At 42.3% G+C, this 144,179-nt stretch overlaps 1 protein-coding gene across 1 annotated transcript; it reads left to right on the top strand.

Annotated features, from left to right (window-relative positions):
- Window positions 1-28,091: 28,091 nt before the first annotated feature.
- Window positions 28,092-113,761, top strand: LOC115475158 (anion exchange protein 3-like). The gene is made up of 18 exons (XM_030210898.1): window positions 28,092-28,278; window positions 38,240-38,379; window positions 45,285-45,465; window positions 59,446-59,581; window positions 63,326-63,470; window positions 65,165-65,261; window positions 71,235-71,419; window positions 72,639-72,855; window positions 75,739-75,975; window positions 78,789-78,937; window positions 82,057-82,251; window positions 87,272-87,478; window positions 94,936-95,025; window positions 100,140-100,306; window positions 102,623-102,876; window positions 103,092-103,261; window positions 108,898-109,071; window positions 113,470-113,761. Exons 1-18 carry the CDS (start codon window positions 28,092-28,094, stop codon window positions 113,545-113,547), a joined length of 3,009 nt encoding a protein of 1,002 aa, XP_030066758.1. The 3' UTR covers window positions 113,548-113,761.
- Window positions 113,762-144,179: the final 30,418 nt, after the last annotated feature.

Raw genomic sequence — 144,179 nt, 5'->3', positions numbered from 1 at the left:
TACAAATAGCAGCCTGTTTGTTAATCTAAAAATTAGATCTGTAGTAGCTCTGCAGATCAATGGTGAAGATGAAACATTCAAACACATCCTAAGCATCATATTAATTGGAATCTAGCCAATGACCTACATACAACTTTGACAAATCCAGTTTCATGCAGTTTATGACAGTGGTGTGAGCATAAATCACATTAAACAGTTAAATTTCTATGATATTTGTAACCATTTTTGAAAATACTGAATCCTGCCTTTATGTTCATTGCCCTTCTCTATATCTTGTCTCATTCTATCTTTTTTTGACATGGGGTGAGCAGAATTGAAGATGGGAGAAATATTTTGGGCTCTTTTGCCTTCCTGGGGGCATCAAGCTGTCTGCCCTGGCTCGTCTTGTGGTATAGGTCATGATACACCCTTGTATGTCCTAATATAGCTGACTGTAATTCACAGCAAAGCCGATGGTCTAACCCTGCCTGGTTTTCTTTCTTGTTTAATAGTAACACTTACATTTGATTAAATTAATGTTGCGGATGTTTCATGCATGTTTAATTGACTATATTAAGGTTGCTGATGTCTCTTGCATGTTTAATTGAATGTTTTGATATTGCTGATACTGAATGTCTCTTGGTTGTTTAATTGAATATATTAGCGGCACTGATGCTGCATGTCTCTTGCTTGTTTAACTGAATGTATTCAAGGTACTGTTGCCGGATGTGTCTTGCTTGTTTAATCGAATGTTTTGATGTTGCTAATACTGAATGTCTCTTGCTTAATTAAATATATTAGTGGTATTGATGCTGGATGCCTCTTGTTCTCCACTCAGTTCACCGTTACACCACCCATCACACCCATCACCACCTCTTCCCCCCACCTACATCCAGCTTCAAAGGTCAGGTCAAAAGCATCTTACAGCAAAAGCAAGAAAGAGAGAACCTCCATGCCTCCTTCTGCAGTCACCCCTACAATCCAGGAAAAAGATGAGGAAGAAGGGGCATCTGAGACACAAAGCCTGCAGAAGGAGTCATCACCAAGTGTGGAGACCATCAGGAAGCAGAAGGCAAGTATCCTGCCAGCTGTGACCTGAAAGAGAATTTTGTGCGTGGAAATGTTTGTTTATTTTCCACTATGATATACCGTTGTTTCTAGTGAAAGGTCACAGCAGTTTACAGCAATAAAATCCTGATAGAAAAGAACGCCATTACATCATAGGACAGAGCAACATTCAGGCAAGAATTGCATGGCCAGGAGAGGGACTGATGAAGAAAAGACTGAGTGGGGCCTCTGATATTAATGGGATTGTCTTCTGGGTTAACTGTGATAGTGTGGGTGGGTACATCAGTGCTGGTTGTAATAGTTGAGGTGATGGTAGCTGAGGAGGCTCTGAAGCTTACTCACTACAATATAGTAACATAGTAGATGATGGCAGATAAAGACCTATGTGGTCCATCCAGTCTGTCCAACAAGATACTCATAGCATAAATTATGATGTGATACTACGTATGTTTGTTTATGTAAAAAAATGATAGTTTGTCATACTCACCCAAGAGAGGTTTTGCAGAGTACTTAGGACCCAGGTTCCAGGCCACCCCTGTGAGGGAGAAGGAGGCTGAGTCCTTGGTCTGAACCTGTAAGGCATGTCTTATGTTTTTATGTTAAACATGTTGCATTTTCCAGTGCTGAAGTTGCCGCATTGAGCCTGCCTTGAGTGGGAAAGCGCGGGGTATAAATGTAACAAAAATAAATAAAATAAAATTATTCGTAGATCTAAGAGTCTCACAGATATAGTTTTCTGTTTCTGCAGTTTTCCTTGAGGAGCAGCGATGAAACATACACAGGTTCTTCTTCTGAAAGTCTTCAGGTAGAAGAGGAAAGTGCTGTAATGAGGACTCAGTGTGGACAATATGAGCCCAGAGCCCCTGAGGAGAGGTAAGTTATAGTAGCTTAAACCTGGTGACCCTATGCCAGACTCTAGTGCTGCTTTGTGAGACACCCAGGTTTGATTTCTTGGCTCAGAGTTGCTGGGGACACTGTGTACGCTCTGATCTTCATCGACCATAGTCTTTGGCAGCAGCAACCATCTGGCTCAGAAATATGCTTCTGAAGGGCGATTCCTCTCAGAAGGAAGATTTCTGGGCCGTGTGTACAGGGGGAGGGAATGAAATGGAGAAAAAAGGTTAAGTAGCTTTCAATGAAGGCTTCTGCTGCTCTAATGCCATTTTGGACGTATTCTAGTTGATGTGGGAGCCAAAGGAAAGCTGCCAAGGCAAAAATATGTGAAACAGCAGTAGAGGCTATGGTTCTGTCAGCTGCTGAAGACATGTCCTACACCAGAAGTCTTATTATGACCTGTTCAATGCAGCCGAAAAACAGCAGGAGTAGAGGATGACACAAACCACACCCAGCCTCTGAAAAGGATCAGAATCCTTTAATGAAAGCACCAGATTCGGATCTCTTTCCAGAGGCTGGTGTGGTTTGTCATCTTCTGCTGGGGTTTTTTTTTTTTTTTACTTATTTTATATTGAGGCCACTACCTTTTCTTGGTTTTATCTTCAATGTAGCAGCATATCTGCGTGACAGGTTGGAGGGACGACCTTTCCTCATGATGTGCAGGAGGAAATTTTCATTGCCTGTTTTTTTTCCAGGGATAAATTGTGAAAATACAGTTTGCTTGTTTTTGTATTTTTTTAAAAATTGAGTGCAGGTTTTAAATCTAGGGGGTTCTTTTACCAAGCTGCAGTAAAAGGACCCCTGCTGTAGTATTGGTACACGGGTTTGCCATGCACCAAGTCCCCCTTTTACCACAGAGGGTAAAAGGAGGGTTGGTTTTTTTTAAAGAAGGAAATGGCTGAACAGTAAGTTAAGCACTTCTGTATTGTACTGTTTTGGGATGTTGCCAGGTACTTGTGACCTGGATTGGCCACTATTGGAAATAGGATGCTGGACTTGATGGACCTTCGATCTGTCCCAGTATGGCAACCCTTATATACTTACTAAGAGCGATGCTCTTTGTGGTTTTTGGATTATCCTTACATCTTTGAGTGAGGATATGTTTTCATTTTGTGCTGTGTAATTTATAGAATATGCATTTATAAAATAAGCTGAGACCTTTTTGCATTTTAAGTAGCAGATGGAAATTTGTGTGTGTATTCTGGGGTAGTGGAATGAAATGTGCTAGTCTTTACACAGGGGTTAGCTCCGCTTTGGCACACAATGTAGAGATGAATTTAACGCACACGCTAACTGTGCTCAGTCTGAGGTAGACATCACAAAAATCCCATGTTAATGAAGATATTAGATGAAGAGAAGAGCAGAGCAGGCTGAGCGCAGGGTTCTCAAATACCTGAGGTGGAGTAAGTTCATAGCTGCGTTCATTCTTCTGCAGTTAGTGCTACTGGAGGTTTTACACCTCTTTATTGCGAGCACACAGGACCCACAACATTCTTGCTTTCCTTGACCAGGTAACATAGTAAGTGACGGCAGAAAAGACCAGTACGGTCCATCCAGTCTGCCCAACAAGGTAAACTCATATGTGCAACTTTATATGTATACCTGACCTTGATTTGTATCTGAAGCAAAAACAACAGTGGATCCAAAAAACCTCTCAGATGGTGTCTTCTTAAACAAGTTCTTTATTGTAAAGTGAATAAAAATGAATAAAAACAACAGCCCGACACGAAATCGTGTTTCGGCCGTATAGGCCTGCGTCAGGGGTCTATAAATGAACATAAATACAAATCAATATACATTCAGATTACATGTGGAACACACAAAAATAAAAATAAAAATAAAAACATATATATGTATCTTAAAAATGAGGTATAAATATCTATACATAGAGGAACATACCTATTTCCTTCCAATCAAGAAAGAAATATGTAGATAAAATTAGCTGAACAAATTTCTGCAAATTGAAATGCTCTGTGATAAAAAGATAACAAAAAACAAATTACATATGACATAAGCAGATAAAATATAAAATATAAATATAACACAAAATCATGTATCTATGTTTTTTGAGCGTCAAACTTATATTGTTAATACATTCAGAAGGAGGGAAGTATAAATACTAATAATAAATGTTAATTAAATGCTGATGTATATATATCTGTACAATCTTTAACTACAAACAAAAATACAAAAACCAAAGAATCAAAAACAAAATAACACAAATTAAATGATAATATTATAATGAATATGAGAAAGACAAGACACAGATCTATATGCAAAGCCCAAAAAAAAGGATGAAATGTGTAAAAAAAATATATATATATATTCCATGTATATAGATGACAAGAGATGCATGTAATGTATTAAAATTATATCAAAAAATTTTTTATATATAAAAATATATATATATAAAAAGTGTAGAAAAAAACAAATAAAAGCCAGGCATATGACTCCAAAAATATTTATAAGCAACGCTAATTTAAAAAAAGAAAAGAGAATATAAAGGAGCGCATGCATATGACTTCAAAAAAATTTTTTTAAAACCGCAATTGGAACTATAGACCGCACTGGTATGAAAAGGCAACTGAAGAACGAGGCATGATAATGCAATAATTGCCCACCAGTTTATAAAAATGAGGGTCAACGGCATCGAACTTAAGAGGAATGAAATTTATAAAAAAACTAAATGTGGAGACCGGCCAAAACGTAGCTACTATGTAAAGGAGGAACATTTCCGTTTTTTTGTAACGTCACTTTTTTTTATATATATATATACATTCAAATTTAAGCCCTAACGTCTCTAAACCCATAATTGTATATCTGTAGGCGCTTGTAAAGGCACTATTATAAAAGTAACATCCATTTAAGGTAGCCGAAAAGTGGAATATAATAAATCACCGAAACGTGACTGCTATGTAAAAAATGAACGCTTTCGTGATTTATACAACGTCACTATTTCTATATATATATACATTCAAATTCAAGCCCTGACATCTCAAAACCCATAATTGTATATCTGTAGGCGCTTGTAAAGGCACTATTATAAAAGTAACATCCATTTAAGGTAACCGAAAAGTGGAACATAATAGATCGCCGAAACGTAACTGCTATGTAAAAAAGAACGCTTTCATAGTTTATACAACGTCACTATTTTTATATACATGCAAGTTATAGCCTTAATATATCTGGTCAAGTAATTGTATATCTGTGGGCGCTTGTAAAGGTAATCATGTAGAGGTAACATCCGTCTAACGTAACCGAAAAGTTAAGTATAATAAATCGCCGATTAGAACTTTCCTGTGTTGGGAGCACTATGTGCTTTCACAAAAACTAAATCTCGAAATAAATTTTGGATTTTACCACTTACCGATTCAAGGATACTGCCACATAAACTTTCCTGTCAAGCCAGTGATTACACAAATGTAAAAGCGGAAACAGACCCGCAGTACTCCAAAGGGATTTTGAAACATAACAACGGAAATGACGTCACTCCAATCTCATGAAAGTATATAAATAACGTATCTAAAAGAGGAGTAGTTGTGCGCAACTCAAAAAAAAGGAGAAAACATATTGTGAACAATGAGCTAATAAACAGATTGACACAAGAAAAATAAAAATAAATATAAATAAAAATAAAAAATTCCAAATAGATATTGTGAAGTAACATAAAAATAAAAATAAAGCAAGTATGCTGGTATGAAAAAGTATGCAAACTGCCGGCCCTAAATACATCGGTTAAACACATTAATAAAAAATCAAGATACTAATTTTAAAGGCACAAACCACTACGTGGTTATGTAAATCTGTATAAGTATAAATGACAGAACTTATTGCAATATCTATACATTAAAATACGTTAAAATACGTAAGAACTGATTAAAATGATCTGTGCACATAAAAATGAAAAAAATTATTATATATATGGTTTGGGTATGTGAAATAAACTCTTGTACACTTAAAGAAAGAGGACGGGGGGGGGGGGGGAAGGGAAGGGGGAAAAAAAGGGGGAGGGGGAAGGGGGAAGGGGTGAGGGAAGGAAAGAAGGGAAGGGGAGGGGTGGGAAAACAGAAAAAAGGGAGGGGGGGGGGGGGGAAGGGGGGAAGGGAAGGGGAAGAAAGGGAAAAGGGGATAATTTGACCATATGGGCTCTAAAATGGTCAATATAAAAGATATTAAAAATAAAATTAATCCAAACTATAAAGAATATATATATAATTGGATACTAATTAGACTATAAAAAGTAAATATATTAACATGACCCAAAGTAACAGGATATGCATATATTGATCTGTGTTGCCATCATAAAACCTATCTTACAAGAAAAAACTCCAAACTTACAAAAAGGAACTTAAATCCGTGTCAGTGTTTAGACCATTTGGTATAACTGTATTAAGAGTATATATTGTTCTTTGTTCTTCTCTTAACAACTTAACATCAATATTTCCTCCCCGCCATGACATATATAACTTCTTATATACAAAAAACTTAAGATCTTCTATAGTGTGATTCTTTTCGGCCCAGTGTGGAACCAATGGGGCACTTTGCACCTGTCTTGTTAAACAGCTCCTATGTTCTATTATTCTTGTTTTCACTGCCCTTTTAGTTTTCCCCACATATAACAAGCCACAGGGGCATATAATAATATAAATTACACCCACAGTATTACAATCTGAAAACTGTTTTAAAGGATAGTTTTTTTGATTGTTTCGACAATAAAATGATGTTAGAGTCAAAGAGTGTTTGCATACTGAACACCTACCACAAGGGATGTGACCATTACCTCCATCTATAGTTGAACTGGGACCTGGAAGGGTAGACGGTACCAAAAACTCTTTCAAATTACGGTTGCGTGAATATGCTATCACTGGTACTAAATCAGTAAAGCACTTTTCTGTTTCTAAAATGTGCCAGTGTTTTTTGATAATTTTCTTGATGCCTCCTGAAAAATGTGAAAATTTGAGCGTACAAACTAAGTCTGGGCTGCGTCTGTCTGTCTTCTCATATAAAAGATCTTGTCTATCCTTCCCAATGGCCTTTCTTAGACTTTTCTTTACGCATTCTTGGGGATAACCTCTATTGTTGAACCTATGAGCCATATATTTAGATTTGTCCTTGAAGTCGTCAAAATCTGTACAAAGTCTCCGTAACCTCAAAAATTGTGAGTATGGTAGATTTTCTTTTAATGACCGGTTATGAAAACTAGTGAAATGTAAGTAATTATTCTTGTCTGTAGACTTCCTATAGATCGTTGTTTTAAAGGAATAAGTAGTTTTTTTAATCATAATGTCTAAAAAAGAGATCTCATGATAATGATAATGCATCTGGAAATGTAAATTTGGGTCCCTGGTATTCAACCAATCTAGGAAAGTGAATAAACTTTCCATGTCGCCCTTCCATAAGATGAAAATATCATCTATGTAACGTTTGTACAATCTTATTTCTTTTTTATATTGATGCTCTTTCAAAAACTTTTGTTCAAACTCCGCAACATACAGGTTAGCAATATCAGGGGCCATGGCCGACCCCATGGCTGTCCCTTTTATTTGTTGAAAATAGCTCTCCTCAAAACCAAAGTAGTTCTTTGTTAATGCGAGAGTAGCCAAAGTAATTATAAAATGGTTGGGGACACGTCTATCATGGGTTCTTCTTCCAAGAGTGTTTTCAATAACCAATAGAGCCTCTAACTGTGGTATGTTGGTGTAGAGGGCCTCTATATCTAAAGTGACCATAATCAAGTCATCAAGTTCACCATCAAAAGTCTCCAAAGTGGTAATCATATGTGAGGAATCTCTGACATAGGATTCTATTAAAGGAACAAAAGGTCTTAAAAAGTAGTCAACAAATTTAGAGAGCGGTTCTAAAACAGATCCATTGCCTGATATAATTGGACGGCCTGGAGGGTTATCTAATCTTTTATGAATCTTGGGTAGCATATAAATAGTTGGAACTGTAGGATATTTAATGGTAAGAAAGTTTTTCTCTTTAGATGTTATGTACCCTGCGTCATAGGCAAAATTTACCAATCCTAATATCTCTTCCTGGAGAACGGGAGTAGGATCTTCTTCTAATTCAACATAATATTGTCTATCAAAAATCTGCCTTTTAACCTCCGTTACATAGTCATCTCTGTTTTGTATGACTATTGCTCCTCCTTTATCAGCTGGTTTCAAGACAATTTCATGGTTACGTGATAATGCTAACATGGCTGTGTGCTCATCTTTTGTGAGATTATGATGTGCCTTGTATTTATTTTTCTCTAAACGGTCGATGTCTGCTAAAACACATTTGTAAAATGTAGACACGACCGGATCAGGGGGGCCAGGTGGCATCCATTTAGATTTATCCTTCACAACTGAAGTGTCATTACCTATCTCCGCATTCCCAGAAAAGAACTTCTTATTAATAATTTCCTATAAAACGATACATATCTACCCTCGTTTGAAATGAATCATACTTAGCTGTAGGTACAAAAGACAATCCTTTCTTAAGGACCTGAATTTGATTTTCCGTAAGATTAATATCAGAGAGATTCACAATAGGAGTATCTTCATTAATGTCTATATCATCTAGTATTGTTGATTGTAATGATTCTGATAGGTGAAGCTTTTGCCTCTGGGTCGGCCTCTTCCTCTTCCTCGATGGTAATAGTGGCCTCTCATGTAATGACCCCTGTTTGGAAACTGTGCATTGGCCCCTGTTGTCTGTCTTTCTTCTAAATTTCTCATTGGTAATATTTGGTCTAAAAAAGACAACGAGTTTGATGGGCCTGCTACTGGGGCATGAGTAGGGCTTGATAAAGGTGAAGTAAAACATTCTTCCGAATCACTCCTAATTCTCTTATTATTTCTATGATTAGGTGAACCATTAGAATCTGCTGATCTTTTATTCTTTTGATGTATATAGCCTATAGGCTGTCTATAGGCCGGATAATTCTGAAAACGAGACCTAGATCTTGACTGATTCGGTCTCTGGTCTTTCTTTGGCCTAGACCATGGGTATATTGAGCCCCTCTTGTAGTCTTCATTATCTCTATGCAATTTGTTAATCTTATTTCTCTTAATTTCACTCCTAAAATTATCCATCCTCCTATTTACATCTATAATAACCTCATCGAATTTGGGATCAATATTTTTCAAAACTTCTAATTTCTCAGTCACATTAGGACGTAAGGTATCGTTCCTTTTCTTAGATGTCTCTATAATGAGAATCATCAAATCCAAAGAACATTTATTCAAGATAGAACACCACTGATTGAGGAAGTCCTCATCATCAGTGAAGAGCCTAGGTTCTTTCATAACTCTTAATCCCCTCGGGATCTTTTTATTTCTACAATATTGTAACAGAGTAGCATAATGCAATTCATTCTGTATTATAGATTTATTAACCTTAACCATATTCATCCACATATCTGTAAGGGATACAGTAGAATCTTCTTCACCTTCTAGAGGTGTAAAATCTTGCATCAGTCTTTGTAATCTCTCTCCACTGAAGCTGAGGACATCGTCCCATGGCTCAAAAGCCATGTTGTACCTTCGGTACCAAGTATGCCAACCCGCACAGAAGGTGTTTTTTCCACAGCAGAGCAATGAAGCAAAAACAACAGTGGATCCAAAAAACCTCTCAGATGGTGTCTTCTTAAACAAGTTCTTTATTGTAAAGTGAATAAAAATGAATAAAAACAACAGCCCGACACGAAATCGTGTTTCGGCCGTATAGGCCTGCGTCAGGGGTCTATAAATGAACATAAATACAAATCAATATACATTCAGATTACATGTGGAACACACAAAAATAAAAATAAAAATAAAAACATATATATGTATCTTAAAAATGAGGTATAAATATCTATACATAGAGGAACATACCTATTTCCTTCCAATCAAGAAAGAAATATGTAGATAAAATTAGCTGAACAAATTTCTGCAAATTGAAATGCTCTGTGATAAAAAGATAACAAAAAACAAATTACATATGACATAAGCAGATAAAATATAAAATATAAATATAACACAAAATCATGTATCTATGTTTTTTGAGCGTCAAACTTATATTGTTAATACATTCAGAAGGAGGGAAGTATAAATACTAATAATAAATGTTAATTAAATGCTGATGTATATATATCTGTACAATCTTTAACTACAAACAAAAATACAAAAACCAAAGAATCAAAAACAAAATAACACAAATTAAATGATAATATTATAATGAATATGAGAAAGACAAGACACAGATCTATATGCAAAGCCCAAAAAAAAGGATGAAATGTGTAAAAAAAATATATATATATATTCCATGTATATAGATGACAAGAGATGCATGTAATGTATTAAAATTATATCAAAAAATTTTTTATATATAAAATTATATATATATAAAAAGTGTAGAAAAAAACAAATAAAAGCCAGGCATATGACTCCAAAAATATTTATAAGCAACGCTAATTTAAAAAAAGAAAAGAGAATATAAAGGAGCGCATGCATATGACTTCAAAAAAATTTTTTTAAAACCGCAATTGGAACTATAGACCGCACTGGTATGAAAAGGCAACTGAAGAACGAGGCATGATAATGCAATAATTGCCCACCAGTTTATAAAAATGAGGGTCAACGGCATCGAACTTAAGAGGAATGAAATTTATAAAAAAACTAAATGTGGAGACCGGCCAAAACGTAGCTACTATGTAAAGGAGGAACATTTCCGTTTTTTTGTAACGTCACTTTTTTTTATATATATGTATACATTCAAATTTAAGCCCTAACGTCTCTAAACCCATAATTGTATATCTGTAGGCGCTTGTAAAGGCACTATTATAAAAGTAACATCCATTTAAGGTAGCCGAAAAGTGGAATATAATAAATCACCGAAACGTGACTGCTATGTAAAAAATGAACGCTTTCGTGATTTATACAACGTCACTATTTCTATATATATATACATTCAAATTCAAGCCCTGACATCTCAAAACCCATAATTGTATATCTGTAGGCGCTTGTAAAGGCACTATTATAAAAGTAACATCCATTTAAGGTAACCGAAAAGTGGAACATAATAGATCGCCGAAACGTAACTGCTATGTAAAAAAGAACGCTTTCATAGTTTATACAACGTCACTATTTTTATATACATGCAAGTTATAGCCTTAATATATCTGGTCAAGTAATTGTATATCTGTGGGCGCTTGTAAAGGTAATCATGTAGAGGTAACATCCGTCTAACGTAACCGAAAAGTTAAGTATAATAAATCGCCGATTAGAACTTTCCTGTGTTGGGAGCACTATGTGCTTTCACAAAAACTAAATCTCGAAATAAATTTTGGATTTTACCACTTACCGATTCAAGGATACTGCCACATAAACTTTCCTGTCAAGCCAGTGATTACACAAATGTAAAAGCGGAAACAGACCCGCAGTACTCCAAAGGGATTTTGAAACATAACAACGGAAATGACGTCACTCCAATCTCATGAAAGTATATAAATAACGTATCTAAAAGAGGAGTAGTTGTGCGCAACTCAAAAAAAAGGAGAAAACATATTGTGAACAATGAGCTAATAAACAGATTGACACAAGAAAAATAAAAATAAATATAAATAAAAATAAAAAATTCCAAATAGATATTGTGAAGTAACATAAAAATAAAAATAAAGCAAGTATGCTGGTATGAAAAAGTATGCAAACTGCCGGCCCTAAATACATCGGTTAAACACATTAATAAAAAATCAAGATACTAATTTTAAAGGCACAAACCACTACGTGGTTATGTAAATCTGTATAAGTATAAATGACAGAACTTATTGCAATATCTATACATTAAAATACGTTAAAATACGTAAGAACTGATTAAAATGATCTGTGCACATAAAATGAAAAAAATTATTATATATATGGTTTGGGTATGTGAAATAAACTCTTGTACACTTAAAGAAAGAGGACGGGGGGGGGGGGGGGAAGGGAAGGGGGAAAAAAAGGGGGGAGGGGGAAGGGGGAAGGGGTGAGGGAAGGAAAGAAGGGAAGGGGAGGGGTGGGAAAACAGAAAAAAGGGAGGGGGGGGGGGGAAGGGGGGAAGGGAAGGGGAAGAAAGGGAAAAGGGGATAATTTGACCATATGGGCTCTAAAATGGTCAATATAAAAGATATTAAAAATAAAATTAATCCAAACTATAAAGAATATATATATAATTGGATACTAATTAGACTATAAAAAAGTAAATATATTAACATGACCCAAAGTAACAGGATATGCATATATTGATCTGTGTTGCCATCATAAAACCTATCTTACAAGAAAAAACTCCAAACTTACAAAAAGGAACTTAAATCCGTGTCAGTGTTTAGACCATTTGGTATAACTGTATTAAGAGTATATATTGTTCTTTGTTCTTCTCTTAACAACTTAACATCAATATTTCCTCCCCGCCATGACATATATAACTTCTTATATACAAAAAACTTAAGATCTTCTATAGTGTGATTCTTTTCGGCCCAGTGTGGAACCAATGGGGCACTTTGCACCTGTCTTGTTAAACAGCTCCTATGTTCTATTATTCTTGTTTTCACTGCCCTTTTAGTTTTCCCCACATATAACAAGCCACAGGGGCATATAATAATATAAATTACACCCACAGTATTACAATCTGAAAACTGTTTTAAAGGATAGTTTTTTTGATTGTTTCGACAATAAAATGATGTTAGAGTCAAAGAGTGTTTGCATACTGAACACCTACCACAAGGGATGTGACCATTACCTCCATCTATAGTTGAACTGGGACCTGGAAGGGTAGACGGTACCAAAAACTCTTTCAAATTACGGTTGCGTGAATATGCTATCACTGGTACTAAATCAGTAAAGCACTTTTCTGTTTCTAAAATGTGCCAGTGTTTTTTGATAATTTTCTTGATGCCTCCTGAAAAATGTGAAAATTTGAGCGTACAAACTAAGTCTGGGCTGCGTCTGTCTGTCTTCTCATATAAAAGATCTTGTCTATCCTTCCCAATGGCCTTTCTTAGACTTTTCTTTACGCATTCTTGGGGATAACCTCTATTGTTGAACCTATGAGCCATATATTTAGATTTGTCCTTGAAGTCGTCAAAATCTGTACAAAGTCTCCGTAACCTCAAAAATTGTGAGTATGGTAGATTTTCTTTTAATGACCGGTTATGAAAACTAGTGAAATGTAAGTAATTATTCTTGTCTGTAGACTTCCTATAGATCGTTGTTTTAAAGGAATAAGTAGTTTTTTTAATCATAATGTCTAAAAAGAGATCTCATGATAATGATAATGCATCTGGAAATGTAAATTTGGGTCCCTGGTATTCAACCAATCTAGGAAAGTGAATAAACTTTCCATGTCGCCCTTCCATAAGATGAAAATATCATCTATGTAACGTTTGTACAATCTTATTTCTTTTTTATATTGATGCTCTTTCAAAAACTTTTGTTCAAACTCCGCAACATACAGGTTAGCAATATCAGGGGCCATGGCCGACCCCATGGCTGTCCCTTTTATTTGTTGAAAATAGCTCTCCTCAAAACCAAAGTAGTTCTTTGTTAATGCGAGAGTAGCCAAAGTAATTATAAAATGGTTGGGGACACGTCTATCATGGGTTCTTCTTCCAAGAGTGTTTTCAATAACCAATAGAGCCTCTAACTGTGGTATGTTGGTGTAGAGGGCCTCTATATCTAAAGTGACCATAATCAAGTCATCAAGTTCACCATCAAAAGTCTCCAAAGTGGTAATCATATGTGAGGAATCTCTGACATAGGATTCTATTAAAGGAACAAAAGGTCTTAAAAGTAGTCAACAAATTTAGAGAGCGGTTCTAAAACAGATCCATTGCCTGATATAATTGGACGGCCTGGAGGGTTATCTAATCTTTTATGAATCTTGGGTAGCATATAAATAGTTGGAACTGTAGGATATTTAATGGTAAGAAAGTTTTTCTCTTTAGATGTTATGTACCCTGCGTCATAGGCAAAATTTACCAATCCTAATATCTCTTCCTGGAGAACGGGAGTAGGATCTTCTTCTAATTCAACATAATATTGTCTATCAAAAATCTGCCTTTTAACCTCCGTTACATAGTCATCTCTGTTTTGTATGACTATTGCTCCTCCTTTATCAGCTGGTTTCAAGACAATTTCATGGTTACGTGATAATGCTAACATGGCTGTGTGCTCATCTTTTGTGAGATTATGATGTGCCTTGTATTTATTTTTCTCTAAACGGTCGATGTCTGCTAAAACACATTTGTAAAATGTAGACACGACCGGATCAGGGGGGCCAGGTGGCATCCATTTAGATTTATCCTTCACAACTGAAGTGTCATTACCTATCTCCGCATTCCCAGAAAAGAACTTCTTTATTAATAATTTCCTATAAAAACGATACATATCTACCCTCGTTTGAAATGAATCATACTTAGCTGTAGGTACAAAAGACAATCCTTTCTTAAGGACCTGAATTTGATTTTCCGTAAGATTAATATCAGAGAGATTCACAATAGGAGTATCTTCATTAATGTCTATATCATCTAGTATTGTTGATTGTAATGATTCTGATAGGTGAAGCTTTTGCCTCTGGGTCGGCCTCTTCCTCTTCCTCGATGGTAATAGTGGCCTCTCATGTAATGACCCCTGTTTGGAAACTGTGCATTGGCCCCTGTTGTCTGTCTTTCTTCTAAATTTCTCATTGGTAATATTTGGTCTAAAAAAGACAACGAGTTTGATGGGCCTGCTACTGGGGCATGAGTAGGGCTTGATAAAGGTGAAGTAAAACATTCTTCCAAATCACTCCTAATTCTCTTATTATTTCTATGATTAGGTGAACCATTAGAATCTGCTGATCTTTTATTCTTTTGATGTATATAGCCTATAGGCTGTCTATAGGCCGGATAATTCTGAAAACGAGACCTAGATCTTGACTGATTCGGTCTCTGGTCTTTCTTTGGCCTAGACCATGGGTATATTGAGCCCCTCTTGTAGTCTTCATTATCTCTATGCAATTTGTTAATCTTATTTCTCTTAATTTCACTCCTAAAATTATCCATCCTCCTATTTACATCTATAATAACCTCATCGAATTTGGGATCAATATTTTTCAAAACTTCTAATTTCTCAGTCACATTAGGACGTAAGGTATCGTTCCTTTTCTTAGATGTCTCTATACTGAGAATCATCAAATCCAAAGAACATTTATTCAAGATAGAACACCACTGATTGAGGAAGTCCTCATCATCAGTGAAGAGCCTAGGTTCTTTCATAACTCTTAATCCCCTCGGGATCTTTTTATTTCTACAATATTGTAACAGAGTAGCATAATGCAATTCATTCTGTATTATAGATTTATTAACCTTAACCATATTCATCCACATATCTGTAAGGGATACAGTAGAATCTTCTTCACCTTCTAGAGGTGTAAAATCTTGCATCAGTCTTTGTAATCTCTCTCCACTGAAGCTGAGGACATCGTCCCATGGCTCAAAAGCCATGTTGTACCTTCGGTACCAAGTATGCCAACCCGCACAGAAGGTGTTTTTTCCACAGCAGAGCAATGAAGCAAAAACAACAGTGGATCCAAAAAACCTCTCAGATGGTGTCTTCTTAAACAAGTTCTTTATTGTAAAGTGAATAAAAATGAATAAAAACAACAGCCCGACACGAAATCGTGTTTCGGCCGTATAGGCCTGCGTCAGGGGTCTATAAATGAACATAAATACAAATCAATATACATTCAGATTACATGTGGAACACACAAAAATAAAAATAAAAATAAAAACATATATATGTATCTTAAAAATGAGGTATAAATATCTATACATAGAGGAACATACCTATTTCCTTCCAATCAAGAAAGAAATATGTAGATAAAATTAGCTGAACAAATTTCTGCAAATTGAAATGCTCTGTGATAAAAAGATAACAAAAAACAAATTACATATGACATAAGCAGATAAAATATAAAATATAAATATAACACAAAATCATGTATCTATGTTTTTTGAGCGTCAAACTTATATTGTTAATACATTCAGAAGGAGGGAAGTATAAATACTAATAATAAATGTTAATTAAATGCTGATGTATATATATCTGTACAATCTTTAACTACAAACAAAAATACAAAAACCAAAGAATCAAAAACAAAATAACACAAATTAAATGATAATATTATAATGAATATGAGAAAGACAAGACACAGATCTATATGCAAAGCCCAAAAAAAAGGATGAAATGTGTAAAAAATATATATATATATATTCCATGTATATAGATGACAAGAGATGCATGTAATGTATTAAAATTATATCAAAAAATTTTTTATATATAAAAATATATATATATAAAAAGTGTAGAAAAAAACAAATAAAAGCCAGGCATATGACTCCAAAATATTTATAAGCAACGCTAATTTAAAAAAGAAAAGAGAATATAAAGGAGCGCATGCATATGACTTCAAAAAATTTTTTTAAAACCGCAATTGGAACTATAGACCGCACTGGTATGAAAAGGCAACTGAAGAACGAGGCATGATAATGCAATAATTGCCCACCAGTTTATAAAAATGAGGGTCAACGGCATCGAACTTAAGAGGAATGAAATTATAAAAAAACTAAATGTGGAGACCGGCCAAAACGTAGCTACTATGTAAAGGAGGAACATTTCCGTTTTTTTGTAACGTCACTTTTTTTTATATATATATATACATTCAAATTTAAGCCCTAACGTCTCTAAACCCATAATTGTATATCTGTAGGCGCTTGTAAAGGCACTATTATAAAAGTAACATCCATTTAAGGTAGCCGAAAAGTGGAATATAATAAATCACCGAAACGTGACTGCTATGTAAAAAATGAACGCTTTCGTGATTTATACAACGTCACTATTTCTATATATATATACATTCAAATTCAAGCCCTGACATCTCAAAACCCATAATTGTATATCTGTAGGCGCTTGTAAAGGCACTATTATAAAAGTAACATCCATTTAAGGTAACCGAAAAGTGGAACATAATAGATCGCCGAAACGTAACTGCTATGTACACATTTCATCCTTTTTTTTGGGCTTTGCATATAGATCTGTGTCTTGTCTTTCTCATATTCATTATAATATTATCATTTAATTTGTGTTATTTTGTTTTTGATTCTTTGGTTTTTGTATTTTTGTTTGTAGTTAAAGATTGTACAGATATATATACATCAGCATTTAATTAACATTTATTATTAGTATTTATACTTCCCTCCTTCTGAATGTATTAACAATATAAGTTTGACGCTCAAAAACATAGATACATGATTTTGTGTTATATTTATATTTTATATTTTATCTGCTTATGTCATATGTAATTTGTTTTTTGTTATCTTTTTATCACAGAGCATTTCAATTTGCAGAAATTTGTTCAGCTAATTTTATCTACATATTTCTTTCTTGATTGGAAGGAAATAGGTATGTTCCTCTATGTATAGATATTTATACCTCATTTTTAAGATACATATATATGTTTTTATTTTTATTTTTATTTTTGTGTGTTCCACATGTAATCTGAATGTATATTGATTTGTATTTATGTTCATTTATAGACCCCTGACGCAGGCCCATACGGCCGAAACACGATTTCGTGTCGGGCTGTTGTTTTTATTCATTTTTATTCACTTTACAATAAAGAACTTGTTTAAGAAGACACCATCTGAGAGGTTTTTTGGATCCACTGTTGTTTTTGCTTCATTGCTCTGCTGTGGAAAAAACACCTTCTGTGCGGGTTGGCATACTTGATTTGTATCTGCCATTTTCAGGGCACAGACGGTAGAAGTCTGCCCAGCACTAGCCTCGCCTCCCAAACATTAGCCCCGCCTCCTAACCACCGTTGCTGCCACCCAATCTCTAAGCTTCTGAGGATCCATTTGTTCTGAACAGGATTCCTTTATGTTTGTCCCATGTTTTTTTGAATTCCGTTTCCGTTCCGTTAGGTGTGTGTGTGTGTTTCCTGGAACAAAGACATGGTGGGATATTTTATTTATTTATTTTGTTGCATTTGTATCCCACATTTTCCCACCTTTTTTGCAGGTTCAATGTGGCTTACATGGTACCGTAATCGGTGTTAACCAATTTTGTTATGAACAAATACAAGTTGCAATTAATATCAAGGTGATATTATGGTAGAGTGAGATACATTCATCTCAGAACTCCCACTCCCAAATTATCACATCACTCATACCTTTACTCACAGAAAGTTATATACCATATGACTTCATGTCTTTTTATCGCCCCCTAAGCTACCATTGTTTCCTTCCAAAGTTGCAATGCCTATGTCCCATTATTACATCCCTTAACGACACCTCAACTGCTTCGCTTAACCCTGCATAATATAATCTTTAACTATCTGTAACAAATTGTATTTCCAACATTCAAATCATATTGTAAGCCACACTGAACCCGCAAAAAGGTGGGAAAATGTGGGATACAAATGCAATCAATCAATAAATAAATAAATACATGTATGGTAAAGACAATTTGGGGAGAACTAATGCATGCGTCAAACTTTACCTACTTGAGCACACAGTTATGGAACGTACTGCCGCGCAACTTAAAAACGATCTACGAACTAACCAACTTCCGCAAACTACTGAAGACCCATCTCTTTAATAAAGCATACCACAAAGATCAACAAATGTGAACATACACCACTCCTCCACTTTTATTCGAATTGTCTTATAATATTTGCTTGTTATATTACTATCATGTTACCCAAGCTTCTTCTGTAACATTAAATGTATATCTTCTAACATATTTCCACCATTCATGACGTATTGTAAGCCACATTGAGCCTGCAAAAAGGTGGGAAAATGTGGGATACAAATGCAATAAATAAATAAACTTAGAGAGGGAAAGGAAGACTTAGGATATGTCCGTTATGATCTTTGATTAAGTTGTCGCAGATGTCCAGGTTTTTATGTTGGGTCGGTGGGGTATGCCCTTCTGAACAGTTCTGGTTTTAGTACTTTCTGGAAATTCATGTCGAGTGTGGTTTTTACTACTTTTGGTAGTGCGTTCCACAATTGTGTGCTCAGGTAGGAAAAGCTGGAAGCATAGGTGAATTTGTATTTGAGTCCTTTGCTGCTTGGGTAATGGAGGTTTAGGTATGATCATGCTGATTTTATGGTGTTTCTAGGTGGTAGGTCGATGAGGTCTGTCATGTATCCCGATGCCTCGCTGTAGATGATTTTGTGAACTGTCGTACAGATTTTGAATGCGATACGTTCCTTAATTGGAAGCCATTGCAGCACGGCTTATATATGGTGAGAGGGAGACAGCACGGTGGGGGTGGGAGCACTGGTGGCGACGGTGGCAGCAGCAGCAGCTTGGTGGGGAGGGGGGACCCAGAGTACTCGGTCTGTCCCGGCACTCAGAGGGGGAAATAGTTTATGTACATTATATACCTTGTTCTTTTCAACGTGAACCTTTGTTAGTAGGTATACTGTAAATACATGGTACTTGCATGTACTTTATACCTTCTGAACATGTGGCATGCATACAAGGCTGGCAGCTAGTGGGCAGATGTACCAGGCCTGACTTGTATTCAGAGAACACAAAATTGTTCCTCTGGGATTCATTTTAGGTTCTGCTTGCCTCTGCAGTTGGGAAGGAGGCTGGGACACTCGACAGCCCTGGAGCCGGGGAGTAAATGGGCAAAAGGAGACGATCCGAATTGGCAGCAACACCACCCTGGAGCCCAGAAACTACCAAAGAGTGCCAACGGATGATGCTGAGGCTCAGACGCTGGTCAGTGCAGACCTGGATGACATGAGAAGTAAGTTATGCAGATAAAGTAGAGAATTGATTACCACTGATCAGTACATTAGATTCAGGAGACCCAATGCCAGGGACTCGTATGAAGAGACACTGTTATTCTACGTAGAGGCAGATAAAACTGAAATTCCTGACCTCGTGACTGTGTGTGAGGAGAACACATATGTTTCCTGATCCCGCCACCTTGCTGAACACTAAGATGTATGAGGAGATTGTAGCCAGTTGTCAAAGTACTTGGTATGGTAACAGAGCAAATGTCGGCAGATACAGACCCTACAGTCCATCCAGTTTGCCCAACAAGGTGGCCGCACTTGAATCTGACACTCTGTACAGGTTCTACTAAACCCACACTTTAACACTTAAGTAAAAGTACAGGAAAATACATAAAGATTTTGACTTAAGTAGAAGTCAAAAAGTGCCTATTATAATAGATTTTGACAGGAGGTAAAAGTACCGAGACCTTAATGAAAACTGCTGTAAATGTTTTTATTCTGTGATGGAGGGTATAGGAAGTTGCCAGTACATCTTAACAACATTCACAGAGCCACTTTAAGAAGCCAGATTCCTGTAATACAGAGTAGAGAGGGCATGGTTCAATTAAGGCAGAGCAGAGAAGGTGTGGCCAATCAGGCGCAGTATCCTGGGATGTTGAAGGAGCTCAGGGAGGTACTGGTGGGCCTCTTAAAGATTTATTAAATAGATCTTTAGAGACGGGAGAGGTTCCACAGGATTGGAGACGAGCTGATGTGGTCCCTCTTCACAAAAGTGGAGACAGGGAAGAAGTGGGAAACTACAGACCGGTAAGTCTCACGTCGGTGGTAGGAAAAATAATGGAGTCGCTGCTGAAAGAAAGGATAGTTAACTTTCTAGATGCCGATGGGTTACAGGACCCAAGGCAACATGGCTTTACCAAAGGAAAATCCTTCCAAACAAATCGTATTGACTTCTTGACTGGGTGACCAAAGAACTGGATGAAGGACGTGTGCTAGATATAATCTACTTGGACTTCAGCAAAGCCCCTACACAGCTCTGCGCTTTCTTTGATCAGCTGACCACAACCTTTTTACCCTCCCCAACTCCACTTAACAACTACATGTGACACTGCTTTCAGTTACCTTGGTCCCAAACTTTGGAACAATCTTTCCTCAAATATCCGCAGTCAACCAGGCCTTCAAGCGAGCTCTGAAGACTCATCTATTCACCTTCCCTTCTACCTCATGATGCAATTTTGTTTCTTTTATTAACTTTTTTAATGACAGACCTAATTGACTTACCTGCACGAAACATCAAAAGTTCATCACGTACCTTCTTAAACCTCCAGTACCCCAATTGTCGAGGACTCAAATACAAATCACTACACGCATCTACCTTCACATACCTCTGCACAAAATCATGGAATAAACTACCGAATGCTATAAAAACAACACATGACTTGACAACCTTCCAGAAGTTATTGAAGACGCACCTGTTCGAAGAGACTTATAAAAATCCTCCTTAATGACTTGTGTGTATTTCCATCTCTTAGCCCCCCCCAAGGAGGGAAAAGACAGATAAGAAAAAGAACTTAGACTCCATTAGGCGCAGTCAGGAAATTACTTTTATTAGCTTGTTACAGAGCCAAAAAATACAAATAATAGTTCTCTCTCTTGGAGCAGGTTGTCAGTCAGCAGCGCACATCCTGAAAAACAAACTGCTCTCCTAACACCTCCCGGACATCACATATATACTGTTGCAAATTCCATTTCTCATAAATCATGTGATTTCCCATAAACTAGCACCATTAAGTTGCCTTCTATTTATTTATTGCATTTGTATCCCACATTTTCCCACCTCTTTGCGGGTTCAGTGTGGCTTACAATAAGATATGAATAATGGAAATACAATTGTACAACTTGGTTATGGGTTAAATTGTACAGGTTATGCAAGGTTATTCTACCCTATATGGATTGTTCCTGTATTCTATCAGTCTCTCCTGATGGGAGTTCACGTGCAAAATCAGTACCTATTGGCTAGTCAGTTATCTGCTCTGCATGCACAGTCAGAACAATACCCTTGTGTTCTCTCTCTCTCCACAAATGCAACATACTGGTAGGCTTCACTGTGTCCTCAGTCCCTTAGCAACTATCAAGGTTACATCCACCTTATATGAAAAACATACTCAGCTGCAAACAAATGTTATGAAGTGTCAGTTCTCAGCTCCTGAGAAGGCAATGATTGTTACACAAGATGCTGAGTTAGTAGGCTAACTTGTGAGAACCAAACTGACTGTACAGGCCTTAGGCCTAGCCCTTAGTCATAGGCCAAGCATAGGAAGGCATATACACTTGATTCCATTCTACATCTAAACCAACTAATACTGATCCCTTCTAATTTGATTATGTTAATCACGTTATCACTATTGGTCATTATATCTTATCTGTTTTATTTTGTGTTATGTAAATAATTCTACTGACCTATCTACCTAATTTCTTACACAGTAATATGTTAAATTAGACCATACCTCTTACTCTGTTTATGATTATACCTTTTGCAACATAGTGTAAGCCACATTGAGCCTGCAAATAGGTGGGAAAATGTGGGGTACAAATGCAGCAAATAAATAAATAAATAAATAAAACCCTATTTTTATTGTATATTTTATGTATGTCATTTATCATTTTTTACATTTTCCATTTTTGTAAACCGCTTTATGCCTGTTTGTTTAGGCCACAGCAGTATATCAAGTTTTACGAAAATAAACAAATAACCCCCAATAATGAGAGATCCCTCCTTCAGAGTTTCTGGATGGAGGGAGTGGGTTGGAAAGGGAGAAGCCCAGCCACAATGGGAGTGTTTATGGGAAAGTTGCTGTGGGAAACATTTGTGGGTTTAGATGGATATTAGATGTTGTATATGGGTGGAGTTAAGAATTAATAAAAACGGTTGTTGTGCAGAGCACATGGTCTTTGGCTGTCTCTACCCCCCCCCCCCCCCCCGCCAGTACCAGTGAGGAGAGGGGGTGTCCTGGATAGGTCCAATAACCTAAGGCTGAATTAAGAGGAGGATTTTGTCAATGAAAGCATTAACTAGAGAGTGAGGAGTGGTCTGTGTGGGTAGAAGGGGTTAACCCAGTCCGGGAGCAGACCAGGAAACAGCCCGTTTGGTACCAGAGATCGGCACCTTTGCAGGAAGGACGGACAGGGAGGTCTGATCCTGAGTGGGTCCGGCAGCTGGCGGGACAGTTTGCTGCGAAAGTGCTGGAAGCACAGCCATGGATTATTCTACCCAACAGGATGAGAATTGGACTGAAGGAGCTGTAAATATGTAAATACCTTAGGATTTATAACTAGACTATTAAATTCCAACAAGTCTTGAGATGACACTTAACTGTCTTTTTCAGCAAACAGACTATTGGATACAAATTGAGCTGTTTGATATTAAGTGAGGCCTCCTGGGAAGCAGGTAACTTATAAGACCCAGGGGTCGTGGCAAAGAAGTTACTGGACACCCAGTACATAAGTATTGCCATGCTGGGAAAGACCAAAGGTCCATCAAGTCCAGCATCCTGTTTCCAACAGTGGCCAATCCAGGTCACAAATACCTGGCAAGATCCCAAAAAAGTACAAAACATTCTGTACTGCTTATATCAGAAATAGTGGATTTTCCCCAAGTCCATTTAATAATGGTCTATGGACTTTTTCGTTAGGAAGCCGTCCAAACCTTTTTAAAACTCTGCTAAGCTAACCGCCTTTACCACATTCTCTGGCAATGAATTCCAGAGTTTAATTATACGTTGAGTGAAGAAACATTTTCTCCAATTCGTTTTACATTTACTATGCTAAATAGTAGTAGTAGTAGTAGTACATTGTAGCTTCATCACATGCCCCCTAGTCCTAGTATTTTTAGAAAGCGTAAATGGACGCTTCACATCTACCCGTTCAACTCCACTCATTATTTTATACACCTCTATCATATCTCCCCTCAACCGCCTTTTCTCCAAGCTGAAGAGCCCTAGCCGCTTTAGCCTTTCCTCATAGGGAAGTCGTCCCATCCCCTTTATCATTTTTGTCGCCCTTCTCTGCACCTTTTCTAATTCCATTATATCTTTTTTGAGATGCGGTGACTACTACTACTACTTAACATTTCCTAGAGCGCTACTAGGGTTACGCAGCGCTGTACAGTTTAACAAAGAAGGATAGTCCCTGCTCAAAGGAGCTTACAATCTAAAGGATAAAATGTCAAGTTGGGGCAGTCTAGATTTCCTGAATAGAGGTATAGTGGTTAGGTGCGGTGACCAGAAATGAACACAATATTCAAGGTGCGATTGCACCATGGAGCGATACAAAGGCATTATAACATCCTCATTTTTGTTTTCCATTCCTTTCCTAATAATACCTAACATTCTATTTGCTTTCTTAGCCGCAGCAGCACACTGAGCAGAAGGTTTCAATGTATCATCAATGATGACACCTAGATGTGATTTCTATTGCTGGAGATTTCTCCTTGCTAACATCCACACCTGCCAATGGGTTAGACTGGAACCACAAGAGCCCATTTGGGGCAATGACTACCCCAGGAGCCTTGAATCCATTATTCTGCCATCCAAAGTCCATCCCCATTGAGTTACAAACCTGGTTTGACTTTTTGGGAAGCTACATGGTGGGTTAAAATGAGTGAACCAATCATGAACCATAAGCTCACGCAGGTGAAGCGGAGCTCCTGATACCTGTGGACCTGGATGGGTTTCTGCGTTTAACCCTAGGATGAGGGACCAATGCAGAGGAGGAGGATATCACTGATGGCAGATTTGATGCAGACACTCTTGATTTGGATAAAGCAGCTGATGATGAATACGATGAGGATGAAGGTGAAGAGGAGGAGACTCTAATTGGCTGCCTACCACTGTGACTGATACCGTGTGCTGGAGATGTGATGGGTTGAAGCCATTGGTATGATGGGGCCCAATGGCTATTAAGACTTCTTTGCCCCGCCTATGTTATAGTACATCAGAGCTTTGCCTGTCTGGGGTGGGCTTCTGGGTTTGCCTAGGACAGTTTTGGGAACCCTGCGTGTTAGTGGAAGATGCTCAACCGAGCATGGTGGAGCTGAGGGGGAGGATATGTGAGGTAGTCTATAGGGCGCTGCCCCTCTTCTTAGGATACTCCCTCACAGTGTCAGAACCACCTTATGATCCATGGTCCCACCTAAGAGTAAGGGACACAGGAGGGGTGGAGCCAGAAGAGCATTAGGAAGTATAAAAGCTAGGGGCACTGCCAGCTTAAGGAGGCTCAGAAGGAAGCAATGACGTCCGAGGGCATATGGCTTTCGCCATCTGTGTGAATTGCCATTGCTACAGTAAGGTAGGTCAAGTCTCACTCGGAACCTTGCAGCTTTCATATTTTGGCCTGAGTACTTCAGGAATCAGGCTTGGGACAAGTAAAATATCCTACTGTGCGGGGAGACAGTAAGATACACAGTAACCCTGTAATTTATCTTTAAAATCCAGCATGGTACCAGAAGATTGGAGGGTGACCAATGTAATGCCAATTTTTTAAAGAACAAAATTGCACAGCATATACATAAGCATGGATTAATGAGACAAACCAACATGGATTTAGTGAAGGGATATCTTGCCTCACCAATCTACTATATTTCTTTGAAGGCTCCATCAACCATAAGACCTTCAGCCGCTCAGTTGGATCACAAAATTCTATTGCAGACTTTGGAGAGTTTGGGTGTTACAGGGAAGGTGTATAAATGGTTTTCAGGCTTTTTGAAATATTGCAATTAGAGTTAAATTGGATGGAAAATTTTTGGAGAAGTGGAGTAACCCTAGCGGAATTATGGAAAACACAAATTAGAATGCTATAATGACTTTGCATTGCTCCATGATGCGACTGCATCTTGAATACTGTGTGCAATTCTGGTCATCGCATCTCAAAAAGATAACTTGGAATTAGAAAAGGTACAGAGAAGGGCGACAAAAATGGTAAAGAGGATGGGACGACTTCCCTATTAAGAAAGGCTAAAGTGACTAGGGCTTTTCAACTTGGAGAAAAGATGGCTGAGGGGAGATATGATAGAGGTCTATAATGATGAGTGGAGTGGAACGGGTAGACGTGAATCACTTGATTACTCTTTCTAAAAATACTAGGACTAGGGGGCATGCAATTAAGCTACAAAGTAGTAAATTTAAAAGAAATCAGACGTGTAATTAAACTCTGGAATTCATTGCCAGAGAATGTAGTAAAAGCAGTTAGCATAGCAGGGTTTAAAAAAGGTTTGGCTAGTTTCCTAAAGTCAATAAGCCATGATTAAGTTAGACTTGGGAAAATCCACTGCTTATTTCTAGGATAAACAGCATAAAATCTGTTTTACTGTTCTGGGATCTTGCCAGGTACTTGTGACCTGGATTGGCCACTGTTGGAAACAGGACACTAGGCTTGAAGGACCTTTGGCTCTATGTTCTAATGGACCTTCAGCTTGGAGAAGAGACAACGGAGAGGGGATATGATAGAGGCCTACGTAATTATATGTTATGTAAAATAATTTAATAGGAAATTGTTATTTATCTTTTTAAAGTTATGAATATCATAGTGCTGCTGCCACTCCTTAGCTCCCTCTGCTGTCCCACACTGTTAGGGGTAGAAAAGGCTGCTCCCACTCCTTAACTCCCTCTGCTGTCCCATACTGTTAAGGGCAGAAAAGGCTGCTCCCACTCCTTAGTGCCCTCTGCTGTCTCACACTGTTAGGGGCAGAAAAGGCTGCTCCCTCTCCTTAACTCCCTCTGCTGTCCCACACTGTTAGGGGCAGAAAAGGCTGCTCCCTCTCCTTAACTCCCTCTGCTGTCCCACACTGTTAGGGGTAGAAAAGGCTGCTCCCACTCCTTACCTCCCTCTGCTGTCCCACACTGTTAGGGTTTGCTTGTTCCATTTCTCATAGAGCAGAGTCCAGCGCTGCCCCTGCACCTTGTCCACTGCTGGGGAAGACTGGCCAGCTGGAGAAAGTTGAATTGGGACAGAGCCCCAGCATGAGCCCTGCTGTTGCTGACCTTTCGCTTTTGTTCTTATTTTATAGCGTTTATGTTAGGGCCAAGAGAAGGTTAGGCTGTTCTATTTATAGAAATCAGGCTTTCCACTGCTGTTGCTCCTCTAATGATATCAGATCGAGCCAAACGTCATGGAAAGATAGACCTTAACCCCCTGGACATGGACCATCCAGCAGTGATGTTTTCACATGCTGCAGAAGGAGACTTTTAGGGAGCTGAAGAGAGGAATTTATGATTACAACACCTTCAGCCTGTGCCCTGCACAAATCCTGTTACTTCTCTCTACAGGAATCTTTTTTTCGTAAAGCTCTCATCCTGGGTCAGGAGGAGAGCCGAACGTTTCTGCAGAGAGTATGTGAAGCAGAATGGACAGATAGTGGTCTTTGGGAAGGGTTACACATGGCATCGATGACTTCTGCTCTTTGAAGTAGCTCTGAGTGTTAGATGACTGCTTCTCTATGGAATGGGTGTGAGTATTACACAGCACTGATAAGTGCTGCTCTGTGCAGTGGATGTAAGTGTTACACAGCACTCGGAAATGCTGCTCTTTGGAGTGGGTATGAATGTTAAACAGCACTGACAGATGCTGCCCTTTGGAGCAGTAATAGGTGTGTGTATTACACAGCACTGATGAATGGTGCTCTGTGCAGTGGATGTGTTAGACAGCACTCAGAAATGCTGCTCTTTGGAGTGGGTATGAATGTTAAACAGCACTGACAGATGCTACCCTTTGGAGCAGTAACAGGTGTGTGTAATACAAAGCACTGATTAATGTTGCTCTATGGGGTGGGTATGAGTGTTATACGACACAGGTGGGTGATCCAAGGGTGCTGCTTTTTGGAGCTGTTGTGAGTGTTATGTGGCTCTGACAGACACTGCTCTTTATTTAGGAATGAGTATTAGACAACACTGACTGAAACTATTCTTTAAGTTGATGTGAGTGTTAGACAGCACTAATGAATGCTGCTCTTTAGGTAGGAGTGAGTGTTACACAGCACTGATGAATGCCACTATTTAGATAAGAGAGGGTTGCACAACACTGACGAATACTGCTCTTTAGGCAGGAGAGAGAGTTACACAGCATTGACAAATGCTGCTCTTTGGAGTGGGTATGAATTTTAAACAGCACTGACAGATGCTGCCCTTTGGGTAGCTGTGACTGGTGCTCCTTACGCTGAGATGCAAGTATTTGAAGGGGAGTGCTGACAGATCCTGGCTGTAATACTTGCACGCTTTCCCTTCTCATAGATTTCTAGCTTCACTTTTTTACAACTTGTCAGTTCTCCTGCCTTTGAGACATTGATGCCTGGGACGCGATGTGGATTGTTCCAGAAGGAAATGAGGGCATGCAGGAAAAAGGGGATGAAAGCCCTGTGTTAGAACAGGCTGATTCTCACATTTGCTGCACTCTGGACTCTCTGGAAGACTTTGTTCTGGATTTTGAAGATTATGACCTTTGGGAAGCTGTTAAGAACCACCTGGGCCACGAAGGGGATCCATCCCGTAAGTACAATGACCTGCACTGAGTAGAGTCCCCCTGGGGTTTCATGTCTCGAACACAGGAGTCTCTTCCTGTATCGGTGAGCCACAGTTAGTTAAGGGGTGTGTAACACCAAGTTTTGGGGGACTCCTTTCCTCAAGGCTTTCCCCGTTTCTGTTGTGAACTGCAGTGTTTCATGCACAGCCCGGGACAAAGACCTCTCAAATGTAACGGGGGAGCAGTACTGACCAATGAACTCAACCAGACTTGGAAGAGGGCAAAAACTTTGTCCTGGGTACTGAAGGCTGTGGGATTTGCCAGAAATTACTTGTTTATATCAGACATTATACAGGCACCTAGAGGTAGTTTTCGCTAGTTTAGATGTAACGTCCCGATGGACCTTTTGAAAATGTGGTCGCTTGGCTGTATTTGCACAAAAATCCATAGAAACTTTGCACCTGTGTTAAAGGAAAGGAGGAAGCGTGTAGAAGCTGGCATCCTGCATGTGTGTTTGGTGCTGCTAAAGGCTGTTTTCAATGTGGATTGACTTTTCCAGATTCATACGAGACAGTGTTTACGCTGCTCCCTTTGCTGCAGAGTCCACGGTAGCTTCACTTTGAAAACTGCCACTGATGTAAAATAGAAAAAAAGAAAAGGAAGCCAATAAAAACAAAAGTTCATTTCTTTAGCCACTATGCTTGCTGCAGGTCGTAAAAAAAAAACAAAAAACGGATGCCCCAACCTGGAGCAGATGTACTGGATAAAGAAATGAACTTTTCTTTTTATCGGCTTCCTGTTTTTCTTTTACACCAAAACAGGGAAGATAGGGTATCCTGATAGTGAGGCAGCAAAAGAGACCGTAGTAGATCAGGTGTCCTTAAATAAAAAATAAAAATCAGACAAAAGATTGCAAATTAATACTGTCAAGTACTGAACATGATGTAAATAGGAACAACAAACATAGTTTGAAATGTCTATATGTGAATGCCAGGAGCCTAAGAAATAAGATGGGAGAGTTAGAATATATTGCACTAAATGAAAAATTAGATATAATAGGCATCTCTGAGACCTGGTGGAAGGAGGATAACCAGTGGGACACTGTCATACCGGGGTACAAATTATATCGTAGTGATAGGGTGGGTCGAATTGGTGGAGGGGTAGCATTGTATATTAACGAGAGCCTTGAATCAAATAGATTGAAAATTCTGCAGGAAACAAAACATTTCTTGGAATCACTGTGGATTGAAATTCCATGTGTAAAGGGGAAAAGGATAGTGATAGGAGTGTACTACCGTCCGCCTGGCCAGGATGAACAGACGGATGCAGAAATGTTAAAGGAAATTAGGGACGCAAACAAACTGGGCAACACAATAATAATGGGTGATTTCAATTACCCCGATATTGACTGGATAAATGTAACATCAGGACATGCTAGGAAGGTAAAATTCCTTGATGAAATCAAGGACAGCTTTATGGAGCAGCTGGTACAGGAGCTGACGAGAGAAGGAAAAATTCTAGACCTAGTCCTTAGTGGAGCACATGATCTGGTGCGGGAGGTAATGGTGCTGGTGCCACTTGATAACAGTGATCATAATATGATCAGATTTGACATTAGCTTTGAAGTAAGTATACATAGGAAATCAAATATGTTATCGTTTAACTTTTAAAAAGGAGACTATGATAAAATGAGAAGAACGGTGAAAAACAAAACTTAGAGCAGCTGCGAGGGTCAAAAACTTGCATGGATGCTGTTCAAAAACACCATCCTGGAAGCCCAGGCCAAATATATTCCACGTATTAAAAGAGGAGGACGGAAGACCAAATGACAGCCGGAATGGTTAAAAAGTGGGGTGAAGGAAGCTATTAGAGCTAAAAGAAAATCCTTCAGAAAATGGAAGAAAGAACCGACTGAAAATAATAAGAAACAGCATAAAGAATGTCAAGTCAAATGCAAAGTGCTGATAAGGAAGGCTAAGAGGGACTTCGAAATAAAGATTGCGTTGGAGGACAAAACACATAATAAAGCTTTTTTTAGGTATATTAAAAGCAGGAAGCTGGCAAAAGAATCAGTTGGACCGCTAGATGACCGAGGAGTAAAAGGGACAATCAGGGAAGACAAAGCCGTAGCGGAGAGATTAAATGAAATTCTTTGCTTCGGTCTTCACAGAGGAAGATTTGGGTAGGATACCGGTGCCGGAAATGGTATTCAAAGCTGACGAGTTGGAGAAACTTAATGAATTCTCTGTAAACCTGGAGGATGTAATGGGGCAGTTCTACAAACTGAAGAGTAGCAAATCTCCTGGACCGGATGGTATTCATCCCAGAGTACTGATAGAACTGAAAAATTAGCTTGCTGAGCTATTGTTAGTAATTGTAATTTATCCTTAAAATCGAGCGTGGTACCGGAAGATTGGAGGATGGCCAATGTAACGCCGATTTTTAAAAAAGGTTCCAGAGAAGATCCGGGAAATTATAGACTGGTGAGTCTGACGTTGGTGCCGGGCAAAATGGTAGAGACTATTATTAAGAACAAAATTACAGAGCATATTCAAAAGCATGGATTAATGAGACAAAGTCAACATGGATTTAGTGAAGGTAAATCTTGCCTCACCAATCTACTACATTTCTTTGAAGGGGTGAACAAACATGTGGACAAAGGGGAGCCGGTTGATATTGTGTATCTGGATTTTCAGAAGGTGTTTGACAAAGTACCTCATGAAAGACTCCAGAGGAAATTGGAGAGTCATGGGATAGGAGGTAGTGACCTATTGTGGGTTAAAAACTGGTGAAAAGATAGAAAACAAGAGAGTAGGGTTAAATGGTCAGTATTCTCAATGGAGAAGGGTAGTTAGTGGGGTTCCTCAGGGTCTGTGCTGGGTCCATTGCTTTTTAACATATTTATAAATGACCTAGAGATGGGAGTAACTAGTGAGGTAATTAAATTTGCTGATGACACAAAGTTATTCAAAGTCATTAAATCTCGGGAGGATTGTGAAAAATTACAAGAGGACCTTACGAGACTGGGAGACTGGGCGTCTAAATGGCAGATGACGTTTAATGTGAGCAAGTGCAAAGTGATGCATGTGAGAAAGAGGAACCCGAATTATAGCTACGTCATGCAAGGTTCCACGTTAGGAGTCACAGACCAAGAAAGGGATCTAGGTGTCGTCGTTGATACTTTGAAACCTTCTGCTCGGTGTGCTGCTGCGGCTAAGAAAGCAAATAGAATGTTAGGTATTATTAGGAAAGGAATGGAAAACAAAAATGAGGATGTTATAATGCCTTTGTATCGCTCCATGGTGCAACCGCACCTCAAATACTGTGTTCAATTGTGGTTCGCCTCATCTCAAAAAAGATATAGTGGAATTAGAAAAGGTTTAGAGAAGGGCGACGAAAATGATAAAGGGGATGGGACGACTTCCCTATGAGGAAAGGCTAAAGCAGCTAGGGCTCTTCAGCTTGGAGAAATGACTGCTGAGGGGAGATATGATAGAGGTCTATAAAATAATGAGTGGAGTTGAACGGTTAGATGTGAAGCGTCCGTTTACACTTTCCAAAAATTGTAGGACTAGGGGGCATGCAATGAAGCTCAATGTAGTAAATTTAAAATGAATCTGAGAAAAAATGTTCTTCACTCAATGTGTAATTAAACTCTGGAATTTGTTGCCAGAGAATGTGGTAAAGGCGGTTAGCTTAGCGGAGTTTAAAAAAGGTTTGGACGGCTTCCTAAAGAAAAAGTCCATAGACCGTTATTAAATGGACTTGGGGAAAATCCACTATTTCTGGGATAAGCAGTATAAAATGTTTTGTACTTTTTTGGGATCTTGCCAGGTATTTGTGACCTGGATTGGCCACTGTTGGAAACAGGATGCTGGGCTTGATGGACCTTTGGTCTTTCCCAGTATGGCAATACTTATGTACTTATGTACGTTGGATCTTGTCAGCCGGTTGCCTTGTTGTTTTTTGGGACACTGATCCAAAATACTCAAAGATTTCTGTGCCTGACTTTAATATGGGCAGATTTTTTTTATCCATAGATGTTGTTTTCTGAACCCCTCCCTCAAAACCTCCCACCCTCACCTCTTTTAGCCAAATCATCCTCTGCATTTGGTGGATGAATTGATGGTGGTCAGCTGAAACTGTATTGAATTATCTGCTGTTGGAATTTGCTGCTGCCTCTGAACAGTTTCCCAAAATGCCCAAGCTCAGTCCTTCCCATTAGCTCTTGTTTGACTGGGAGGGTGAGCTGATGAATTAGAGGGTTTGAAGGATGAATTGGAAAGTGAGCAACAGGAACTGGGGGGGGAGGAACTAAGAGAGAGAAAGTGACAAAAGAACATCCCGATATGGGAGGAGACTTTTGTTGGAATGTAATTGTATTTTACATGCATTGACTGTCACCTATTATTTCTCTGTGATTACTCTGTGACCTCTGATGTGAATTACTTAGAGAGGTCACACTGCTATGCAACTTCCTGTGGGGGTTAGACACAGCAGATGCAGCACATGGAGCACATGGAGCTCATGATCTCTCCTAACCTGAGAGGATCTATGGTGGTGTGAGCATCCATTACCATCTAAGCACATGGAAGGAGCTGATAATACAAATGTATAGTAATATGTATATATAAGCCTGTCTGATTATAATCTAACTACAAACTGTGAGTAAACAGATGTTTTGTTACTTCAACTTTAAAGTGACTCAGCAGTGAATTATTCAGGGGTGAATGAGAGAGAGATGAAGAAAGAAATTAACATTTCTAAAGCTGAAGCTGTGTGTACTAAAATCTGCTAATTATTTACTACAAATAATCCAACAAAAGGGTTATGGGCCCAGGGGCTCAGGAATTGAAAAAGAAGAGAAATATTACCAGGCAGAAAAAAAGGCCACATTTTTCTCTTAAGTTTTAAAGGAAAGATTCAGTCTGTCTCTCTCTCCCCCCACACAGCAGACAGAAGGCTAAGAAAATGGCTGAGGGAAGAAATTCACCATTGTTCTACTCTCTCAAGGTGCCTAAATTAACTGAGTTTAATTATCAGAAGTGGGAACTAAGATTCATATGTCTCCTTCGAGCAAAAGGATTAAATATATGCTTAGACCAAGACAGAACAGCTGAAAATATGGCTGAATGGGACAATGCAAACTATTATGTGAAGTGCATGCTTTTGGAAGCTCTCTCAGAGAAACAAGCCATATTAGTGGAGGGAAAAGATACACCAAAGGACATTTTATATAAACTGAGAACTATGTATGCAACTACATATGCAAAGAAGCAACCAATTTGGTTGGCAGAGTTGAATGAAACCAAATTAAGGGATAAAAGTAAATGTAATGATCACATTATGCATCTTATGTCTTCATTTCAAAAGTTAGAACTTTCTGGAATTCCCATGTGTGATGCATTGAAAAGAGCATTTCTTTTTACCTCACTATCAAAGAAGTTTGATGTTTTTAGGTCTGTAAATGAGGCCATTGAAGGGCAATCTTTTGAACAGGCAACATCAAAACTAAGGCAGGAATGCATAATAAATGATTCTGAGGAGATGTGTTCTCAAAGTCAGTCAGAGAGAAATGAAACAAATTTCTTGGCAAAGAACAGAGGAAGGCGGAGCTATGGGAAAACTCCACCCAAGGGCAAGCTGATTTGCTACTCATGTGGAAAGGAGGGACATGTATCTAAATGGTGTAAGGAAACACAAAACACTCCCTCTAGCTCACCTAAGCCAATGGAACTAAAGAATTTTCAAACCAGGAAATGTATGAAGGACAAAGATAAACACAAGGGCTTTCTAATGGCAGAAAAATCTTTGACTATGGTAAATAATAATTCAAATGAAAGTACTTGGATTTTGGATTCGGGGAGCACATGCCATTTAACCAATTGTAAGAATTTCTTTCAGGAAATGTGTCCAGAGGAAGGTATTCTTAAAACTGCAAACGCAGGGACTGCTAAGATCCAAGCAAAAGGTATTGGATTCTTAAAATGCAAAGTGTCTAATGAAGTTAAAGAAATTCCTGTAAGTGATGTCTTGTATATTCCCCAAGCAGTTTGTAATATGCTTAGTGTATCTACATTAGATAAGAAGGGATTTGCGATTCATTTTGAAAACAGTAAGTGCACAATCTCTAAAAATGATGAAGTGTATGCTGAAGCTTTTATGCATAATGATGTTTATAAACTGAGCATTTCAGGTGAAGCCTCACATCTGGCGCAAGTAAGGAAGAATGATGGTAAATGTAGTCTGGAAATCTGGCACCGCCGCCTGGGACATCATGATTTTAAGGTGATCCAGGATCTTTACAGTAAGCAACTAGCCACCGGCATTCAGATAAGTGCAGATGCTGGTAAAATGGAGAAATGCATAGACTGTGTTACTCAAAAAGGTGTGAGACCCTCATTTCCTGCATACACAGGAAATAGGAGTAATAAAGTGCTGGACTTAATACACAGTGACTTATGTGGACCGTTTAATATCCCATCATTGGGAAATAACAGATTTGTGCTAATATTCTTGGATGATTTCTCTAGATACTGTGTGGCCTATTTGCTGAAAGAGAAAAGTCAAGTCACAGACATGCTGAAGAAATACGTAGCCATGGTGAGCAATAAATTTGAAAGAAAACCAAAGGTTCTTCAGACCGACAATGGTGGTGAGTTCACTTCACAAAGCATGCGCACATTTCTAGAACAAGAAGGCATTCAGCATATCACAACAGTAGCTTATACACCAGAACAAAATTCTGTTGCAGAGAGAAAATTTAGGTCACTTGTGGAAATGACCAGATGTATGCTGTCAGATAGCAATCTCCCTAAAAGACTATGGGGGGAAGCCATTCTCACAGCAGTGTACCTACAAAACAGAATGCCAACTAAAGGCGCTGAGCGCACACCACATGAGACATGGCATGGTAGGAAGCCAAACCTGTCACACATAAGAACATTTGGAAGTACAGCATATGCTCATGTACCAAAGCAAAGAAGGCATAAGCTGGATTCCACAACAGAAAGGGGCATTTTAGTTGGCTATGCTCCAGGACACAAAGGATATAGAATTTTGAATCTGAAAACTGGCATTGTTGGCATAAGACATGTTACATATTTTGATGAAAACAAAAGGGTTGATAAAGGCTGGATTATCCCAGATGAGCCTTATCATCCAGAATATGAAACTAGAACCATAATAGACATGCCAGTGTATATAAATGCCATACCAAGGCAGATGTCTGAAAGCAACTCACCTGTATCTAACGAGGAACAGGCAGAGGAAGCAGACACAGAAAGGATCATTGAAGAAGACAGTACAGTTGGAGAAGGGGAATCAATTGGAGAAGGACTCTCAGATTTAGAGGATGCGGAAAGGTCAGACCAACCTGTAGTCAGACGCTCATCCAGGGAAAACAAAGGTGTTCCACCCCCAAGACTGTCTTACCTAACAAAGTCAGCAGAAGCTCAAGAGCCCTTAACATGGGATGAGATTGAGAAAATGCCAGCAGAAGAAGCTGCTGAATGGCATAAAGCTGCACAAGAAGAAATTGATGCATTGGATAAAAATAATACTTGGATTCTTACAAAATTACCTCCTGGCAAGAAAGCTATAGGATGCAAATGGGTATTCAAGTTAAAAAGGAATGCACAAGGAAAAGTGGAAAGGTATAAAGCCAGATTAGTGGCAAAGGGATATCTTCAAAAATATGGAGAAGATTTTGATGAAGTGTTTGCACCTGTAGTGAAACACACGACAATAAGAACACTTCTGAGCATTGCAGTCTCAAAAGGCATGCAAGTCAACCACATTGATGTGAAAACAGCATTTCTTCACGGAGATATAACTGAAGACTTGTACATGGAACAGCCAACAGGTTTCATAAATACAAAACAAAGACAGCTAGTGTGTAAATTAAACAAAGGTCTTTATGGATTAAAGCAAAGTGCAAAATGTTGGAATGAAAAATTGCATGAAATATTGACAAATTTAGGATTTAAGCAAGGTGAAGCAGATAAATGCTTGTACACTAGGTGCACAAATGGACAATATGCATACATTTTAGCTTTTGTTGATGATCTGCTCATTGCAAGCAAAAGTGAGCAAGAGTACAAGGACATTGTAAAGTGTTTAAACCTCAATGTTGAGATAAAAGAACTTGGAAATGTGTCATACTATCTTGGTATAGAAATTGAGAAACAAAATGATGGTTCTTATCTTCTAAGCCAGAAGCAGAAAATAAATGAGCTTATTGAAAGTTTAGGTATGCAAGATGCCCAAGTTGTAAGCACTCCCATGATCACTGATTTTCTGAAGGATGAAACAGTAAGAGAACCTTTACCAGATAACATCCAATATAGATCAGCCATAGGTAAGCTTTTATATCTAGCTACCACATACAGGGCTGATATAGCAAATGCAGTAGGAATTTTGAGCAGAAGGGTCAGCTCACCTACCAAATCAGATTGGACTGCAGTTAAAAGGATGGTAAGGTATTTAAAGGGTACCATTGATTGTAAATTAAAGATTTCAGCCAATAGTAATCCAAAACTAATATGTTACTGTGATTCAGATTGGGCAGGGGATCATTCTGATTATAAATCCACAAGTGGATATGTGTTTATGTATGGAAATGTACAAATTTCATGGGCCAGTCATAAACAAAGTATTGTGAGTCTGTCTTCTACAGAAGCTGAATATGTGGCCGCATCGGAAGCGTGCAGAGAACTGATGTGGATTGAAAAACTTATGCTGGATTTCGGAATAGCTGAACAGAGACCAATCCAGATAATGGAAGATAATCAGAGCTGCATCCGACTGTCACAGAATGACAAGGTTCAGTCACGCACCAAGCACATCGCAACGAAATACCACAACGTGCGAGAGTTGGCAAAAGAAGGGGTCATCAGTCTACACTATTGTCACACCAGTGAGATGACAGCTGACATCATGACCAAACCGTTACCCAGAGAACGTTTTGTGAATCTGCGTATAAAGCTTGGACTTTGTATGAATAAATAATTGCATGACAGTTATGCATGAGAAGGGGTTTGTTGGAATGTAATTGTATTTTACATGCATTGACTGTCACCTATTATTTCTCTGTGATTACTCTGTGACCTCTGATGTGAATTACTTAGAGAGGTCACACTGCTATGCAACTTCCTGTGGGGGTTAGACACAGCAGATGCAGCACATGGAGCACATGGAGCTCATGATCTCTCCTAACCTGAGAGGATCTATGGTGGTGTGAGCATCCATTACCATCTAAGCACATGGAAGGAGCTGATAATACAAATGTATAGTAATATGTATATATAAGCCTGTCTGATTATAATCTAACTACAAACTGTGAGTAAACAGATGTTTTGTTACTTCAACTTTAAAGTGACTCAGCAGTGAATTATTCAGGGGTGAATGAGAGAGAGATGAAGAAAGAAATTAACATTTCTAAAGCTGAAGCTGTGTGTACTAAAATCTGCTAATTATTTACTACAAATAATCCAACAACTTTCTCCAACCATCACTTTAAACTTAAGTGAAACAAGTTGATATTATTCCTTTCCAAATAATGCTCAAGACGGTTTCCAGCTCTTCTCTGGTCTTCAGTTTGTTGGAAATCTGAGCCACAGGAATTGCAGGAAGGGCCGAGACCAAACTGTGCCCATCTCTGAAGATGGAAGGAGTGGGTTAAGTGATGTAGCTTTGTATATATAATCTGCAGTACAGGAGAATGTTTATAAATAAATAAATTAATCTGAGGCGCTTTAAATGTAGGATTGCTTTATAGTGGGGCCATATTTGCACCTGATGAACATCCAGCAGCCTCTCTCCCTGTCCAGTAATGGGGTTGAGGGCAGTGGCTGTAGACTTTGCCCTAAAATTGTGGGGCAGCTCTCAAGATTCTCCGCCTGTGACTGTGAACCTGTGAGACGAGGTCTCGCTACCCAAACTTCTCTCAAGTGGCAGCTCTAAAGGGTTAATGTGCTTTACTGGCAGGTCACCGCTTTGAAAATAACCCTGGCCTCAGGAGGCATCTTGTGAAGAAAGTGTCCAGAAATCGGGTCACCAGAAGCAGCCAAAAGATGGTGGATCTCTCATCCATGAAGAAAAAGAAAGCAGACAGACGACCTCATGAGGTAAGGCAGAAAAGTCTAATCACCAGAATTATAGTAGAATGTCTATTTCTGACAGGGAGGGAAGAGCTGTTTGTAAATTGCTAAGCGTGTAATGCTGCCACTGATCCGCATTTCAGCTCCATGTAAATGCTGGCGTGTAGCTGACGGTAAATGCTGGGCCTGCCCGTGATCCGTCCACAACATCCCGAAAGAAATTACGCACTGAGGTTCTGCAATACTAAGGGCAGTTATGTATGTAACCGCAAATTAGTATCAATTCACTCCAATTAATCTTTGTTTACTCCAATTTGCACCTAATTTAACAATTAAGTTACACGTGTAAATGCCAGTTTTCTATATCTGGGGTGTGACATTTTGCACACTAAAGTTCCAAATTCTATAAATAGCGCTGAAAAAAACCATGCGGTTAGTGTGATTCTATAAACTAAACCTAAAGTTAGGCTTAGTTTATAGAATATGCTCATCTGCCATTTTTGCGACTAAAATTTAGGCTACCTAAATACCAGCGTCTAACATAGATCTAGATCGAGTGTATTCTATAACAGTGCACTACTCCATCCTTATCCTCCTCGACTTATCTGCTGCCTTTGACACCGTCAATCATAATTTACTTCTTGACACACTGTCCTCATTTGGGTTCCAGGGCCCCGTCCTCTCCTGGTTCTCCTCGTATCTTTCCCAACGCACCTTCAGAGTATTTTCTAATGGCTCTTCTTCCACCCCCGTCCCGCTCTCTGTTGGGGTTCCTCAAGGATCTGTCCTTGGACCGCTTCTTTTCTCGATATACACCTCTTCCCTGGGCTCACTGATCTCATCACATGGTTTCCAGTACCATCTCTATGCCGATGACACCCAGCTCTACCTCTCCACTCCCGACATCACAGTCGAAACCCAGGCCAAAGTCTCGGCCTGCCTCTCGGATATCGCCACCTGGATGGCCAACCGTCATCTGAAACTGAACATGGCAAAGACTGAGCTCCTTGTCTTCCCACCCAAACCCTCCTCTCCTCTTCCCCCACTCTCTGTCTCTGTTGACAACGCCCTCATCCTCCCCGTCTCGTCAGCCCGCAATCTCGGAGTCATTTTCGACTCCTCCCTCTCCTTCTCTGCCCATATCCAGCAGACAGCTAAGACCTGTCGCTTCTTCCTCTATAATATTAGCAAAATCCGCCCATTCCTCTCTGAACAGACCACCCGAACCCTCGTCCACTCACTCGTTACCTCTCGTCTTGACTATTGCAACCTTCTCCTCGCTGGCCTCCCGCTTAGCCACCTATCCCCCCTTCAATCTGTCCAAAATTCCGCCGCACGTCTTATCTACCGCGTGAACCGATACTCTCATATCACCCCTCTCCTCAAGTCGCTTCACTGGCTCCCGATCCGCTACTGTATACAGTTCAAGCTTCTCCTATTGACCTTCAAGTGCACTCAATCTGCAGCCCCCCATTACCTCTCTACCCTCCTCTCCCCATATGTTCCCACCCGTAACCTCCGCTCTCAGGACAAATCACTCCTATCTGTACCCTTCTCCACCACCGCCAACTCCAGACTCCGTCCCTTCTGCCTTGCATCACCTTATGCCTGGAACAGACTCCCCGAGCCCATACGCCATGCGCCCTCCCTGCCCATCTTTAAGTCCTTACTTAAAACCCATCTCTTCTCCCTTGCTTTTGGCGCCTAACCACCTTCCCCATTCATGATACACTGACTACACTGACTACATAGTTTGTTACCTTTAGATTGTAAGCTCTCTTGAGCAGGGACTGTCCTTCCCCATGTTTTAACTTGTACAGCGCTGCGTAACCCTAGTAGCGCTATAGAAATGCTAAGTAGTAGTAGTAGTAGTAGTAGTGCACATAGTTTTCTGAAACGCCCACAACCCACCCATCCCACACTCATAGTCACACCCCTTTTTCAGCTGCACGCATTATATAATATGCCTAGAAAGTTGTGTGCTTAAATTCCAATTAAAGCCAATTAGTGCCCCTAATTGGTTAAGTATCAATTAGCAGTGCTGATTGGCTTGTTAATTAAGTTGTGAACGCAATTCGGCCGTGTGGCCAAATTATCGCACATAAGTTATGGCACCACTTATAGAATTTGGGGGTATCATGCGTGGAAAATTACATAATTACGGGGTTGTGTGCAGGTGGAAGTGTAGCGACGTGTCCAGGGTGAGAGATGGCAGGGGAATGGTAGAACCTAAGACTTTTGTACCTTGAAAACTGCACATGATTGCCTGGGAAAACTAGATGTAAGCATCTGTCAGCACTGTGTTCCCAAGTTTAAATACATACTTTTCACTGAGAACTAGTGAAAAGAACCTAAGCACTTTGCAACATTATGGACCGTGTGAATCTGCCCTTTTGTCATATTTACTAAGAAAAAGTCTGTTAGAAATAAGCCTGATTTTCTGTTCTGCTGTCAAATATTAGGTTTACCACTGGTGAGGCCGTCTTTATTGTGATTATCAATTTATTTCCGTACTTATACTGTTTTCTTTTATACTCGTCTTAATATACCGTCAGCATTTATTTATTTACTGTTTTATTTATTGGGATTTATTTACTGCCTTTTTGAAGAAATTCTGCCAAGGCAATGTCCAGAAAGAATAAGGCAAACCTAGGGAATAGACAATTAGAGCAATAGAGCTATTGAAATAACAATACGCATTGTGGTAGAGTAATCCTACTTACAACATCAAACCAGACGTATTAAAACATCTAAACAGATAGCAGAGGTGGAACAGATAGAGTAAGATCGTCTATTGGTCTGATGTTTGACAGTTACAATTTCATGCAAAGAAGTGCAGTTATGGGGTGTAGAAATTCAAAGGAGTTGTACTTGTTAGGGGATGAGCATGGGCCAGGAGAGGGTCCTTGGGGGTGATAGTGTAGTGTCTGATTATCTAAAGGTAGTGGAAAAATGACAGTGGCCGTAGCCAGAAGGATGCCAGGCTGCAAAGAAAGGAGAATAATCATGGAGGTGTTGATGCCCCTGAATAAGTCATTGGTGAGGCCTCATTTGGAATACTGTTCAGTTTTGGAGGCAAAATGGTATGGGAACAGCTTCAGAAGACGAATGAGAAATAGATTTGAACACTTGAATTTGTATATCCTAGAAGAGAGATGGGAGAGATATGATAAGCTCTTCTCACCCTCTTCCCTGCCGTTTGCCAAGGCAGTTAGTCTGTTAGTTTCATAGCCCAACCCACCTACACAATAATCCTTTACTGTTGAAGTATAATGGATATATATTGATGAAAGCGACTGAAACAAACTGAGAAAAATCAAAAGAATGTAAAAGTATAGGAATATGTATATAAGAATATAAAATATAACTATTCAAAATAAAATTAAAAATATAGGATTCTTAAAAAAGGAAGAAAAAAAGAAAAACTTACATATGCAGAAGATCGCCTTGTTTATATCTTGAAAAAACAGCTCAATCAGAAATGCCAAAAAAGAATATTGACAGTAAAGGATTATATTTGGTCATTTCATTAAAACAATATATATATATATATTTATATGCAATAGAAGTTATATATTATTATTTAAATTTTTTTTACATGTAATATAAGTTTTATTAAATTAATATGCTCTCTTTACCTTATTAAGCAAATATGCTTTCCAATTCATGGTAGATGTCCACTAATTGAGATTTATTTTAAGTAAATACATATAGTAGTTTTGTTATTTGTTCTTCTTATCATTTGATTATTTTAATATGATTGTGAGATGTATGTGCTTTATTTATTTATCTGTTACGTATATATTACTGGTTCCCAATTACAGAAAGTTAATAAAGGAGAATCATTTTGCAGAAAGTCGATCCAACATATGCCCTGTCTCATGGGTTGGAAATTTATGCTGGATCTCAAATTGCAAAGTCTGCAACACCAACAGGTCACTCCAAGAAAATACAAATAAAACACAAGGGATGAGAGAGCACTGCCATGGCGTTCTCACAAAGAGAGACCTCAGCTTAACGCAGGTCAACAATGACCACATGTAAAAAACTATCACAGGGCTCTCTGAAAAAAAAAAATAACTCCACACAACAGGCAACAATGCCTAAATTTATTTAAAATAAAACAAACAAACAAACCCCAAACCCCTTCACAGGACTCAGAAATAAACTCCACACAAGAGGCAACGCCTAAAATTTATAAAGAACAAACAAACAGTGACAGTACTCTCAACATCCCCAAAATTACAGCAATTACAAAACCTTTTGCTGTTGCATTGAAGATTTACTTTTGCTGGTTGAAGAGATGAACAATGTCTTCATTTTGGATAAGTACAACTGAATTGTGACACAGCTTTGTAATTGCTCTTATTTTGGGGATGTTACATAAGTACATAAGTAATGCCACACTGGGAAAAGACCAAGGGTCCATCGAGCCCAGCATCCTGTCCACGACAGCGGCCAATCCAGGCCAAGGGCACCTGGCAAGCTTCCCAAACGTACAAACATTTTATACAAGTTATTCCCGGAATTGTGGATTTTTCCCAAGTCCATTTAGTAGCGGTTTATGGACTTGCCCTTTAGGAAACCGTCTAACCCCTTTTTAAACTCTGCCAAGCTAACCGCCTTCACCACGTTCTCCGGCAACGAATTCCAGAGTTTAATTACACGTTGGGTGAAGAAAAATTTTCTCCAATTTGTTTTAAATTTACTACACTGTAGTTTCATGCATGCCCCCTAGTCCTAGTATTTTTGGAAAGCGTGAACAGACGTTTCACATCCACCTGTTCCACTCCTCATTTTATATACCTCTATCATGTCTCCCCTCAGCCGTCTCATCTCCAAGCTGAAAAGCCCTAGCCTCCTTAGTCTTTCTTTATAGGGAAGTCGCCCCATCCCCGTTATCATTTTAGTCACCCTTCGCTGCACCTTTTCCAATTCCAGTATATCTTTCTTGAGATGCGGCAACCAGAATTAAACACAATACTCAAGGTGCGGTCGCACCATAGAGCGATACAATGGCATTATAACATCCTCACACCTGTTTTCCATACATTTCCTAATAATACCCAACATTCTATTCACTTTCCGAGCTGCAGCAGCACACTAGCAGAAGGTTTCAGCATATTATCGATGACGACACCCAGCTCCCTTTCTTGGTCCGTAACTCCTAACGTGGAACCTTGCATGACGTAGCTATAATTCGGGTTCTTTTTTCCCACGTGCATCACCTTGCACTTGCTCACATTAAACGTCATCTGCCATTTAGCCGCCCAGTCTCCCAGTCTCGTAAAGGCCTTCTGTAATTTTTCACAATCCTGTCGCGAGTTAATGACTTTGAATAACTTTGTGTCATCAGCAAATTTAATTACCTCGCTAGTTACTCCCATCTCTAAATCATTTATAAATATATTAAAAAGTAGCGGTCCTAGCACAGACCCCTGAGGAACCCCACTAAATACCCTTCTCCATTGTGAATACTGCCCATTTAACCCCACTCTCTGTTTCCTATCCTTCAACCAGTTTTTAATCCACAATAGGACATTTCCTCCTATCCCATGACCCTCCAATTTCCTCTGTAGCCTTTCATGAGGTACCTTGTCAAACGCCTTTTGAAAATCCAGATACACAATATCAACCGGCTCCCCTTTGTCCACATGTTTGTTTACTCCTTCAAAGAATTGAAGTAAATTGGTCTGGCAAGATTTCCCCACACAAAAGCCGTGCTGACTCGGTCTCAGTAATCCATGTCCTCAGATGTGCTCTGTAGTTTTGTTTTTGATAATAGCCTCTACCATTTTCCCCGGCACCGACGTCAGACTCACCGGTCTATAATTTCCCGGATCTCCCCTGGAGCCTTTTTTAAAAATGGGCGTTACATTGGCCACCCTCCAATCTTCCGGTACCACGCTCGATTTTAAGGATAAATTGCATATCACTAACAGTAGCTCCGCAAGCTCATTTTTCAGTTCTATCAGTATTTGAGGATGTTGAGAGTACTGTCACTGTTTGTTTGTTTGTATTTTCTTTATAAATTTTAGGCGTTGCCTCTTGTGTGGAGTTTATTTCTGAGAGTCCTATGAAGGTTTTTTTATGTGTGGTCTTTGTTAACCTGAGGCCTCTTCTTTTGAGGACGTCGTGGCAGTCATTTCTCATCCCTTGTATATGATTTGCATTTTGTTGGAGTGACCTTTTGGTGTACTATACAAATTTCCCCTTTTGGGTTTGAGTTCTAATTTATTGCATATCATTTACCATAACCATTGTGTTCTTAACTGCTAGTATCTGAAATGCTAATCCATATACTGCAAGGAACATTGTTTAGTGATCCTTCGTCCTTCCCTTCTATGACGGCATGGCTAGACAAAGTTTGGATGATTCATAAAATGGAAAAGTTGACAGGGACTGGGAACCCTTTATACTCTGGGTGAATAGCTCTTAGGCTTTAAATATCTGTTATAAGAAGCTGTGTGAACCATTCTGAGCTAATGGTTATGGACAATGCATAGGAGATATGTGTTATGGTTGTTATTAATAATAAGCTTACTCACCTCTCCATTGTACATTGCTTTTTTACAATGCTTTTCTATAAAATTCCAGACTTGAATATTTCCAGGGGGAATGGGGATGGAATAGGAGGGAATGAGATAGGGATAGTGTTGAGTATCTGCCTTTTATCTGTTAAGCAGAATGTTACTTTTGAGTCGTATATAGTAATATGTTCTGAGAATCTCATCTTTCGTATCCGATCTTGTTATTTGGAAGTGTTGCATTTGTATCCTCCAGATTTTGTACTTGGAAATGTTCTCTGTTATGGTTGTAATTTTGACAACCAATTAAAAAAATGATCTGTTCTGGTGTGGGAGGTAACTGGGAATAAGGGAACATTAAATATTGCCTCATGAGTCTCCTGATGCTTGGTGGAATTTCTGTAGGTGTTTGTGGAGCTGAACGAACTTATCTATAGTAAGAACCAGGAGCTGCAATGGCAAGAGACAGCCCGGTGGATCAAATTTGAGGAAGATGTGGAGGAGGATACATCTCGCTGGGGAAAACCTCATGTGGCTTCACTGTCCTTCCGTAGCCTCCTAGAGCTGAGAAAAACCATTACGCATGGTGAGTTCAGATAGCCTTAAAAAAAAGAAAACCAGAAAGAAAAAAAGTCTGCTATGAAATCAGACACAACAAGAAGGAAGTTGGGGCAGACAGTGTTCTTCCACACATCAAAGGAAGTTTTATTCTAAAGCCAATTATTGTCAAGGCTCCACAAAGGGTCTGTACATATGTTGGTTTTAGAATAAACTTCTTTTGTGTGGAAGAACATTGTCTGCCCCTGCTTTCTTCTTCTGGTCTGCTATTTTGTAGGGGACTTTTTTTTTTCTTTTTCTTCGCATTAAGAACCAGCCTTACTCATTAGCAGATTTGCCTTCTCTGGAGTAGCCCACACTCTGGAATGCACTGCTTGAAAGGCTCCACTTAATACAGAACCAGTGCATTTTTTCTAGCAAACAAGGTGCCGGTACTCAAATACCAGGCCACTCTTCGGGGTGGGGTGACCACTGAGGGACCTACTCCACAATGCCTAGGCCCCCTGCAACCAGTCACAGGATCTATGACAAGGCAGAATTGGTGTGCGTAGAGCCTGAGATCTTTCATTAAAACTTGGGGCCCATGGGTCAATTTTAGCAGACAATAGAAAAGGTGCCGGTACTCAGTACCCCCAAGTACCCCCTCAAAAAAGCCCTGTACAAGACTATCTCTACTTCAGGAAGCAGGTGAAAGCTGGGCTGTTCAACAAGGCCTTTACTGGAAGAAGTAACTAACTCGTTAGTCTCACACACACAAGGAGTACACAAGCTTTGGGCCACTTGGAAGCCTGTTTATTAAGCTGAATTAGTTATTAGCTCGGTTAATTGCTGCATTAGCAGGCACTCTCTACTGCTGTGGGAAACAGTGTGGAAGGGGATGTGGAACGAGCGGGGGGGGGAGGCTGTCTTACGGTTAATGCATGGCAACTACCCGGTTACGTTAGCTGTAATGCGGCACAGTTAATGCCACCTGCATCGCATTATTTGCCATGCAGTAAAACAAAGTGTTGTCTGTGATAATTGAACGGGGAAAACCTGGGCACACTCCCAACAGTTATCACAAAAGTTTTGTTGTTACTGCTTGGAAACTGCCTCAATACCAATACGGGTTACAAAACAATACAGTTTATGGAATAAGAGAAATTAAAAATAGAAATTAGCATATAAAACAACAAAACAAAGTAAGAACTAAAGCACAAACCCAAATCCTCCTAATCAACATTTACCAAATAAAAAAAAGTTTTCAACTTTTTACGGAATAATAAATAATTTGTATCTGTTCTGAAGTGGAGGTGTGGCCTAGTGGTTAGGGTGGTGGACTTTGGTCCTGGGGAACTGAGGAACTGAGTTCGATTCCCGGCACAGGCAGCTCCTTGTGACTCTGGGCAAGTCACTTAACCCTCCATTGCCTGCCGCATTGAGCCTGCCATGAGTGGGAAAGCGCGAGGTACAAATGTAACAAAATAAATAAATAATAAGTACTACTACTACTACTTAACATTTCTAGAGTGCTACTAGGGTTACGCAGCGCTGTACAGTTTAACAAAAAGGATAGTCCCTGCTCCAAGGAGCTTACAATCTAACGGGCAAAATGTTAAGTTGGGGCAGCATGGGGTGAGGCGAGGCAGAAAGAGCGGAGCCTGGAGTTGGCGGTGGTGGAGAAGGGTACTGAAAGGAGGGATTTGTCTTGAGAGTGGAGGTTACGAGTAGGAATGTAAGGGGAGATGGGGGTAGAGAGGTAAGGAGGGGCTGCAGATCGAGTGCGTTTGTAGGTTAGTAGGAGAAGCTTGAACTGTATGCGGTACCTGATCGGAAGCCAGTGAAGTGACTTGAGGAGAGGGGTGATATGAGTATATCGGTCCAGGCGGAAGAGAAGGCGTGCAGCAGAGTTCTGAATGGACTGAAGGGGGGATAGATGGCTAAGTGGGAGGCCAGTGAGGAGTAGGTTGCAGTAGTCAAGGCGAGAGGTAATGAGAGAGTGGATGAGAGTTCGGGGTGGTGTGCTCAGAGAGGAAAGGGCGAATTTTGCTAATGTTATAGAGGAAGAAGCGACAGGTCTTGGCTATCTGCTGGATATGCACAGAGAAGGAGAGGGAGGAGTCGAAGATGACACCGAGGTTGCGGGCAGATGAGACAGGGACAATGAGGGTGTTATCAACTGTGATAGAGAGTGGTGGGAGAGGAGAAGTGGGTTTGGGAGGGAAGACAATAAGCTCGGTCTTGGCCATGTTCAGTTTCAAGTGGCGGTTGGACATCCAGGCAGCAATGTCGGATAAGCAGGCCGATACTTTGGCCTGGGTTTCCGCAGTGATGTTTGGTGTGGAGAGATAAAGCTGGGTGTCATCAGCATAAAGATGATATTGGAAACAGTGAGAAGAGATCAGGGAGCCCAGGGAAGAGGTGTAGATTGAAAAAAGAAGGGGTCCAAGGACAGATCCCTGAGGAACTCCAACAGAGAGCGGGATGGGGGTGGAGGAAGAACCATGAGAATGTACTCTGAAGGTACGGTGGGAGAAATAAGAGGAGAACCAGGACGGGACAGAGCCCTGGAACCGAAATGAGGACAGTGTGGCAAGAAGTAAATTGTGATTGACAGTGTCAAAAGCGGCGGATAGGTCAAGGAGGATGAGGATGGAGTAGTGACCTTTGGATTTGGCAAGGAACAGGTCATTACAGACTTTAGATAGTGCCGTTTCTGTCGAGTGTAGGGGGCGAAAGCCGGATTGAAGTGGATCAAGGATGGCATGAGAGGAGAGAAAATCAAGGCAACGGCTGTGAACGGCGCGGCGCGTTCAAGTATCTTGGAGTGGAAGGGTAAATAATTCCAGAAAGAAGTCACAGCAAAATTAAAATACTATTAACATTTTTCAAAAATTGAAGCTCTTTAGATGTAGGTGGGCAAAGCAGCAATTTATCCTGTAAGCGGGAAGAATGCCTAAACAGCAGAACAATCAATAAATTGATCACTAATTTGAAACACCAAATAAGCTGCTTTAAAACAATATCTGAGCTTGTATAGGGAGCCAATGCAATTTTACCAAAAAAGGCGAAACACTATCAAACTTCTTGATCCTATAAATCAACCGGGCTGAAGTATTCTGAATAAGCTGGAGTTCGTTTAATGAGTTAGTAGACAAACCCAGAAAAAGAACATTACAGTAATCAATCTGAGATAATATCAGCATCTGAACTAGCAAGGCAAAGGTTGTTTGATCAAAATATGATCGAATAAGATGCAATTGTCTCAATTTGAAAAACTGTTGGGGTTTTTTTTTGCCAAAGATGATTTACTTGAGGTTCCTGGGACAATGATGAATCCAAGATAATTCCTAGAACTCTCAATTTATCTTCTACTGGTAGAAATTTTACCAGGGAATAGTGAGATAATTTTAAGTAGTCTACACTTAGATTCTTAAACCAAAGAAGTTTGGTCTTATTAGCATTCAACTTCAGCATATTATTCAAATCGCAAAGCTGGATCCTATCCATACAAAAGATAATCTATTGAAAATGTCACCCAGGTCATCAAAAACAGTATGTCGTCTGCATAAGAAAATAAATATTCATCTATATTCATTTATTAGATCCCAAGGTAGATATTAAAAAATTAAAAATTAAACTGCAGTTTAGTAAACAGACCCCACGTGTCCCAAAGCCAGGTTAAGAGAAACCCTAACTCTTCATATAAACCCCACCTTTAAAAAAAATTTCTCACATGCACCTACTTCAATTGATGTATCAAAAACACTTTAAATATGCACCCTATCACTTATTGATCCTTAATGCAAGAACCACTCTGTATTTCACATACCGGAATTGGCAATCGCCATCACGGTATTATGTAAGCCACATTGAGCCTGCAAATAGGTGGGAAAATGTGGGATACAAAAGCAAGAAAGAAATAAATACTCAGGCTGCACATACTACAGCAGGACATGCTTATCCACTCCTACCTTAGCTGAGATAATATTTAACCATCTCTCTTACCTCATGTGCATCTTTCTCTAAATCAGTCACCTACTTTCTAACTCTTCTTACTCTGTTACCTATCTATATGTTACATCTTTGCTTATACCCTACACTGTCAGTTATAATGTTCTATTACGTGTTGTGTTGACATTGTAAGTAGTATACTATGCCATACTTTGTATTGTTATTTGAATATTTTTACTTCAGTAATTGCCTATTGCTCATGTTTGATCTATTCTTACTGTACACCACCTTGAGTGAATTCCTTCAAAAAGGCGGTAAATACATCCAAATAAATAAATATGTAGGTTTATTGCCCCATTTGATGGAATAATTTTCCCTGCAATGGAAGGATGTGTCTGTGCTGCTGTTCCTTTGCAGGCTCATGTTGTTGCCCCATCATCCTGGCCCTAATGCAGAGAGTTGGTATAGACAGAGGCCCACAGTTAACACATGATATAGGAAAGGGCTCTGAGCGGAAGTAAACCCTGCACAAACCCTCGCATTATGCACCTGCACACAGCATATTGAAATGACTGGTAGTGAGGCTGCAGTGCAGAGAGATGCACAGAAGATTTTAAGGCGCCAGGTCTAAAGAGGCTCAGGAGTGTTAGCTTACTGCCCAGCGGCATAACAGTATCCGCAACTTTTAAGACAGAACAGGGAGATGACAATCCTGTGCACAGGTCTGAGCAGAAAGAACTTGTATCTGTGTGTGCTGGAACTTTATTCTGTGCATAAGTACTGGCACTGCAGACATGTCATGCACAGACATTTTTGTGATAGCAGAATAACACTCCAGCACCTGCACAGACGATGCTGACTCTCGTTTTTGTGCATTTGGTGCAGAACCTTGTGCAGATAAGTTCAGCGTACTCTCCCTGATCAGCACACATCAAATTTGCAAATGATTAGCTAACTTTCATTCTTTTCCTTTCTATTGGAGTCTTGTATACTGCCCATTTTCCGAAAGGATTCATAGCAGTTTACAGTGCAAGAGGGTCTCAATAGTAGAGGGATGTTTTCATCTCACAACAATAAACATTAAGGTGAACAGAGGATGGTTACAAGAGTAAGTAGGGCAATTAACATTGTCCTGATTTTTGATTGAACAGGTAGGCCTTCAAGGTCCTCCTGAAGGAGAGATAGGAAGATGAATGTCTTAAATCTGGTGGCAGTACGTTGCATAGTCTTGTCCCAATGAAAGGGAAAGTTTTTGATAATGGTCTTGAAGCAAATGCCCTTCAGAGAGGGAAAACCCTATTTCCGTGTCCTCAGCCCAGATTCCTGTTCAAGGATGGTACATCAAGCAGTTCACCCAGTCCCTCTGAATTCAGTCCCTATACAGATTTAAAGATTAGGCCAGTTACCTTAAAGTTAATATGCTGATAGATTGGCAGCCAGTGCAGGTTTAGTCTAGGAGGTGACACACTGTCACGACAACCTAGACCACAAACTAGTTGAATGGCGGTATTTTGCAGTAGTTGCAAACGGCTGCGAAATTTGCTCGCAATTCAAAGGTATAATGAATTGCAGTAATCTAGTTGTGGTGACAACTGTCTGGGCTAGAATTCTAAAATCCTCTTGTTGGAGACATGATCTTATTGCTCTTAATTGTCTGAGTTTGAAGAAGAATCGAGAATTACCCCTAGTACCCTTGAATGATCTTCTATTAGATTTTCTCCTGTACTTGGTGTTAAACAGTTTTACTGAGAGACTATTAGTGTTTTCAAACCAAATTATTTTCATTTTTTGTTTGTTTAGCTTCAGGAGATATTTTATAGCCCACCCATCTATTACAGAGATGTGGCAACTAATGGAGTCTAAGGTGTCCTCAAACTTTTCCAACACTGGGCATACAAGAAGATATCGTCTGCATATGATAACACTGAAATCCCACTGGCTGACACATAATTTCCTCAAACTCAGACATTAAATAGGGAAGGTGAGAGTGGTGAGCCCTGGGGTACACCGCATCCAGGGCGCCAACTTGATGATTTCCCATTTTTACCCTTGACGCAGTATGGTCTAATCTTTAAGAATAAATCAAACCAGCTCAACACTTTTCCAGCGATACCTATCTCATTTAATAGAATTCTAGAAAATTCTGGAGCTGTTCATTTACCAAGAATTCCAAGAGCTTAGCCATCCATGGTATACTTGTGACTCAATGGTAGATCTGCTCCTATGTATTTTGGTAATGGTTTTAGAATTATTTCAGAGACTTGGGATAGCAGCCTGATTGCAGTGTTCTATTTACGAAGTCAGTCAACCATTGCAGAATTTGTGGTGGAATGTTGGTTACATACATCTGAGGTGCATGATTTTTTTGAGAGTCTGGCCGGTGTTTTCCTGATTGTAATAGAAGTGACTTCTTCAATCTTTTCCCATATTCTGTCTACAGGGATGTCGTTTCTCTGACTATTTGGAATTAGTTCAACCAAATTGTCTAAACTGGCTTCTGGAAAGGTGCTCCTAATTTTATTCACCTTTTCCTGGAAATGAAGTGCCAGATCTTCTGCACTTGGTTGAAATACTTCTGGGATTGCAAAAATTGGGTTTGCATTAGTTAGGTCTTCAAAAATTTTAAAGATGGTTTTTGAGGAGTTATTAGAATTTCTTATTTCTTGACTGAAAAAAGTCTTTTTCACATTAGCTATATGATTTTTGTAGGTTTTAATTTCTCAACGTTTAGTGTTTGAGAGTGACTTGTTATACCATAGTGTTTTCCCTTTCCTGTCTTTTTTCATCTTCAAAGGTGACAAACCGTCTAAGGTCTTGCGGACTGTATCTTCCCATATTTGTAGCTCATAGTATTTGGAGTCGTGATGCAGCTTGAGAGAGACTGTATTCCAGAAACTTTGTGGGTTTACTCTGCTCCTGTTAACTTTAGTTTGGACATTACTATCAGAGTGTTTGTGTAGAGTGATAAGTTTTAGATAAATGAGAGGTAGTAATAATCTGACCATATCAACGGTTCCCATTGTACATGATCTAGCGTCATAAAATTGGTGTCCCTTGAGTAGGCCACAAAATCCAAGTTGTCCCTTTTGATGTATAGGTGTCATGGGGTCTAGAACTAGGTTTAAAAACTCCAGGAACTGTAGGAAATTCAATACATATGGGTTAAAGGAGCTTCTAAATATAGATTTAAGTCCCCCAGTAAAAGTAGTTCTGTGAATCGAGTTGAGTAGTATGCGATTCTTTCAAATAACTTCTGCTGGGTATTTTGCTAATATTTATGAGGTCTGTATACCAACATCAGCCCTATTGTTCCATTTCTTACATATGTTTGTACATTGAAAAATCATAACTTTAAGGTTGTCATCGCAATAGCTGTCTACGAGATTAATGTCAAAAAGTTCTGTAAACCAAGGCAAGACTCCCCCCTTCTTGTCTTAATGGCCTTGTAACCAGCAGGACAGATAGATAAGATATAATATGAGCTGAGATCGGGGATCAATGTCTTGGTTATGAAAACCAGACCTGGAGCTAAATCAGCTACAAACTCTGACTATGTGAGCCTTCCCACAGACTGACCTGGCATTGAAATATACACATTTTGTAGTCTCGTAGTCTATAGGGACATCATTAACCTGCCTGAGGGATCTTGACTAGGTTCTGAGTTCCTATTGGTTCTTTTTTCTGTCTGGAGTTTTCCCTTCTGACCCCAACTTGCACTGGTATGGCTCTTGGGCATATGAGCATGCAGTCAATCAGGTTCCCAGGATTTCATGTGTGTGTGTTTTTTGTTTGTTTTTGTTTTTGGACCTCCATGACCAGTTGTTAATTATGCTGGAAGCCATGCACTCAGACATCAGCACATGGCTCTAATGCAAACTTCTCTGCATCAGCCGCTCTGTCTCTTGCTTTGCAGGCTACATCTCTCCTCCCCTGGAGACAGTTTAATTTGATCAGCCCTAGGACCTCACCCTGTATCGAAGGCAGCCAGGGCAAGAATAACGATGGCTTGGCCCACTGGCTGTGCTAGCTACGAGAATCCTTTGTCAACAAGACAGAGGTATTTCTGTGTTATTACCATCAGATCAGGCCTCTCTGGTGTTGAGCAACTTGTCAAGATTCAGGAACCATCCCAGGGCTCCCAACTTCTCTTAGTATCTTGTTCTAGAAGGGTTTAAAGCACAAAATGTTCTGGTTCCTGGCTACAACAAGGATATAAATACAAACAATGTTAGCTTTCTGCCACCAGCACATCAACATTTAAACCAGGCAGTATAAGTTCTTCACTTGGGACCACTTCAATCGGATTCAGCAGAGCTGCTTTTTGAAGAGTACAGGGATGCCAAGAACATAACAGACCAGTGGCCCACCTAGCCCAGTATTCTGCTTCCAATAGTGGCCAATCTAGGTCACAAGTACCTGGCAGAAACCAAAATAGTAGCAAAATTCATGCTACTCATCCCAGAGACAAGCAGTGGCTTTCCGATGTCTATCTCATAAGTACATAAGTACATAAGTAGTGCCATACTGGGAAAGACCAAAGGTCCATCTAGCCCAGCATCCTGTCACCGACAGTGGCCAATCCAGGTCAAGGGCACCTGGCACGCTCCCCAAACGTAAAAACATTCCAGACAAGTTATACCTAAAAATGAGGAATTTTTCCAGTCCATTTAATAGCGGTCTATGGACTTGTCCTTTAGGAATCTATCTAACCCCTTTTTAAACTCCGTCAAGCTAACCGCCCGTACCACGTTCTCCGGCAATGAATTCCAGAGTCTAATTACACGTTGGGTGAAGAAAAATTTTCTCCGATTCGTTTTAAATTTACCACACTGTAGCTTCAACTCATGCCCTCTAGTCCTAGTATTTTTGGATAGCGTGAACAGTCGCTTCACATCCACCCGATCCATTCCACTCATTATTTTATACACTTCTATCATATCTCCCCTCAGCCGTCTCTTCTCCAAGCTGAAAAGCCCTAGCCTTCTCAGCCTCTCTTCATAGGAAGTCGTCCCATCCCCACTATCATTTTCGTCGCCCTTTGCTGTACCTTTTCCAATTCTACTATATCTTTTTTGAGATACGGAGACCAGTACTGAACACAATACTCCAGGTGCGGTCGCACCATGGAGCGATACAACGGCATTATAACATCCGCACACCTGGACTCCATACCCTTCCTAATAACACCCAACATTCTATTCGCTTTCCTAGCCGCAGCAGCACACTGAGCAGAAGGTTTCAGCGTATCATCGACGACGACACCCAGATCCCTTTCTTGATCCGTAACTCCTAACGCGGAACCTTGCAAGACGTAGCTATAATTCGGGTTCCTCTTACCCACATGCATCACTTTGCACTTGTCAACATTGAACTTCATCTGCCACTTGCACGCCCATTCTCCCAGTCTCGCAAGGTCCTCCTGTAATCGTTCACATTCCTCCTGCGACTTGACGACCCTGAATAATTTTGTGTCATCGGCGAATTTAATTACCTCACTAGTTATTCCCATCTCTAGGTCATTTATAAATACATTAAAAAGCAACGGACCCAGCACAGACCCCTGCGGGACCCCACTAACTACCCTCCTCCACTGAGAATACTGGCCACGCAATCCTACTCTCTGCTTCCTATCTTTCAACCAGTTCTTAATCCATAATAATACCCTACCTCCGATTCCATGACTCTGCAATTTCTTCAGGAGTCTTTCGTGCGGCACTTTGTCAAACGCCTTCTGAAAATCCAGATATACAATATCAACCGGCTCCCCATTGTCCACATGTTTGCTTACCCCCTCAAAAAAATGCATTAGATTGGTGAGGCAAGACTTCCCTTCACTAAATCCGTGCTGACTTTGTCTCATCAGTCCATGTTTTTGTATATGCTCTGCAATTTTATTCTTAATAATAGCCTCCACCATCTTGCCCGGCACCGACGTCAGACTCACCGGTCTATAATTTCCCGGATCTCCTCTGGAACCTTTCTTAAAAATCGGAGTAACATTGGCTACCCTCCAGTCTTCCGGTATTACACTCGATTTTAGGGACAGATTGCATATTTCTAACAGTAGCTCCGCAAGTTCATTTTTTAGTTCTATTAATACTCTGGGATGAATACCATCAGGTCCCGGTGATTTACTACTCTTCAGCTTGCTGAACTGACCCATTACATCCTCCAAGGTTACAGAGAATTTGTTTAGTTTCTCCGACTCCCCCGCTTCAAATATTCTTTCCGGCACCGGTGTCCCCCCCAAATCCTCCTCGGTGAAGACCGAAGCAAAGAATTCATTTAATTTCTCCGCTACGGCTTTGTCCTCCTTGATCGCCCCTTTAACACCATTTTCGTCCAGCGGCCCAACCGACTCTTTGGCCGGTTTCCTGCTTTTAATGTATCTAAAAAAGTTTTTACTATGTATTTTTGCTTCCAACGCTAATTTCTTCTCAAAGTCCTTTTTTGCCCTCCTTATCTCCGCTTTGCATTTGGCTTGGCATTCCTTATGATCTATCCTGTTACTTTCAGTTGGTTCTCTTCTCCACTTTCTGAAGGATTGTTTTTTGGCTCTAATGATTTCCTTTATCTTACTGTTTAGCCACGCCATCTCAATAGCAGACTATGGACTTTTCCTCCAAGAACTTGTCCTCTAATCTGTACTTTTTGAAAGAGTAAATCAATTCACTTTTACCCATTCTACACCACTCAGGATTTCGTAGACCTCTATCATATCCCCCCGTCTCTTCTCCAAGTTGAAAAGTCCTAACTTAAGCCTTTCCTTGTATGAGAGGAGTTCCATTACCTTTATCAGAAGAACAGACACACTGGGTCAGACCAATGGTCCATATAACTCAATATCCTGTTTCCAACAGTGGCCAATCCAGGTCACAAGTAATTGGCAGAAAACAAATAGTAGCAAGATTACATGCTACCGATCCCACAGACAAGCAGTGTCTTCCCCATGTTTATCTGAATAGCAGACTATGGACTTTCTCTCCAGGATCTTGTCCAAACCTTTTTTTTAAAACCCATACACACTAACTGCTGTAACTACATCCTCTGGCAACGAGTTTCAGAGCTTAACTATTCGTTGACTGAAAAAATATGTCCTCCCATTTATTTTAAAAGTATTACCACGTAACTTTATTGAGTGTCCCCTAGTCTTTGAGGAGTTCCATCCCCTTCTTCATTTTGGTTGCTATTCTTTAAACCTGAATTCCTTTTGAGATATGTCGACCAGAATTGAACGTAATACTCTTTGGCTTATTTCCTTTCCTTCCCTTTCCTAATAATTCCTAGTATCCCGTTTGTTTTTTTTTGGCTGCTGCTACACGCTGGGCAGAAGATTTCAAGGTATTGTCTACAATGACCCCTAGATCTTTTTCTTGGGTATTGACTCCTAAGGTGGACCCTAGTGTCAAGTAACTATGATTTAGATTATTCTTCCCGATGTACATCACATTTCATCTGCCATTTGCATGCCCAGTCTTCCAATTTGCTAAGACCTTCCTGCACTTTTTCACAGTTTGCATGTATTTTAAAATCTTTGAATAGTTTTGTGTTATCTGAAAATTTAATCACTTCACTTGTTGTTCTGATTCCAGATCATTTATAAATATGTTAAATAGCACTGGTCTCAGTACTGATCCCTGTGGCACTCCACTGTTCACCCTCCTCCATTGATAAAAATGGCCATTGAACCATACCCTCTGTTTTCTGTCCAATAACCAGTTCCTAATCCACAAATGGACATTGCCTCCTATCCCATGACTTTTTAATTTTCTCAGGAGTCTCTCATGAATGAATTCGTAAAAAGCTTTCTGAAAATCTAGATACACTACATCAACCAGCTCACCTTTATCCACATTAAAGAAATGAAGCAGATTGGAGAGCCAAGGGAATAACATGTATAGAATGTTTGTACGTTTGGGAAGCTCACCAGGTGCTCTTGGCCTGGATTGGCCGCTGTCGTGGACAGGATGCTGGACTCGATGGACCCTTGGTCTTTTCCCAGTGTAGCATTGCTCATGTACTTATGTACTTCCCTTGGCTGAACCCATGCTGATTCCCATTAAGCCATGTTTGTCTATGACACTCATTTTCAAAGCACATGAATGTCTCAAGGTGGCAAAAAAGTCCATCTGCTAAAAACTTCCAAATTGCGATTGTGGAATGGCAGAATTTGGACATCCTACACTGCAGTTTGTCCATATAGCAAGGGGGTGTGTTATGGGCGGGACTAGGGAGGATCAAAAATTAGGTCATCCAACAGCGATAATCAAATGTGAAGATACGTCCAAGTAAAAAAAAAAGGATGTCTGTATTTAGACCTGTTTTAATCAGGTTCAGGGTTTAAAAAAGTGCTCTGATTGAGCAGCTGACCACTGGAGAGATTCAGGCATGACACCTTCTTAATCCCCCAGTGGTTGCTGTCCCCCCTCCCTCTCCCCTGAAAGTGAAACCAGAAAGAAATACCAGGCTCTGTGACTGCTTCAGCAGAAAGTAGGTTGAAGAGTAGCCTAGTGGTCAGCAGGGGCATAGCCAGACCTCGCTGGGGGGGCCAGAGCCCGAGGTGGGGGGCACTGTTTAGCCGTCTCCCCCGCCACCTCCCTCCCTCCCCCTGTGCGCACGGTACTGCCGCCAGTTTTGGACCCCCCGACGACCCTCTTGAACCCCCCTCCCGCCACCAACCCTCCCCCGCCGTCGCCGCCCGCCCCGCCACATGAGGTACCTTGTTTGCTGGCGGGGGTCCTCAAACCCTGCCAGCCGAAGAGTCTGCTTCAGTGCCAGAGTTAGTAGACTCCGGCGCCTTCATTCAACGAAGTTCGTGCGAAGATCAGCTGGTTTTGACGCCTTATGTCCTGCACCATGCATGTAGCCCCGTGCAGGACGTAAGGTGTCAAAACCAGCTGATCTTCTTCACACGAACTTCGTTGAATGAAGGCGCCAGAGTCTACTAACTCTGGCGCTGATGCAGACTCTTCGGCTGGCGGGGTTTGAGGACCCCCGCCAGCAAACAAGGTACCTCATGCGGCGGGGCGGGCATCGACGGTGGGGGAGGTTTGGTGGTGGGAGGGGGGTTCAAGACGGTCGCGGCAGGGGGCCAGGGCCAAATCTATGGGGGCCCAGGCCCCCCAGGCCCCACGTAGCTACGCCACTGATGGTCAGTGCTGTGGACTTTAATCCAGGGCACCCAGGTTACTCTTCCACTTAACTCTTTGTTTACATATAAATTGTGAGTCCTCCAGAGCCAGAGATTAAATATTAAACAGCTGTAATCCTGAGGGCCATTGAGTGGTGCACATTCAGGTACATTAGGTATTTCTCTGTCTCTGCAGGGCACAGCATTTAAAATAAGAGTTGCAGTGGAATATGAACGTGGGAGCCCTGGATTAAAGTCCACTGCAGTGACCACTAGGCTTCCCCCATGCTCTGCAGGGGCATCTGTGTGGACATTTTCATACAAATGTTGTCAGATGTCCTTCTCCCTGGTTTTTGGCGTTCATAATTTGGACATTTCATTTTGGAAAATGGCTGTTTATTTGGACATTTTCACATATTTTCAAACCAGAAGCCTCAATGTTTTTCTTCAAAAATGCCTGTGAGATGAACATTTTTTTTTGGATATTATGAGCGGGACGTCTGAATTTTGACTTGGATGTCCTTTCAAAAATAACTTCCATGTGTTCAGTAATGGTTTCTACTCTTTTGCCCAACACTGAAGGGCTTACTGCTCTGTAATTTCCCGGATCACCCTGGAATCCATTTTAAAAATCGGCATTACGCTGGCCACCCTTCAGTCTTCAGTAGCAGATCCTATCTCAGCATAGCACCAAGTTCTTGAACCAAACGCCCTCGATTTCAAGGCGGTTTGAGGTACTTTTGCCTCTAATAGGAAAATGTTAACATTAATATAAGTTATGTATAAATTATATCAAGCTGTTTATAATATGTGAAACAGTAAATTGATATGAGCTGGATGGAGCAGCCATTGATAAATGTAAATAAGAAATGAATAAACTTAAAATAGTTTTATTGCGGAGACTGGATGATAACTTGGTTCTGTTCTGTCTCTTCTCCCTCTCAGGGGCTGTCCTTCTGGACCTGGAACAGACCACACTTCCAGGAATCGCTCACCTAGTGGTGGAAACCATGATTATCTCTGACCAGATTAAAGCTGAGGATAGAACCAATGTTTTGAGGGCCCTGTTACTCAAGCACAGGTGGGTGCTGGTGAGAGAGAGGGTAAAATACAGAGAACAGAGATTGGGTCATAAACTAGGGTATTATATGCTGGAACATGTCTAGTTGATAGGACAAAAATCATTTGAAGAAGGATAAGGGACTGAACAGCAGAAACTGTCAGAAGCCAATTTAGGGTAGAACCGAGACAGAATCTCAGAGGCACACCATGAATCACAGGAAGCCAGCAACGTAGAAAGAAAGGTCCTTGTATTGACCCAGTCAGTCTCTTCATCTCAGTCAGAACTTGGTTGGGACGTGTCACTATGAGCCTTCATTATCACTGCCATTTTATATCCATCCCCACCAAGTCTACTCAGTTGGGTCATTGAGGTGACTGTCCTGGTCCGGGGGGGGGGGGGGGGGGGAGGGGCATGTTGCCTGGCACCTTTTTGATACCTTGCAGTTATCCAATCATCATTACTATACCATCGAAGATCATTTTCAGGATGTTTGAAGTAGGAACATGAAGCAGATATCAGATATCCTGGAAGGAATGGAGTGAAGAATCGGGTCTAGAGTGTGAGAGTAGAGAGGGTACTCTGGGTTGATTTTTTTTTTCCGGTATGGACCTGAAGAGCTGGGAGAACCCTTAACATTATATACCAGTAGGCAGGAGAAGAGTGGAGGAGGGATTCAGTTTATCATGAAGGATAACCAAAGCACTTGGAAGGAAGGGATTGCTAGGGGGTGGGAGGAAAATTAAGATATTTGGAAGCAGCAGGAGAGGATGGATATGCAAAGATTAAACTGTCATGGAGGCTGAGGTAGGAGATAGCAAGGGGAGTGTAGCAACATATAGACCATTGGTTGATTTAAAATCTTCTAAATTACATCAATAACTGGTTTTAGAGACTTATCTGGCTGAAACTTGAAGGCTGGCAGACTGCCAGTCTTGTATAATCTGATAATATACCCTTCCTACGGCAGGTATTTCACTGCGACATCCTACAGATTTAGGTTTAATAATACATTTTTAAAAGGGGGGAGGAATAAGTAAAATAAAACAGTATAATCAAAATAGCAAAAATTAAAAATAATACAAAATTGATCAAACAGTAACTAGACAGGAATGAAAGGGAGAAAATGTAGGAATGAAGCACAAATTCTGAAAACAGAAATTTCAGGTAAACAAGGGAAGGAAACAACAAAAAGATGGGCTGAGGCAGTGATATTAATTGATAATAACAGACCCAGAAAATTAATCAATGGTTACTAGAATCAGGAAAAGCAAAGGACGGGGGCGCTAGAGAGTGTCAGGAAAGATGGCTGCATAGGCAGGGAGCTCCTTCCCTCGACCTGCTAGAACATCATTTTTACCCGATTTATATCAGTGGAAAATTGACCTTTTCCTGTTTGTCCTCAAAACCAAATAAACAGGAATCTAGAACTATAATGCTGGCCAGCTCCAAACGTTGTAAATACGATGCACCTAAGCCCGAAAAGATGGTGCCCACCAAATCAAAAGCAAGCGTTTCTGACACTCTCTTAGAGGAATTAAAGACTCTTCAAGATCTCACAACTTAGCACTACGATACTACACATGAGTTTTAAAAAATGATCCTATTGCTCTCACTGCATCAGTTTCTGATTTTCAATCTAGGCTTGAATCAGTAGAGGCAAAAGCAACTCGAGCTAAATATAGAAGAAGTAGCTAACAAATGCCGTCATAACAATATACGTATTCTGGGGCAGAAGGGCCCAATATGATGACTTTCTTAGAATCCTGGCTGCAAAATCCTGATGCTATTTTTTTTAAATCTCTGGTAGCCTTATGGAATCTATTGTTCAAACGAACATTGACCCAATCGCTTTCTCAGATCATACCTCTATTTCTATAACTATTCACCTCGGTTCACAAATTCCCACATTTGGAGACTTAATCCATATGTTTTCTCAGATAATTCTAATATTACTATTACTACTACTACTACTTAACATTTCTAGAGTGCTAAATTATGTGAATTTATAGCAGTATATGCTATCAGCCTTATTTTCGAAAGTGATGGGCGCCCAGATTTTGACCCCAATCGGGAGATAGGCGCTCATCTCGCAAAGGCGCTCAAGTCGGTATAATTGAAAGCCGATTTTGGGCGTCTTCAACTGCAATCTGTTGCGGAAACGGCCAAAGTTGATGGGGGCGTGTCGGAGGCGTGGTGAAGGTGGGACTGGGCCGTGTTTATCGGCTGAGGAGAGATGGGCGCCTTTGGCTGATAATCGAAAAAAGAAAGGTGTTTTTTGGCATGAATTTGGGTCATTTTTTTCTTGACCCTTTTTTTTCACGAACAAGTCCCAAAAAAGTGCCCTAAATGACCACATGACCACCGGAGGGAATCGGGGATGATCACCCCTGACTCCCCCAGTGGTCACTAACCCCCTCCCATCATAAAAAAAAACAACTTTAACAACTTTTTTTGCCAGCCTGTATGCCAGCCTCAAATGCCATACCCAGCTCCATCACAGCAGTATGCAGGTCCCTGGAGCAGTTGTTAGTGGGTGCAGTGGACTTCACCCAGGTGGACCCAGGCCCATCCCCCCTACCTGTTACACTTGTGGTGGTAAATGGGAGCCCTCCAAACCGCCCCCAAAACCCACTGTACCCACATGTAGGTGCCCCCCTTCAGTCATAAGGGCTATGGTAATGGTGTAGAGTTGTGGGCAGTGGGTTTTGGGGGGGATTTGAGGGGCTCAGCACCCAAGGGATGGGAGCTATGGACTTGGGTGGTATTTAATTTTTTTTTAATTGTTACAAGTGCCCCCTAGGGTGCCCGGTTGGTGTCCTGGCATGTGAGGGGGACCAGTGCACTAGGAATCCTGGCCCCTCCCACGACCCAATGCCTTGGATTTGTTTGTTTTTGGGCTGGGCGCCTTCAGTTTCCATTATCGCTGAAAAATGAAACCGCCCAGCTCAAATCCGCACAAATCCGATGCATTTGCCGGGCACAAACCGTATTACTTGAATTTGGGCTTCTAGAGAAAACTGCGGAAGCTGCTGTATTTGGGGATAGGGGGATAATGCTTTGTATTTGGAACACTGATATGATGTAATATTTTCTGTTTCTTTAAATGAATAAGAATTGTTTAAACACAAATAAAAGCAGAGCGATATAGACATATTTAGAACAGCCCTTCTATTGTTTTTTGCAATTTGCAAAGCTTTTACCATAAATCTTAATAAACCCAATAATAATCCATTACAGTGATCAAAATGTGGAATAACTAAACTCTGTAGAACTGTTGTGAAATTAGAAAATGATAAATCAAGTAAACAACTGATTATCTTTAATGTATTTAAAAAAAACATCATTTCATAGACAATGACGAATCAAATACCTGATTTCATGTACAAGTGAAATATCCACTCCATCAACAGAGAACTGCAGAGGAATATCCGATCCGAGAACATCAGAACCTGAGTTTTGGCCAGACTTAGAATTAAGCAATTTTCTCTGATCCAGAAATGAATAGATGGCAGACTTAGCTTAAGAAACTCAGTTATATCTGTACCTGATTTATCTAGTTTTAAAAAAACTGAAACTTACCAGCATAAATTCTGAATTGGCGACCCAGACAAGGCAGTAATTTGTAAATCAATATTAAACAGCAGTGTTGAAAGGGCAGATCCCTGTGGAACTGAAAAGGAGCCACTACAAACCACTTACCAGTGAAACTTGTAAGGCTGCTCGGAGTCTAATGAAAGCTTTTACTACTATTGATATTTTCAGTCATCCCAGTGACGAGAGAGACAATTTCTTTCCCCGGAATCACTCCAGCTCTAGTGTGAGCACACTGCTGGGGGAGCAGCTTGTGAACCGTGCAGCACTGGTGAAAGAAGTGCACCTTGAGCTCAATGATGCAGGAACTAAAGAGGTAAGTGAGCACTGGACAGGGGGGATATACAATGACCATTAATCTTTGGAATGAAAGAGGTCTTCAAATAAAGTTTGGTTCATGAAAGTTTTGTCTCTAGAGTAAGACTAATGCAAATCTATTCTGGTCCAAGATTAATTTGTTGCTAGATAGATCTTTGCAAGATTCACAGTTGATGTTAGAAAATTGGAATCATGTTGTAAGAAGATTTTGGATAACTTTTGTTGTATTGGTTAAGAAATTATGCTCTCAGAAAAAGCATTCACCATGGTTTTTGGAGAAATTTCTGACCTTGTTCGTGCCTAGCAGGGGCTTGGAAGAAAAATACGCAGGGAGAGAATAAATTATTCTGGAAGAAAACTATTTCTGCTTATAAAAATTATCAAAACAATAAAAGAGAAATTATTGCTCCATAGATAGGTCCATGTGGCAGCCAATGATACATGATCATCTCTGAAAAAACACATGACTGAAAGTCTCCAGAAATAAAAAAAGAGGTTTTAATGAATTCTATTAGAGCAAACAATTTTTAATACGACAGTCTAAACCCCATCCTTTTATGTGAAAAAAATACAGAAGTACAATCATGTGGCTGCTTTGGACCCATGATGTGATAATCAGCATTCTTAAAATTTTGGTTCTATGACTTTAGCCATGTTTTCCCAGAGACGGTCGTATATGCTCTCTCCATGTGCCATGGCCAAATTTTGTAGAGGGAAGGTAGAGAGGATCTGTAACCGAATTGTCTGTAAAGCACTATAAAATCTGAATAACCCTTTGTCTAGAGAAATGCGGTGCTTTCTGGGAGATAGATTTGTAGGAAAATTTTCTCCCAGTAGAAAATTCAGATGTCTCTTTAATTATGAACACATTGTACTTTAGGTGTCTGCCCAACATATTTATTGAAAATGCCATCTCAAGAGTTTTTTTACAACATAAGTTGTAAATTTCCGGAAAGAACTAAAAACACACCTGTTCAGGAAGGCATATCCCACCGACCCAACGTAAAAGCCTGAGTACCTGCAACACAACAAAACCAAAGATCGGAATGGACACGCCCCAACTTCCCTCTTCCTCCCTAAATTCCCCATTATACCTACCTTACATGAACCTTATTCTACCACAATAACAGCTTGTATTTGTTCATGCTGGAACTGGCGAACTCCACTACGGTACTATGTAAGCCACATTGAGCCTGCAAATAGGTGGGAAAATGTGGGATACAAATCTAACAAATAAAATATAAAATAAGCGTTGCCATACTGGGACAGACCGAAGGTCCATCAAGCTCAGTGTCCTCTTTCCAACAGTGGCCAATCCAGGTCACAAGTACCTGGCAAGATCCCAAAACAGTGCAATACGTTTTATGCTACTTATCCCAGAAATAAGCAGTGAATTTTCACCAAGTCCATTTTAATAATAATCTATGGAGTTTTCCTTTAGGAAACCATCCAAATCTTTTTAAAACCCTGCTAAGCTAACTGCTTTTACTACATTCTTTGGCAACGAATTCCAGAATTTAATTACATGTTGAGTGAAGAAATATTTTATCTGATTTGTTTAAAATTTACTACTTTGTAGCTTTATTGCGTGCCCTTTACTCAAATCCTCTTCTCTAAGAGCGCATATGCTAATCTGTAGCAATGAAAGTGAAGAGCAAGACAAGCTTTGTAACTGTGTTCTGGTTGGTACAGAAGCTGCTGTTGCACAGTGCAGAGGGACAACGCAGTAAATATGCGAAGCTGATGGAGAAGATCCCAGAAGATGCAGAGGCCACAGTTGTTCTTGTAGGTAGGTGATGGCAGTAAGGAGAGTGCACACACAGGAAATCAGGTAGTGATGGGAGCAGTGGTGTGCTGGAGCCAGCTCATACTGGCTCACAAGAGCTGGTGGTTAATTTTATATGAATTTTATGAGCCGGTTGTTCAGCCCTCCAGCTCAGCTCGTGGAGCAAGAAGCGGTCACAGCAGGTCACTTCCTCCTCCTGTGCCAGCTTAGACCTAACTCTTTATGTGAATGGCGACCCCACAGTACACACACACAGTCGGGTCTTAAGTTGGCACACAGACATACCAAGTCGCATGCATTGGGCTCCCAACTCCAGCTCACACGCCAAAGCCCCATCCTCTCACGCATTGAGAGGAGGCGACTTTGGCATCTGGCATGAGCAAGCACCTGGTATCCAGGATCTCTCCCTTTCCTCCCCCCCCCCTTTCCTGGTTCCAGCATCTGTCCTTCTCCCCCCTCCCCTGTTCCATTAACTTTTTTCCCTTGCCGCCAGACCTGGTAGCAGCCCTGCTTCCATTGAATCAGCCTGCCTTGGGGTTTTACGTCTCCCCTGTGACGCATCCTTCTCTCAATGACGGAGCTTCCTGCTTCCACGAGGGTGGGTCGCATTACAGGAAGGGCCCGGAGGCAGGCTGATACAAGCCACGAAAAGTTGAAGCCACGGAGGTTGGTCTCTGCTTCCCCTCCCTGCGTGCAGCCGTCCCCCTAGCCGTACCAGGTGGTGGAGCAGGTGGGTGAAGAGAGGTTGGTGGTTGGGAGGCGAGGATAGTGGAGGGCAGACTTATACGGTCTGTGCCAGAGCCGGTGATGGGAGGCGGGACTGGTGGTTGGGAGGCGGGAAATACTGCTGGGCAGACTTGTACGGTCTGTGCCCTGAAAAAGGCAGGTACAAATCAAGGTAAGGTATACACATATGAGTTTATCTTGTTGGGCAGACTGGATGGACCATGCAGGTCTTTTTCTGCCGTCATCTACTATGTTACTATGTTATGTTACCATACACTCAATTCAAAGCAAACATGAGCTGCTGCATCCATGTTGTTCTTTATTGTTGGTAACATTTTTATTTAATTTCACTTATATTTTCAAACATGCCAGCTTGTGCAGTATATAGATATACACAGAGGAAGTATAATAACGGAATAACTTTTCATAGATAGAGTAGTAATTTGTTATAAATCATAATCAGTGTGTCATTTGGAGGGGCTGGTTCTAGGGACTCCTTAGCACGGGTTATATTTGTGCAGAGATTTTTTTTTCTCCTGGTAAAGGGCCACTAAAACAGACATGTTATGAGAATCAGATGCTCAACATTTAGAGTTTCTATCTATTTTTTTTATTTACTTATTTATGAAATTTGTATCCCACATTAAACATTAATTAGGTTGAAACCTGGGAGCATTTACATTTTTTCCTGTGCCTAGATCAAAAGAGAAACATGGTTTCTGGTAGGGTTACCATACGTCCGGATTTACCCGGACATGTCCTCTTATTGAGGACATGTCCGGACGGATTTGGCCAGCCTGCCCGTTTGTCCGGATTTCTGGACAAACGGGCTGGCTGGCGGGTGCGGGACTCCTCTCCCCTACTCTACTCTACTATCCCTGGTGGTCTAGAGGTACCTCTTTGTCTTCGGGGCAGGAAAGAGCCCCCTCTTTCCTGCCCGGAGTGCTGCTGCTAGTTGCCCTGCATACTGTGAGTCCGGCTCTCGGCGTTTCAAAATGGCCGCCGAGAGTTGAAGCAGCCTCGCGAGACTTCAACTCTTGGCGGCCATTTTGAAATGCCGAGAGCCGGACTCACAGGATGCAGGGCAGCTGGCAGCAGTGCTCCGGGCAGGAAAGAGGGGGCTCTTTCCTGCCCCGAAGAGGTACCTCTAGACCACCAGGGATAGTAGAGTAAGGGGAGGGGAGGTGACGGGGGTGGGGGAGTGGAGATGACGGGAGAGGGGAAGGTGATGGGGGGAGGAGGGGGTGACCAGGGGAGGGGAATATGCATCAGGGGCGGGGCAGGGTGTGTGAAGGGGCTGGGGCAGGGGGCGTGAAAGGGGCGTGGCAAGTGTCCTCTTTTTATGAGGACAAAAAATGGTAACCCTAGTTTCTGGGAACTTGCTCTTTTTGTTTTGTGGAATATAGTGGTATATTTAAAAAATGCAATTGATAATGTTTATTACTACCATTTAAAAGAGAGATATTGAATAATGAGGACAGAGCTACCTTCATGTGGAATTCCAGAATCAGTCTAAATGTACCAACATTTTCCAGTTATGTGGTATTTATTTATTTTTTCTTCAAGTCTGTTTGGTTGTAAAAGGCATGTTTTTTTGAAGGGGTGGGGGAGGGGGTTAATCTTGTCTCCCGGCTGTACAGACAGGAAAAAAGCAGAAAAGAAAACACCAGGACAACATGTAAAAGAAGTAAACTGCTCAAACAACAAAAGTAGAAAAAAGTATTTTATTCTGCATTTATTAATTGGAATATGTCAACTTTTGAAAATGCCTATCTCTGGTATTTTGCATTTCAGTTTCTATCTCTCTAGTGTTGTGTGCAGTCTCACTTCCTGAGGTTCCAGTTCAGTTTCATGCCTTCATAGCTCTATTACTGATGTGTGGTCCCTTGTTTCATATTTGTTGAGGGTCTATCTGGGTTTTATTTCTTTTGTGTCCAACTAAGGCAGCGATTCCCAAACATTTTACTATGGCAGAACTCCTAAACTATTTTTTCATACACCGAGGAACCCTCAATTTATGTAAGCATGTATAAGTTCATACAAACAGATTCTACAATCTAATTTCTTAAGGAAGAGAGTTTGAGGTTCCATAGGGTTCTGCGGAACCAGTGCGTTTTTTTCTAGCGAAAAAGGTGCCAGTACTCAAATGCTAGGCCGCCCTTCAGAGGTGGGGTGATCACTGAGTGACCCACCCCACAATAGCCAGACCCCCTGCAACCGGTCACAGAATGTATGACAAGGCAGAATTGGTGTGTAGAGCCTGAGCTCTTTCATTAAAACTTGGGGACCATGGGTTAATTTTAGCAGGTAATGGAAAAGGTGGCGGTACTCAGTACCCCCAAGTACCCCCTCAAAAAAAGCCCTGTGCAGAACCCAGTTTGGGAATCACTGGAATAAAGTGTGGTTCTCTGCTAGCATTTAGTGCCTGTGTAGAGATCTTGTGGCAGTCATGTTTGTTTGTTTGTTTGTTTTAGTAGGTAGTGTATTGGTGTTTTAGGGCATGGTATAATATTTTCAGTGCTGCCTTTTCATGCATAAGTTGGTTGCTGTTTGAGTCTTGGGAGCTGGTGCTGTTAGGTATATGGTAAGGTTCTGATTGCTTTTTTTCCACAAGTTTTTGTATAGTGTTTTGTAGTGGAGGGATTATGTGTTGGCCTTTCAGAGGTGACACCAAAACTTTAATCTAATTTTAGTTCATCATAAGCTCAGACAGGGTTTTAGAAAATGTTGCAGATTGAGGTAGTTGTCTTTATTACAGACACGTATGTGATGATGATCAAGTTGAAATCATGAGAAGTCTGCCAGAGGAGGGATCTTTAAATACAGTTGAATCGTTTCCACAGGTTTGTATTTGGTTTAGTGTTAAGTGTTTGAAATATGAAGAACGTGAAGGCATTACTTTTCAATAAGTGTAGCCAGCAGCCCTTCCTTGAACTTCAGTCATTTCAGATTTATAGATTGAATGCACTGTGATAGAAACCTCACTCATTCACCTTCAATTTCACTTATTGGGGTGGTACATATCTCTCTTCTGGATGGGCCACCCTTGGCATCTCTGACAAAGGTAGAAAAAAAGAATTTTATTTTCTATTTATTGTTTGGAATATGTCTGTTTTTAGATTGTGCATCTTCCAGAACTAGTTTTGGACATGGCTGGGGCTCATGAGAAAAATTTCACTCCTTTGGCCTTCAGTCTCCGGCATTGGGATAGGCCACCCTGGGTGTCTTTGGAGGAGGAAGTGATTAGTGACTTTTTGTGCAGCGGGTCACTTCCTCCTTGCCATAGCTAGTGGGGGAGGGAAAGAGTGTATCCCTTTCTCATACCCGCTTGTAGTCTGGCGGCTAAGCCTTGCCCCCCCCCCCCCCCCATGTTTACTTGTTGTAAAGGCACCTTTCTCCCCTCCAGAAGTCGCTGCTAGCAGTAGCGTTTCACACATTGCTGCGGTGCTGCTCCCGAAACCTTCCCACCACTATGTTCAACCCCTGCGGCAACAGGAAGTTATGTCATAGGAACTGACTGTGGTAGTGGGAAGGAAGGCTTAAGGACCGGGGCTGGCAGCAGTGTGTGAAATGCTACTGCTAGTGGCGACCTCTAGAGAGGAAAAAGATACCTTTACAGGTAAACACAATTGGGGGGGGGGGGGGGAGCAGATAAGGAAGAAAGTGCTGACTTGCAGGAGTGGAGGGGGGGATGGCAGGTGTGGGACATGTCTGCATCAGGATCTTCAGAAGAAGGGTTAAGGTCAACCGCATGGAAATACAAGATACATAGACATCAAAAAGGGTAACTTTGCCATAGGGCAGAGGGTTTGGGGGCACAGTTAAAGGGTGAGTTTGCAATGGGGAGGGGGCTTGCAGGCATACAAAAGGGGTGAGTGTGCCATTGGGTAGGGGATTCCCAGGGTTTCCTTCCTGCTAAGCACGTTAAGGGAAGGGTAGCGATGCTGTAGGTGCACCAGGATTTTTATTTGGGGGGGGGGGGGGGGGGAGAGAACCTGTTAAACATTTTACCAGCACACCACTGGATGGAAGTAAGGAGAGTGCACACTCGACTAGATGTGATGGGAAAAGAGAAAGTGTACACAAAGGAACTTAGGTAGGTAATGGGAAGAGAGAGAGAGTGCATGCACAGAGGAACTCAGGTAGGTGAATAGAGTAGAGAGAGAGCACATGGGGGGATGGTTTAAATCTTCGGTTGTGTGACTATATGAAAAAGGTAGGGTAATGTGTGGTGAATAATGGATTGTCCTAAATATATCTAAGACGGAGGTTGTGATCTTGGGAAGGGAAGCGACTGGTGTTTGGTCTGATTTTGTTTCTAAGGCGATGTCTCTTTAAAGGTCAAGGATGAGATGAAGCTGTTGGGGGTGACCTTAGATTGTAAACTCAATATGAAAAGACAAACATAATTTATGCATCTACATCTTTTGCATAAAGTGAGACCTATGCTCTCTGTATGTGATTTCAGAAATGTTGTCCAGACCTTGGTTACATAGTAACATAGTAACATAGTAGATGACGGCAGAAAAAGACCTGCATGGTCCATCCAGTCTGCCCAAGACAAACTGGTTATATCGTGACTAGACTACTGCAATGCCTTGTACCTTGGACTACTTGTTTCAGGCATTGCAAGTAGTCAGAATGCGGCAACAAGGTGTATTGTGGGTGTGTCCAAGCTTGTTCATATAACTGATTCTTAAACAGCTACATTGGCTACCTATAAATCAAAGGATTCAGTTTAAGGTTCTGGCACTTGTGCATCAACTCTTTTTTTTTTTTCTCCTTTTTATTTCAAGTCTCTACCGTCCAGGCAGGTCATTAAGATCTGAGACTCTTTGTAGGTGATATGGTGAGACCCGAACAGCGGCCTTTTCTGTGGCCGGAGTATCCTCACGGAATGCTTTGGCAGGCCACCTGCACCTGTGTAGCAGCACTTTACAATTTAAGAAATTGTTGGTTTATAAATTTTTAGAATAAATGAATCAATATTCCATGTGTGACCACCCTTAGATGTTATGTATGTTTTATCTGTTCCCTGCCAAGAATGGCAAGATAGTGCGAGTTGTAGGTATTTTAAATAAATGGGGTTTCCTCCCCGGCCTAAAATGTGTGTTATCTTGAAAAAGAACTTGTAATAAGGATAAAGGAAAAGTGCAAAATGGATCTATTTAGATGGTGTTACGTGGTTTTGTTCTGTCATTCAGCTTTTGACATGCTTACATCTGCTTCTGCTCTCTTTCCTTCTGGCAGGTTGTGTGGCATTCCTGGAGCAGCCAACCATGGCTTTTGTTCGGCTGAATGAGGCCGTTCTCCTGGAATCTGTCTTGGAGATCCCAATTCCAGTCAGGTTCATCTTTGTCTTACTGGGTCCGAGTCAATGCAATATGGATTACCATGAAATTGGACGCTCTATCTCAACACTCATGTCTGACAAAGTAAGGAAGACTTACAATTTGTCCCTCCCTTTACAGAAAAATTAAAAGGGAGACTGAAGCCCCAGAGGGATCGGGAAATCTAAAGGCTAATTAGGAGGATTAAAAACAGGGTATCCAAAGTCATGTTAAACATCTTGCTAGGAAATTTGATGCTGAGAATGAGTGGGAGGTTCCGTTGAGTTATGTTGAGGATGATGATGGAACAGTTCAGAGCTTCTGCTTAAGATTGGTGAAAGGCATAGTGAGAGGCCATGCTGAGGGTGGGGCGGGGGGGGGGCTCAATGGTCAGTAAGGAAGCTGTTTGATACATGAGAGACTCATTGGGGAGAAGTGATGGGACAGCTTGTGTTAGGAATGGTTGGAAGTTTCATTGAAGAAACCATATTGAGTTGGTGATAGAAAACCCAGAGGACAGTATTCCAAGAAACCTGACTTCCTAAATTTAAGGGGTAGATATTTAGCCAGTGGCAGTGAGCAATTTTTTTTAGCCTCCAGCAGTATTATTCCTAGATCTTCGATGCTAGGCCATATCCGGGTACCAGCATTGATGAAGCCAGCTATCTCTTATTTGGTTAAGTGCGATGTTCAGAACTAACCATTTAATTGACACCACATAAAGATAGGACTGACTTTTATGCGGTCTGACATGGCCGCTTAGGCAGTTATCCGCATAAGTGACGACTCTGCCCTGGACCACTCACAAAATAGCTAGTTCTCACTTTAGCGGTCTGTGGTGATAATCCGCACACTAACCAGTTAACAGTGGATAGCCCTGCTGGTTAAATTGATTTTAATATCAACCCCTAGGTTTCTAAGTTAGGTTGAAGTTAGGGATCTAAGTTTTCAAGTGAAAATTTATCTAAATTTAGGATGCTAACACTTAGGAAACTAATATTGAAGACCACTTGTGTGGTTAGCAGTAACCCAACCTTGACCCCAGGACACCTTGCCCTCAGTGGGTATTTAGTAAGATCTCTCCGAAGCCACTCTTGGTGTACTACGTTCCTGGCCTTCTGTCTCTGATGTCTTCATGAGCATATTTCAGTTCTGGCTTGGTCTGGGAAGACTTTCCAGGTATATAACATTTTTAGTCTGGTAGAAGGTCTTTGATGTCTCTGTGGTCCTATTTTATTTCTGGCTTAACGGTCTGTGAAGTCTCTCTGGGTGTATTATGTTTCTAGATTGGTAGTCTCACTGACATCTTATTTATCACTCGCAGCATTTTCATGAAGCTGCTTATATGGCTGATGACCGCCAGGATCTTCTTAATGCCATTAATGAGTTCCTGGACTGCAGTATTGTGATCCCTCCATTGGAACTGGAGGGGAAGGACCTTCTGAAGTCTGTTACATCCTTCCAGAAGGAACTGCTGAGAAAGAGGAAGGCAAGGGAGCAGATGAAGTTACTAACAGGAGGGATCCTTCAGAAGACAAATGGTGTGTGTGTGTGTGTTTCATATGTATAACCATGTTACATTACTGTTTTAATATGCCAAGAGGCACATGAGGACTCCCACAAGGCTGTTTTATTTTCAGATTCACAAATCTAAAATTACTAAACAGATGGATATATCCAGGCTGCGAACTATCCATTTTGCAGAGACCGAGGCAGCCGGTCCTTTACTGTGGAATCACCTACCACGGTATTTGCGCCAGTGTGCTAACATAGCACAGTTTAGGAAATATCTGGCATAGCGAAGGTGACACTTGGGCTTGCCTAAGACATGGACGTCCTCGACCCATAGTGGAAAAAAAGGGCGTCCCTGACGAGCACTTGGATGACTTTACCTGGTCCTGGTTTTCTTACGACCAAGGCACAAAAAGGTAGCCGAAATGACCAGATGACCTCCCCTTACTCCTACAGTGGTCATTAACCCCCTTCCACCCTCAAAAGATATCTTTTAAAATATTTTTTGCCAGCCTTTATGCCAGCCTCAGATGTCATACTCAGCTCCATCACAGCAGTATGCAGGTCCCTGTAGCAGTTTTAGTGGGTGCAGTGCACTTCAGACAGGTGGACCCAGGCCCATCCCCCTCCCTACCTGTTACGTTTGTGGAGGAAACAGCAAGCCCTCCAAAACCCACCAGAAACCCACTGTATCCACATCTAGGTGCCCCCCTTCACCTGTAAGGACTATGGTAGTGGTGTACAGTTGGGGGTAGTGGGTTTTGGGGGGAGGGGGTTGGGGGGCTCAGCACACAAGGTAAGGGAGTATGTTCCTGGGAGCATTTTATGAAGTCCACTGCAGTGCCCCCTAGGTTGCCCAGTTGGTGTCCTGACATGTCAGGGGGACCAGTGCACTAGAAATGCTGGCTCCTTCCACAACCAAAGGGCTTGTATTTGGTCGTTTCTGAGATGGGCGTCCTTGGTTTCCATTATCACGAAAAATCAGAAACGACCAAGTCTAGGGACGACCATCTCTAAGGATGATAAAAATTTCAAGATTTGGGCGTCCCCGACCATATTATCGAAACAAAAGATGGAAGTCCATCTTGTTTCGATAATATGGGTTTCCCTGCCCCTCCATCGGGATGTTTTGCGGGGACGTCCTCAAGAAAACTTGGGCGTCCCTTTCGATTATGCCCCTCTTTGGGTGTGCAGCATTATAGAATACTGCATAGATAGATTCACATGTAAGTCCAAATTAGTGCCAAGTAGTATCAACAACTGGTTGTTAACAGCTCGTTGACTAATTTGCACATGAATCTGTCCTGTGTGCCCAAATTTGGGTGACCATAGAATCTGGAAGATTATGAGGCTGGTATTTAAAAGTATTTGTCCAGGAGCTCTTTGCACTGAGTGCACACACAGAACCTCTACTGCACTGTGTGTCACATATATGATTGTCTCCCACTTAGACAGGCTAGCCCCCATTTTGTTGTATCTTAGTACTGGTGAGTTGTTTAATGTTGCTATAAAGAGGGAGGCTGTGATTGAACATCCCCAAGGGAAGAGAGGGAGGATGTGTCTGAATACCTAAGAGAATAGGGTTGTTTAAACTACTATAAAGTACCTTAAATTTATTAGGCATATGTTTTGCTATTTATTTTACTTTTGCTTCTCACTGAACTGCAAAGCCCTAGAAATCTATTGCTAAAGGTTACTCACTTGCTGACAAAAATACACACTTAAGATCTGTAAAGAAAAATGTCCCTCTTATCATCTTGACTGACTGACTTAAAAGCCATCCTGAGAGGATACTGTGTGGGAGGGGGTGGGGAGTGGGGGAACATTCCTCTGAATTTCAGGACACCCTTTGGGAATGGAGGGTTATATCCATTGCACTGTACCAGCACTTAAAGGAATAGGATACAGTATCCAGTGAATAATGAGGGAAACTTATCCAGAATGAGGTGTAACATCCAGTGAGCAGTGCCTTTGGGAATGGGATGTGGAGAGCTACACTTGTAGGAATGGGATGTAATATCTACATAAGTACATAAGTAGTGCCATACTGGGAAAGACCAAAGGTCCATCTAGCCCAGCATCCTGTCACCGACAGTGGCCAATCCAGGTCAAGGGCACCTGGCACGCTCCCCAAACGTAAAAACATTCCAGACAAGTTATACCTAAAAATGCGGAATTTTTCCAAGTCCATTTAATAGCGGTCTATGGACTTGTCCTTTAGGAATCTATCTAACCCCTTTTTAAACTCCGTCAAGCTAACCGCCCGTACCACGTTCTCCGGCAACGAATTCCAGAGTCTAATTACACGTTGGGTGAAGAAAAATTTTCTCCGATTCGTTTTAAATTTACCACACTGTAGCTTCAACTCATGCCCTCTAGTCCTAGTATTTTTGGATAGCGTGAACAGTCGCTTCACATCCACCCGATCCATTCCACTCATTATTTTATACACTTCTATCATATCTCCCCTCAGCCGTCTCTTCTCCAAGCTGAAAAGCCCTAGCCTTCTCAGCCTCTCTTCATAGGAAAGTCGTCCCATCCCCACTATCATTTTCGTCGCCCTTCGCTGTACCTTTTCCAATTCTACTATATCTTTTTTGAGATACGGAGACCAGTACTGAACACAATACTCCAGGTGCGGTCGCACCATGGAGCGATACAACGGCATTATAACATCCGCACACCTGGACTCCATACCCTTCCTAATAACACCCAACATTCTATTCGCTTTCCTAGCCGCAGCAGCACACTGAGCAGAAGGTTTCAGCGTATCATCGACGACGACACCCAGATCCCTTTCTAGTGAAGAGTGAGCAGTGCTTGTGGGATTCTGCATTTATTGGGGGCATTGGGATAGGGAAGGGCAGAAGGTGAGTGCTTATTCTAACTGCTTGGTGTTCATTCTCCCTCAGAGCTGTGCGATTTTCAAGTTAAAGATGAGGAGGAGTTGGAGGAGGAGGAGGAAGATGAAGATGACCCTTTGAAACGCACAGGTGTTCTCTTTGGTGGTCTCCTGCAGGATGTTAAACGACGTTATCCCAAATACCTCAGTGATATCACAGATGGTCTGAACTGTCAGTGTCTGGCAGCTGTTCTCTTCATTTATTTCGCTGCTCTCTCTCCGGCTATCACCTTTGGAGGACTTCTCGGTAACATTCCAAGTGCTTCAGTTCCCCAGAGCAGATCTCATCCTTCTCAGGTTGTGTCTCCACACCTATGTATGGGAGGAAGCTGTGCCTACTTACTCTGGAGAGGGAGGCTGTGCCTGTATACCCCTAAGGAAATAGAGGGAGACTGTGATGGTTCTAGGGCAATTGGGAGTGGACAATTTGGCACGGACATTTCAGAGCGGGCAATTGGTGGTGGACAAATTGGTGTCAGACATTTTGGTGCAAATAGTAAGATAAACAGTGATTAAATGAAACTTTCTAAAGGCTGTATTAAGAAAACACACAATAGAAAAGTGTCAATCTTGCAAATTGATAGTTGACAGGCAAATAATATTTTTTTAGAAAGCCAATGTTGGCATTCTCGAAAGGATGGACTAATACTATAGAATCCATTAAAGCAAATGGATTTTCAAAAAAGATATGTACAGGATTCACCAATTTAGAATCACTTAACGAAACTTATGTCCAAATAGATTTGTCACTCTTAATCAAGTTAATGTTGTGGCTGCATCAATACAAATAATCCATTGTTGAACAATTAGTGTAATCCATGACATTCGTTTGAAGTCAACAACCAAGATCCCGATATTTCTTCTTCTGCAAGGAAGGCTGTTCTCCAGCAGTGAGACCTTCGATATACAGGCGATTCGTGTTCTGTTACTTTTGTAGTTTCAGCACTAGCCTTGGTGTTGGATGGACAATTTGTACCGACTGTGTAAATGCATTATGCCATCCCTCAACTGTGTTATTTGTTTGTGGTGTGTCGTCACGAACAGCCTGGTAACAGTCCAAGATGCTGGAAGGGAAAAGAGCATCACCACTTCGTTGTCTTCGCTGTCTTCCAATGAAAATGTCTTCAAAGTAGTTCAGAAGGCCATCGACTTCAGGAAATGATTCAAGCTCCCTAAGTTTTGTAAGCACGAGCTTTCTCAGGAATCGCCATGTATTCAAGAGCAACAAGCATCCAGATGTGCATAGCAAAATCTGGATCCATGTTGTAATGTCCAGCATAGCCATATTCCTGCACCTTACGCCAAATGCACTGTCCGAAATGAAAATGATATCCATGAATTTGCAGATTAAAGCTTCAGTAAATGTATTAATTAATACCTGTAATTGACCTTAAACACTTCTACAGCATATTTAAAAAACACGCTTTCACATCTTAGTAGAGTGCTTAATGAGACATCAAAAGCTACTAATTGTCCTGCACTGAATTGACCGTTATTTTTCATCAACATAGCAGCTCCAAACTGTCCACTCCCAATTGCCTGGTGCTGAATTTACTGGTTTCTGTTTCATATCCAGAAGATGTAGGGAGGCATAATCTTTACCATAATCCTCCCTCTGAAAAGGTGGGAGGAAAATCGTCTGAGGTGAAAAAACAAAACCACTTTTGGAAGAAACGAAGGCACCATTTGTATGGACACGCCTGGCTAGGAAAACTGCAGAAAGGGGTCCCTACAAGACAAAGCCTGGAGCTTAGAATCCCTTCTAGCTGAAGAAACAGCCACCAGGAAAACAGTTTGCTTTTAATGTCCTAGCACCTCAGCGGTCTGGCACCAGTTTGCCCATCAGGGGCATAGCCAGACCTCAGCGGGAGGGGGGTCCAGAGCCCAAGGTGGGGGGGGGGGGCACTGTTTAGCCGCCTCCTCCTGCCAATGACCCCCCACGCCGCCGCCGCCACCACCACCACCAAAACCCTCCCCCGTCACCGCCGCCAGGTACCTTGTTTGCTGGCTGGGGTCCTCAACCCCTGCCAACCGAAGAGTCTTCTTCAGCACCGGTCGACTGCCGCCTTCACTGTGTAATGATCTGTTTCAAACTCCTAACGTCCTGCGCCATGCATGTCCTGTATGTAGCCCCGTGCAAGACGTGCATGCAGGACGTAAGGCATCAGAAACAGATCATCACACAGCGAAGGCGCTGCAGTCAACCGACTCTGAAGAAGACGCTTCAGCTGGCAGGGGTTGGGGACCCCCGCCAGCAAACAAGGTACCTGGCACAGCAGCGGGGGAGATCAAATGTAGAGGGGGCCAGAGTGTAATCTGTGGGGGCCCATACCCCCACGTAGCTACGCCCATGTTGCCCACAACTAATTCTCCACTCCCAATTGTCCTCCTCCCTATTGCCCTGCCACCGGCTGTGACTGAATACCCCCAAGGAGAAAGAGGGAGGGGTGTGTCTGAATACCCCCAAAGGAGTTATTTGCACTGAGTGCACACACAGAACCTCTAATTAACTGAGAGACAGGGAGGGTGTGTCTGAATATCCTTAAGGGAAGAGAGGGAGACTGAGTAACACCTCCAGGGGAAGAAAAGGAGACTGACTGAATACCCCCAAGAGACGAGAGGGCGGTTGTGAGTGAATACTACTGAGATGATAGGTGGAAGAGGGAAGATGTACATAGCCCCGAGACGAAAGGGGAAAGTTCTGTCTGCATATCTGTGAGGAGAACAGGGGAGATTGGGTCTGAACACCCTCAAGGGGCCAGGGAAAGGGATTTTGATTTAGGCTATTCTTTTTCTTTGTAGTTTGAAATGAGTTCTATTCAGGTGCACTAGGAATTTTCCTGTCCCAGAGAGCTCACAATCTAAGTTTTGTACCTGAACTAATGGAGGACTAAGTGACTTTTCCAAGATCACAAAGACTAGGAGAGGTCATATCTGTATATCCACAAGAGGAGTGGGGAGGCTGTGTCTGCATGCTGCTGGGGGTCTGCGGAGGGGAGAAAAGTTCAGCTGCATCCTGAGCTGTCTGCAAACATGGTTAATAATATTTTTACACCCTAGGAGAGAAGACTGAAGGACTAATGGGGGTGTCGGAGCTCCTCATTTCCACCTCGGTGCTTGGGATCATCTTTTCCCTCCTTGCAGCTCAGCCAATGCTCATCATCGGCTTCTCAGGGCCCCTGCTGGTGTTTGAAGAAGCTTTTTACAAGGTGTGTAGACATCTGTGAGTCAAGCTTTCATTGTCTCTGCCCTACCATCCTGCACATGGCCCCACACCACTGAATTCAAGGGTCTACTGAGCCCCACAAAGACCAAGTTAGTACTACAAGAAAGATGAGTCCTTCTTCTTAATTTACATCGCTCCCCTTAGTCTGTCTTTCTCATATCTATATCTAGTAGTTAATATCCAGCTAGACAACACCAGTATAAAGTTAAACATATTCAGGGATTTGCACATATCCGTATTAGTGCTAGTATTTTAGACATTTAGATGTATAATGCACACATAAATGTGAGCGACTAGGTTATAGAATTTCCCTCTGTGTGTAAACTTTCTACACTACCTGGTGAGGCCACTGTTACTGTGACACAGCAGCACAGCCGTTCACTTCTTTGCACTCCTTACAGCAGACCAGACGTTCCTAGCAAAGAGACTCACACTCACAAAGAAAGTGTGTTTGTGTGCAAGCTCTCTGCTCTTAACAGTGCTTTTCACTATCCTATATAATAATTTGCACCTCCAACATTCCATGTCTGGCTGCCTGGGTTCGTAACATCTCCTGACATCAGCCAGCCTCCAGCGTTCCATTCCCCCTCACTGCCCCGCCCTCGCGTCAAGACGTAATGACATCAGAGGGCGGAACAGTGAGAGGGAAGGGAACGCTGGAGGCGAGCTGATGTCAGGAGGGATGTTACAAATGGAACGGAAGCCAGCGCCAGCCAGCCAGAGAACGTTTAGGTACAAATCAAGGGGAGGGGAGGGCAGAGGAGAATTGATGGACATGGATGGGATGGGAGGACAGTAGAGGAGAGAATCGCGGGACACGGATGGGAAGGCAGGGAAGAGGAGAATCGCTGGACATGGAGGGGAGGGCAGGGGAGAGAGAGAGAGAAAAAAAAGTTTACATGACAGCCTTCCTAGGGCCTGTTTCATTGTTCAGGAAACAGGCATAGTTCCACTAGTTGAGTATATTTTGTGATGTACAATCTTTAGTTGCAGCACACACAGAGTTTCTTTAAGACATACAGGTCAAATCAAGTAGCCCCGTCTTTCTGCCTATATCTTAGCCCTGAGTGTGCTGTTATTTGCTTTACTTCTGTCTAAGCCTGATATTTTTAAATTTTCACCTCTTTTTTTTTTTTTAACCCTCTAGTCTGCAGCTAACAAGCCTTCCTATCCCTCTGAAGTCAAGAAAATAATGAACAGAAATGGTGTTAACTTTCATTTTCTGTTTTCTGCTGGCATAATCAGTCATGGGATTTGGAAGAAATAAGGCTGGAATAGACTTGTTTGGCTGCTTGTCAAAAAGTTTCAATATGGTTGATGAAGTGACTCCTCCACTGTGGCTCCACTGTGTCTGGTGAAGCAGAGAGAGGGGATGTTTACCTGGTCCCATATACTGTAATGGATACAAAAACAAATGAAAATCAATGATTTTTAGGTCATGTGGCCATGTGGTTAGTTTAATGGAATCAAACCGTTAATGTACTCATTTGTCATGTTTATCATTAGATTTAGAATGAATGTACATCCCAAACAAGAAATTCTAGCTAGTCAGGCTCTACATAAACAACCCTATCTTCTCTCATAGCATTGAAGAGGTCATCAAAACCAAAAATACTTAGGCCCTCTAACTTTCTATTACAAGGAATTCTAACTGGACCCAAAAAACGAAGTCCTGTCTAATACAAACTCTCCCCAGTGCCCTGTTATAGGGAATTATAGCCCACGACAAAGAGCTAAATCAAGTTCTTTAGACCTAGGGGCAGAGGATTAAATAGGGCCTTGCTGAGTCTTTTGATCTTGATTAGAAGGGAGATAGGATAAAGCCAAGGATCAAGTGGGGTCTAAGGTATTGTAACTGAAAAGGAAATTGGCCATATCAGATGGGACTTAGGGTCTTTTTCTGCAATCATAGTCTGTGTTTTACCCCAGAGCATGGTGAGTAGTCACAGGATCAGCATAGCTTCACTGTTTACCTTAATCATCGGTCCTCATGGTTTCAGCACTGGTTGGATGTATGTCCTGAGTTCAGCTGCCAGCCCTTGGTGTGCAGAACATACTCACTGACGTGTATAGAATGAAGGATGAAAGACACGAGTCCCTGATGTGTATGGAACGTATTCGTGGACATGTCTAGAATGAAAGAAAGACACAGATCCCTGATGTGTGTGGAATATACTTCTGAACATGCATAAAATGAAGGGTGAAAGACACAAGTCCTTGAAGTGTGCAGAATGTATTAGTGGACATGTATTAAAGGAAGGGTGAAAGACACAGGTCCCTGATGTGTGTGGAACGTACTCGTGGACATGTATAGAACGAAGGGTGAAAGACACAGGTCCCTGATGTGTGTGGAACGTACTCGTGGACATGTATAGAACGAAGGGTGAAAGACACAGGTCCCTGATGTGTGTGGAACGTACTCGTGGACATGTATAGAACGAAGGGTGAAAGACACAGGTCCCTGATGTGTGTGGAACGTACTCGTGGACATGTATAGAATGAAGGGTGAAAGACACAGGTCCCTGATGTGTGTGGAACGTACTTGTGGACATGTATAGAACGAAGGGTGAAAGACACAGGTCCCTGATGTGTGTGGAACGTACTCATGGACATGTATAGAACGAAGGGTGAAAGACACAGGTCCCTGATGTGTGTGGAACGTACTTGTGGACATGTATAGAACGAAGGGTGAAAGACACAAGTCCCTGATGTGTGTGGAACGTACTCGTGGACATGTATAGAACGAAGGGTGAAAGACACAGGTCCCTGATGTGTGTGGAACGTACTCATGGACATGTATAGAACGAAGGGTGAAAGACACAGGTCCCTGATATGTGTGGAACGTACTTCTGAACATGCATAAAATGAAGGGTGAAAGACACAAGTCCTTGAAGTGTGCAGAATGTATTAGTGGACATGTATTAAAGGAAGGGCGAAGACACAGGTCCCTGATGTGTGTGGAATGTACTCGTGGACATGTATAGAACGAAGGGTGAAAGACACAGGTCCCTGATGTGTGTGGAACGTACTTGTGGACATGTATAGAACGAAGGGTGAAAGACACATGTCCCTGATCTGTGCTGCCTTCCTTTCCTCCTGCAGTTCTGTGAAAGCCAAGGCATGGAATACCTGACTGGTCGGGTGTGGATCGGACTCTGGCTTTTCATCTTTATCTTCATCATGGTGGCAGCTGAAGGCAGCTTCCTAGTGCGTTACATCTCACCATTCACACAAGAGATCTTTGCCTTCCTCATCTCCCTCATTTTCATCTATGAAACCTTCTACAAACTCTACAAGGTGTGGAAATCGGCAAGAGTTACAGGAGTGGTGTAAAAACATTGAATGTAGAGCTGCTATGTAAGCCCGGAACAAATGTTTACTGAGCCTGGTATTCTGCTCACTATAGCTTAGAGAAAAGGCATAGAGTTGTGCATTCACAATTGGATCTTTCCAATTGCAAATGTCAGGGTTTAGGAACCTCTTAAATGTGGGGTGATAGCCCTTTTTGTCATGTTAAAGAGCTGAGAAGGGAAAGAACACAGAAGCAGAGGGTGACTAAATGACTTCCAGCCTGGGAAGAGACATTCAGAAGTTCTTTATTTATAAAGCTCCAGTCATTCTAGTGGTGCTTTATTTTATTTTTTGTATTTTTGTACCCTGCACTTTCCCACTCATGGCAGGCTCAATGCGGCTTACATGGGGCAATGGAGGGTTAAGTGACTTGCCCAGAGTCACAAGGAGCTGCCTGTGCCTGAAGTGGGAATCCAACTCAGTTCCTCAGGACCAAAGTCCACCACCCTAACCACTAGGCCACTCCTCTACTCCAAATATATGCTTGCAGGCTGAAAGTCATTTTGTCACCCTCTGTTCCTGTGTTGTTCCCCTTTGATGTCTCGTGGAGGGTGTGTCCTGCTTCTGCTTTCTTACACAAGGCGCTGAGGTTTGCAATAAATATAAGAATAGTTATGTTTTGCAGACCCTGAGCTTTTGAGGCCAGAGGTTTCTCCTTCAGAGATTCTCTTCAGAAGGAGCAACATGCTCCTGAAAACCTCAACGTCTTTGCATTATTCTCAAGTTACACCACAAAATTAGAACGGAGAACCAAACCCCATAAACAGAAAAAGGTTTGTAAGGACAACTGGGTTTAAAGGTGTCATAGCGAAATCATTTTAAAGAACAAATCTTTCAATAAACCCACATCTAACAGCCTAAAAAATGATACGTAAAACAGGATTGATGTTGGTGATTGATTATACTATTTTAAATGTGTGCATTTCAAGAATTTTATTATAAAAGTATTCAACTTTAAAGAAATATTTAATAATAAACACTTAACTGTGAAGCACTGAATCCAGCACAAATACATGCCAATGTCTGATTCTAGTGTTCGGGCACAGACGTGCCTGCTTCAGGGGCTTGTTCAAGGAAAAGATCCACACCGAAGATGTAAGCCCATTATTTCATATTCAGATCAAAGTAATATCATCTCAGACATTTTATATCTGTTTTTATTTGTGTGGTTTGACTCTTTTAATTTTCTGGCTTTGCTTTGATGCACAGAGTGATTTCTCCCCCTTTTTGGTTTTTGTTTTCCAAATAAAAGTTATCACAACCTAGAACGAATGCAGATTTTTCCAAGAACAATAAGGCCGTAGAATGCAGCGCATTGAATGTGTCAAACCTCCATTTGCATTCTGGTGTTCTACTTGTCTCTACAACCTCCTACCACAGTGAGTCCCAGAGACTAACCATGCTACGTATGAGCTGTGAAGGACTTCCTTGAGTGTGTTTACACATTGGCTGACTGACAGTTTCATCACATGGTTTCTAATATCCTAAAACATCTATGAATAAGAGCTCTCCATTTCATTAACAAATCTGGCAACACTATGATGGTTGGCGATTTCAATCAACGAAAACCAAAAAACAATAACGCTTGCTTCAAATATAATGTGTTAGTCTCTAACAAGCTACTCGCTCAAAATGTCAGTTTCTATTCATGTAATATACCAAAAAAAAAAAAAGGAAAGAAAAGCACTGTGCAAAAAACTTGGAGAAAAAAGACCTCAGTAGAAAGATACCTGGAGGAGTGGCCTAGTGGTTAGGGTGGTGGACTTTGGTCCTCAGGAACTGAGTTTGATTCCCCCTTCAGGCACAGGCAGCTCCTTGTGACTCTGGGCAAGTCACTTAACCCTCCATTGCCCCATGTAAGCCACAATGAGCCTACTACTACTACTATTTAGCATTTCTATAGCGCTACAAGGCGTACGCAGTGCTGCACAAACATAGAAGAAAGACAGTCCCTGCTCAAAGAGCTTACAATCTAATAGACAAGAAATAAAGTAAGCAAATCAAATCAATTAATGTGTACAGGAAGAAGGAGAGGAGGGTAGGTGGAGGCGAGTGGTTACGAGTCAAAAGCAATGTTAAAGAGGTGGGCTTTCAGTCTAGATTTAAAGGTGGCCAAGGATGGGGCAAGACGTAGGGGCTCAGGAAGTTTATTCCAGGCGTAGGGTGCAGCGAGACAGAAGGCGCGAAGTCTGGAGTTGGCAGTAGTGGAGAAGGGAACAGATAAGAAGGATTTATCCATGGAGTGGAGTGCACGGGAAGGGGTGTAGGGAAGGAAGAGTGTGGAGAGATACTGGGGAGCAGCAGAGTGAGTACATTTATAGGTTAGTAGTAGCCTGCCATGAGTGGGAAAGCGCAGGGTACAAATGTAATAAAAATAAATAAAATATGTCAGTCATTGGCCAGAAAAAAGCTCCACTTATATTCCACTCAATCAAAAATCTTAGAAATGATTTACTAGCATTGAAAGAGATTCTTATATCTCTAAGACTGAGAAAAATTGACCGATTCCACGTTATATAGTTCATAACTGTAGAGACTGAATTAAGCAGTCCACATCTTTATAATAAACAGATTTTCAGGTAATCCAACTGGTACTTGACTTTCACAAAATAATTTCTTAATATTTTAGCTTGGAATCTTTACTTATCCTCCTGACAGGGGCTCCCTGTTTTGCCAAACCGCTACTTCAAGGGAACTCATTCTGTTCAATATATTAACCCAATATAGACTGGATAAATGTCATGTTAGGAAACGCTCAGAAGGTAAAGTTCCTAGATGAAATAAATGACTGTTTCATGGAGTCGCTGTTTCAGGAACTAACAAGCAGGAGAACAATTTTATATCTTGTCCTTAGTGGAATGCAGGACTTGGAGCAAGAGCCAGTGGTGTTGGATCCACATCATAACATGATTAAACTGAAGATAACTGGACTGAAGACAGTAAGGAAATCAACCGTATCAGCATTTAACTTTCATAAGGGCAACTATGATAAAATGAAGAAAATGATTTAAGAAAACAAAAAGGAGCATGGTTGTTTAAAAATACACCAGATGGATTCCATGTATTAAAAAAAAGGTGGAGGAAAGGTGAAATGACGGTTGGCATGGTTAAACATCTTTCAAAAAATGGAAAACGGATCCAAATGAAGAAAACAGGAAGCAGTATAAACACTGGTAAGTTAGGTGCAAAGCATCGATAAGAAAAGCAAAATGAGAATTTGAAAAGAAGCCTTCCGTATGGGCAAGAGCTTGTAGTATAAACTTTTTTGGGGGAATATTAGAAGCAGAATGCCTGTGAGTCAGTTGGACTATTAGATCGTCAAGTAAAAAGGGCAGTCAAAGAGGACAAGGCCATAGTGGAGAGACTAAATGAATTTGCTTCACTCTTTACTGAGGAGGATGTAAGGGAACTACCCATGCCACAAATGGTATTTAAAAGTGAAGATACGAATGGATTCAAAATAATCTTGGTGAACCTGGAAGATTTAATAGACCAAATCAACAATCAAAAAAGCAGCAAATCACCTGGACTGGATGGTATACACTCAGGAGTACTGAAAGTACTCATTTCAGATCTACTGTTTGGAATCTGTAACCTATCATTAAAACTGTTGAAAAGCAGACAGTGTAATGGCAAATTTTAAAATGGATTCCAAGCATGATCCAGGAAACTAAAGACAGAGAATATTATAAAGAAAAAATAACACTAAGGTGTCATTTTACTCAGGTGCACCAATGGATTTAGTGCATGCTAATGATTATATACTTATGGGCGTCTTATCATTTAGCACACGTTAAATCTTAGTGCATCTTAGTAAAAGGAACCTTAGATAAATATGGTTGAATGGGACAAAGTGAACATGGATTTAGCAAGGGAAGTTTTGCCTCACCAGTCTGTCCTGCCATTCGAAACCACTATCAAAGCAGTTAAAATCAAAATTAGCAGAAAACAAAAAAGAACTCCATCATAGAATAGAATAGAAGGTGCTAGGCTAAAAACAGTTTTTAAAGCCCGTGCATACGTGCATCTGCAGGACAAATAATCAAAGTCAACAGCCTGAAAAGCTATTTTGGGCCCTGAACTTCTTACAGGAAAGTTCAGCCCTAAGACTACGAGGTAAAATGGTCTCAAAACAAAAGAGCCCAAACAAAAAAATGCACTTTGTGAGGAATTCAGTAACGTTCAGCCAAAGTTAAGCACTGGGATGATGTCACTGAGTGTGAATTCTCTAAAGTCAGTTCCCCAAGGAACTGTCATGATGTAATACCAGCTTAGCCCGCAATTTTGTGCCTAACATTAGGTGCTATGATAACTCTTTTACCACATTCTCTGGCAACGAATTCCAGAGTTTAATTACATGTTGAGTGATGAAAAATTTTCTCCGATTTGTTTTAAATTTCCTACATTGTAGCTTCATCACATGCCCCCTAGTCCTAGTATTTTTGGAAAATGTAAACAGACGGTTCACATCTACCTCTATCATAACTCCCCTCAGCCGCCTTTTCTCCAAGATGAAGAGCCCTAGATGCTTTAGCCTTTCCTCATAGGGAAGTCATCCCATCCCCTTTATCATTTTCATCGCCCTTCTCTGCACCTTTTCTAATTCCACTATATCTTTTTTTTTTACATACAGCGACCAGAATTGAACACAATATTCGAGGTGCGGTCGCACCATGGAGCAATAGAAAGGCATTATAACATCATCATTGTTGTTTTCCATTCCTTTCCTAATAATACCTAACATTCTATTTGCTTTCTTAGCCACCACTGCACACTGAGCAGAGGGTTTTAACGTATCATCAACGATGACACCTAGATCCTTTTCCTGGTTGGTGACTCCTAATGTGGAACGTTGCATCATTTAGCTATAGTTTGGGTTCCTCTTTCCTACATGCATCACTTTGCACTTGCTCACATTAAATGTCATCTGCAGTATTTTATAAACTCTGCTTCTCTGCCTGTACAGGTATTTCAGGAGCACCCTCTTAGGAAGTCCTACCCCCTCGACCTTCTGTCTGGAGGTAACAGCAGCTCTGTGGCTGCCAAGGAAAATACTACAGGAATGAAGATGCAGCCAAACACAGCTCTGCTGTCGCTCATACTGATGCTAGGAACCTTTTTCATTGCATTCTTTCTGCGCAGGTTTCGTAACAGCAGATTTCTAGGTGGAAAGGTAAGAGCCAGTGATGTTGTCGCTTGGGGGGAGGGTTGGGGAGAAGGACAGAGACAGGATTAGAATTTCTGTACGTAAACATTTTCTGAAGCTTGTACTGCATACAGCAGTCAGGGTTTTTGGCTGTGAAGATATTTCCCACCTGAGATCATATTTGTAACCTTGTAAAAAGAAAATAAAAGTAAATGATTGTAATAATGAAAGTAATGCTAAGCCTCCCAGCTAGTAACTCCAGAGAGAAACAAACAACTCACAAAGCAATGTGAAATATCAGGTAAAAAGAAAGATTCACTTCCAATTTAGTTTGGTAGCACAAGTGTAGGTATTTTCTTTTGCATACCTAATCAGTCGAGGCAGCCCCATGACCAGGAGTTTATCCCCTGGTCCCTGAAGTGGTGATCACTTTTGAACACAAGATTAACTATACTGGGTCAGACTAATGGTCCATCTATCCCAATATCCTGTTTCCAACAGTGGCCAATCCAGGTCACAAGTACCTGGCAAAAATCCAGTGGCTTCCCCATGTATATCTCAATAACAGACTATGGATGTTTCCTCCAGGAACTTGTCAAAACCTTTTTTAAACCCAGATACTCTGACTGCTGTTACCACATCCTTAGGCAATGAGTTCCAGAGCTTAACTAGTCGTTGAGTGAAAAAATATTTCCTCCTATTTGTTTTAAAAGTATTTCCATGTAACTTCATTGAGTGTCCCCTAGTCTTTGTACTTTTTGAAAGAGTAAAAAAATCAATGCACTGCTACTCATTCTACACCACTCAGGATTTTGTACACCTCAATCATATCTCCCCTCAGCCCTCTCTTTTCGAAGCTGAAGAGCCCTAACCTCTGTACCCTTTCCTCATACGACAGGAGTTCCATCCCTTTAATCATTTTGGTCGCTCTTCTTTGAACCTTTTCTAATTCTGCTATATCTTTTTTGAGATACGGCAACCAGAATTGAACATAATACTCAAGATGAGGTTGCACCATGGAGCGATACAGAGGCTTTGTAGTTTAAAACTATGGGGAAAAGAATTTCACACTGTTTGACCAAGTTAATAAATAAAGTTTGCTTTTTGTGAAATTCAAACTGTTTTTATCAATAAACCTACAAATTCTCTTGAATCCCAATCTTTAAGTCACCAAAGCACAGAGCAAAATAATGATCACTTACCCAGAGAGATGTCCTCTTCTCTCAAAACTCCCTCAGAAAAGGGCAGTTTTTGAGTCCTAGGCAAAGTTCAACATTCCTGGCTGTGGTCCTCTATATGTTAAGGAATGTCATAGCCCCAATCAGGATGCAAAATTCAATGTGAAATCTTTATGGAGAGGTATACTGAAGGGGTTATACTGCCATCTGCTGGTCAGGATATAGAAACAGACAGAACAGTGCTAACAGAAATTGGGAAGGCTAATAAAATTGGTAACACAACAATAATGAGAGACTTCAATTAATCCAATATTGATTAAGCAAATGTCCTATCAGGACATACAATATTAGAGATGTAAAGTTTTTGGATGTTGGAACTGAGAGCTTCACGGAACTGATTAGATTTTTACTTGCAGGGTGAGTGGTAACAGTGGTGGGACCACTTGGTAAGAAGCCTATTTTCCAGCTATACCATGTACCTTGCAAATCACGTAAAGGGCAGATCTATAACCTGGGTGCCTACGTTTAAAATGCATTAAGCAGAATATTAGCAGTTATGAGTGTGCGTGCCCACACTTCGCATACGTGTTATCAGGGTAAACACCTGCTTAACTTATATGGTGCACTTATGCCAAATGATGCTTTTCTTATTGGATAGTGACCAGTTTTTTTCCTGAGCCACGTAGAAACCCCTTAATACTAATTTTGGGCTGAAGTTTTGGATTTTCTTGATACAAGAGCTGTATCCTTTCACATACCCTCACTACTGACTGGATAAATGTCAAGTCAGGGAATGCTGGGAAGGTGAAGTTCCTAGATGGAATAAAAACTGGTTCAGAAAATGACAAGAGGGAGAGCTATTTTAAATCTAGCCCTTAGTGGAATGCAGGACTTGCTGAGAAACGTAAGTTTTCAGGCTACTTGGCAACAGTGATTCTAACATGATCACTTTTGAGATAATAACTGGAGGGAGGACACTAAAGAAATCTGCTGTCACAGCATTTAACTTTCAAAAGTATGATAAAATGAGGAAAATGGTTTAAAGAAAAAGCAAAAAGGAACAGCACAGAGATTAGATATATAACCAACAGAAGAAAGAAGGTGTTGATGCTCCTGTACAAGTCACTCTGAGCAGTGGCGTAGCTACAGGTGGGCCTGGGTGGGCTGTGGCCCATCCAATTTGGACTCAGGCCCACCCAAACAATTGTGGCAGTCTTGCTGTGGCTGGTGGACATCCCCAAACCTCATCAGCTAAAGACTTCCTCCTCCTCAGGCAGCCAATGCTTTTCCAAACGACAGCTGGCACCAGACACCGGCCCCTCTGCACATGCTCAGTTTTCACCCATGCGAAAGCACTGAGCATGTACGGACTACTGGCAGCAGCGTCAGCTCAAGTCAAGTGCTGCTAGCTGCTGTTTGGAAGAGCACTGGCTGCCCGAGGAGGAGAAAATCTTCAGCTGTGAGGTTTGGGGATCCCCACCAGCTCAGGTATTTAATATTTTGTGTTGAGGGTAGGGGGAGAGGCAGACAGCAGAGCGGAAGGGGGCCAGGAGGGGTTGAATTTCCTGCCCATCCATTTTGGGCTCAGACCCACCCAAAACTGGCTATCTGGCTACGCCTCTGCTTGTGAGGCCCCACTTGAAATACTGTGTTCAGTTTTGGAGGCCGTATCTTGCTAAGGACATAAAAAGACTTGAAGTGGTTCAGAGGAAGGTGATGAAAATGGTATGTTTATTTATTTATTTGTTACATTTGTATCCCACATTTTCCCACCTATTTGTAGGCTCAATGTGGCTTACATAGTACCGGAGAGGCCTTTGCAGGCTCCGGTGTGAACAAATACAGGGTGATGTTGTTGTAAGTCCTAGTTCATGTGGCACAGCCACATTAGGGAATTGGAGAACGGAAGAGTTGTGTTATGTTGTGTGCACCACAAGACATATGAGGAGAGACATGATGACCCTGGAGGAAAAGAGGGATAGGTGTGATATGATAGACATATAAATATTTGAAAGGTACTAACCTACAAACAAGCCTTTTCCAGAAACAGGAAAGCAGTAGAACTGGAGGACATGAATTGAGGTTGCAGGGGGTTGACTTAGGAGTAATTTCAGGAAGTGCTTTTTTACAGAGAGGTTGGTGGATGCCTAGAATGCCCTTCTGCGGAATATAGTGGTGACAAAAATAGTAATGGAATTCAAACATGCATAGGATAAAACACAAAGGATTCTTATATGGAAAGAGGAGTGTGGTAGCCGTGTTAGTCCACTCTTAAGGTTATCAATAGAAATCAAACAAAATAAAACATGGAAAAGAAAATAAGATGATACCTTTTTTATTGGACATAACTTAATACATTTCTTGATTAGCTTTCGAAGGTTGCCCTTCTTCGTCAGATTGGAAATAAGCAAATGTGCTAGCTGACAGTGTATATAAGTGAAAACATTCAAGCATTACTATGACAGTCTGACAGGGTGGGAGGATGGGGGTGGGTCGGAGGTATGCATGGGGACATCAAAGCATATCATTGATATTCTAACAGGATGGGTGTGGATAATTGAGGGGTGGGGTGATCAACAGAGAAATACAGCTTTATGGTTTATAATGGGCTAGGAACCCCAGATCCTTGTTAAGTCCTTTCTGTTGGGTGTTAAAATAATCAATCATTCTGGAAAGAGAATGGAAGCAAAACAAACTTAGTGGTGCTTAGACGGCAAGTCCATTAATTGGGAAATAAGGTCAGACTTCTATAATCTGTGCCCTGATTATGGTTAGACAGATCTGGATGGACTGGAGTGGACTTCGACAGCAACTTCAGTAGTTGGGGAATAAGATCAGTTCTGAGCAGATTTCTACCATCTGTGCCCCGAAAATAGCAAGGACAGATCAAGATCAAGTATGCACGTGTTATATCGCATCATACCATATGCTATGAGTTTATCTTATTTGGTTCATCTTATGTTGCTACTAGTAAAAAAGGCCCGTTTCTGTTTTAAAGGAAACGGGCGCTAGCAAGGTATTCCTCGGAGTGTGTATGTTTGAGAGAGTGTGTGTGAGAGTGACTGTGTGAGACATAGTGAATGTGCGAGTGTGTGTGTGTGTGTGTGTGACAGAGAGAGAGTGAGACTGGGTGTGAGTGTGTGTGTGAGAATGAGAGTATGTGCCAGGGTCGTCCCCCTCCCCCGTCTGTCTCCCAGTTGCAGGGGGGTCTCCCCCTCCCTCCCAGTTGCAGGGGGGTCCCCCTCCCTCCCTTCCTTCCTCCCTTTTTCCCAGTTGCAGGGTCCCCCCTCCCTCCCAGTTGCAGGGTCTGTCTGTCTCCCCCCTCCTTTTGTCCTTCACGTTTTAAGGCATTGTCTATCCAGTTGAATCAGCTTTAGACTTGTTTCAGATGGAACAACAATTTTAAAACGCCAATGTGAAGCAGCAGCTCTTAGGTTTGCTTGGTTTTGAGTGTATACCAATGACGGCTGCGTAGGGGAGTGGAAACTGAGATTAACCAATGGGCTTCCTTGCTTACTGTAGACTTGCGTTGCTCACTTCCACTCCTGTGCATTAAACGTCCTGCAGCATCTCATAGGTTTGCTTCGTTTGTTTTGAGTGAACGGGGATGACGGCTGTGCTGGAGTCGGCCCCGCTGCTCTGTCCCTCCCCCTCTTCTGAGTCGACACTGGACCCCGACGGCCGCCCTGAGCCCTCACCCGGCTCCTCCACATTGTTCAGTCACCGCAGCCGCTCGCTCGCCGTCCTCCCTCTTCATCCTCTCTGACAGTCCGAATCTCTTGGAGACGGAGGGCGGCGGCGTTTTTTTTGAGGGTGGGTGGTTCGGGAGGTTGGCAGCCAGTCTCGAGCGATGCCTAGGCAGTTCCCTACTCCTCCCCTTGCCTGGGTCGCTGTTTGCTGCTGGCTGGGTCGTGGTTTGTTGTTGAGGGTCGGGCTGGTGACGTCACCCCCAATCAGTGGGATTCCTGACGTCATCTTGATCTACAGCACCTAGCAGACCATGGGAAGCCAGGCAGCTTTCGAACGTTGGAGGTGAGAATTATTATATAGGAAGGGCTGAATATTACACTTAACTGCATAAGTTTTAGCGGCCAACATATAACCAGATATTCAATGACGGTGTCCAGACATGTTCTGGCATTGAATATCCAGAAATACAGCCGGCAACAGACATAAAAATGCTGACTACCATTGGTTGAATATCAGCCGAGTGTATACTTTTATCATGCACCTTCTTTAATATAATTCAACTTTCCCAGCAGACAGTGCGTATGCAAATTAGCTCCAGATTTTCCCCAGTTAGAGACAGAGAATATACAAATCGGAATTCACATTCCACAAGTGAATGCACATCCACCATCAGTCTCTTGATTCAGTTGAACTTTTCCAGGCCCTTTCTCTCATTAAGGAGACCAAGATATAAAGACACATAGCTTGAGTATCTTCCGTACGCAAATTGGCTTCTCAAACCCAACCCACTAGCAACTTGTGAGGGTTCTCTTTTCAGTCTTTTTCAGCAATAGCAAGGGTGGCTTTCTTTAATAAACACTACACAGCCCAACCTTTAAGAGCCACCACAACCTGGATGATACCAAGCAGATAATATTCAAGCATTCTCCAATACCATCCTCCATCCTCGGATGTTTTTAAAAGAAAAAGAAAAATGCCAACCAATTGATCCCTACTGACTTTTGCTTTCTGTTCAGTCTTTGAGTTTCAACAAAAGAGTGCCTTCTTCATTTTCCTTTCACAGGCTCAGAACATCCAAACTTTAGTTCTGGGGTAACAGGCTTTTCTCCTGGAGCTTCTCCAGCCATAGACGGGTCCCAGGTTGGGATCTTCTCTTTCTTTCTGCTCCTCCTCTCTTCTGGTATCTCAGGGAGATTTATATGTGTTCCTGGATAGCTCCCCTCTGCCTCCTCTGGGCTGGTCTACTTCCTTAATACTGCAGCTAGGGGATTCCCTCTCGCCTTCCTCCTTCCCTTCAATACTCCCTGTGGATAGGGACTTCTCTTGAGCTCCAGCACCACCTGTGGCCAACCATCAGCCATCCCACAGGGACAGGACAATAAAAATGAGACCTCTGTATAAGAGCTATCCATCATGGGACACTGCCCCTGTCACAATATATACAGAACAGTGAGAACATGCAGACTCCGAAATTATGTGCTTATTTGAGGTCTCAGTACCCAGTCAAATTACTCTCAAATTTCCTGCATGTCCCCTTCACAGCCATACACATGTAAGCCACAGCTGTTGTAAAATTCTTACTTGTATATCTATGTTTTTTCACATGGGTAAATCAGATTTTTCACACTTTAAAATGGCATCCAAATCTTCAAATGTAACCTCCATATATCTACTTGCCAAAACACTACCATGTTTTTTCACTATCATGATACCCAAGATCCTGTAACTACTACTAAATGTATACTTTCTTATACAACTCTTATATATTTCTTAAATACTTCTTATGTTTGTTTGTTAATATACTATCATGTTTTATCACTATCATGCTACCCCAAATCCTTCAGTTATCACTAAATGTATACTTTTTCATGTATTTCTGTTACTCATGATGTATTGTAAGCCACATTGAGCCTGCAAAGAGGTGGGAAAACATGGGATACAAATGCAACAAATAAATAAATATAAGCATTAGCAAAATCTCGATCAGCAATCACGTTTTCCATATCTAGATTATTGTTAACTTTCTGATAAAAACAGAAGGGACAGTGATAAGATAATACAGCAGCTGATTCTTGTTGATCATTTCCCTCTGGATTCACATTGATAACTACCATTACAATAATGAATTAATCTGGGGTTGTGTTTGTATGTTTAGAGTATAGCCTTGATGCAAGTCTTCTGCAGTCTGGAGGGACCATCTTTTCCTGAAATGTATCATTTCACTCATTTCCTGCAGTATCTTTAGATGAATTTCATCCAGTCCTGTCCATTTCTCTCTTGTCCTGCTTTTAGGCTGCAAGTGGTTTTTTTGGGTAGTCTTTGGTAGTGTACATCCCAACATCTGCATACAGGATTTGCATGTTCAAATTTTAATTTGATTGTGATGTTTTGTGTAGTAGGTCTCTCATTTTGTTATGAATGTCAGTTTTTCAAACTGTCTAACACTATGGACAGAGAAACTCTGTTGATAAGTAAATAAACATCTAAGAAATTGCTCTTTCTAAACAGCTCTGCCAGTGGCACATTCAGAATTTTGGACTGTTTGAGGGCAGAAGATACTGAATACAAACTTAGATCGACTCTTGATCGCTAAACCTTCTGTTGTTTCCTCTGCAGGCCAGACGCATAATTGGTGATTTTGGAATTCCAATCTCAATCCTTGTGATGGTCCTTGTTGACTATGCAATCAAAGACACTTATACACAGGTAAAAGTTTACACATGCACACACACGCACAAGCATGCACACAAGGTTGTGAATCTGGGAAGCCAGGGTTCAAATCTTGCTTCTCTCACTGATGCTCTTGGTGACCTGGACCAAGTCACTTTACCCTCTAATGCAGCAGGTACATCTAGACTGCAGATGTATTCGCCATGAGCTTGGCTTTGGAAAACGTAAAAAATAAACCATATCCAGGGCCAGATGCACTAAACAATCGTTAGAGCCCTTTCCTTACCGATTCCCTTAGCGAATTGGTAAAGAACGGGCATGCATTAAGGAAAGGGAATGCAAATGAGCTGCTCATTGTAGCTCACTTGCATTCTCTATTCCATCGTTAAACAGTCGGTCAATCTTGTTGTGATTGGCTCAGGGACTTCCAGGTCTCTCAGCTGAGTGAAGCACTGCCAAAAAAGACGTTTTTATTATTGCAGGGGAGAATGATGGCCAAAATGGGCGGTTTTTTTTAGATGGGCGTCCTCAACTGCACTGTCCTCTGGATCGAGCCGCATTGGAGGGGGTGAGCAGTGCGGCGTCTTGGGGGGGGGGGAATGATGACCAAAATGGACATTTTTTTTGAATGGGCATCCTCAACTACACTGTCGAGCCACATTGGAGGGGGTGAGTGGCACGGCGTCTTGGGGGGGGATGACCACCAAAATAGACGTCTTTTTTTAAAGCAGAGCGCTATTTTTTTTTGTTACTTTTGTAGCAGTTTTTCAATCCTGCGCAGCCCGAGAGGTACAGACCTCTCGTTAGATTTTCCAGCGTTAAGGCAATCAGAAAAGGTTAGTGCATCTCATTACAATAGGGTTTCTACACAATTTGCTCATCTGCATTCCGTTTTCATTAGCTGCTACTGTTGTCGGAAAAAAGTCTTTAGTGCATGCCAGGGTTTACTACTTGCTCGTTAATGGCTCGTTAAGTTTAGTGCATCTGGCCCCCAATCTACACACACATACCTGCACCCAGATAAATCCCAGGGTTCTCGTAACACAGTGCATGACTCCTTCTCTTCAGTAATATACAAGACGATATACAGGCCTGAGTGGAGGAGTAGCCTAGTGGTTAGTGCAGTGGACTTTGATCCTGGGGAACTGAGTTTGATTCCCACTGCAGCTCCTTGTGACTCTGGGCAAGTCACTTAACCCTCCATTGCCCCTGGTACAAAATAAGTACCTGAATATATGTAAACCGCTTTGAATGCAGTTGCAAAAAAACTCAGAAAGGCGGTATATCAAGTCCCATTTCCCCCCTAAGAAAGCAAATAGAATGTTAGGTATTATTAAGAAAGGAATGGAAAACAAAAATGAGGATGTTATAATGCTATAGCATGGAGAGAGTAGTGGATGCTTGGAATGCCCTCCCACGGGAGGTGGTGGAAATGAAAACGGTAACAGAATTCAAACACGCGTGGGATAAACATAAAGGAATCCTATTCAGAAGGAATGGATCCTAAGGAGCTTAGCCGAGATTGGGTGGCAGAGCCAGCCGGTTGTGGGAGGCAAGGATAGTGCTGGGCAGACTTATACGGTCTGTGCCAGAGCCAGTGGTGGGAGGCGGGGCTGGTGGTTGGGAGGCGGGGATAGTGCTGGAAAGACTTATACGGTCTGTGCCCTGAAGAGGACAGGTACAAATCAAAGTAGGGTATACACAAAAAGTAGCACATATGAGTTTGTCTTGTTGGGCAGACTGGATGGACCATGCAGGTCTTTTTCTGCCGTCATTTACTATGTTACTATGTTATGGTGCTATAGCACCTTGAATATTGTGTTCAATTCTGGTCGCTGCATCTCAAAAAAGATATAGTGGAATTAGAAAAGGTGCAGAGAAGGGCGACAAAATGATAAAGGGGATGGGACAACTTCTCTATGAGGAAAGGCTGAAGCAGCTAGGGCTCTTCAGCTTGGAGAAAAGGCAGCTGAGGGGAGATATGATAGAGGTCTATAAAATGAGTGGAGTTGAACAGGTAGATGTGAAGTGTCTGTTTACGCTTTCCAAAAATACTAGGACTAGGGGGCATGTGATGAAGCTACAAAGTAGTACATTTAAAACGAATGGGAGACTTTTTCTTCACTCAACGTGTAATTAAACTCTGGAATTCACTGCCAGAGAATGTGGCAAAGGCGGTTAGCTTAGCAGAGTTTAAAAAAGGTTTGGACGGCTTCCTAAAGGAAAAGTCCATAGTCTGTTATTGAATGGACTTGGGGAAAGTCTACTATTTCTGGGATAAGCAGTATAAAATGTTTTGTACTTTTTTGGGGATCTTGCTGGGTATCTGTGACCTGGATTGGCCACTGTTGGAAACAGGATGCTGGGCTTGATGGACCTTTGGTCTTTCCCAGTATGGCAATACTTATGTACTTATGCCTGTCGTTTGGTCTCCCTTCCACCTTTTTTAATACTTGGAATACATCTTCCAAGGTGGCAATTTTAAACAACGTCCATGCCTGTTTAAAATCTTAACTTTGTGCCTCCTTCTTGATTTTTTTTTAACCATTTTTCTCAATTTATCACAATTGCCCTTTTCAAAGTGAAATGCTGCCACTATAGATTCCCTTAGAGTCTTCACTGCACCTCAAATTTGATAATGTTATGATCACTGTTGCTCAGCAGACCCAATACCAACAAGTCCAGCATTCCTCTAAGGACTAGATCTAAAATAGCTCCCCTTCTTGTCGGTTCCTGAACCAGCTGCTCCATGAAGTAGTCATTTATTTTGTCTAGGAATTTTACTTCACCAGCATTTACAGACATGACATCTATCCAGTAATCATGCTTCCAGGCAAAGATAAGTGATACAGTTTATTTTGCTGCATTGATTTTATAAATTTTCATTAATTGAGACCATTTTTTAAAGTTTTTTTTTTAGTTTGATGAACGTTTTTTTTCATGTTGTTTGTATTTTGAACTGGTGCAGTTTGTGCCTTTTGTGGAGTTTTTTTTGTCTCCTTTTGTTTAGGAGTCTTTTTCACCACTATTTTTCGCAGAATTTCAAATTTATAGCCCAACAAGGCAGTGTAATTGATTTATACCCAATGATTGAGATTGGTCTCTAGCTGTACTGTTCTAAGCAAAGTATACTTGTTCTAGGCAGAGTGTAGTGTAGCTTAAACAGCCAGCATAAACCATCCCCCAAGCAGAAGCTTCACCAGTACAGTCTCAATTCTTAAGCAGATCTTTATTGTAGTACTCAAAAATAAACAAAAAAAAAATATGCTTGTAAAAGAATTGTTGCCTTCTGCACATAGTCTGTATCTAGTCACCTCAGAGGCAAGGAGATGACCAGAACCTCAGCCCAGCTGAGAGGAAAAGCTGTAACACTCAAGGAAAATAAGGGGGAGAACTCAGAGAAAATAAATGGGAAATGACTTAGGTAAGTCTTTGGGAGATGACTTGGGACGATGACTATGGGATATGGTGAAACATCTTGATGGAATTACAGTAAATTAAGGAGGGATCAGTCCCTAGAATATCTGCTAATCACAAAGGCATGCTAGGAAGACTGGGCTTTCTCATATAGTCCACAGAGGCAGAGAGGAAGGGCTGGCCTAGCTCGGAGCTAGAGTTAACAGCCAATAGGTAAAACTCACAAGTAGTCAATGACAGAAACTGCAAACTATAGGAAAAGCAGTCCTAATGCACAGTTCTATCTATTATACAAACAATGCAATTAAATACAACTAATACTAAATATACACAATAATATACCCTGCTTCCATGAATATGGGGGCGGGGCATAACAGAAGCACATATGAGTCTTGTTCTACTGGTATATCAAACATTAAAGCTTTGATTAAACAAATCAGAAATGTCCTTTATAGCAAATAGCTCTTTAGCTACTGCGTTCCATATATAAAGTGCATAGATTGGAAATGATCTGGTTTGAGTTGATTGATTCCTGCCTATGCTTAAAGAAGGAATTGCATAGCACTGTCACTGCAGTTGACATCCCTGGCAGATAATTAATAAATTGCCCTGTGAGATGAAAACGGTAACGGAATTCAAACATGCGTGGGATAAACATAAAGGAATCCTGTTCAGAAGGAATGGATCCTCAGGAGCTTAACCGAGATTGGATAGCAGAGCCGGTAGTGGGAGGTGGGGCTGGAGGTTGGGAGGCGGGGATAATGCGGGGCAGACTTATACAGTCTGTGCCAGAGCCAGTGGTGGGAGGCGGGACTGGAGGTTGGGAGGCGGGGATAGTGCTGGGCAGACTTATACGGTCTGTGCCAGAGCCGGTGGTTGGGAGGCGGGGCTGGTGGTTGGGAGGTGGGGCAGACTTATATGGTCTGTGCCCTGAAGAGCACAGGTACAAATCAAAGTAGGGTATACACAAAAAGTAGCACACAAGTTGCTTTGTTGGGCAGACTGGATGGACCGTGCAGGTCTTTTTCTGCCGTCATCTACTATGTTACTATGTAGAAGTATACATTTCTTCCTGGTACATATCATTGAACTGTCCTCTGAAATAACCAGGTTTTGAGCCTGAAGAATTTGAAATCAACATCTTGAATAAACATCACTGTTTCTCTGTTTCTGGCCTGGCTGCTATATCATGAACCACTTAGAGTTTTTCTAATAAACTTACAAGTTGGCCCCCAACCTGTAACAGTGACTGAAGTAAGACCCTCAGAGCTGTCTCTTCCAGATAGGGGCGGAGTGATCAAATCAGCTGCAGTTTTCCATATCCCTTCCCACCCGCCCTCCTCCTTCTTCAGGTCCCCAAAACTGATGTGAATAGTTTTCTTTATATTGAACATTAATCCACTGTTCGCCAACCAGTCATTCACTTTCTGAAACACTGATTTCATTGCATACTTCTACTGAGAAGGATTCCATTTTGGATTTAACTCATTCAAGTACTGGAGGTATTTTCCTGTCCCTGGAGTGTTCACAATCTAAATTTGCACCAGAGGGTTAAGTGACTTCCCAAGCTCAGAAGGAGTAGAAGTGGGATTTGAACCCTGGCTTCCTTGCTTCTCAGCCCCCTGCTTTAATCTTTAAGCTACTTTTAATGTTATATATTTTCTTGGTTGATTCTTTTTGCTGGAAGTGGATGAATTTGGTGCAACTCCTGATCTGCTGTTTCTCATGCTCAGAAACTGAATGTGTCATCGGGACTCTCTGTCACTGCCCCACAGAAGCATGGCTGGTTCATCCACCCTCTGGGCAGCAGGAAGACCTTCCCTATATGGATGATGTTTGCCTCGGCTGTCCCAGCCCTTCTGGTTTCTATTCTGATCTTCATGGAGACACAGATTACCACGTAAGTGAATGTGGATATGGAGCCGTGGAGGGGCATAATCGAACGCGAACGCCCATCTCCATGGGCGTCTATGTCCGAGAACGGGTACGTGAAGGGGTGGGACAGACCGTATTTTCGACAAAAAAATGGGCATCCATCTTCCGCTTCGAAAATACGGTTTGTACGGACCAAAATGTCATGGATTTAGTCGTTTCCGAGCTGGGCGTTTGTTTCTTTTTAGCGATAATGTGTTTTGGAGGCCTCCCATTTACCACCACAAGTGTTACAGGTAGGGGGGAATGGGCCTGGGTCCGCCTGCCTGAAGTGCACTGCGGTACCCACTAAAAGTGCTCCAGGGATCTGCATACATGCAGGCCTCTAGGACTTGTTGCTGCTGTATAATCTTGGCACACCAGTTGACACCTGAAGACTAATGTCTCCGAAAACGTCCTTTATTGGAATAAGCACGTTTACTCACAGTTAACTGCAGATCAGAGGTTGTGCCCCACTGGCAAAGAGTCTCCCTGGTACTGAGATTAGCAGTAGGTCAGAGCTGGCAGAATGGTGTACAATGCCCTCTTTCAGCCACATTCAAAGTACGAACTAAGTTCTGTAACGTGGCTAACACATGAAAGGGATAAAAAACTGTCTTACAAAAATGGCCAGTACCTCATGGACTACCGGAAACAAAACAGGGCACAAAGCAGAGGGAAAAGCACCATGGGAGTAGAGCCTACCAACTACCAGCATCGTGAGCATGTAACACAAGCTAGTGGAATCACGGAGCCCAATACCCTACACCCACCACAATGCATTGCTGATGTGACTCTGCAGTGCCCTTAACAGAAAAGGTGTCACACTCACCCGAGACCCACATGAGAACCAGGGAAAGGCTGTCACAGGATAGAACACATTCTGCTGTCATGGAGGTGGGTACAGCATTTGAGGCTGGCATACAGGCTGGGAAAAAAAGTTTGTAAAGTGGGTTTTTGTTGGTGGGAGGGGGTTAGTGACCACTGGGGGAGTCAGGGGAGGTCATCCCCGATTCCCTCCGGTGGTCATCTGGTCAGTTGGGGCACTTTTTTTGGACTTGAACTAGAAAAAATAGGGTCCAAATAAAGCGGACCAAATTCTCGTTAAAAACGCCCTTCTTGTTTCGATTATCAGCTAAAGACGCCCATCTCTCCTCCACCGATAACCATGCCCCAGTCCTGCCTTCGCCATGCCTCCGACACGCCCCCATCAACTTTGTTCGTTCCTGTGACGGAGTGCAGTTGAAGACGACCAAAATCGGCTTTCGATTATACCGATTTGTTCGCCCACGAGAGAAAGACACCCATCTCCCGATTTGGGTCGAAATATGGGCGTCTTTCTCTTTCGAAAATAAACTGGATAGTATACTATTTACCTTGTCAATACAATACGTAATAGAACATTTTAATTGACAGTGAAGGGTATAAGCAAAGATGGAACATATAGATAGGTAAGAGAGTAGGAGGAGTTAGAAAATAAGGTCAGGGAGATGATTAAATGTTATCTCAGCTAGGGTAGGAGTGGATAAACATGTCCTGCTGCAGTATGTGCAACCCATGTATGTCAGTGAGACTAAGAAGCTAGTTACTTCTTCCATTAAAGGCCTGGTTGAAGAGCCAAGCTTTCCCCTACTTCCTGAAGTAGAGATAGATAAATAGGACCTGTGCTATAATAGCACAAGTTAATGGTAAAATAACCTGAGTAATCTGAAGTATCTTGTGCTCCTGAAAATAGAATTCAACAAAAGTTTCAATACTTTAAGCACAATTTAATGATTTAGAAAGTTGGAGAAAAATCTTCGTTATTTGATATTACCTTGAGAATCAGCTGTAATGTTGTCAGGGTTAGCCTGCAAATAGGTGGGAAAATGTGGGATATAAATGCAGCTAAATAAATAAATAAATTATAAGGAACAAAAAACATTATTTCATCACATTATTGTGAAATTTTGAACATCTAGATGTTATTGATGGTCTTAATTGTGTTAAATGTACATTTTTAATAAATTTACATTATACCATCTAAAGGAGCATTAAAGAAATAAAACCAGTATGTTCCATCTTTAATTCTCTCTTAAATTATGTATTTTAAAAAATATTTATTTGTGGAAACCATTTTTCTGGGTACAATGTTTGGAGAGGATCCACAGAACTTCTAGTTGGTCATTGCCATTCATAGCAGGGAAGTTCCTAGCACAGAGAAATGCGAAAGCAAGCTTTGCTTCTCCAGGCCCTTGTCATGTTTGATCTACTCCGTCTTTCATTGCCAAATTAATTCCTGAGTGTTTGTCTCCTCTCTGCCTAGGCTGATTGTGAGTAAGAAAGAGAGGAAACTGGTCAAAGGATCTGGATTTCATCTGGATCTTCTTCTGATTGGCACTCTTGGTGGTATCTGTGCCCTCTTTGGGCTGCCCTGGTTAACAGCTACTACTGTCCGTTCAGTCACACATGTCAATGCGTTGACTGTCATGAACACGTCAATCGCACCGGGAGAGAAGCCAAAGATTGAGGAGGTGAAAGAGCAAAGAGTCACTGGGGTTTTCATTTCAGCTCTTGTGGGTAAGACATTGTTCCTAGATTTTGGGTGCAAGACTCTTTGCTTTCTGTCTTCAGTCAAAGAATGCCCAGTACTGGAAAACAGAAGTGGCAGATGTGAAACCAGTCAGTTGCTCACCTATTTCCCTCTGTAACCAGTGAAGACTATTGCTTACATCACATGAGACTGATGGTTGGGTGGATGATTGGCTCATTTAGTGTATTGCATTTACTGATAGGTTTGTCGATCGTGATGGGGAGCGTACTGCGTCGGATTCCTCTTGCTGTCCTCTTTGGCATTTTCCTGTACATGGGCATAACGTCACTCAGTGGAATCCAGATCTGTGAACGGATCCTTTTGATCTTCATGCCTTCCAAACACCATCCGGACCATATCTATGTGCTGAAGGTAAGTGAACGTACAATAATTGGGAAGCAGAGTGAGAAGGAGCTGCTGAAATATGAGAGTTCACATACAATCCAAGTTGTGCCCCATAATAACAACCAAATTAAAATTTGTTGAGCTATTAGCTACCTAGTGCTTTTCTCATGATCTTACGTAACCCTGCACTGGGTGAGAACTTTATACAAATGGATTCCCTCCTCTGTGAATGGATTTCTAAGAAGAGCCGACCCTGAAATGAGTATTAACTAGGGCACCCAACCCTTTCACCTAAGAACCACTGAATTCACGGAAGCCTGTTGGACCCTTTATTTAACAGCTTAAGTGAAGATTTAGGCGAAGGTCATCGCATCAGATGTATAAATATTGGGATTTCGTGGAAAGACAGCAAAATAGAAATGTATATATTCTTAAAGCAGGTACAAGAGAATAGGGTAGAAGATTGCAAATAAGAAAAAAAGGTAGAGAAGAGATTGGGACATCGGAGCAGTCCTGATTCAGTCCAGTAACAGATGATCCACAGACAAACCCTTTCAAATGGGTTGTTGGAGTCTTCAGGATGAAAATGTCTCTCAGCTTGTGGGTTCTTGGTAATAAGACTATCTAGTTAATCATACCTAACTTATATAGCAGTCGGCAAAGGGAAGTCTGTCTCTGCTAATTACTTTGGTGCCTTCGGGACTTATAAGAACCTCCTCAAAAGCACAGCAAGAGTGGCAAAGGAAGTGGAATTGAAAATTCACCACTTCTGACTGTAATGTCCCTGGGCTCTCGGCTACCTGAAGATTGTGTGACTAGGCTTCTAGCCAGCGAGTGGGGACGGGGAGTGGAGGGGGGGGGGGGGGGGGGAGGGTCCAGCTTAAGGTAATCTCCTGTTTCTTATTAGCAGTGTGCTGACAACCTTTCCAGACAAAGCACTTCTGGAAACTGGGCCATTTTACTCCCTGCATCCAACTCTCTCTCCCTCCAAACCTTTCCCAAGTCTCTTTGTTGTCCAATTGGCTCTTGTAAGGTGGAAAGGGGCAGAGACGGTGGCTGGTTGTTAAATATTCTGGGACCACACTTCAACAGTGCCCCGCTTGACCTCTTTTGATAAGCAAAATGCACAAAAAATTTGTGAAAGGGCATGATAGATTAGAATGGTTATTTTACAATCTGTGATAGACATGTAAATGGAGAGTCTAGGCCTAGGACATGGTCAGACCAGACAGGGTCCAGAACCAAAAGTAGAACAGGAATTAAGCATGGGACAGGTACCACAGGCAGAGCAGGAACCAACTGTGTAGCAGAAATCAGTTGTGGGCCAGGAAGCACAGACAGAGCAGGAAAGAACTGTGGAACAGAAATCAGGCATCAGATAGGAAGCAGAGATGGAACTGGAGCCAGCTGTGGATTCAGTAGAAAATAAGTTGCACTGAAGCTGCACAAAGAGCTGGGATAGCAGTAGATGCAGGTTCCGTTCCTCGACATGCCCCCATGAACTTTGGCCGTTCCCGCGACGGAAAGCAGTTGGGGACGCCCAAAATCAGATTTTGATTATGCCGATTTGGCGACCCTGTGAGAAGGATGCCCATCTTCCGATTTGAGTCGAAAGATGGGCGTCCTTCTCTTTCAAAAATGAGCCTGTTAGTGAGGCAAGTAGAGGTCATGATTGTATTGTGCAAAACATAATTATAAATACTCTGGCCGATGTTCAAAATTATTTAACTGGTTATGAAAAGCTCCTGGCTGGTTAACTAGTGTTTTAGCGCTTAACCGTGGGTTAACTGTTATCTCCATTGAATGAATATTTGTGGTTAGGCGCTAAAACGTTAACCAGTTATATTGCACAACATAGTCGGTTAGGCGCAGATATTCACCGGTTTAAAATTGCAGACCTATCTTTAACCACTAAACACTTAACCAGTTAAGATAAATTTGCATACAATGGAGGTAATGCATGTAAATTTCTTATGCATATTTATTATGGGTATCCTGAAAACCTGACTGGATGGATGTGTCCCAAGGACTGAGTAGAGAAGCACTAATATACACAAATGGCAATCTCTAATAACTTATCAAAACTGTATATGAAAATGAAACAATAAACTGTAAGACAGAAAAGACAGCACAGCATAATTCAATCTCAAAAATAAAATTGACAACAGAAGAATAAATGAGTTACACATTAAGGGTCAGATTCTAAAAATGGCTCAAATTTTAACTTAACTACTAAAAATGAGCACTTAGACCAAATAGGCGATTTAACCGGCCAGGAGCCTTTTCTGTCTGGTTAAATCATTTTGAATATCGATCCTGTATGTTTTAGTTGTGTTTGAGACTCCAGCAACTTGGAACATGAGGACAGTGCTGAGCAGACTCTTATGATCCATGTTGTAAATTTTTTTTACTATAACACTTGGAAACAGGTAATAAAGTAAGCAAATGAGTGAGTATATCAGGAGGGAAAAAAGCCTCGAGAAGCACCTTTATCCCGCTAAGGAGGCGGGTAAAGGGCTAGGGCTTCTTCATCATAGGCAAAACCCTCCTGGTGTTCTTAGCCTGCCTTCTTATCAAAACATCAACTTGAAAAGCTTAAATTCAGGAAATATACTTGCTAATTTACTGAGCCTTTTCTTATGTTGACTTAACTTGAGAGATACTAATCTTCTCTGAGGCTTCTCCATTATTACGGTCATAATAACAGAGGAGCCTCAGAAGATTAGTATCTCTCAAGTTAAGTCAACATAAGAAAAGGCTCAGTAAATTAGCAAGTATATTTCCTGAATTTAAGCTTTTCAAGTTGATGTTTTGATAAGAAGGCAGGCTAAGAACACCAGGAGGTTTTTGCCTATGATGAAGAAGCCCTAGCCCTTTACCCGCCTCCTTAGCGGGATAAAGGTGCTTCTCGAGGCTTTTTTTCCTCCTGATATACTCACTCATTTGCTTACTTTATTACCTGTTTCTAAGTGTTATACTAAAAGGGTTCTCTTGTATATGGAAACTTGCTCCCTTATATCAATTTAGTTTATCTCCATGTTGTAAAATGACATGACAGATTCGGATAGACTGGAGTGGACTTTGACAGCAACTCCAGTAGTTGGAACATAAGGACAGAGCCATGCAGACTTCTATGGTTTATGTCCCCGAAACACCAAAGAAAGACCATGATCAAGTATATAATTCACAGTTAACTTGGAGGACGTAATGGGGCAGTTCAGCAAACTGAAGAGTAGCAAATCTCCTGGACCAGATGGTATTCATCCTAGAGTACTGATAGAACTGAAAAATGAGCTTGCGGAGCTACTGTTAGTGATATGCAATTTATCCTTAAAATCGAGCGTGGTACCAAAAGATTGGAGGGTGGCCAATGTAACGCCGATTTTTTAAAAAGGTTCCAGGGGAGATCCGGGAAATTATAGACCGGTGAGGTTGACGTCGGTGCTGGGGAAAATGGTAGAGGCTATTATTAAAAACAAAATTACAGAGCACATCCAAGGACATGGATTACTGAGACCAAGTCAGCACGGCTTTTGTGGGGAAATCTTGCCTGACCAATTTACTTAAATTCTTTGAAGGAGTAAACAAACATGTGGACAAAGGGAAGCCAGTTGACTTTGTGTATCTGGATTTTCAAAAGGCGTTTGGCAAGGTACCTCATGAAAGGCTACAGAGGAAATTGGAGGGTTATGGGATAGGAGGAAATGTCCTATTGTGGATTAAAAACTTGTTGAAGGATAGGAAACAGAGAGTGGGGTTAAATGGGCAGTATTCACAATGGAGAAGGGTAGTTAGTGGGGTTCCTCAGGGTTTATTGCTAGGACCGCTGCTTTATAATATATTTATAAATGATTTAGAGATGGAAGTAACCAGCGAGGTAATTACATTTGCTGATGACACAAAGTTATTCAAAGTCGTTAACTCGCTAGAGGATTGTGAAAAATTACAGAAGGACCTTACGAGACTGGGAGACTGGGCGGCTAAATGGCAGATGATGTTTAATGTGAGCAAGTGCAAGGTGATGCATGTGGGAAAAAAGAACCCGAATTGTAGCTACGTCATACAAGGTTCCACGTTAGGAGTTACGGAACAAGAAAGGGATCTGGGTGTCGTCGTTTATAATACACGGAAACCTTCTGCTCAGTGTGCTGCTGCGGCTAGGAAAGCAAATAGAATGCTGAGTATTATTAGGAAAGGTATAGAGAACAGGTGTGAGGATGTTATAATGCCGTTGTATCGCTCCATGGTGCGACCGCACCTTGAGTATTGTGTTCAATTCTGGTCACCGCATCTCAAGAAAGATATAGTAGAATTGGAAAAGGTGCAGCAAAGGGCGACTAAAATGATAGCGGAGATGGGACGACTTCCCTATGAAGAAAGACTAAGAAGGCTAGGGCTTTTCATCTTGGAGAAGAGACGGCTGAGGGGAGACATGATAGAGGTATATAAAATAATGAGTGGAGTGGAACAGGTGGATGTGAAGCATCTGTTCACGCTTTCCAGAAATACTAGGACTAGGGAGCATGCGATTAAACTACAGTGTAGTAAATTTAAAACAAATAGGAGAAAATTTTTCTTCACCCAACGCGTAATTAAACTCTGGAATTCATTGCTGGAGAACGTAGTGAAGGCGGTTAGCTTGGCATAGTTTAAAAGGGGGTTGAACTGATAATGAATGTGACTGTTGGGCAGATTGGATGGATCGTTCATGTCTTTATCTGCCGTCACTTACTGTGTTACTATGTATGCTGTCTGATAAATGCTCGTTCCTGTGTGTAAAACAGGTTTTAGGTGCTGAAAAAGCTTCATTGAATTATCTGCATGTGCATGAGTTCATTGATGTAGCATTTTCTTGGATTGAATCACAATTATCACACTTCTTTGTCATCTTTCAATTTTGCCACATCAGCTTTCATTTCATCGATTGTAGCACCTGAAAGTTATCAATAGAAATCAAACAAAATAAAACATGGAAAAGAAAATAAGATGATACCTTTTTTATTGGACATAACTTAATACATTTCTTGATTAGCTTTCGAAGGTTTCCCTTCTTCATCAGATCGGAAATAAGCAAATTTGACGAAGAAGGGCAACCTTCGAAAGCTAATCAAGAAATGTATTAAGTTATGTCCAATAAAAAAGGTATCATCTTATTTTCTTTTCCATGTTTTATTTTGTTTGATTTCTATTGATAACCTTAAGAATGGACTAACACGGCTACCACACTCCTCTACTTTAGCACCTGAAAGTAACTCGTATTACATAGTAACATAGTAGATGACGGCAGAAAAAGATCTGCATGGTCCATCCAGTCTGCCCAACAAGATAACTCATATATGCTACTTTTTGTGTATACCCTACTTTGATTTGTACCTGTGCTCTTCAGGGCACAGACCGTATAAGTCTGCCCAGCACTAGCCCCGCCTCCCAACCACCAGCCCCACCTCCCAACCCCGGCTCTGGCACAGGCACAGACCATATAAGTCTGCCCAGCACTATCCCTGCCTCCCAACCACCAGCCCTGCCTCCCACCACTGGTATTGAGGTACCATTTCTCTGCTCTTCCCTGTCAAGTTTACTCTGTTGCAGATGATCACCTAAATCGTATTCTAGTCCTTCCACAATTATCACTTAGAGACATTAAATAAGTATTTTTTCTTCAGGTGAAGACATGGAAAATGAACCTGTTCACCTGTATCCAGTTGGCCTGTATCGTGATCCTCTGGGTGGTGAAATCCACGGTGGCTTCATTGGCTTTTCCCTTTCTTCTGATTATGACTGTCCCCCTCAGGCGATTTCTACTACCACACTTGTTCCAGGAGAGGGAACTAAAAGCAGTAAGTAATGTTTTTCATACATAGAAGAGCACAGCTGCAAGTTTATGTGATAAATGCTGAAAATCACAAAATCCCTCTGCATTTGAAAAGAACATAAGAACATCCATACTGGGTCAGACCAATGGCCCATCCAGCCCAGTATCCTGCTTCCAGCAGTTGCCAATCCAGATCACAAGTACCTGGCAGGAACCCAATTAATAGAACCATTCCATGCTACCAATCCCAGAGCAAGCAGTGGCTTCCCCCATGTCTATCTCAATAGCAGGCTGTGGATTTTTCCTCCAGGAACTTGTCCAAACCTTTTTTAAACCCAGATACACTAACCACTGTTACTATATACTCCAGCAAAGAGTTCCAGAGCTTAACTATTCTTTGACTGAAAAAAATATTTCCTGCTACTTGTTTTAAAAGTATTTCCATGTAATTTCTTTGTGTGTCCCCTGGTCTTTGTACTTCTTGAATGACAGAAAAACTGATTCACCTCCACCTGCTCTACACCTCAGTCATATGCCCCCCTCAGCCGTCTCTTTTCCAAGTGCCCTAACCTCTTTAGCCTTTCCTCATATGGGAGCAGTTCCATCCTCTTTATCATTCTGGTCGCTCTTCTTTGAACGTTCTAATTCCGCTATATCTTTTTTGAGATACGGCAACCAGAATTGAACACAATATGCAAGGTGAGGTTGCACCATGGAATCATACAGAGGCATCATAATATACTTAGTCTTATTTTGAGTCCCTTTCCTAATAATTCTTAGCATCCTGTTTGCTTTTTTGGCTGCCGCTGCACACGAGGTAGAAGATTTCAGCTAGATCTTTTTCTTGAGTGCTGACTCCTAAGTTGGACCCTAGCATCAGATGACTATGATTCAGATTATTCTTCCCAATATACATCACTTTGCATTTGTCTACATTAAATTTCATCTGCCATTTGGATGCCCTGTCTTCCAGTTCCTTAAGGTCTTCCTGCAATTCTTCAGAATCCGCATGCGTTTTGACAACTTTGAATAGTTTCATATCATCTGTAAATTTAATCACCTCACTCATCTTTCCAATTTCCAGATCATTTATAAATGTTAAGCAGCACCAGTCCCAGTACAGATCCATGCGGCACTCCACTGTTCATCCTTCTCCATTGAGAGATATGGCCATTTAATCCTACCCTCTGTTTTCTGTCCAATAACCAATTCCTAATCCATAACTGAACATTGCCTACTATCCCATGACTCTTTAAATTTTCTCAGGAGTCTCTCATGAGGAACTTTGTCAAAAGCTTTCTGAAAATCTAGATCAGTGATTTTCGACCTTTTTCATCTCATGGCACACCAGTGGCGTACCTTGGGTAGTTGACACCCGGGGCCGGTCATTTTTTAACATCCCCCCCCCCCCAAATCCAGTACTAGGCATGCCGAGAATACAAAACACTCAGGACCTATAGAGCAATTCTACCATACCATAAGCAGTCATTTCTACGAGTCACACAAGGAAAAGGAAAGCATCTTAAACACTACAGTGAGCACTAGAACATCAATTCACCTATTGTAAAACGAAACCAGACAGAATAGTACAGATCGTAGATCCTGCACAGTCAATGCCAACTGAAAGCCATGTCTTTTTCACAAACACAGATACACCCTAATCCACTATAGAATAAGTAATCATAAACTTTCTATTTAGACAAAAATTAAACTGAACCCCCAATGCCAGACTCTGCATACAATGCAACACCACAGAAACAGAAACTGTCCCCTAGTACTGTGCAAAATATAAAGACAGCAGATGTAAATTTGAAAAAAACTAACAAGTACCAATCACCACTTTACAAATTAACAAATAGAAATAAAACAAATATAGAAAGTAAAATAATACCATTTTATTGGACTAATACATTTAGCTTTCAGAGGCCAAAACCTCCGTCCTCGGGTCAGTACAGTATAGTGCTGTTACAGTATCCTATCCTGACCTGAGGAAGGGGGTTTTGTTCTCCGAAAGTTAGTCAAAATGTACTAAAATTAGTCCAATAAAAAGATTACCTTATTTACATGTTCTATTATAAACATTTAACACATCTACAATACTTTATCCTAAAGCAAAAAAAAATAAAAAAATATATTTTATTTACAGTTTGTTGTCTCTGGTTTCTGCTTTCCTCATCTTCTTTTCACCGTCTTCCTTCCATCCAGCATCTGTCTTCACTCTCTCTCTCTCTCTCTCTCTCTCTCTGCCATCCAGTGTCTGCCCTCTCTGCCGTCCCTTCCATCCACTGCCTGCCCTTTCTCTCTGCCCCTTCAATCCACCATTTGCCCTCCCTCTCCCATCCATCCAGGGTCTGCCCTCCCTCTCGCTCTCCCTTCCATCTAGGATCTGTCCCCTCTCTCTCTCTGCCCCTTTTTTCAGCCCCCAGTTCCAGCCCCCTTCTCCCCTCTGAACACCCCCACCCCAGTCCCCTTCTCCCCTCCCCTTCTCCTGTCTGAGACCCCCACCCCAGTCCCCTTCTCTCCTCTGAACACCCCCATCCCAGTCCCCTTCATCCCACCCCAGTTCCCTTCTCCCCTCCCCTGTCTGAGATCCCCACCCCAGTCCCCTTCTCCCCTCCCCTTTTCCCCTCTGAGACCCCCACCCCAGTCCCCTTCTCCCCTCCCCTTCTCCCCTGTCTGAGATCCCCACCCCAGTCCCCTTCTCCCCTCCCCTTTTCCCCTCTGAGACCCCCACCCCAGTCCCCTTCTCCCCTCTGAACACCCCCACCCCAGTCCCCTTCTCTCCTCCCATTCCCTTCTCCCCTCTGAGATCCCCACCCCAGTCCCCTTCTCCCCTCCCCTGTCTGAGATCCCCACCCCAGTCCCCTTCTCCCCTCCCCTTTTCCCCTCTGAGACCCCCACCCCAGTCCCCTTCTCCCCTCTGAACACCCCCACCCCAGTCCCCTTCTCCCCTCCCTTTCTCCCCTCTGAGATCCCCACCCCAGTCCCCTTCTCCCCTCCCCTGTCTGAGACCCCCACCCCAGTCCCCTTCTCCCCTCTGAACACCCCCACCCGAGTCCCTTTCGCCCCTCTCCTTCCCCACCTCAGTCCCGTTAAAACCGGCGAAGCAGCGTCGCAGGCAGCGCCTCGTGCCCTGCTTGTAAAAAAAAAAATCAAATCTCCTTCCTTATCCTCATCTTGATGTCGACTCGGGCCTTCCAATCAAATTGATTGGAAGTCCCGAGTCGACGTCAAGACGAGGAGGAGAAGGAGGGGAAGGAGATTTGATTTTTTTTTTTTACAAGCAGGGCACGAGGTGCTGCCTGCGACGCTGCTTCGCCGGGTTTTTAAATGTGTGGCGCCGCGGGAACGGCCACGGGAGACGGCGGGAGCGGAGCACCCCCCACCCACTGGCACCCGGGGCGGACCGCCCCCACCGCCCCCCCCCCCTTGGTACGCCACTGTGGCACACTTAAAGGCGCAAAAATTGTCCAGGCACACCAGTGGACTCTAACCTGTACCTGCCTGTCCCCGCTAAGATCCATTCCATCCCAACCCATACCTGTAACCTTCAGAAGTAGTTATTTCATTTAATTATGCTACTGAAATACTTTAGAGTACCAATATACCTGCTACTGGGAAACTGGAGCACGACAGACTGTTACAGGTTCCTACACAGACACTACATACCAGCAGAATCCTTTACCTCAGTTGCAAATGCAAACATGATTCTCACCTGATACAAAATAGGGAACCGCAAAAAACATGCAGACAAAAACTGATAGCGGACTCTACATGTCCTGTAACACCAGAAAAATAGAAAGAAATACATGTCCTCCTGTACCGTGCAAAATAATGCTGACAGATGTAAATTTTGAACACCAACATAATTCAGTCACTAAACTGAAAATAAAATCACTTTTCCTAGCTTTGTGGTCTGGTGAATTTATTATAGAATACGTTTACACAGTTGTGTGTGTAAATTCTGATTAATTTTTTTTATTACATTTGTACCCTGTGCTTGCCCACTCAAAGCAGGCTCAATGTGGCTTACATATTATATACAGGTACTTATTTGTACCTGGGGCAATTAGAGGGCTAAGTGACTTGCCCAGAGTCACAAGGAGCTGCCTGTGCCTGCAGTGGGAATTGAACCCAGTTCCGCAGGACCAAAGTCCACCACTCTAACCACTAGGCCACTCCTCCACTCCAATTAGTGTCAATATTTTCTTGTTGTGGCAATTATTGGCACTGATGGGCTTGTTAACTAGTTAAGTTGAGTGTGGAAATCCAGCTCTAGTGCAGATCTTTCTTCAATCTGGGTTTCATGGGAATGCTCTTTGTGCTTTCAAACATCCTGAAATACATTTTAGGAATAGTTAACGGACAAAAATGTTCTACAGTCTCTTTCAAAGTCCTCTTCTATTGTTTTCTTTGCACCTAGTTGGATTCGGAAGATGCTGAGCCAAACTTTGATGAAGATGGCCAGGATGAATACAATGAGCTGCGCATGCCAGTGTGAGTCTGCTTGGAGGAAGCCATGGCATCGGCCCTGATTTTTGTTCTTCCCATGTGGGGCAGGATTTACAGGAAGTGACACTGAACTGTGAAATGGTACCAAGATCCCAAGTCTGGACATGCTAATAGACGTTTTATACCTCCTAAAAGGGAACTGAGGACTATGAACAGATTTTCTTCCGTGATTTAAATCGCAAAAGACTTAAATTTCAGCAGTTCCTGGACCAGAGAATGTTAAACAAAAGTTATTTATTTATTTATTACTTAAATAAATATATATCCGCCCATTGTTTCATTTTAGAGCACTTTTATTTGTTGAAATAGGTTTATTAAGCACAGGAACTACATAACAACTTGAGTTAAAGTCATGAGTAACTGATCGACAAATGCAGAAGATACTATACCATATTAACAATACAGAAAACCCATCATACTTTTATTATTATATTTGTTAGGATTTATTTACCGCCTTCTTGAAGGAATTCACTCGAGGTGGTGTACAGTAAGAATAAATCAAACATGAACAATAGACAATTACTCTAGTAAAAATATTCAAACCATACAAAGTATGGCGTGGTGTACTAACAATGTCAACACAATATGTAATAGAACATTATAATTGATAGTGAAGAGTAAAGCAAAGATGGAACATATAGATAGGTAAGAGAGTAAGAAGAGTTAGAAAGTAAGGTAACTAATTTAAAGAAAGTTGCACATGAGGTCAGAGAGATGGTAATGACAATACAGGTGCAAGTCTAAGTCAACTCCAGTTCAATCCCATTTACTACTCCCACCTTTCTCAAACTCCTAAACAATTCCCTCCCCCTCCACCCCTCTAAAAAAAAGTCTGTTCTCGCTGATGGGATCCTGGATAGAGAACTAGAACTGTACTATGTGCCACGTGAGTTAAGGAATTACAGAATAGTTCCAAGATTTGTTAGAGTTTACTCCCTTTACTGGAGTTCAAGTCTTGGATATCAGTAATTATATCCATTGTGAAAGGAAGGGAGCCTCAACCAATGTGCAAGTGAGCAGAATATGCTTCCTGGCCATTAAGGTACAATGATTCCGGAACTCCCAACATCCCTTAGGCAATGGGAAGGCCATATCAAAACGATGAAAAAGTAGTCCTTGCACCAAACACACCACATCTGAGGAACATGGTCATAAATCAGCTTCCAAAATGCTGAGATACTAGGACATAACCACAAGATGTGACTTAATGCTGCGTTATGTTGTTTGCATTTTGAACAAGGTATGATTGGCTTGCAAGATCACCTAATAAGCCCTAAGGGTATATATATAAAGACTTCATAAGTAAATTGATGGAAGTTGATTATGATTCTTTAGCATAAATTTGGGGTATTGAATTACACTAATGACCATATTAAATGGTGTCTTGTTACAGGAAATATTCTATATATATGCATTATAAATTTATACTACATCTCCTAGACTCTACAAGTCTCGTCCATTACGAAGCGAATGTTCCTGTCCATGAGGACCCTCAGGCGCATCAAGTAGTAGCTGCCATTTACCCTCTTCAGGTCACTTATCCACTCCCTAGTCTTGAGCCATTTTGACTATTGCAATGGTATTTACACAGGTTGTAAGGAGCATACCCTTAAACTCCAGACAGCGCAGAACACAGCGGCGAGGCTGCTATTTGGCAAATCTCGTTTTGAGGCAGCAACTCCTCTTCGTGAGAAGCTCCACTGGCTCCCGATCAAAGAGCAGATTGAATTCAAAGTCTGTGCCCTTACACACAAGATTATATACGGGGACGCTCCGGCCTACATGTACAGCCTGGTCGACCTCCCACCCAGGAATGCCGTGCAGTCATCCCGCTCCTACCTCAATCTCCACTTTCCTACCTGCAGGAACTTACGATACAAGCAGCTCTTTGCATCTTCATTTTGCTACCATTGCCCCCCGTTATTGGAATGCTCTCCCATCAGCGTTAAGAGACCACTGATCATCACAGCCTATTCAAGAAATCCCTGAAGACCTACCTATGTGATCGTTCATTCTCCTCAGCAGCTTGGTCCTTGCATCTCCGCCTTCCTTTACCCTCCAGTTTTCCCTCCCTCCCCTTATCTACTCTTTTTCTTTTCTCTCTTCCGCTTTGCATTACTGTTATTGTGTTGTACTTTCTCCTAACATTGTACGCCACATAGAGCCCGCCTCGGTGGGAATATGTTGGATATAAATGTTCACAATAAACAAATAAATATTGCTTATCCCTGAAAGAGTGGATTTTCCCCAAGTCCATTTAATAACGGTCTATGGACTTTTCCTTTAGGAAGCCGTCCAAACCTTTTTTAAACTCCGCTAAGGTAACCGCCTTTACCACATTCTCTGGCAACGAATTCCAGAGTTTAATTACATGTTGAGTGAAGAAATATTTTCTCTGGTTTGTTTTAAATTTACTACTTTGTAGCTTCATTGCGTGCCCCCCCCCCCCCTAGTCCTAGTGTTTTTGGAAAGAGTAGACAAGCGATTCACGTCTACCTGTTCCACTCCACTCATTAGTTTATAGACCTCTATCATATCTCCCCTCAGCTGCTCAGGAATACTCGCCACACTAATGAGTTATCTTTTATGCAAACTTTACTGAACTCTGCAACTGGCAAGTTATTATTATTATTTGTTACATTTGTATCCCACATTTTCCCACCTTTTTGCAGGCTCAATGTGGCTTACATATAACCGTTAATGGCGTTAGCCGATTCCAGTCTGAACAAATACATGGTATGAATGAATACAAGGTGAAATTGTGGTAGAATGAGGTACATGTATGGTAGGTACATTTGGGGGGAACTTAGGGAGGGAAAGGGGGAAGAAGAGTCACGTAATGTTCATTATGGTCTTTGGTTACATTGTGTCACACAGGTGACCAGGTATTTTTATGTTTTATTTTATCCAAACTCCACAAAACTGTATGTACAGTTAGCCTTTGGGCTGGATCCTTGACCTCCCACAACTCCAGAACCCTCCCCTGAAAGACTCTGGAGAATCCTCTCAGAAGACTCTTAGTAATCCCCATTATAATGGGGGAATTACACACAATTCACATTTCTATTAGTTGAGACTGTGGGAATTTTCAGAACACGGTGGAAAAAAAAGTGTGAAAATCCCCCAGACTCTACAGCTAATATTTGTAATGCTGCCTTTTCATAGACTGTTTGGGTGGCTGTAGGGGCTACGACTATTTGAGGGTGGATCCTGGGTGCTCACCCCACCCTATCAGTCTCAGCACTATTTTTGCTAGAAAAAGTCCTGTAGGTACCACAGCCCAGGGATCCTTAGAACAAACAATGTCTGGGTATAAGAAGCCTCTTCTCCGAACAGCTAGTCCCTGAGGCAAGAGTCCAAGGTCCCAGAGAGTGCCAGAAGCAGGATTTGAACCCTGTTCTCCTAATTATCAGGTCATTCTTTCTCTCAGGGATTGAGAGTTACAGTACATGGATGTCCTGGTGAGTTGTGGCAGCTGGAATCAATGTGCTGCTTCTTCACAGGATCGTCCTCACACAGCATATAATATTATTATAAGAAGATAAGCCCAGGGCATGGATTTACCTTTCTGCTAGCTTTCTCCTCAGCTCTTACATTGATTGCTGATTTCCCAGAGAAATGTCTGAAGCTATATTCGCTGTCTGATCACTTAGAGATTAATAATGACTTAGTCCTAATGCACACCATATGCTGCCCTCAGCCCCTCCCTGAGGAGGGACTGCCAGGCCTGGCTTGATTTTCAGACAGGAGCTCCCAACCTCTTACTGTGTACAAGATGTATCACGTGCCTTCCCCATCCTCACTCTCAGGCCTGATAAAGAACTGAGCAATTATATTCTGCAGTTCTCCTGAGACGCATTTCCCTGCAATGTCCATTACTGACCATAAGCCGCAGTCCAGATTGCTCTTGCGGCCCACCCCCCTCTGTAATGAAGCTAATGCTATGGTGTCCCATTCTCTGTATATTACAGATTGATCTCTGTATGGACCTGGAAACCTGATGATTTTTCTATGATTAAGTTAAACAGCCGGGGGTGGAGGATACGACTGTAAGGTCATATTGAGTCTGATCCTATAAATGATTATTAGTAATAGTAAGTCGGGCTCCTAGTGCTTGCTTAGAATGAGCTGTTCTTTTTGAAGACTGTGTTTAAGGAAAGCTGAAAAGCGAAAACCCACAGACTTTGCTAGAACAAAAGCTAATTTGCTTAACAGGTTTTCAGGCTGTGAGCCAGACTAGTAGCTAATTTGCATAAGGAAGGATATCTAGCATGGTGTTTTCCTGTCCCTCATCTGCCAGAAGGTGGCTCAGAAAATACTGAATAGTAAAACCATGATCTTCTCTGGCAGAAGGAGTAATGCTAAATTTGTGGGAGGAACAGTTTGAATAAGGTGGGAATCCACCCTGACTGTGCAAGCAAATGGGAATATGGACTACTGATGCTGAAGGAATTAGAACGTCCCCAGATCTTTTCTTCTCTCTGTAGCGTGTGGGATTTTTCTATACATTCTCCTTGGTGCAAGAAAAAAAATCTTCAAAAACAGCCAGTCAAAAGAATAATTATGTATGCCGTGCCATCATCTGTCATTGGCAGAATCATAGCTCTGATGATCTGCTATGAGGAGGGAGGGATTAGGGAGTCGGTTATTATAATCAAAGAAGGAGTTTTGTTTAGGTATAAAAGCAAGGGACAAAATTCAAACCATTTGTCTCTTGGTCTTCCCTCCTGCCAGGACCCTTGCAGTAAGGACGTGCTCAGACCTAATGCCTTAGAAGCAGCAAAGTAATTTTTAACAGACAACCTGAAAAATAGCTAACAAGGGAGATACAGAAGTCAGGCTTCAGTTATCAGACAGATACTGTCTTGTACCCTGAGTAAACCAGGGGCATCGGGGAGCTCCCTACCCACTTAACAGAAATGGGAGGGGACTAAGTAAGCTGCTTTAATTTGAATATCTTCCTGGCTTGGCATCCAGATGAATATTCCAGCCAAGGCTGAGGAAAGGAACCATCACACCACCTAACTGTTCCTTGTCAGATCTCAGAAGCCGCCGGCTTATCTGCAGCCCTCAGGAGATTCACTATGGACAGACAGATCATCAAAGTCAGGTGAGTCTGGTTCCCTTTGTATAATCAGCACTGCTTACTAAGAGTAATAGGGTCAATCTTCAGCTGTCAGCAGATTTATTAACCGCCTTTATGAAGAGATTCGTAAGTGTTTTGCTGTCCATCGATGGTGTTATTCCCGGATATTCAAAGATGGAGGATGTGCAGGCTTCGGCTTTTAATATAGTTATTTTTAAGCCTGTTGGCACACAGCCACATAAGTCCATAGTCATCACTTAAGCTGCCATGGCTTAGCACATAAAGATAGGACATTTATGTGGTCCCATTTATGCGGTAAACCTGAATCACAACACTTAAGTGAGCGAGTGCTGACTCCAGCCTCGGAACGCTTAAGTGAGCGAGTGCCGACTGCGGCCTCGGAACGCTTAAGTGAGAGAGTGCCAACTCTGGCCTCGGAACACTTAAGTGAGTGAGTGCCGACTCCAGACTCGGAACGCTTAAGTGAGCGAGTGCCGACTCTGGCCTTGGAACGCTTAAATGAGCGAGTGCTGACTCCAGACTCGGAACGCTTAAGTGAGAGCCGACTCTAGCCTTGGAACGCTTAAGTGAGCGAGTGCTGACTCCAGACTCAGAATGCTTAAGTGAGCAAGTGCCGACTCCGGCCTCGGAATGCTTAAGTGAGCGAGTGCCAACTGCAGACTCGGAACGCTTAAGTGAGCGAGTGCCGACTGCGGCCTCGGAACGCTTAAGTGAGCGAGTGCCAACTCCAGACTCAGAATGCTTAAGTGAGCAAGTGCCGACTCCGGCCTTGGAACAGTTAAGTGAGTGAGTGCCGACTCCTGACTTGGAACGCTTAAGTGAGCGAGTGCCAACTGCAGCCTCGGAACGCTTAACTGAGCGAGTGCGGACTGCGGCCTCGGAACGCTTAAGTGAGCGAGTGCCGACTGCGGCCTCGGAACGCTTAAGTGAGAGAGTGCCAACTCCGGCCTCGGAACACTTAAGTGAGCGAGTGCCGACTCCAGACTCGGAACGCTTAAGTGAGCGAGTGTCGACTCTGGCCTTGGAACGCTTAAGTGAGCGAGTGCTGACTCCAGACTCGGAACGCTTAAGTGAGTGCCGACTCTAGCCTTGGAACGCTTAAGTGAGCGAGTGCTGACTCCAGACTCAGAATGCTTAAGTGAGCAAGTGCCGACTCCGGCCTCGGAATGCTTAAGTGAGCGAGTGTCAACTGCAGACTCGGAACGCTTAAGTGAGCAAGTGCCGACTGTGGCCTCGGAACAATCCCAACATATCCAGCTTTGTGTTTGGTGCTAACCGTGATATTAGCGCACTTAGCTGGTTAAATGCCGCTGAATATTAGCGGCGAGCTACGACCTAGTGATTTAACCAGTCAGTGGCCGGCTCAATCACTTTGAATTTTGGGCCCAATGAGAATTGTGGGAGTGAACTTTGGAGAATGCTCTGTTTGGAGATTTTGTATTTGAGAAGTTAGAGCCTCTGCTGAAAAAGTACCTGTTTTAAATTTATCTGAAGTAATTCAGTGAAGAAGAAGTGGGTTCAGAGGACATCTATAGGGTGATTTCTCTAATTTAAGAAGGAGAGTGTGTGAAGATCACCAGCCTTTTTCAGTCTCCTGGACAAGTCTCTAGTCAAGGCTCATGTCCCAGAAAAGCAAATATTGTGTACCGACCCCACTCTGATGCTCTGTAGTGAACACTAGGTGACCGCCTAGAGTGACTACATGAGCCTGTGCTACGCCTGTTTCTAGCATCACCCCTTCTCCTCTCCTCCCACCCATCTCCCCTTACCTACTTTTCATGCCACTGTGGTCCTGATGCTCGAGGCAGAAAAAAATGGCAGGCTGATGCCTCGGAGTCCTCACGTGTGCTCTGCACCTTTCCATCTCGTGCCGTTGGAGTGGGTGGGGGCAGGCGAATGCTAAACATGCACGTGGGCTAGAAGGCCCCGCACTATTTTCATTCTGGTACTCAGGGGAGGAGGTATGTTCTTGCCAGTCAGGGTGGAAGGGGTGGTCTGTGGCACTGAGCAGCCCCTTGCACCACATATGCCTTGGGGTACGTGAACCAAAGTGAAAACCAAAGTGAGCGATGCAAGGTGGAAGGTGAGAACTCTGATCCTGGGGATGGAGGTCACCAAATTGTGGCTCTTGAGGGGTTTCTGCCTTGGTCTTGGAGATATTAAGTTTAGGAAGCTGAAATGCAGCCATGAGCTTGCCAGCCCACTGAAGCAAAGTGGATAGGTTAAGAAAGGAAACAGCTGGATGCCGACAGCTGTGAAGGACTCTGGGCCAAAGAAGAGCGTTTGTCATGCACACAGGTAAGGGGGTTAGAAGGTGGTAATGCAAGCCATTTTTTCATTGCAGAAAATACCAGACTCCTTGCTTGCAGCCTTCCTGCCTTTTATCTGACCTTGGGTCTGTCTTCTGTGCTGAGACATCCTCCTTCCTCTCTGCATTGCCTGCAGCCCAGGGATCCGCCCTGGCTGTGGTCACTGGCTCTCACTTGCTGTACCTTGAAAGGATGATTGTTAATGGAATGGGATGGGGGAGGGGTGGCAGAAGCTCTGTCCTCATCCATCTGGCCTTCTCCCCTGTCCATGGGGAGCCCCAAGGAATGTGCTGATCTGTTTCTGTGAAATCAGATTGGTTCTGCAGTGCTGATGCTGCACCTGATGCTCTGGGGTAAAGCCTGCCTTCCTGCCCTCCTAAATGGATGCATCCTGCCCTTTTAGGAAGGAAGTTGTAACCCAGACATCTCAGAGGACCCATTCCCCCATCTGTCAGTTTGTGTCCCAGAAAATGCTGGTCAATTTAGGATGAAATACTGCAGGCTGGGGAAGTGCTAAGAGCTGCGAGTTTACCGGGTTCCAGTACAGACATGTTAGGTTACTTTTGATTTAAATCTCCAAACCACAACAATCCCTAATTCTGCCTATTAAAATCAGTGCATGAGGCGTCAAGACAGACTGAAACTGGCCTCACAGACAGTGTCTCTGGAAGAACTGAAAGGCTGGCGTCTTTGTCTTCTCTTAGGCTTCTGCAGCTGGCGTCATGACTGTTCCAGTTCTCCAGGTCATGCCGCGTCGGAGTACGTAGAACTGAGGTTTCAGGCCATCATGCAGCGGCTTTCTTCAGGGTATGCTGTGAGGTCTTACTCTGCAGGTTTGTCGGTATATATAGTGGGTTCTGAAATCTGATTGGCTGGGGTTTCTGGTGGGTGGTTTCCTCAGGAAGGAAGGAGATTTTGGTGGGAAATTGAGATTGGAAAGTCTGTTGGTCACAAATTTTAATTTTGTTGGGAAAGTTCTCTGTGTCTCTGTTTGAGACTGTAGCTCTGCATCTGATGTCTCTGGATGTGAGACTGCAGCTCTGGAACTCGGGTGTGTCTGTATGTTCAGAGCTGCCAAGTTACCCAGTTCCAGTCCTGGTTATGAACGAGAGGACATGAAATGAGATTGAAGGGGGGCAGACTCAAGAAAAATGTCAGGAAGTATTTTTTCACGGAGAGAGTAGTGGATGCTTGGAATGCCCTCCCGCGGGAGGTGGTGGAAATGAAAACGGTAACGGAATTCAAACATGCGTGGGATAAGCATAAAGGAATCCTGTGCCGAAGGAATGGATCCTCAGGAGCTTAGTCAAGATCGGGAGGCGGGGCTGGTGGTTGGGAGGCGGGGATAGTGCTGGGCAGACTTATACGGTCTGTGCCAGAGCCGGTGGTGGGCAGCGGGACTGGTGGTTGGGAGGCGGGGATAGTGCTGGACAGACTTATACGGTCTGTGCCAGAGCCGGTGGTTGGGAGGAGGGGCTGGTGGTTGGGAGGCGGGGATAGTGCTGGGCAGACTTATACGGTCTGTGCCCTGAAGAGCACAGGTACAAATCAAAGCAGGGTATACACAAAAAGTAGCACATATGTGTTATCTTGTTGGGCAGACTGGATGGACCGTGCAGGTCTTTTTCTGTCGTCATCTACTATGTTACTATGTTATATCCTAAGTAGAGAGGTGTGGTAGCTGTGTTAGTCCACTCTTAAAGGTTATCAATAGAAATCAAACAAAATAAAACATTGAAAAGAAAATAAGATGATACCTTTTTTATTGGACATAACTTAATACATTTCTAATCAAGAAATGTATTAAGTTATGTCCAATAAAAAAGGTATCATCTTATTTTCTTTTCCATGTTTTATTTTGTTTGATTTCTATTGAGAACTTATATCCCAAAGCACTGTGGGAGTTGTAGTGCTTGATCCTGCCCATTGAAATCAGTGCTGCAAGTCCCATAATGCACCAGGATGGGAATGCTCCGAAATCCAGGACCGTCCCTAAATCTCCAGCCTGGAACTGGGTAACTTGGCATCTCTGGTGTGTTAGAGACTGCAGTTCTGGATCTGCTGGAGGAGTGTGTGCGTTAGAGTGGAGGGTGTGTGACTGCAGCTCTCTCTTCAGGGGGTGATTGTGGCTGTCTCTCAGGTGTATCAGTGTGACTGCAGGTTTCTGTCTAAGTGGGGCGTGGGGTGGGGGAGGGTGTGTGAGTGCAGCTCCCTCAGGGGGGATTGGGATTGTCTCTCTCTCTCAGGTTTATGTATTGAAGTGAATGAACTTTTCTTTTTGGGGTGAGTCACATGGCTGTGACTGCAGCGCCCTCTGTTTCCTGGCTCAGATCTACCCCACAGCCACAGTGATCATCCAGTCCTGGATGTACCCACTGCATGTCAGGGCTTGAATCTTGTCTGTTGTAGAGAATGTAATAGGGAAATCAGAACTACAAGACCCAGCTTGCAGTGAGGGTAGATCAGGACTAGATTCATCATTTCAGGCAAATCTGGAGCCAAATGGCAACTGTACTCTCCAGGAAAGGGGTGTGCATGTTGTGGCTTTTCATCATTTTGGGGAGACAGGATGTGCAGAGTTGTCAAGTTATCCAGTTCCCTAGAGGGAGACACACTGTGGCCACTTCTGGTTTTGAATTTACATCAAAAAGGAACGTGGGATTGGTAGTTCCTGATTCTATCCATAGAAATCAGTGATGTGGGATTCCATAGTGCACCAGAATGAGGTTGCCAGAAATCCCAGGCTGTTCTCCAGTCTTCTTTCTGGATCTGCTCTACAGACTTACTTTAATTCCTTTCTTGTTCCCAGCACTGTAAGTTCTGGTGAAAGTATTGTGAAACTTATTACACGTTTTTTCCTTGTTGGATTGTTGCACTTACAATCCTGAATCCTGGTATGAAATTCACCATTACCTTGATGCTATCATCTACAGAGCTGCCAAGTTACCCAGTTCCAGGAGGGAGACTTTTTGGCCACTTTTGGTTTTGAACTTACAGCCCAAAGCAGTGTGGGATTTGTACTCCCAGCTTCTAACCATTGAAATCAGTGCTATAGGTCCCATAATGCTGGCCAAAATGCAGGACTTGCCCATAATCTCCCTCTTGGGAACTCTGGATGTGTGACAGCAGCTCAGTCTTTCAAAGTGCCTGTCTCTCTGGGGAGACGGATTCTGTGGAAATGGGATATGTGGCTGTGTGACTTTTGCTCTGTCTCTGAAGCTCTCTCCTTGCAGTTGTGTGACTGTGGCTGTCTCTTGGGGGTCAGGGGCTTGTGACTGGCAGTGGGCATAGTCTCTGGAGGGGATGGTGGAGTAATCTGTGGCTGTCCAGTGCTGTCAGTATGATATTGATTGAGGAGCTGATTGCTTAGATATAGCCAGAGGGCTTATAAGCATGAAAGGGAGTAGTCTCAGCCCTCCATGAACAGCACTGGAGAGGAGGGAGGGGCGACTCTGAGTCTGGGAGACGGAGAGGTCCTGGGCACAGAGCAACCTGAAACAGATCAGACAGAGGAGGTGAAATTCTGCCTTTGCTTCCAAGAGACTGGACTCGGCATCTGGCAAGGGATCCAGGACTGGGTTGGCTCTCTAAGAATGAGGTAAGTCTCAGTGGGGTCTCAGCTGGGCTGGGTTGTCTCTGCAGAAAGGGGTCAGCTTGTCTTTCCAGTATGGGGCAGTTTCTCTGGGACTGAGGGAACTGTGGGGGTACGCTCGGTGGGTCTCTCCTGAGGGGGGGGGGGGGTTATATTGAAAGACCAGTCTAGGTGTAAATCTGCCTGTATTAAGGGAGGCTGGTACAGAAGAATTATCATTTTCTTGGACCCAGTCCCATTTTTCAACAACTACTCATATTTCAGTCTGGTGTCTTCCAACAGTTTCAGGAGTTTTATTTTTCCTTATAGATTTTATTAGAAGTGGTGAAAATTGTAAACTGCAAAATAGTAGCTGGGATTCAATCTAAAATAATTTCAGTACCAGTACAATGAACGCACATGTGCTTCAGGGGCAGTGGGAAGAGAAGGAGAGACCAGACAACCCACTAGGGACAAGCAGCCCACTCCCACATGCAGCTAGAACCTCTGTGTCCCTCTCATCCTCCTCATCCTTACTTCACTTTACGGGTAAAGACCATACAACCTATCCAGTCTGTCCATCCACACCAACTACTAATCTCTACAATCCCTTCCTCTCCTTCAGAGATCCTGTACATAGAATATAAGAGTAGCCATACTGGGCCAAACCAATGGGCAATCTAGCCCTGTATCCTGTTTTCCAAACAGTGACCAAGCCAAGTCACATGTACCTGGCAGAAACCTAAATCGTGGCAACATTCCATACTACAAATCCCAGGGCAAGCAGTTGCTTCCCATGTCTGTCTCAATAGCAGACTATGGACTTTTCCTCCAGGAATTTGTCCAAACCTTTTTTAAACCCAGATATGCTAACCGCTGTTACCACATCTTCCAGCAAAGAGTTCCAGAATTTAACTATTCGTTGACTGAAAAAAATATTTCCTCCTATTTGTTTTAAAAGTATTTCCATGTAACTTCCTCAAGTGTCCCCTTGTCTTTGTACTTTTGGAACGAGTGAAAAATTGATTTAAGTCTGCTCGTTCTACACCCTTCATCCGTCTCTTTTCCAAGCTGAAGAGCCCTAACCTCTTTAGCCTTTCCTCATATGAGAGGAGGTCCATCCTCTTTTATCATTTTGGTCGCTCTTCTTTGAACCTTTTCTAATCCCGCTATATCTTTTTTTGAGATACGGCGACCAGAACTGAACGCAGTACTCAAGGTGCGGACGCACCATGGAGCGATACAAAGGCATTATAGTATTTTCGGTCTTATTCACCATCCTTTTCCTAATAATTCCTAGCATCCTGTTTGCTTTTTTGGCTGCCGCTGCCCCACTCTTTTCAGCCCCCAGCCCCCTCTCTCACTTTCCCCCATTTTCAGCCCCAGCCCCTTTCTCCAAGGAGGTTAGATAAAACAGACGAGGTGACGTCAAAACGTTGAAGCCACTTATGTTACTCTGTGTTTCCCCTTCCCTGTGCAGCCATTGTTCTGCATACACTTAAAACAAAGCAAACAAACCTATGAGCTGCTGCATCCATGTTGTCATTCTTTATTGCCAGTAGCATTTTTGTTTAATCTCACTTATATTTTCAAACATGCCGGTTTGTGCAGCTTACAAATGTACGCAGAGGAAGTATAATAACAGAATACCTTTTTTTTTTTTGGTTACATTTGTACCCTGCTGCCCTGCACTTTCCCACTCATGGCAGGCTCAATGTGGCTTACATGGGGCCAGAACAGATTTTGGGTGGGCCTAGGCAAGAATTGGGTGGGCACCAAGTGAAGTGTTCTCCCTCCTCCTCCCCCCCAAAAAAAACATTATCTCAGCTGGTGGGAAAACGCTTCTTTCCACCTTGTCAGCATTCATGCACTGAAAACTGAGAATGCGCAGGTGCCGGTGTGGTGGAGAGTAGCGTTTTCATTACCATCAGGGGAAAATCTTCAGCTGCCGGAGCTTGGGATTTGCACCAGTTACCACTAAACATGTGCTACAGTTGGGTGGGCCTGAGCCATAAATGGATGGGCCCTGGCCCACCCAAACCCACCTGTGGCTACGCCACTGCATGGGGCAATGGAAGGTTAAGTGACTTGCCCAGAGTCACAAGGAGCTGCCTGTGCCTGAAGTGGGAATCGAACTCAATTCCTCAGTTCCCCAGGACCAAAGTCCACCACCCTAACCACTAGGCCACTCCTCCACTGTTGCTACTATTTGAGATTCTACATGGAATGTTGCTATTACACTAGCAACATTCCATGTAGAAGTCGGCCCTTGCAGATCACCAATGTGGCCGCGCAGGCTTCTGCTTCTGTGAGTCTGACGTACGTGCAGGACGTCAGACTCACAGAAACAGAAGCCTGCGCAGCCTTCTACATGGAATGTTGCTAGTGGAATAGCAACATTCCATGTAGAATCTCCAATAGTAGCAACATTCCATGTAGAATCTCCGATAGTATCTATTTTATTTTTGTTACATTTGTACCCTGCGCTTTCCCACTCATGGCAGGCTCAATGCGGCTTACATGGGGCAATGGAGGGTTAAGTGACTTGCCCAGAGTCACAAGGAGCTGCCTGTGCCTGAAGTGGGAATCAAACTCAGTTCCTCAGGACCAAAGTCCACCACCCTAACCACTAGGCCACTCCTCCTCTATTAATTTCTTATAAATCGTAATCAGTGTGTCATTTGGAGGGGCTGGTTATAGGGACACCCTAGCACATGTTACATTCGTGCAAATATTTTTTTTCTCCTGGTAAAGGGCCACTAAAACAGACATGTTATGAGAATCAGGTGCTCAACATTCAGAGTTTCTATTTATTTATTTGATTTATACCCCACATTAAACATGAATTAAGTTGATACCTGGGAGCATTTTAAATCCTTTTTTTCTTCTGTGCCTAGATCAAAAGAAAAAGATGGCATGTGGGAACTTGCTCCTTTTGTCTTGTGGTTTGCAGTTGTGCCAGTGGCATAGCCAAGGGTGGGCCTGGTTGGGCCCAGACCCACCCACTTTGGGCTCAGGCCCACCCAGTACTAACACACTTTATGATGTGACTGGCAGGGATTCCCAAACTCCACCAGCTGAAAACCCCTAACAACAGGGCCAGTCTTAAGGCGAGGCGACCGAGGCGGCCGCATAGGGCCCCGCGCGGCGCGCCTAAGGTCGCCCCACCCCGACCGCCCGAGTTCCAGTCCTCCCTCCCTCGGATGGCGCGCGACGGCGGAGTGGTGGGGGCGGTCCGCCCCGGCTGTCAGCAGGTGGGAGGTGCCCTGCACCCGCTGCTCCCACCCTGTCCTACCTTTAAAAAAAGACTGTGGAAGCGCCAGAGGGACAGGCAGCACCTCGTGTCTGCCCTCCCTGCTACTAAAAATGTCTTCGACGTCATCATTGGGCCTTCTCACATTGAGTCCCGCCCTTCTCTGAGGTAACTTCCAATTACCGCGAGGGTGGGCGGGACTCAATGTGAGAAGGCCCAATGACGACGTCGAAGACATTTTTAGTAGCAGGGAGGGCAGACACGAGGTGCTGCCTGTCCCTCTGGCGCTTCCAAATTCTTTTTTTAAAGCCAGTGAGGGTGGTGGGCGGCAGGAGAACAAAGCTAGTAGGTAGGTTGGGGGGGGGACTCAGATGGGAGAAGGGTGTGTGGGGTGGGGGTTCTCAGGTGGGGGGAAGGGTGGGGAGGGGGTTATCAAATGGGAAGGAGACTACTACTTAACATTTCTAAAGCTGAGGTGGGGAGGGGGTTCTTGGATGGTTAAAGGGGACGGGTGGGGAGGGGACTGGGGTTCTTGGATGGGAGAAGGGGACCGAGGTGGGGAGGGGGTTCATGGATGGGAGAAGGGGGTGGGGAGGGGGTTCTTGGATGGTTAAAGGGGACGGGTGGGGAGGGGACTGGGGTTCTTGGATGGGAGAAGGGGACCGAGGTGGGGAGGGGGTTCACGGATGGGAGAAGGGGGTGGGGAGGGGGTTCTTGGATGGGAGAAGGGGACTGAGGAGGGAGTTCTCGGATGTGAGAAGGGGACGGGTGGGGAGGGGACTGGGGTTCTTGGATGGGAGAAGGGGACCGAGGTGGGGAGGGGGTTCACGGATGGGAGAAGGGGGTGGGGAGGGGGGTTCTTGGATGGTTAAAGGGGACGGGGTGGGGAGGGGACTGGGGTTCTTGGATGGGAGAAGGGGACTGGGGAGGGGCTTCTCGGATGGGAGAAGGGGGCAGGCACTGGGGTCTGAGAAGTGGCCATATGGGAAAATGGGGGCCATGCCTGGGGCTGGTGGGAAAATGGGGCATGCGTGGGTCAGGTGGGAGAATGGTTCTGAAAAGGGGGCCCTAATACAAGGCATGTGGATGAAGGGGGCTGGAACTGGGGGCTGAAAAGGAGGGTAGGTGGGATAAGGGGGCTAGTACTGGGACTGGAGGCTGAAAATGGGATAGGGAGAAGTGGCTAGGGGGCTGAAGCTCGGGACTGGTGGGAGAAAAGGGCTGGGGCTGAAATGGGGGACTGGTGGGATAGTGGGGCTGGAACTGGGGACTGAAAAAGGGGCGGAGAGAGGGGCAGATCCTGGATGGGGTAGCGAGAGGGAGGGCAAACCCCAGATGGATGGGAGAGGGAGGTCAAATTGTGGATTGAAGGGGCAGAGAGAAAGGGCAGACAGTGAATGGATGGGGGAGAGAGAGAGGGCAGACAGGGGCAGATGGTGGATGGATCATGGAAGGGGCAGAGATAGAGGGCAGATGTGGATGGAAGGGGCAGGGAGAGAGGGCAGACATTGGATGACAGATGCTGGATGGAAGGAAGACAGTGAAAAGAAGATGAGGAAAGCAGAAACCAGAGACAACAAACTGTAAATAAAATATATATGTTTATTTTTTTGCTTTAGGATATAGTATTGTAGCTGTGTTAATAAATGTTTATAAATAGAACATGTAAATAAGGTAATCTTTTTATTGGACTAATTTTAATACATTTCGACTTAACTTTCAGAGAAGAAAACCCCCTTCCTCAGATCAGGATAGGATACTGTAACAGCACTATACTGTATTGACCTGAGGAAGGAGATTTGGCCTCTGGAAGTTAAATGTATTAGTCCAATAAAATGGTATTATTTTATTTTCTGTATTTGTTTTATTTCTATTTGTTAATTTGTAAAGTGGTGATTGGTATTTGTTAGTTTTTTCAAATTTACATCTGCTGTCTTTATATTTTGCACAGTACTAGGAGACATTTTCTGTTTCTGTGGCGTTGCATTGTATGCAGAGTCTGGCATTGGGGGTTCAGTTTAATTTTTGTCTAAATAGAAAGTTTATGATTACTTATTCTATAGTGGATTAGGGTGTATCTGTGTTTGTGAAAAAGACATGGCTTTCAGTTGGCATTGACTGTGCAGGATCGACGATCTGTACTATTCTGTCAGGTTTCATTTTACAATAGGTGAATTGATGTTCTAGTGCTCACTGTAGTGTTTAAGATGTTTTCCTTTTCTTTGTGTGATTCGTAGAAATGACTGCTTATGGTATGGTAGAATTGCTCAATAGGTCCTAGAGTGTTTTGTATTCTCGGCATACCTAGTACTGGATTTTGGAGGGGGTGTTAAAAAATGACCGGGAGGGAGGGGGGCCTTGGAGCTGGGAGCCCTAGGGGGGGAGGCCCTGGAGCTGGGGGCCTTGGAGCTCAGAGGGAGCAGCCCGGGAACTCAGAGGGAGGGGTAGCCGGCCCTGGAGCTAGGGTGGGGCGGAGTTAGGAGGGGGCAGGGCTAGGGTGGGGCCCCATCAAATTGGTCTGCATAGGGCCCCGCACTTGCTAAGACCGGCCCTGCCTAACAACTGTCTCTCCTGCATACCTTGTAAATAGCAGATCTTTGCCTGTAGCAAGCAGGCCCCACAGCCTTCCCTCTGACGTATTCCCACCTATGTAGAAACAGGAAGTTGCATCAGTGGGAAGGCTGTGGGGCCAACATGAGCAGTGTGTATTAATTGCTGCTCGCTGCCTGTGAAAATCTGCTATTTACAAGGTATGTGTGAGAGAGGGGATGTTTGAGAGACCATATGGCATGCAGGTGAGAGAAGGAGAGATCAAAGCACCTGTGAGATGGGGAGGGGTTCTTCTGCCCACCCATCTTGGGCCCAGGCCCATCCAAAATTGGGTGTCTGGCTACGCCCCTGAGTTGTGCATTATAAAAATGCATTTGCCTTTTTTAATTACTACTATTTCACTGCCTATCCAGCTGGATGGTGATGGCACAAGGAAAGCAAGTTTGGTCCAGTGAAGACTAACTCAAAATAACCTGTTCCTTAGCTGGGCCCCAGTATTACCATATTGAAAATGCGAACATACCATGCCTCTGTGTTTATGTTCCACTAATAAGTTAAACAATTAACTGGATTTCTTGAAAGGATTATATAAATTTAGGATGCATGACTAGGGACAAAACATATACTTATTTATTCAATATCACAGTTCCTCATGTATAGCTACAAAACAACCTTTTAGGGTGGATAGTGTTCATAATGAGCTCCTTTGATTATCAACCAGATAGAAGAGATAAGAGTTTAAAGTTTTGGCACAGTATAAGTCATCAGAAGAGCAAAATATAAGAAAGCCAATGGACTGCTTTAGAGGCTTATAGCCCATTTAGTTATGTTTAAACAAAAGAGATCTGCATGAAACAAAATATTTATTTTTATTTTGACATATAAAACCACTTGCCCCTGAAACATGTTCAAAACAAAATAATCCATTTGTGAATCTAAAAGGTAAACTTCTACAAAACAGATGAAAATGTGATTCCATGTGCCCCACAGTGAAAGGAGAGTTTAATTTCAATATATTCCATCTTTATAACATCAGGCTTCCCAAGGCAGATTACAACAACAGTTAAGATGAACTCATCAGGAAACGGGATATCCTCACTGAACTTTAACCATCTGTATTGTATATAATGGTGTAGAAAAATGAGCAGAAAATACAGAGATTATAACTGCTGTTTCTATCAGCTACAATCATTTTTATCGGTGTCATATACAGAATTCAGTCCCTTTTGCCCATCACCACACCATTGCTCCTTCCCCTATCTTTAAATTAGATGTAAGATACTACAAGAAAAGGTTTTGAGGGCCTTCTATGAATATCAGCTGCCCAGTAAAACCACAATTACAATTAATATCATTCAGCAAATTTTTCTGTGTGGGAGTCAATTCTGGATTCTCTACAGGACTGGACAGAATCTCAATATAAACCTGAACATTCAGTTCTAACACACACACTCCATATTCCCAGCAATGGAGCTACGACCTTTCCCCTTACAACTCAGCATACAAAAATTAATATTCCAATTGTGATTTCACCTCAGGACCAGTTGAGCCATTGACATTGAGCCTGCAAAGAGGTTGGAAAATGCGGGGTACAAATGCAATAAATAAATATATATAACAAACTTAAAATACCTCAATAGCCCTAACTTCCAGGATTCAAACTGCAACAACCTCACCTACAAAAAGACAGCATGTAAAAATTGCACTGAGCCCTATAACACCAGTACATCTACTACTGGGAAAAAAGAACAAACAGGACTGCTGGAGATCTCTACACAAACACTACACACAAGCAGAATCCTTCACCTCGGTCAGACGTGCAGAAAATGAGCAGACCCTCAGCTAATACAGAATAAGAGAACACAAATTAGAAATAAGTAGGTCCTGAAAAAACTGGACTCTTTGACACAAAAAAGTTTTCCCCTCTGAACTCTGCAAGCAAACAAAACAGAAAAGTCTTATTTCTCAAAGCAGATGCATTCTAATTAACTATTTAAAATTTGGGCACCTCAGGTTGGTCCACTTGTGCCTCTCTTCTAAGTTCTCTTCCAGGGTCTCCTTTTCATTTCTTCTGATTGTTGCTTTCTTCGTTCCTTCCTTTTCTACATCTGTTTGGAACTGATCTTTTCCTTTCATCTTTTTCAACTACCACTGAAAAAAGATGTGAGCTAAATCCATATGTTGAGACTCTGGGAGTAACGGGTACCGCATGTCCCTGCCAGGCCAGAAGTACAGAGAGACAGAAGCTTATACAGTAAGACACGGTCTTCTCAGGCCTGATGTGTTCCCTCACTCATTTTTCCTTTTGTGTTTCAGGAGTGGAATGATTTCTACTAGAGAAGAAAGCAAAACTCCCAGGAATTGAGTCCCTAAATTCTTTTGAGAACTGATTTAAAAATGGAGAAGTTGTTGAAAGAGGTAAGAGAACATTTCAGAGCAGCACTGTCACTCTTACAACTTGTCTCTTTATGACACACCTTTCTTTCTTACTAGACTGGTTTCTCCCTCCGGCTAACAGTGTGTGTGTGGGGGGGGGGGGCTGTGCCCCCCAATATGCTAAGTATCAGGGAATGCATCCATGGTGTTGTCCACCCATATTGCAGGAATTGAGGTCTGTGCGTATCTCTTTTCCCTCCCCCTACCCACACCAGATACCAGGATTTGAGGACGTCTCTGTTCTCCCAAGGACACTGAATGAAAAGGTCCTTTGCTCCCTCTTTGCCAAGTTTGGAGGCAAATGAGGAACAGATCCAAATATAAAGTACAGAAAAAAAATCCATAGCAGAAATACAAATTATTAAAAATACTAGTAAAAAAGGCCCGTTTCTGACACAAATGAAACGGGCACTAGCAAGGTTTTCCTCGGAGTGTGTATGTTTGAGAGAGTGTATGTGAGAGTGACTGTGTGTGAGAGAGAGTGAATGTGCGAGTGTGTGTGTGTGTGTGTGTGTGTGTGTGTGAGAGAGAGAGTGAGTCTGGGTGCGAGTGTGTCTGTGAGAGAGTGTGTGTGTGTGAGAATGAGAGTGTGTGCAAATGCGTATGTGAGACACAGTGTGTGAGAGAGAGAGAGAGAGTGTGTGTGACAGAGATACCTCCCCCCCCCCTCTGGTGTCAGGCCCCCCCCCCTCTCTCTCTGGTGTCTGAGCGTTACTGTGCAGGACACTGAGCTCTGGCTGTGCTTCAAGGAACTGACCAATCCTATTTAATAGAATGCACCTCCAACATTCTGAAGCCGAGAAACCTCGTGTGGTTGGTCACTTCTGCTTGTGACGAACCCGTAAGTAGGTGATGTCAATTCAGGAGATGGATACAGAGAGCAGGAATGCCTCAGCCATGCAGTCAGCTTCAGAATGTTGGAGGTGCATTTTATTATATAGGATGATGAAATATAAAACTTGACGTGGCAGAGTTTCAGCTTATCAGCAAAAAAATGGAGCAGACCAGCAGGTGTAGAAGTAGATAGTTTATTAAAACACATACCTGATGTGGTCATGTTTCGCCCAAAAAGGCTGCGTCAGAGGTAAATCTGTAGTCCAGACATATAAATTAATTAAAAACATACAAACAAATATTAAATCATTTAAAAAATAATAGCATACAGATAAAATTAAATGAAACACAAAATAGAAATAATGTAACATAAAACAAGAAAGGAAGGGATGGAAGATCCCAACCAATGTTGTTCCAAAATAGTGACCAAAATGAAGTCCAGAAGTGCAATGCTTCTTGAAAGTAAACACTTTATTCTCCAAGGTGCATAAGATGTGTGGACAGACTTGACTCAACACGGTTTGTGTTTTAGCTGCAAAACCCCTCCTCAGGGGTCTGTCTGCAATGCAATGAGGAGATTGGAGAAAAATAAATGAAACTCAGATATGGGCTGTGAGAGACAACCAGGCTCCTCCAAGACGTCTCCTCCTTCCTTGAATAATTCAGCGCAGCTGCACATGGGCTGATGCAACTCTCACATGATGGGATCAACTCTGCTGCTGCTTCTCCCAATGATCAGCAGCAGCCCCGGCAAAACAAGAAAAACAAGTGTGGGGCGGCAGCAGCCTTTGAACATGCGCTGTCGGCTCTGCTGATCCTCTGCCCCCGGAATGGGAAATTGACATCAGTTGGAGCAGAGGTCTGCAGACCGAGCACATACCTGAAGGCTGCTGTGGCTCCACGCTTGTTTTTCTTGTTTTGCCAGGGCCCCTGCTGATCATTGGGAGAAGCAGCAGCGACCAGGACACACTGGGTTCTGGGTGGAAAGGATAAGGGAAGGGGGAAAAGGTATGGAGAGGGAGGCAGGAGGTGATTAGTGGAGAGAGCAGAGGGGAGAAAAAGAAAGAAGAGTGGGAATGCTGGATGGAAGTGGGATACAGAGAGAGAGAGAGAGAGAGAGAGAGAGAGAGAGCTGAGTGGAAAGATGGGGAGAGAAAGAGAGGACACGGAAAAGGGCAGGAGAGAGAGAGAAGCTGATGGGGAAAAGCATGGGGAGACACTGGGGGAGACCCTAGCTGGTCAGATGAAGAAATGCTGGATGAAAGGAGGGAGAGAGAGGGAAAATGCTGGAAGGAGGGAGCAGAAAGAGGGAAGATGCTGGAAGGAAGGGTAGAGAGAGAAAGAAAGAAAGAGGAAAGACACTAGAAAGATGAGGAGAGAGGACAAACTAATGGAAAAGGGTAGAGAGAGAGAGAACTGGCTAGAAGGAAGGGATGATAGAGGGAGATAATGGGTGGAAGGATGGGGAGAGAAAGAGGGAAGACACTGGATGGAAGATTAGGAGAGAAAGAGGGAAGACACTGGATGGAAGAGTAGGAGAGAAAGAGGGAAGATGCTAGAAGGAAGGGTAGGGAGAGAAACAAGAAAGACACTAGAAGGATGAGGAGAGAGGACAAACTAATGGAAAAGGGTAGAGAGAGAGAGAACTGGCTAGAAGGAAGGGATGATAGAGGGAGATAATGGGTGGAAGGATGAGTAGAGAAAGAGGAGACACTGGATGGAACAATGCAGAGAGAAAGAGAGTGAGACACTGGAAGGATGGGGAGAGAGAGTGAAGATGTTGGATAGAAAGAGGGAGAGGATAGAGTTAGTGCAACACTGGAGAATAAGAGGAAGGGGCACGGGGAGAACAAAAGTGAGGAAAAGATGAAAAGCCATAGGTAGATGAAGTAAAAATAGGGAAATTAAAGAATGGATAGTAAGAATGAATTAAATCTGGACAGAGAGAGGCAGAAAAATAAATTGAAGAAAAAGGAGAGAGAAAAATGAGAAATGGACAGGAAACACTGGCGAGAGAGTTAAAAGAAGACGGAGGAAAGCAGACTCAAGAGACTGGGACCAACACAATTAGAAAAAGTAAATGGCCAGACATCAAAGGTACAGAAAGTAATGTTATTTTTAATTTAGGATAAAGTAATGTGGTAACTGTGTGTTAATAAAGCTTAAAAAATACAAATAAAACATAAACTAGAAAATAAGGTGCTACCTTTTATATTGGACTGATTTTAATACATTTTTGATTAGCCTTCAGAGACCAGCACTTCTGTCCTCAGGTCAGGAGAGGATACCATAACAACATTATACTGTCCTGACCTGACCTGAGGCAGGAAGTTTTGGCCTCTGAAATCTAATCGAAAAGGGTATTAAGCTATTAAATAAAATATTATCTTATCTGGAATGTCTGTGGGATTGAGGTGTGCCAGGGGGTGGAGCCATATAGAGTGGGTGGAGCCAAGGCAGAGTGGGGCAGGGCTGGGATGTGTACTAAAATCTCCCCCTCAAAAATTGGGACCTCTTGGCAGCTCTGCTTTTGTTAATTAACACGTCCTCAGACGATTGCTCGTCAAGAAATTGGTTGTCTTCTATTCCAGTAAAAATGCTTGAATTATCCAGCTGAATGTATACTGCAGATTACTTGGCATCACACATTTTATTTTCAACTATAATATATGTTAAAGAGCAACAACTAAAAGTCACACAGAACAAATTACACGCAAGTAGGACAAAAGATTTCTTGTATTAAAACTTTCTGGATAAGTCCAACATCCATTCGCCCTATAATCAACCAGCAGCAAACAATGAAGAAACTCCTACTGGTACTAACTGTGCTCCTAATAATTTCCACAATCCACCCCACCTCCCTGATGTCATCACATCAGTACAACAAAGCTAAACAATCGGATCTGAACCAAACTTGGGTTGATAGCAGAGGACACTCCGGGACTATAAAGGAACTGAAAGTGCCCTCTGACCCAATTTTCTTAGGATAAATCTGTTATTACCCAATCCCAACGGATCCCATATTTCCAGATATTTGCCCCCTTGCCCTTTCATTTCTAGGGTCAATTTATTAAACCATTGAATTTCCTGACAAGCAGAAACCCAGAGGGCTACATTTGGGCCACTCAATGTCTTCCATGTACGGACAACCACCATTTTTGCTACCAAAATCAGCCAAAGGGCTAACTAACTAACTGTTGAAGTTCCTGCCTCTCCATTTCTCCCACCCTAATCCCGACTCTCCCTGCCATTGGTATTCCCCCATTCACTGCTCAGTTCGCATCCACACCTCACCCCAGAACTTCATAACCACTAGGCATTCCAAGCAAATATTTATTTTATTTATTTATTGCATTTGTATCCCACATTTTCCCACCTATTTGCAGGCTCAATGTGGCTTACAATATTCCGATATGGCATTCGCCATTCCGGAGTAAGAAGATACAATTGGTGTAGCATGGAATATATGGATGGCAATATAGAATTAATCTTGTAATGTTTCGGAGTAAAAGATGGTCCCAAACTCCCCTAGCCCCACAGTTCCTCCAACATAAGCCCTGTTTTCTTTTCCCCTTTAATCGGGATCCAATAGAGCCTATGCACTAAATTAAACTATAGTCATTTACAGTATAATCTGTATATTTGGAACCATTCATCTCCAACGAATTCCTTGATATGACATCGATCACTAGAGCTATCCAGGCTCCTTATTACCTTATAAAGGGTAGACAACTTTTTATCTTCAAGACTGTAGAACACTGTTCCCTCTATCTACAGTCATGCCAGTGGGGGGTGCTGTTTCACTGTCATATTTTCAATAGAGAAGCAACATCCCCTACTGACAGCAATGCGGTTGGAGGAGACCCGCTCAGCTTAAGAGGGAACAGTGCTCTTGAACAAAACTAATTCCAAATTTGTTAATCTATGCAACAACGTTTTGGCATCAGACCCCATAAGAAAATCTCTTAACTGGAAATATTAATAAAATGGGACTTTATATGCCAAGAGATCTTGCAACTGTGCATGCGATAGAAGACTGGTTTGGTCAGATAGGTCCAAGCAGAGATTCAGCTTCAAAGCTTTCAGGCAGTCCTGTAGGGACTTGAAATAAAGCATGGACCCAGGGTTGAAGTCCTCAAGTTTACAATGAAGGAATATAATTCCCCTCTAAACAGTGGCGTTCTGTGGTTCACTGCCACCCGGGGTGGATCACTACTGCGCGCGCGCACCCCCACCCCCCGGCTGCAGGGCAACACGGCACCCCCCCCCCCCCCCCGTCTACCAGCTCGGCCCTTCCCTCACTGTGTCCCGCCCTCTGATGTAACGTCCTATTTCCTCGAGGGCGAGACAGAGTGAGGGAAGGACCGATGACTACTACTACTACTATAAATCACTTCTATAGCGCTACCAGTCGTACGCAGCACTTTACAATTGAACATGAAGAAGACAGTCCCTGCTCAAAAGAGCTTACAATCTAAATCAGGACAAACAGGCGATGTTCTTCTTTTACAGCAGTGCAGAGTCGCGCGAGGTGCCACACCACCCAGCTGCCGGGTGGGTGGAGCTGGTAGGGACTCGCCAGCAGAGCACCCCCCCCCACCTGTTGACACCCAGGGTGGACTGCCCCCACCGCCCCGCCCTTGGCACGCCAATGCCTCTAAATGTTGCTTGGATTAGAAATTCTCCCACACCTTAATTAATGGAGAAAGGAACAAATGACCCCCTTCCCTCCTTCCCCACCTGCAGATCCTACAGCCTCCTGAACATTCTGACAATCAAATACAGAGCATGAGGCCAAAATTGCCTTCTCCAATCTCACCCAATGTACCTCCATACTTTGCTTATAATGGCCACAACACATTTAGAACATTTCAGCCTTCTACCCCTCTATATAAAATTTTTGTTCCAGACCCTAAATTAAACATAAGTATAGACATACTGGGTCAGACCAATGATCCCTCTAGCCCAATATCCTGCTTCCAGCAGTGGCCAATCCAGGTTACAAGTACCTGACAGAATCTCAAATAGAAGCAGGATTCAAGGTACCAAGCAATGGCTTCCCCCATGTCTATCTCAATAACAGACTAGGCATAGGTGCCCCATATAAGAGGCTTGGGGAGGCTACGCCTCCCCTGCTGCTCGGGGGGGGGGGGGGTTAAATTGTTGATTTACCGCCATCCTCACAGCAGGAGCTGCAGTGTAACCAGTTGTAGAAATTGGTTTATGGCTTAATTTGTTTACCTTACTGCTGGGAGAGCAGGGGGGGTTGGCTGGAGGTGTCCTGGGTTGCCAGGGAGATATTTAACGAGGATGACTTCCTGACCTGCACTGAGGACAGATAGCAGTAGAATCGGATACTGGGCCAGCATGATCAGAAAAACAAAGTCACCAGACAACAAAGGTAGAAAAGATCATTTTATTTTCATTATAGTGTTTGGAATATGTCCACTTTGAGAATCAGGTGCTCAACATTAAAAGTTTATATTTATTTACTTATTTATGGCATTTTATCCCACATTAAACATGAATTAGGGTGTTTTGTGGTTCTACATGAGAATTGTGATATGATCCCTTGTTTCATATTGTTGACGGTCTGCATTTTCCATATGGGTGGTATATTGGTGTATTAGATTCTGCCCAGTGTAATATTTATGGTACAGTAAGGTTATGAGTGTGTTTTTGCACAAAGTTGTGCATAGTGTTTTGCAGTTGAGTGATTGTGGTTAGTATATGCTTTGAGCAACCACTTTATTCTTTGACATATGATACATATCTAATATCTAAATTTAATAAATGGTATTAATTGTGACTTTTATTTTAATTTATTTATTTTTTCTGCATGTTATCAGACAATTATGGATTTAAGCTCCACCCCTGGCCCCACCCTAACCCCGCCCCCTTTAGCCTCCCCAAATAGTTGGGCCACCGACCGCCTATGAGACTAGGGACTTTTCCTCCAGGAACTTGTCCAAAACTTTTTAAAACCAAGATACGCTAACTGCTCTTACCACATCCTCTGGCAACGACTTTCAGAGCTTAACTATTCATTGAGTGAAAAAATATTTCCTCTTGTTCATTGTAAAAGTATTTCCATTTAACTTTATACCCGTTCTCCGCCACTCCAATATTTTATACACCTCAGCCTTATCCCCGCCCCCCCCCCCCCCCAGCAGTCTCTTTTCCAAGCTAAAGAGCCCTAACCTTGAGATAAAGATACCTGTATGGGTAAGTGTGAGAACAGACTTTCCTATGAAGAGAGGCTGAGAAGGCTAGGGCTTTTCAGCTTGGAGAAGAGACGGCTGAGGGGAGATATGATAGAAGTGTATAAAATAATGAGTGGAATGGATCGGGTGGATGTGAAGCGACTGTTCACGCTATCCAAAAATACTAGGACTAGAGGGCATGAGTTGAAGCTACAGTGTGGTAAATTTAAAACGAATCGGAGAAAATTTTTCTTCACCCAACGTGTAATTAGACTCTGGAATTCATTGCCGGAGAACGTGGTACGGGCGGTTAGCTTGACGGAGTTTAAAAAGGGGTTAGATAGATTCCTAAAGGACAAGTCCATAGACCGCTATTAAATGGACTGGAAAAATTCCTCATTTTTAGGTATAACTTGTCTGGAATGTTTTTACGTTTGGGGAGCGTGCCAGGTGCCCTTGACCTGGATTGGCCACTGTCGGTGACAGGATGCTGGGCTAGATGGACCTTTGGTCTTTCCCAGTATGGCACTACTTATGTACTTATGTACTTATGAATTTGGGCAGGATCATCATTTTGGAGTGGTGTTATCCTTCCCCACCAGGACAGCGAAAGCGGACTCTGCTCCATCTGATCTGATCAAATAGATTTTGTGAGCTTGTCACAGATAAGCTTATAGGATTCTCCCAGATTAGCCGAAATATAGATCCTTAAATACCTGAACCTTTGACTAACTATCGTAAAAGGGAAGTTCATTAACTCTTGAGTCACGTGAAATGTTAAGGCTTCAGTTTTTTCAATATTATCCTTAAATCCTAAGACTTTACCAAAGGGGGTTAGAAGTTCCAAAAAACAGCAAACAGACGTCTGCAGCTGTGTCATCTATACCAGAGTATCATCGGCATTCAGGAGCATTTTGTGATCGTCCCCATCCACTACTACAGGGCTCCTAATACACGCTGCAGTAGGATCTATAGACAACATGAAAAACAAGAGAGACAAAGGCACCGAGCTCCTCTTTATGAAACAACCTCCAGTGGAGGAGTGGCCTAGTGGTTAGTGCAGTGGGCTTCGATCCTGGCAACACAATGGCAGCTGACTGTCCCCCCCCCCCCCCCCCCGATCCCCCCCAACAGCTGTGGATCTGCCTTAAACCTCAGTTAAATAAGACTCGTAAATATCTTAGTAATCTCAGTTCTACATCTGAATGTCAGCTTAATCAATTGTGCTGGTTCTGATAAACATAGATTCTGGTGTGATTCCAGGGCAGTCGGGTCTGGCTGAAGGTGAAAGAAGAGCTGAATCCGTGCGTTATCAACTCCTGTGAGGCTGGAACTGTGACCTTCACCACAGACTATGGCAAGGTGAGTGGGTATTTCATCACTGCCCTGGTGGGGGGATAGTTTATCTTTTCACATTTTCTTCTCCATTTTGGGTGATATCAGTGTTTCAGGAAAGAGGTCTGTTAAATGTTTATGGTTTATAAGACGTGGAGGGGCATAATCGAAAGTGGGTGCTCATCTCCGTGGGCAGCCATGCGAAGGGGCGGGAAAACCATATTTTCGAAAAAAGATGGCTTGTGCGGGGCAAATGCCTAGGATTTGTTCGTTTGTCAGCTGGGCACTATCGGTTTTCAGCGATAATGGAAACCGAAGGCGCCCAGCTCAAAAACGAACAAATCCAAGGCATTGGGTCATGGGAGGGGCCAGGATTCATAGTGCACTGGTCCCCCTCACATGCCAGGACACCAACTGGCCACCCTAGGGGGCACTTTTACAAATTAAAAAAAAATTAAAATAGCTCCCAGGTGCATAGCACCCTTCCTTTGTGTGCTGAGCCCCCCAAATCCCCCCAAAACCCACTGCCCACAAGTCTACACCATTACCATAGCCCTAAGGGGTGCAGGGGGCACTTACATATGGGTACAGTGGGTTTTGGGGTTTTTTGGAGGGCTCAACATTAACCAGCACAAGTGGAACAGGTAGGGGGGGGGTGGGCCTGGGTCCGCCTGCCTGACGACCACTGCACCCACTAACAACTGCTCCAAGGGACCTGCATACTGCTGTCAGGGAGCTGGGTATGACATTTGAGACTCGCATACAGGCTGTCACAAAAAGTTTTTAAAGTTCATTTTTTGTGGTGGGAGGAGGTTAGTGACCACTAGGGGAGTCAGGGGAGGTCATCCCCGATTCCCTCCGTTGGCCATCTGGCCAGTTGGGGCACTCTTTTGGGACTTGGGGCATGAAAAAAAAAGGGTCCAGCAAAAGCGACCCAAATTCTCACTTCTGCCACCCTTTTTTTTTTTCGATTATCGGCCGATGCCCATCTCTCCTCGACCGATAAACACGCCCCAGTCCCGCCTTCACCACGCCTCCGACATGCCCCCATCAACTTTGTTCGTTCCCGCGACGGAGTGCAGTTGAAGACGCCCAACATCGGCTTTCGATTATACCGATTTGGGCGCCTTTGCGAGATGGGTGCCCATCTCCCGATTGGGGTCAAAATAAGGGCGCCCATCACTTTCGAAAATAAGACTGTTAATATATACCACCTTTAATCGAGGACAAAATGGAGAAGTTTACAATAAGTCGTTAAGAGAAAGAAACATCATTCATAAAATAGGACAGAGAAACCAAAGTAAAGCGCTTATGCTCCGCATGTTGGTCCCAGGTTGCACACTGAGGCTTACGATTGCTGGAGTACGTTAACTGGAAAAGATTGGTTTTTAGAGCTGCTTTAAACTTGGGAAAGGAAGGCACCTTACAGAGAGTAGTTGCCCCCCCCCCTCCCCAAAATGCACAGTATCTCGCTGAGTCTAAACGAGTACAATGGAATGAAAGAATGTGCAGGCAATTGTCATACAGAGATTGTAAAGCCTTTTTTTAGTGTGGGGGGGAGGAGGAGGAGGGTTGTCATAAATAAAGAAGACCGATTAAGAAGGGATTTCAGTGTAAGAATCTTGTTCTGAATTTTAAATTGTATCGGAAACCAGTGATGCTGTATAAGTAATGGTGTAACATAATCCCATTTCTTTGCATGACATAAAATCCAGATTACCAGATTTTGTATTGACTGCAGACATTTAATAAAATAGAGAATCCAGCATACATAACATTGCAGTAATCGAGTCGGGATGCTATTAAAGGATAGTCTTTTGAGAGGAGTCAGTCAAAAAGAAGCAAGTGGGTTTTTGGGTTTTTTTTTTAATGAAATCAGAGATCTAATGTGCAAAGATCAAATGCTGATATTTAAATTGTTGAACCAACACGAGAGGAATATTACCCAAACGCAGGGCAACGAAGGGGATACTGGGACTGTCAGAAAGCCTGATAGCCTCCATCTTCAAGGGGTTGAGAATCAGATGGTTATCAAACAATCACTTGTCTGTCGCACAAAGACGCTCCTGAATAGCTGCAAGATCAATGCGAATGGGGTCCATGTGGGTCAACAAAAGTATATCATTTGCAAAATAAAATACATGAATACCATTGGTCTTGGATTAGAATCATGGGGGGGGGGGGGGGGCGAAGGAAGATATTTAACAGCAGAGGAGTGAAAAACAACCCTTATTCAGCACCACAGGAAAGAGTGGTTAGCTTGGCAGAGTTTAAAAAGGGGTTGGACGGTTTCTTAAAGGTCAAGTCCATAGACCGCTACTAAATGGACTTGGGAAAAATCCACAATTTCGGGAATAACTTGTATAAAATGTTTGTACGTTTGGGTAGCTTGTCAGGTGCCCTTGACCTGGATTGGCCGCCGTCGGGGACAGGATGCTGGGCTCGATGGACCTTTGGTCTTTTCCCAGTATGGCATTACTTATGTACTTATGTAATGACAGGCAGATAACGAAGAATGGTGAGAAACCATAAGTACCCTTCCTCACAGAAATGATATAAACCAAGTAAAGTGTATTCCAGGAAGACCGTTTTGACTGCAATCTGGAGAATAATTGATAATCAACTAAATCTTAATTTACAATGCCCAGGAAAGTGGAAACATACACAAAACATTTCCAAATAATAAAATGCAATTTATTTATAAGTAGCCCAAGCTATTTAAAAGCAAATGCAAGGTATATATCTGAGTATATATAAAAGTGAATGCAATGTATATATTTACAGCTATTAATAATAATAATCACAATACTTCACCTCAACATATTCCAACATCCTGACCCATTCGCTATACTCAACTCAAGCTGGGGGGGGGGGGGGGTCCCTCTGTGCAGCGGAGAGGAGTGATATTTCAGGAATGCCCGCTGACACATCTGCCCCAGTGCAACTCCAACTTTCAGACCTCCTCAGTTCAGTTAAATAATAGCGCTTCTTCCTCATTCACATCCTGTTGTCTGGGTCGCCGG

Source organism: Microcaecilia unicolor, chromosome 7 (assembly GCF_901765095.1).
Source record: "Microcaecilia unicolor chromosome 7, aMicUni1.1, whole genome shotgun sequence".
Classification (NCBI taxonomy): Eukaryota; Metazoa; Chordata; class Amphibia; order Gymnophiona; family Siphonopidae; genus Microcaecilia; species Microcaecilia unicolor.
This window is presented reverse-complemented; position numbering and strand designations above follow the sequence as displayed.

Bases quoted from the DNA above. Each gene is read 5' to 3' on its own strand.
- LOC115475158 (XM_030210898.1), top strand. From the start codon at position 28,092: ATGTGGATTGTTCCAGAAGGAAATGAGGGCATGCAGGAAAAAGGGGAT. The intron at 72,856-75,738 runs GTGTGTGTGTGT...ATTCTCCCTCAG, and splicing joins GATCCTTCAGAAGACAAATG to AGCTGTGCGATTTTCAAGTT. The intron at 109,072-113,469 runs GTAAGTAATGTT...CTTTGCACCTAG, and splicing joins AGGAGAGGGAACTAAAAGCA to TTGGATTCGGAAGATGCTGA.